General features: G+C 42.4%; 1 protein-coding gene across 3 annotated transcripts; it reads left to right on the top strand.

Annotated features, from left to right (window-relative positions):
- Positions 1 to 26,787: 26,787 nt before the first annotated feature.
- Positions 26,788 to 102,265, top strand: LOC144498640 (adiponectin receptor protein 2-like). Of its 3 annotated transcripts, none has more exons than XM_078220066.1 (8): positions 26,788 to 26,920; positions 39,721 to 39,962; positions 79,015 to 79,128; positions 88,185 to 88,356; positions 89,803 to 89,989; positions 93,587 to 93,774; positions 98,633 to 98,826; positions 99,340 to 102,265. In XM_078220066.1, the coding sequence occupies exons 2-8, from the start codon at positions 39,873 to 39,875 to the stop codon at positions 99,466 to 99,468; spliced, it is 1,074 nt and encodes a 357-aa protein (XP_078076192.1). In that variant the 5' UTR covers positions 26,788 to 26,920; positions 39,721 to 39,872; the 3' UTR covers positions 99,469 to 102,265. The 3 variants fall into 3 exon arrangements, with proteins under 3 accessions (XP_078076192.1, XP_078076193.1, XP_078076194.1); XM_078220067.1 differs by having other exon boundaries at positions 26,799 to 26,924; XM_078220068.1 differs by lacking the exon at positions 26,788 to 26,920 and adding an exon at positions 39,466 to 39,623.
- Positions 102,266 to 103,744: the final 1,479 nt, after the last annotated feature.

The raw sequence follows: 103,744 nt of genomic DNA, 5'->3' as shown, positions 1-103,744 counted from the left end.
CGATCTTGCAGGGGAGGCACCTAGATGGCTGTGAGTGACTGTGATGTTGGAAGTACGTAGGGGCGGCACAGTGGCACAATAGTTAGCACTGCTGTCTCACAGCACCAGGAACCCTGGTTCGAATCCCAGCTGCATGTTTTCCCTGTGTCTGCATGGGTTTCCTTCTTGTGCTCCGGTTTCCTCCCACAGTCCAAAAGACGTGCTGGTTAGGTGCATTGGCCATGTTAAATTCTCCCTTAGTGTACTCAAGGTGCCGGAGTGTGGCTACTGGGGGATTTTCACAGTAACTTCATCGCAGTGTTGATGCAAGCCTACTTGTGACACCAATAAAGAAACTTAAACTTAAGCTACAGAAATGAGGATCTACAAAAGCTTTATCTATTTAAACCTTTCTCACCATCCACCAGCATAGAAACACATATCTCTGCAGGTGGAATTAGCAGACAAGCTTCATGATCACCTACTGGTGAGAACCATACAGCTGCTGATGCACATCAGATGAAGGGGTATCATCCGAGGTATCAGGCTAGCCGGATCTAAGGAAACGGCTGGCCCCCAGTTTGGTGCTGGGCCACTGGAAAGAGTTCTCACAAAGCTGCGGGAGATGCAGAAGCAGAGCTGGAAACTGCAGGAGGGAGTGTCTGCGACATTCCAGCAACTGCGAAGCTGTGTGGAGGAGTCCCACAGCCTTCAGGTGAAGACCTTGTGTGACACCCACTTCAACACTCCAACGGTAGCAACTGTGGTGGGAGGCCTGGGGCAGGAGATGATAGTCTTGGGTGGTAGGGTCGAAAGGATGGCGGAGGGCCCTGGAAGCATGCTCAAGACACACTGGGTGATTGCAGAAGGGGTCCAGAACTTGGTCCAGACTTAGAGGGCTATTGATGGGGGCTCGTACACCATTGGGCTTCCAGGACTGGCAACGCCAGGTAACGCAGAGGATTCTGGAGTTCACTCCAGCTGCCCTCCTGTCCCATGGAGTGTCCCAGGGGCCCATGAGTGTCCCGAGGGGGGGAGGAGGAAACGCTAGAGTTCATGCTGTGGCCTTTCACCGAGGAGACCCCGGCTGTCCCCAGCTCTTTCGAATTCTCCCTTCTTGGCACCATGGATTTCTCGAGCAGCGGCCTGAACTGAGTGCCACGGCTGCATCCATGACACCCAAAAGGCCCTCCAAGGGATTATCGCCAAGGGCATCACAGCTGAGCACCTGCACCTCTGATGTGCACCCTGGGGGGTCACCTAGACATAGTGGCAGGCCATGGAAGATTAAGAAGTTGTAAGGTCAGCAAGAAGGCACGGGTGAAGGCAGACACTGAAGTTAGGGATCAAATGCATTGTAAATAATTAAATATTATTGCACTCCACAGCTGCAACTCCTCTATCTGTGACCTGTCTTCCATAGGGAGCATCGTCCCCCACCCAAACCCATAGAGACATGGAACATCGTATAGTGGGGAGAAGCCCTTCAGACCACCGAGTCTGCACCGATGAGAACTACCACTGAAGTAACATGAATCTCACCTCCCAGCACCTGTGCCATATCCCTGGATGCTGTGGTTCTTCGAGTGCTCAGCTGAGTACGTACTAAGGGTCGTAAGGTTACCGACCCCCAATGCCATCCATTCCAGATCCCCACCACTCACAGGGTGTAGACTGTCCCTACAAATCCCTCTGAGACCCCTGTCCCATGTCCTAAAACTTTGCCCCCTCATGATAGCCCCCAACCAATGGGAGCAGTCATTACCTAAACACGCACCATTCCACCACCCCCGCAGCATTGGACTACGTGGTGGTGGCCCCCACCTGCACTTGGTCATGGGCCCGGACATCTGTGTTGAGTCAGGGGACAGAACTTACAGTATAAGTTCTATTTCAAGGTACTTTATTTAAAAACCAATTCACATGAACTGTAGGATTTTGTGACTTAAACCAATTTAACCTTGAAGGCATTTTATTTTCATTCATTTTGCAAGGAGGGTCTTTATTCAGCGTACAAGTTTTAACGCCCGAAGATACTCAAGTCATTTAGAATTGATTGGCAAGTTCCTAGGGTTAAACTCAAAACAGCCATCAAGCAATGTATTTTCCCATGCTGCATCAGCTTTGAGTTAGTGGGATATAATTGAATCCATTTATTCATAGGATCCATTTACATGAACAAATTAAATTTCTTGCATTTGTATGCATTTGTGTCATACTTTTAAACTTTCTGTTCTCCAATTTTGTTGAATTTTGTGGCCTTTAGCAATGATTCTAAAACTAACACTTCAAACATTAGTTTGAAAGAATGATGAATGCCTCCTTCACTATACATGCTTTTCAGTTCTCTGACACTAGGTGGCAGTGCTACCATTCTTTCCCTCTACTACCTCTGTCATTGCTCTTAGCATCTTGCTTCATTACTACAAAATTCACCTTATTTTTGCTTCAAATAGCCTGCAAAAGATTTATCAACTTTATTGTGTTTAGAACTAATATTCATGTGTCTCATATTGCCTCATTTTTCCCATAAGTAAATCAATGGTGTGCTGTTGTCACAATTACTGACTAATGATGCTATGTAAAAAAGTTCAGAAAAGGACTTTTAGCATTAGGAGCCTCTATCGGCCCTATTTTACCATTTTGATTCTAAGTGCTGGGTGGGCTTGAAACTGAGAGTGTTTCAGATCCGACTTTTAGACCCGTTCTCAGATGCCCTCATACGCACTCTGTCTGAAAAAATATCAGCGATTCCGAATCGTGCTGCAGAAGCCTGTGGGCGGGGCTTAACGTGCCCGAAACCCTGCAGCTCCAATCGGCGCCTCCAACTGCGCATGCGCAGAAAAAGAAATGATAGAATGCCCCTGCCACATCGCTCCCGGGCCGGATAATGCCTCCTCCTGGCCCCCACAGACATTGCCCCACCCCCACAACATTACTGACCCTCTTATCCCCCCCACTCCCTCCGCCACCCAGACCGATCGCAGGCCACTCCCCCATTCCGCCCCCAAACGATCTCAGGCAGAGTGGCAGCAGATCCTCCCTTTCCCCTCACTGATCTCAGGCAGAGTGGCAGCAGACCCCCCTTCCCCTTCACTGATCTCAAGCAGAGTGGCAGCGGACCCCCCTTCCCCTTCACTGATCTCAGGCAGAGTGGCAGCGCATCCCCCTTCCCCCTCATTGATCTCAGGCAGAGTGGCAGCAAATTCCCCTTCCCCCTCATTGATGTCAGGCAGAGTGGCAGTGGACCCCCCTTCCCCCCCACTGATCTCAAGCAGAGAACCGTCAAATGCTCGGCACTTACCTCCTCACAAACTAAAATGCTCGAATTGGACTTTTGTAGGACATGTCTGTTTCACGCCGATTCTGGATGGGGGAACGCGGTGGTAAAGGGGGAAGTGCCGGTAAGGTTGGAAGTGCAGCACATTAAATCAATTTAAATGCATTTTAAATGGCCATTGCACCCATTTCGGGTGCAGTCCTGAGCACAGCCATTTTCAGGCCTTGGTAAAGGGGGAACCAGCATGGAGGTGGGCGCGGATTGCACTACTCGCTTCACGCCTGACTTTACCGAATTTTTGCGCCCGAAAACAGGCACAACTTGATGATAAAATCTGTACTGAAGTCATTTTTGTGTCTCATATTACTTCATTTTTCAAAAAGGTACAACATGAGCAACTTACAAATGGTAAGATTCATATTGCACCCAGGAAACTTCTTAAACAACTTGGGGGTGATCTTACCAAAAAAATTCTAAGTGCGTGAACGAGCATGAAAATGGGAGAGAATCACACCCATTTTTTGAGTGAGAGAAAAATTCAAATCATATCCCACTTAGAGGAAAAATGAGGTAAAGTGTGATTCGCATCAGTAGGGGGAATGATGGAGTCTATTCACGCCAGGAAGCAAGCTGCTGACAGCTAGAGGGTGCTATCACGCATGCACAAGTTATCCCAGTGCACTGTGTAAAATGTACACAGTTAGTGCACTGGGAATCTGACACTTGATCGCAACCGGGCGCGAACCCGGTTTTTTGCCTGTCTTGCTAACTTACCACTTGCCATGCTGATCAATTGATGTGACGAGCTGGTAAGTTCGCCTCCCTTGTACTTATAAAGCATCTTTAATGTAGTAAAGGGAGCTTCGCAGGAGCAATGGCAAGCAAACCATGACACTAAGCTACATAAAGCAATATTAAAACGGCTGACTAAAGGTTTGATCAACGATGCAGGTTTTAAGGCGTCTTAAAGGAGGAGAGAGAGGTCAAGGGGCAGAGAGGTTTGATAGAGAGAATCTCAGAGTTTATGGCCTTGGTAGTTGAATGCACGGCCACTGATTGTGAGGCGCTTAGAATCGGGAATACGCAAGGCCAGAATTGGAAGAGCATCAGATACCTTGGAAGGTTGTAGCTGAAGGAGATTACAGCTTAAGAAAGGGACAAGGCTGTGGAGGAGTTCGAAAACAAATTTGAGAATTTTAAAATTGAGGCATTGCTTAGCCAGAAGTCTATGTAAATCAGGGAGCACAAGCTTGATGGGTGAGCATGATTTGATGCAAATTAGCACAGAGATAGCAGAATTTTGGATGACCATACAGAACATAGATCTTGATATTTACCACAATGGTATAAAGATCTGAATGTAGCGACTTTTGATTGACTAAATATGCAGATGGAAATAATTGGTTGTGATGTTCTGATCCTTCTTAAGTGTTAAGTGACTTTTTTTCAGATTTAGTAATTATAATTATTTATAGCGTTTTATTTGTTTGTTATTTGCTGTTGATATCAACTGATAATTTTCATCAGCGGAGTAATTGAGAATTAACTTTTAGTTTCATTGCACAAAAAGCAGTGTGAAAATTTGTCAGTAATGTGCTGTGGTATGCTTAATATTGGTGTGAGTCAATTGATAAGTGGTGCTATGTGATATGTACAATTTTTTCTTGCGGTATGTGAGTGGTGGTAGAGTTTATATATGTTGCTTTGCTAAGGAGTTTTTCTATTGAGGATCTGTAGTGACAAAAAGAACAAAACAGCCCTGCAGAGTAATTAAAGTTCTGCAAATAACTCCCTTTTGGTATGTATTGCAAATTTTGAGTGGGCACTAGATATTCTCCTATGCTTAGCTTGATTTGTCTGTAAGCAAATCCCTTATCCTTTCGATCAGAACATATAAACAAATGAATTAGGAGCAGCCGTTGGCCACTCAACCTCCGAGCCTGCTTCACCATTCAATAAGATCATGACTGATCTGACTGTAACCTCAACTCCACATTCCCAATTACCCCGATAACGTTTCACTCCCTCGCTTATCAAGAATTTATCTACTTCCACCTTAAAGACCAAATTATCTAGTCATAATCATTGATAATAGCATGACCCCATGCCAGAACAATGAATTTTATCACAATTGGATATTATAATCTCACATCTTCCACCACATGTTTTTCCTATTTTCCAAAATGCAGACTGAATTAAAATACTTCGTAACAAAGAAAAGATTTTTAAAAGCCTTACTGCCAAAATCTAACTCTTCTGGCTAGCATTCTAACTGAATCTAGTCTGCTCACCGAGAGTGATTTTATTTCTCATTAGATCTTGCTTCTTTACTAAATCTTGCACGTTGCAGATCGTGGGGAAGGGTTCTCCCATCCTGGGCTGGGAAATTTCAGCGGGCCGGATTAGTGTGATCTGTGCTGGGCATCCGGCCCCGAGCACTCTCCCAGTGCCAGATTTCTGGTGCTGTAGGCTCCCCGCCGGAAATAGGCGCGGAGCTGCAGGGAGGATTTTAATATAATTGAAATATGATTAGCAGGCCTGGGATTGAAATCTACGGGCCCACTAGCCTCTCCCCTCACCAGCCCCCCTCCACCACCACCCCCCCCCCCCCCCATCCCACCTCACCAACCCACCCTCCCAACTAGGAGTGGTTCACTCCAGCGGGGTTTACAGCAGCTCCTCACTTTCGGGGAGCTAGTGGCCCAACCCCGCTGGAGTGAACCAGAGGGTCAGGCGGTGTCCCCCTAGACATTGGCATCCTGGTAATGCCAGCCTGTACTCCCTGACACTGCCCAAGGGGCAAAGTGCCAATGCCCAGGAGCACCTTGGCACTGCCCATCGGGCATGGGGCAGTGTCAAGGGGGCAGGGTATATGGGGGGGTGGCCAAGGGGCGATTGGTGGGGGTTGGGGCTCCCACTGCCACTCAGCAGACAGGATCGGTGGGGGAAGGAGGGAGGCCAGTGATCGGGACAGCTGGCGCGTGGTCTGGGACTGCGGCGTGGGGTTGGGGCTGCGGAGGGGGGGGCGGGGGGAGGGGAGAGTTGGCATTGATGGGAAGGATTGGGGGGATTGGGAGGGGGATCATGGCTGGGCCTGGAAATGGTCGGGGGGATTGCGATCAGGCCGTGGGGGAGAGGGAATGGGGGGATGGGATCACACGGCTGACAATGCTGGGATCACGGGGCTGGCCAGTGATTGAGCTGGTCGGCGATTGGGAAGCCAGCAGACAGGGGTCACTGCGCATGCGCTGATCTCAGCGTTGACAGATTGGCGCATGTGCAGTGGTCCACTCAGCTCTATGCTGCCAGCCTCTCCTGCGGGAATAGACCCCACCCACAGATTTTCAGTGTGATTCACGCTAGTGCTCTCTGCAATGCACAGAATGTGGGAGATTAATTTTGAAACTCCTGCTGAAAAAACCAGCTTAATTTACTCCAGTTTTCATGCCTGCGGAGGAGGGGGTGGGGAGTGGTGGGGGCTGGTTGGGGGGGAGGGGGGGGGGCTGGGAGGGTGGGTGGGGCGGGTGATCCTGGGGGGTGGGGTGGTTTGGGGGGGTGTGGGGTGGGGGGTGGGGTGGTGGGGGTGGTTTGGGGGAGTGTGGGGTGGTGGTGTGGGGGGGGGTGGTGGGGGGAGGGTTAGAGTTGTGTTGATTGTGAACTAAGTCAATAAAGTTGCTTCAGCAAAGAAAACGGTTGTGTCTTAGTCATAGAGTCACATAGCGCAGAAAAGGCCCTTCGACCCATCGAGTCTGCACTGACAATGAATACCATTAAAGTTGCGTTAATCCCATTTTCCAGCACTTGTCCCATATCATTGAATGTTATGTTATGATGTTTCAAGTGCTCTCCCGAATACTCTTCCGCCTCCACTACCTTCCCAGGCAGTGCATTCCAGATTTCCACCATCCTCTGAGTGATTTTTGTTTCTCAAATCCCCTCTGAATCTCCTGCCCCTTACCCTAAAACTATACCCCCTCATGATTGATCCCTCAACCAAGGGGAACAGTTGCTCCCTATCCTGTCCATACCCTCATAATCTTATACACATCAATCATGTTCCCCTCAGCCTTCTCCGCTGTAAATAAAGCAATCCTCATAGCTCAAAAGCTCCATCCCAGGCAACATCCTGGTGAACTTCCTCTGTGTCCCCTCTAATGCTATCACATCTTCCCTATAGTGAGGTGACCAGAACTGCACACAGTACTTTAGCTGTGGCCTAACCAATGCTCTATACAATTCCAACATTACCTCCTTGCTCTTATACTCTATGCCACGACTGATAAAAGTAAGTGTCTCATATGCCTTCTTCACTATCTTATTCACATGCTCTACTGACTTCAGAGATCTGTGAATAAGTACCCTAAAATCTATCTGTTCCTCTGAGCTTCCCAGTGTCCTGCCATTCATTAAACACTTCCTTGTCTTGTTTCTTCTTCCAAAGTGCATCACCTTGCACTTTTCAGGGTTAAATACCATCTGCCACTGCTTTGCCCACCTGACCAACCCATCCATATCTTCCTGTAATCTACCTTCCTCTTCACTATTAACCACCCTACCAATCTTGGTGTCATCTGCAAACTTGCTTATCATTCCCCCCACATTATCATCTATATCATTTATGTATATAACAAACAATAAGCGTTCTAGCACTAAACCTAGTGGTATGCCACTGGTACGTCACTGTGAGTATATAAACTAATTTATCTCGGGGATCTGTGGCTTAGTCTCCAGGAAGCAGTCGGAGGGTGGAGCAGAGAAGAGTAACACTGTGAGTATAAAAACTAACTTAACTCAGGGATCTGTGACCTAGCCTGCAGGGAGCAGTCAGAGGGCAAAGCAGAACAGCACTGTGAGCATAAAAACTAACTTACCTCAGGGATCCGCGGCCTAGTCTGCAGGGAGCAGGTGGAGGGCAGAGCAGTAATGTGAGTATTAAAAGTAACTTACCTTGGGGATCCACAGCCTTGTCTGCAGGGAACAGTCAGAAGGCAGAGCAGAGTAGCGCTGTGAGTGTATAAACTAACTTACCTCGGGGATTGTGGCCTAGTCCGCAGGGAGCAGTCGGAGGGCGGAGCAGAACAGCACTGTGAGTATATAAACTAACTTACCTTGGGGATCCATAGCCTAGTCTGCAGGGAGCATTCGGAGGGCGGAGCAGCAACACTGTATACATTGTAACTGAAAAAGTGCCATCACATGAAAGCTGTGACCTGATTGGCTGGTGGGAAGTCTGCGCTGAATTCCAAAAAGCACTGCAAAACTAATTAATAAATTAATTAACTAAGTAGTGATAGCTGGGCAGGTGATGTGCTGTGGCTACATGATGTGGGAGCTGGCAGATCCCACTGGGAACTGGCATATCCCACTGCGAGCTGCAGTGACTACAGCAAGTGTTGGTTGCTTGAAGAACTTCGGCTCAGAATTGATGAACTGGAGTCGGAGCTTCAGATGCTGCGGCACATCCGGGAGGGGGAGAATTACCCCGACGCTTTGTTTCCGGAGGCGGTCACACCCGGTAGATTAAGTACCCCTAATTCAGTCAACGACTAGGGACAGCAGGGTGTGACTACAAGTGAGGCAGGTAGACGGATCCTGAACTCAGGAACGGAGGAGCCTCAACTTTTGGCTTATCCAACAGGTATGAAGTACTTGCTCCTTGTGTGGATGAGGAAAAGGGCTATAGGGAAGATGAGCTAGCCGACAACTGCACCATGGTACAGGAGGCCATTCAAGAGGGGGGAGCAAAAAGACACGTGGTAGTTATAGGGGATTCTATAATTAGGGGGATAGCGTCCTTTGTAAGCAGGATCGAGAGTCCCACATGGTATGTTGCCTACCCGGTGCCATGGTGAAGGACAGCTGGATATAGCACTTGGGGAGAATGGGATCAAAGGTTATGGGGAGAAAGCAGGATTAGGTTTATCGAGTTGGATGATCAGCCATGATCGTGATGAATGGTGGAGCAGGCTCGAAGGGCAAAATGGTCTCCTCCTGCTCCTATCTTCTATGTTTCTATGTTTCTATCTCTGACCAGTTTGAAAGGATAGTGGAGTGGGAGGATCCATTTGTTATGCTCCATATTGGAACAAATAACATAGGCAAGACTAGGAAAGAGGACCTGTTTGGGGATTATGAGGCACTAGGAACTAAATTAAAGAACAGGTCGTCAAGGGTTATAATCTCTGGATTACTACCCGAGTCACATGTGAATTGGCATAGGGATGAGAAAATTAGGGAAGTAAACTAAAGGAGTGGTGCGGGAAAGAAGGGTTCCATTTCAAAAGGCATTGGCATCAGTATTAGAACAGGAGGGTCAGTCTTCATCTGAACAATCTGGGACCAATGTTCTAGCAGAAAGAATAAATAGGGTGGTCACAAGGACTTTAAATTAGCAAATGAGGGGGAAGGGAAGGGTAAAACTACAGTAAGTATAATGGTTAATGGGAAGCAAAGTAGCAGGTTAGCATGTGGGGAGGAGGGTTCAATTACATGAAAATTATGAAAATTTAAAAGGAAGGAGAACTCAAGAGATGTTATTAATGGAGGTGTTAGGATCCAAAAAGAAGGTATAATAACAAGCATAAGGGCACTTTACCTAAATGCTCGTAACATTTGAAACAAGGTAAATGAGTTGACGGCACAAATCATCACGAATGGATATGATTTAGTGGCCATTACAGAGACATGGTTACAGGGTAGTCACAACTGGGAGCTAAATATCCAGAGGTTTCAGACTATTCGGAAGGACAGACAGGAAGGTAATGGAGGTGACGTAGTTCTGATATTTAAGGATGACATCAGGGCAGTAGTGAGAGATAATATAGGTTCTATGGAGAAAAAGGTTGAATCTATTCGGGTGGAAATTAGAAAGAATAAGGAGAAAAAGTCATTGATAGGCGTAGGCTATAGGCCACCAAATAATAACATCATAGTGGGGCAGGCAATAAACAAAGAATTAACTGATGCAAATAAAAATGGTGGTGCAATTATCATGGGGGATTTTAATCTACATGTCGATTGGTCAAACCAGGTCGATCAAGGCAGCCTTGAGGAGGAGTTCATAGAATGTATCTGCGATAGTTTCCTCGAACAGTATGTAACGGAGCCTACAAATGAGGGAACAAGCTATCTTAAATCTGGTCCTGTAAAATGAGACAGGAATAATTAATGATCTCACAGTTAGAGATCCTCTCAGAAGGAGCTCAAAGAACTCAAACGGGGAGTTAGAAGGGCAAAAAGAGGTCACGAGATGTTCTTGGCAGGCAGGATTAAGGAGAATCCTAAGGCATTCTATTCATACGTTAGGAACAAAAGAGTTGTCAGGGAGAAAATCGGACCTCTCAGGGACAAAGGAGGGGAATTATGCTTAGAACCGAAGGGAATAGGGGAGATCCTAAATGAATACTTTGCATCGGTATTCACGAAGGAGAGGGGCGTGTTAACCGGGAGTGTCTCGGAGGGAGGTGTTGACCCGTTAGAGAAAATCTCCATTACAAGAGAGGAAGTGTTAGGTTTTTTAGGGAACATTAAAACTGACAAAGCCCCAGGGCCTGATGGCATCTATCCTCGACTGCTCAGGGAGACGAGAGATGAAATTGCTGGGCCTCTGACGGAAATCTTTGTCGCTTCTTTGGACACGGGTGAGGTCCCTGAGGATTGGAGGATAGCGAATGTGGTCCCGTTGTTTAAGAAGGGTAGCAGGGATAACCCGGGAAATTATAGGCCGGTGAGCTTGACGTCCGTGGTAGGGAAGTTGTTGGAGAGGATTCTTAGAGACAGGATGTATATGCATTTAGAACAGAACAATCTCATTAGTGACAGACAGCATGGTTTTGTAAGAGGGAGGTCGTGCCTTACAAATTTGGTGGAGTTTTTTGAGGAAGTGACAAAAACGGTTGATGAAGGAAGGGCCGTGGATGTCGTCTATATGGATTTCAGTAAGGCATTTGACAAAGTCCCACATGGCAGGTTGGTTAAGAAGGTTAAGGCTCATGGGATACAAGGAGAAGTGGCTAGATGGGTGGAGAACTGGCTTGGCCATAGGAGACAGAGGGTAGTGGTCGAAGGGTCTTTTTCCGGCTGGAGGTCTGTGACCAGTGGTGTTCCGCAGGGCTCTGTACTGGGACCTCTGCTATTTGTGATATATATAAATGATTTGGAAGAAGGTGTAACTGGTGTAATCAGCAAGTTTGCGGATGACACGAAGATGGCTGGACTTGCGGATAGCGAAGAGCATTGTCGGGCAATACAGCAGGATATAGATAGGCTGGAAAATTGGGCGGAGAGGTGGCAGATGGAGTTTAATCCGGATAAATGCGAAGTGATGCATTTTGGAAGAAATAATGTAGGGAGGAGTTATACAATAAATGGCAGAGTCATCAGGAGTATAGAAACACAGAGGGACCTAGTCCACAAATCCTTGAAGGTGGCAACACAGGTGGAGAAGGTGGTGAAGAAGGCATATGGTATGCTTGCCTTTACAGGACGGGGTATAGAGAATAAAAGCTGGAGTCTGATGATGCAGCTGTATAGAACGCTGGTTAGGCCACATTTGGAGTACTGCGTCCAGTTCTGGTCGCCGCACTACCAGAAGGACGTGGAGGCATTGGAGAGAGTGCAGAGAAGGTTTACCAGGATGTTGCCTGGTATGGAGGGTCTTAGCTATGAGGAGAGATTGGGTAGACTGGGGTTGTTCTCCTTGGGGAGACGGAGAATGAGGGGAGATCTAATAGAGGTGTACAAGATTATGAAGGGTATAGATAGGGTGAACAGTGGGAAGCTTTTTCCCAGGTCGGAGGTGACGATCACGAGAGGTCACGGGCTCAAGGTGAGAGGGGCGAAGTATAACTCAGATATCAGAGGGACGTTTTTTACACAGAGGGTGGTGGGGGCCTGGAATGCGCTGCCAAGTAGGGTGGTGGAGGCAGGCACGCTGACATCGTTTAAGACTTACCTGGATAGTCACATGAGCAGCCTGGGAATGGAGGGATACAAATGATTGGTCTAGTTGGACCAAGGAGCGGCACAGGCTTGGAGGGCCGAAGGGCCTGTTTCCTGTGCTGTACTGTTCTTTGTTCTTTGTTCTTTGAGCAATCACAGTATGGGTTGAATTCAAAATATAGATGGAGGGTGAGAGGTAAAATCCAATATCAGTGTGTTGTGCTTAAACAAATGAGACTACAATGGGATGAGGGAGGAGTTGGCTAAGGTAGACTGGAAGCAAAGACTTTATTGTGGGACAATTAAGGACAAGTGGAGAACTTTCAAAGCGATTTTTCACAGTGCTCAGCAAAAGTATATGCCAGTGAAAAGGAAGGACTGTAGGAAAAGGAATAATCAGCCATGGATATCTAAGGAAATAAAGGAGGGTGAGGACCTAGAAATTATCATTATCACTAAAGAGGTGGTGTTGGGCATGCTAAAGGGGCTAAAGGTAGACAAGTCTCCTGGCCCTGATGGCATGCATCTCAGGGGACTAAAAGAGATGGCGGGGAAAATAGCATATGCGCTTATAGTAATTTACCGAAATTCGCTAAATTCTGGGGTGGTTCCGGCAGATTGGAAAACAGCAAATGTGACACCATTGTTTAAAAAAGGAGGTAGACAAAATGTAGGTAACTATAGGCCAGTTAGCTTAACTTCTGTAAGGGGGAAAATGCTTGAATCTATCATCAAGAAAGAAATAGCGAGACATCTGATTAGGAATTGTCCCATTGGGCAGATGCAGCATGGGTTCATGAAAGGAAGGTCATGTTTAACTAATTTACTGGAATTCTTTGAGGACATTATGAACACGGTGGACAACGGGGAACCATTGGATGTGGTGTATCTGGATTTCCAGAAGACATTTGACGAGGTGCCGCACAAAAGACTGCTGCATAAAATAATGGTGCATGACTTTACAGGTAATGTATTAGCAAGGGTAGAGGATTGGTTAACTAACAGAAAACAAAGAATGGGGCTAAATGGGTGTTCCTCTGGTTGGTGATCAGTGACTAGTGGTGTGCCTCGGGGATCAGAGTAGGGACCGCAATTGTTTACAATTTACATAGATGATTTGGAGTTGGGAACCAAGTGTAGCATGTCAAAGTTCGCAGATGACATTAAGATGAGAGGTAGAGAAAAGTGTGCAGAGATCACAAAGAGGGATATAGACAGTTTAAGTGAGTGGGCAAGAGTCTGGCAGATGGAGTACAATGTTGGTAAATGTGAGGTCATCCAATTTGGTAGGAATAACAGCAAATGGACTATTATTTAAATGGTATAAAATTGCAGCATGCTGCTGTGCAGAGGGATCCTCTGTGTAAAAAAAAGTTGCTCCTCAGGTTCCCATTAATTCTTTCCCCTCTTAACTTAAACCTATGCCCTCTAGTTCTCAATTCCCTAACCCTGGGAAAAAGACTGAGTGCATTCACCCTATATATGACTCTCATGATCTTATACACCTCTATGAGATCGTCCCTCAGTCTCCTATGCTCCAAAGAAAAAAGTCCTAGCCCATCTAATCTCTCCCTATGACTCAATCCCTTGAGTCCTGGGAACATCCTTGTAAATCTCTTCTGCACTTTCTCCAGTTTAATAACATCTTTCCTATGGCTAGACCAAAACTGAACACAATACTTCAGGTGCAGTCTCATCAATGTCCTGTACAACTGCAAATTGTTGGAAGATTGGTGTCACCGCAGCTGCTACCATGTTTCCTGGTTTGGTCTTGTGGTCTAATCCATATAGGGAAAGTTTCCCTCTTGTAGTGTTGTGAGATAAGGCTCGAACTCCGGTCAGTGAACGAATAAAGGTTTATTAACAGAATGACTATACACATTACAGAGCAAGGAAAAAGATCTTAACCCCACAGGCCCAAAGCTCTGACTCCTGGTACAAGTCATGGAAATCTAAGTGAGTCCCCAGCTTGGCTGTGAATGGAGTATATAAAAACGTCTGTAGTAGGGAAAATGCTGGAATCCATTATTAAAGAGGAGATAGCAGGGCATCTGGATAGAAATGGTTCGCTCAATCAGACGCAGCATGGATTCATGAGGGGAAAGTCGTGCTTGACGAACATGTTGGATTTTTATGAAGATGTGACTAGGGCGGTTGATGGAGGAGAACCGGTGGATGCGGTGTTTTTGGATTTCCAAAAGGCGTTTGATAAGGTGCCCCATAAAAGGCTACTGAAGAAGATTAGGGCACACGGAGTTGGGGGTAGTGTGTTAAAGTGGATTGGGGACTGGCTATCCGACAGGAAGCAAAGAGTCGGAATAAATGGGTGTTTTTCCGGTTGGAGGAAGGTAACTAGTGGCGTGCCGCAGGGATCGGTACTCGGGCCGCAACTATTTACCATTTATATAGATGATCTGGAGGAGGGGACGGAGTGTAGGGTAACGAAGTTTGCAGACGACACAAAGATAAGTGGAAAAGTGAATCGTGTGGAGGACGGAGAAGATCTGCAGAGAGATTTGGACAGGCTGAGTGAGTGGGCGAGGATATGGCAAATGGAGTATAACGTTGAGAAATGCGAGGTTATACACTTTGGAGGAAATAATAACAAATGGGATTACTATCTCAATGGAAACAAATTAAAACATGCTACCGTGCAAAGGGACCTGGGGGTCCTTGTGCATGAGACGCAAAAGCCCAGTCTGCAGGTACAACAGGTGATCAAGAAGGCAAATGGGATGTTGGCCTATATTGCGAAGGGGATAGAATATAAAAGCAGGGATGTCTTGATGCACCTGTACAGGGCATTGGTGAGGCCGCAGCTGGAATACTGTGTGCAGTATTGGTCCCCTTATATGAGGAAGGATATATTGGCATTGGAGGGAGTGCAGAGAAGGTTCACCAGGTTGATACCGGAGATGAGGGGTTTGGATTATGAGGAGAGGCTGAGGAGATTGGGTTTGTACTCGTTGGAGTTTAGAAGGATGAGGGGGGATCTTATGGAGACTTATAAGATAATGCGGGGGCTGGATAGGGTGGAGGCGGAGAGATTCTTTCCACTTAGTAAGGAAGTTAAAACTAGAGGACACAGCCTCAAAATAAAGGGGGGTCGGTTTAAGACAGAGTTGAGGAGGAACTTCTTCTCCCAGAGGGTGGTGAATCTCTGGAATTCTCTGCCCACTGAGGTGGTGGAGGCTACCTCGCTGAATATGTTTAAAGCGCGGATGGATGGATTCCTGATCGGTAAGGGAATTAAGGGTTATGGGGATCAGGCGGGTAAGTGGTACTGATCCACGTCAGATCAGCCATGATCTTATTGAATGGCGGGGCAGGCTCGAGGGGCTAGATGGCCTACTCCTGCTCCTATTTCTTATGTTCTTGGCTCCGAGGCCCAAAACTCCAACTCCTGGAACAAGCCCAGGAAATCTGAGTTAGTCTCCAACTTGGAGCTGTACAAAACTCTGGTGCGGCCGCACTTGGAGTATTGTGTACAGTTCTGGTCACCGCATTATAGGAAGCATGTGGAAGCATTGGAAAGGGTGCAGAGGAGATTTACTAGGATGTTGCCTGGTATGGCGGGAAGGTCTTATGAGGAAAGGCTGAGGGACTTGAGGTTGTTTTTGATAGAGAGAAGAAGGTTAAGAGGTGACTTAATAGAGGCATACAAGATGATCAGAGGATTAGATAGGGTGGATAGTGAGAGCCTTTTTCCTCGGGTGGTGTTAGCTAGCACGAGGGGACATAACTTTAAATTGAGGGGTGATAGACATAGGACAGATGTCAGAGGTAGGTTCTTCACTCAGAGAGTAGTAAGGGCGTGGAATGCCCTGCCTGCAGCAGTAGTGGACTCGCCAACATTAAGGGCATTTAAATGGTCATTGGATAAACAGATGGATGATATTGGAATAGAATAGGTTAGATGGGCTTCAGATTGGTTTCACTGGTCGGCGCAACATCGAGGGCCGAAGGGTGTTCTATGTTGGATCCCAATTGGACTGGTGCGAACAGAGTCTCTAACATATGACTGTCGATGTCATTTACATGTTACACATCACTATCTCATTACTGTATTACATTATTGCACAATGTTCTGTACTATTTGCAATTCCACAGAAAATGGAACAGTTTGTATCCATATAGTATGCAGCAAGACTTGGACAACATTCAGCTGATAAGTACCATTCAGACCACACAAGTGCCTCACAATGACCATCGCCAACACAAGACAATCTAACCATCTTCCCTTGACATTTAATGGCATTACCATCGATGAATTCCCCACTATTAACATCCCGAATGTTACCATTGACCAGAAACTGAACTGGAGCAGCCATATATTCCAGAGAGGGGGAAAGGTGGTAAGACGGGGTAAGATGGGGAAAGGTGGTAAGAGGGGGAAAGCTTCCATGGCAAAGCAAAAAAGTTAAGAATAACATAAAAACAAAACGAAGACATACCATATTGCAAAGACACACTGGAAGATTGGGAAGCTTTTAAAGATCAACAAAGGGTCACTCAAAAAGTAATAAAAAGAAGACAAATTATGAAAGAAAACTAGCACAAAATGTAAAAATGGACAGCAAAAGCTTCTATAATTTTCTAAAGAGGAAGAGAGTAGCTAAAGTGAATGTTGGTCCCTTGGAAGATGAAGCTGGGGAATTAATAGTGGGGACCGCAGAAATGGCTGAGACGCTAAATCAATATTTTGCTTCAGTTTTCACGGCAGAGGACATTAGTACCATCTCAATAGTAACCGAAAATGCAGAGGTTATAGAAAGGGAGGAACTTGGAACTATCATCATTAACAGATAAGAAGCACTGAGCAAACTATTGGGATTGAGGGCAGGCAAGTCCCCAGGTCGGATGGCTTATATCCTAGGGTCTTAAAAGAGGTAGTGTTGGAGATAGTGGATTCATTCGTTACAATATTCTAAAATTCTCTGGATTGAGGAATGGTTCCAATGGATTGGAAAAATGCTAATATAATGCCCTTATTCAAAAAGGGAGGGAGGCAAAATGCGGGAAACTGTGGGCCAATTAGTTTAACATCTGTCACTGGGAAATTGTTAGAATCTATTATAAAGGAGATAACAACAGGACATTTAGAAAGTCAAAATGCAATCCATTAGGGCGGCATGGTGGCACTGTGGTTAGCACTGCTACCTCACAGCACCAGGGACCTGGGTTCAATTCTGGACTTGGGTGACTGTGTGGAGTTTGCACATTCTCCCTGTGTCTGTATGGGTTTCCTCCGGGTGCTCTGGTTTCCTCCCACAGTCCAAAGATGTGCAGGTTAGGTTGATTGGCCATGCTAAATTACCCCTTAGTGTCAGAGATACTAGCAGGATAATACATGGGTTACGGGGATAGGGCCTGGGTCAGATTGTTGCCGGTGCAGGCTCGATGGACCGAATGGCCTCCTTCTGCACTGTAGGGATTCTATTCCATGATTCAGAGTCATGATTTAGCCTTTTACAAAGGGTCATGCTTGACTAATTTGCTTGAGTTCTTCGAAGATATAACAAGCAAGGTGGATAATAGTGATCCTGTAGATGTAGTCTATCTGGACTTCCAGAAGGCATTTGATAATGTGCCACACAAAAGGCTAATAAACAAGGTAAATTCATATGGGATTAGGGGTAATTTGTTAGCTTGGATAGGGAATTGGCTAATCAAAAGAAAGCAGAGAGTCGGGATAAATGGGTCTTTTCTGGGTTAGCAAGGTGTGGGGTGCCATAGGGTTCGGTCCTTGGGACCCACACTTTTCACAATCTATATTAATGACTTGGATGCAGGGATAGTAGGTACCATAGCCAATTTGCAGATGACATTAAGATAGGTAGGATAATAAGTTGTGGTCATGAAATAAGAAATTTACAAATGGATATCGATAGGTTAAATCAATGGAGCAAAATTTGGCAGACGGAGTTTAACATGGATAAGTGTGAGGTTGTCCATTCTGGCAGGAAAAATACAAAGGTAAATTATTATCCAAATGGAGAGAAATTTCGGAGTGCTTCAGTGCAGAGGGATCTGGGTGTCCTTGCATGAATCACAGAAGACTAGTTTGCAGGTACAACAGGTAATAATGAAGGCAAATAAAATCTTGGCATTTATTGCTAAAGGAACAGAATATACAAGTAGTGAAGCATTACTATTACTGTACAAAGCATTAGTGAGACCGCACTTAGACTATTGCAATGTGTCCAGTTTTGGTCCCCTTACTTGAGGAGGGATGTAATGGCATTAGAGGCAGTTCAGAGGAGGTTCACTCGATTGATTCTAGAGATAAGGGGTTTGTCTTACAAAGAGAGATTGGGCAATTTAGGCCAATACTGCCTGGAGTTTAGAAGAGTGAGAGGAGATCTAATTGAGATGTACAGGATGATAAGAGGGATTGTCAAAGTAGACATGGAGAGGATGTTTCCTCTTTTAGAGGAATCTAAAACAAGAGGTCACAGTTTTAGGATGAGTGGCAGATTTAAAACAGAGATGAGGATCAATTACTTCTCTCAAAGAGTCGAGAGTTTGTATTCACTACCCCAGAGTGTGGTGGATCTGGGACTTTGCGTAATTTTAAGGAAGAGATGGACAGATTTTTAATTAGTAAGGGTTTGTCGGGCTCTAGTGAATGGGCAGGAAAGTGGAGTTGAGGCCGAAATGAGATCAGCCATGATCATATTAAATGGCGGAGCAGGCTCGAGGGATTAAATTTCCTACTCCTGCTCCTGGTTTTATGATATTTGTGATATGATAAATACTGTGGTTACAAGACCAGGTAAGAGACTGAGAATTGAGGTGAGTAACTCATCCCCTGACTCCCCAAAACCCGTCCACCATCTATAAGGCAAAAATCAGGTGTGTGATGGAATACTCTGCACTTGCCTGGATAAGTGTGACTTGAACAACACTCAAGAAGCTCTACATCTTCCAGGACAAAGCAGCTTGCTTGATCAGCAACCCACCCATCAATTTAAAAATTCACTCACTCCCTCCACCACTCATTTACAGTGGTAGCAGTATGTGCTATGTACAAGATGCACTGTAGTCATTCACCAAGGCTCCTTCGATAGCACCTTCTAAAGCCACAGCCTCTACTAACTTGAAGGACAAGGGCAGTAGATGCATGGGAACACAAACACCTGCAAATTCCCCTTCAAGTCACTTGCCATCCTGACTTGGATTTACATCTCCATTCCTTCACTGTCACTTGGACAAAATCTTGGAACTCCCTTCCTAACAGTGGTGATGGGTCATCCTGACTTGAAACTTTGGCTCTATTCTCTCTCCACAGATGCTGTCAGTCCGACTGAGATTTACCAGCATTTTCTGTTTTTGTTTCAGATTCCAGCATCCACAGTATTTTTGCCTTTACCTTTTTTGTGAAAGTTCTACTATATAAATCTACAGCATCTGAATTTCTGTTGCTCCAGCACAAAAAGACATTTCAAAGTCCAGGGAAAAAAATCCTCTGTTGTCCTACAAGATCATTCAATGGCATCATCAGATTTAACTGATGTCTCAGATGTCACAGTCCAGCCAACACATCCACTCTAGCACTCGGGGATGAAATAGGACAGAGTGGATGATTTCCATAGTGCCACTATCTCTCCCTTTCCTTGTAGGCAACCACCTAAGTGTTCTGCACATAGGGACTTAAGTGATGTCACTTTAAAAAACATTCCTTCTGCACCACAGTTTTACGCTGCCCCTTTAAATCTTGGCTCCAATACTTCTGGGTTCTGAATTTCCTGCTGAGTGTCCCCTGAAGAGTGTCAACTCAACAAGTTTTCATACAGAGAAAATGTCTCCAGGATCAATCCAGTGCCCTGTGACTCAGTCTCCTGGGGTCCAAAGGCAGGGTGACCAACTGTCCTGTATGACGGAAACCCACGAGAGACTCAGCAAGTCTCCACTTGCTTTTCTGTGCCCTCTATTTTTTGTGAGCATGCCCACTATGGCCATTGGCCACCAGGAGGTGTTTCAATGATTTTGAGAGGCACTGTAAGTCTGTTGGTTGGCTAGCAGAGAGATGATAATGTTGTGACTCCAGAAGATAAGTTATGAGTTTTGTTTGACTTGAATTTTGCACAGTGTCCCACCCTTATTGTCATCCGCACCCTTCTTGTCATCCGCACCCTTCTAACTCCATGGTCAGCTTCATCCTCCCAGCTCCTTGGTCAACAGCACCAGCACCCATACCACCTCCATATTTTGTTTCATAGGAGTTAGGACATGCAGTGAATGAAAGAAGCCATATATAAGTTGGCATTTTTCATTGAGGTTGTTACTGAAGGTGAAAAAAATGACCTGAGTTTCAGTAAATCGGCGAAGCAGGATTAAATCACGTTGAATTACATGTAAATTAAATGCAAGAGAGCATATCAACGAGCTTCTTCTGCTAATCGGCAAGTTTCTCTTTTTGTTACCTTTCTTGTTTACAGTTTCCCATGTTCGGGAGTCTGAGGCGCAGACTCCCACAAAACTCTTCCTGCCTACCCAGCTTCTTGTCTGTTCCAGTGGGTTCCACAAATTCCAGCGCCAGGGCTCTTCTGCTATGTCCCGATACTGAAAACCCAGAATCCACATCACTGTGTGCCAGACCACAGAACATCCCAGTCTGGAAAATCTTCAACCAGAAATTGTTTAATGAGAAACCAAGTTCAGCGAGGTGGAGCAGGGTGGTGGTGGGATGAGGGCTGGTTGAGCCTCCATTCAAGGAAGAAACAGGGAGCCCTAAGACTGTCCTGATGGGGATGGAGGTGTAGAGGGATAGGATATCCATGGGATGTTTAAGGCCAGGGAACTGGAAATTGTTGAAGTGACATTGGCATCAGAAGAGTCACGGACAAGGGAAGTAAAAAAAGGGAGATTAGACAAGGGGAGAAAAAAATAGTCAAGAAATAAGTTCAGAGGGGGAAAGTGTAAGCTGAAAAGGTGGGTCTACCATGACAGTCCTATTTGTGGATTTTGGGATGAAATTGTTGAGTTCGGCAGTGATGAAGGTATGGATGAATATTCCAACAACAGGTGGCCTGAGACAGTGGAAGAGGTGGGTGATGTTTCGGAGGTGGATATAATGTATTGAAGAGGATTTGGGGTTCAAACTCAGCTCATGATTAAGTAAGGTGCTGATGTTGCAAACAGCCTAGTTCAATCTGCGGCAGTGACCAGAGAAGGGGATAGCGTCAATGGGTAATACGTGAAATTCATGGCAGTGGTCAAAAATGATGGTTTTAGTCCTATCAATGTTTCACTGGATTAATTTGCGGCTCATCTAGGACAAGATGTCAGTCATACAGTCTGGTAACACAAAGCCAATGGAAGTCCCAGAGAAGTGGTGGAGAAGTGAAGAGGTAAAGATGGAGTGAGTGATTATCTTAAAAATTTTCATCTGAGACTTTAATAACTCAAAGTGTTTATTAAAGACATAGGCAGCTGGTGGGATTTAAATTTAATTAAAAGCTAGTTTTAGAACATCTTTTTGAGTAAATCAATTGAATTAGATTAAACACAAACTAAGAGACAAAACAAGCAGGGCAGCCCCCAAAAAAGGGAACTGCCCAAAAGAAAAACAAAGCGGAAAGGAAATTTAAAACATTAAGTTAAAATGTGGTTAAAGGGATTGATAATAAACCCAGTCCTTGTGGTGCCCAACAAACACGGAAGGCCTCGATGGTGCGGACTCTGTATGCTCCCTCTCTAGGGATACCCGGCCCCGATTATAGCCACGGTAGAGAGGCAGAGAGTGTGGTCGGACGACCACCTTGCTCGCTTGCTGCCCGGACCTGTTAATAGCACGTTTGGCTAGGCCCAGGTTCAGGTTCAGGTCCTCCACCTTCCCCGCCCCACCCTCCGCATCAGACCCCCGTAAATCAGGAGCGTGGGGTTGAAATGCAAACTGAACAGCAATAAAACATTTCTATAATAAATCAAAAGGGAGTGCAGTCTATAACAAGCAACTTGGACATGGTCCATGGACTTCACAAGATCGCAAAAAGGGCAAGTTTCTTGGGAGCCCGTGAACTGGTGCGATTTTCGGTTGCATGATACTGCTGCATGCATTACTCTCCATCCCAGGTTCCCGATGTAGTGGGGGAGGATCCCTCTGTACAGGGACATCCACTGGGGACCTCCATTTCAGGACAGCAACAAGGCACACCAAAAGGGGTCATCTTGCACCGCAGCTCTCTCCCATCTGGAGTTGCGGCTATTGTCCAGGCGACGGGCGAGGGTACAGAAGTGGAAGGTGTGCAGCAGCAGCAGCCCATACAGGATATCCCGCCATGCAGTAGTGAAGGGCACAGAGGGCATTTCCGTGAGGCGGTTCAAACTGTGGGGTTCCATTCCCGGGGGAGCGAGTCTGGGCTTGGGACAATGTGAAATTCCGTCCGAGCAGAGAGACTTTAATGTACATTACCAAGGGTGGCTTGGTAGCACCATTAACTAACCAAAATGGATGGGCCCTGAAGGACATTTCTGCCAGACTAAGCCTGCAATATTGGTGACGGAAACAACGTGTGAAAAATCTACTTCACCTCACACCCACCAATCAATCTGTCACAGACCATGACAGTATTGTACAAGTGATCACAGTCCTTGTGAAAATCCTATCTTCACACTGAGGGTGTTATCCATGATGTTGTGTCACTGCCACCATTCTAAATGGGATCTCAGAACAGATCTAGCAGCTCAAAACTGGGTATCCATGAGGCATTGTGGGCTATCATTTTTTCCTTTAATTCAATCATTATCTGGAACCATATGGTCTGACAAATCTCTCACTATGCCATTACCATCAAGCCAGGGATCAACCAAGTGCCAATGAGATGAAGCTTCGACACAGGACTACTTACATGTCAAACAGCGGAAGAAGAATGCAGTAGATGACCAAGCAGTCTTTACAACCAACAGATCAAAGCTCTGCCGTGCTGCCACCTGCAGTCATGAATGATGATGAACACTTAAACTACTGGAGGAGGAGGCTTCACAAATAGATGAAAGGTCATTGACCCGAAACGTTAACGTTTCTCTCCACTGATGTTGCCTGACCTACGTTTTCCAGCAGTTTTTGTTCTTATTTTACAATTCCAGCATCTGCAGTATTTTACTTTTGTCTTAGGAAGGATATTGTGACCTGGGAAAGAGTGCAGCATAGATTTATCAGGATGATATCTGGACTCCAAGGGTGGCACGGTGGCACAGTGGTTAGCACTGCTGCCTCACAGTGCCAGGGAACTGGGTTCAATTCCAGCCTTGGGTCATTATCTGTGTGGAGTTTGCACATTCTCCCTATGTCTACGTGGATTTCTTCCGGGTGCTCTGCTTTCCTCCCACAGCCATCCCCTACGGACAAGCCCTCTGTATACACAGCACGGTAGCACAGTGGTTAGCACTGCTGCTTCACAGCTCCAGGGACCTAGGTTCAATTCCCGGCTTGGGTCACAGTCTGTGTGAAGTTTGCACATTCTCCTCGTGTCTGCGTGAGTTTCCTCCAGGTGCTCCGGTTTCCTCCCACAGTCCAAAGATGTGCGGATTAGGTTGATTGGTCATGCTAAAATTGCCCTGAGTGTCCTGGGATGCATAGGTTAGAGGGATTAGTGGGTAGGGCCTGGGTGGGATTGTGGTCAGTGCAGACACGATGGGCCGAATGGTCTCTTTCTGTGCTGTAGGGTTTCTAAGATTTCACAGGATCTGCTCGGATGAGGAGGATCACAACAGGCACCTCCAGACGCTGAAAGATGCCCTCATAAGAATAGGATATGGCGCTCGACTCATCGATCGACAGTTCCGACACGCCACAGCGAAAAACCACACCGACCTCCTCAGAAGACAAACACGGGATACGGTGGACAGAGTACCCTTCGTCGTCCAGTACTTCCCCGGAGCGAAGAAGCTACGGCATCTCCTCTGGAGCCTTCAACATGTCATTGATGAAGACGAACATCTCACCAAGGCGATCCCCACACCCCCACTTCTTGCCTTCAAACAACCACACAACCTCAAACAGACCAAGCAAACTACCCAGCCTTCAGGAGAACAGTGACCACGACACCACACAACCCTGCCACAGCAACCTCTGCAAGATGTGCCGGATCATCGAGACGGATGCCATCATCTCATGTGAGAACACCGTCTACCAGGTACACGGTACCTACTCTTGCAACTCAGCCAACGTTGTCTACCTGATACGCTGCAGGAAAGGATGTCCCGAGGCATGGTACGTTGGGGAAACCATGCAGACGCTACGACAACGGATGAATGAACACCGCTCGACAATCACCAGGCAAGACTGTTCTCTTCCTGTGGGGGAGCACTTCAGCGGTCACGGGCATTCAGCCTCTGATCTTCAGGTAAGCGTTCTCCAAGGTGGCCTTCACGACACACGACAGCGCAGAGTCACTGAGCAGAAACTGATAGCCAAGTTCCGCACACATGAGGACGGCCTAAACCGGGATCTTGAATTTATGTCACACTATCAGTAACCCCCACAGCTTGCCTCCTGGACTTGCAGAATCTCACTGACTGTCCTGTCTGGAGACAGTACACATCTCTTTAACCTGTGCTTAATGCTCCTTCCACTCACATTGTCTGTATCTTTAAGACCTGGTTGGCTGTAGAGATTCGCATTCTAATCAGTATTCTGTAACTTGATTTTGTGTCTCTGTATGCCCTGTTTGAGAGCAGATATCCACTCCATCTGACGAAGGAGCAGCGCTCCGAAAGCTAATGGCATTTGCTGCCAAATAAACCTGTTGGACTTTAACCTGGTGTTGTTAAAACTCTTACTGTGTTCCTCCCACAGTCCAAAGATGTGCGGGTTAGGTTGATTGGCCATGCTAAATTAACCCTAATGTCAGGGGGATTAGCAGGGTAAATATGAGGGGTCACAGAAAAAGGGCCTGAGTGGGATTGTGGTCATTGCAGACTCGATGGGCCGAATGGCCTCCTTCTGCACTGTAGGGATTCTATGAATTCTATGTGGAAAGATTGCACAAACTAGGGAATTTAAAAGTTATGGGGTGAAGGTATCAGATAGGGTAAATAAAGAAGTTACTTCAGCAGGTTGGGGAGTTTAGAGCTGGAGGACAACCTAAACGTTTTTATATTCTTTCGTGGGACAGGAACTTGCAGGTGGTGTTATTGCCATGCACCTACTTTCCTTCTCAGTGGTAGGTGTTGTAGGTTTGGAAGGTGTTGTTTGAATGAGGATTAGCGAGTTTCTGCAATCGCCCTTGTAGATGGAACACAGGTTGTTTTTATTTGGAACAGAGGAGACTGAGGGGAATATATAATTTAGGTGTATAAAATCATGAGGGGATAGATGGAGTGGATTTGAAGGACCTCTTTCCATTAGCAGAGGTCCAGGGGCTTAGGTTAAAAATAACTGACGTAAGGATTAGAGGAAAGTTGAGCAGAAATGGTTTTACCAAGAGGATGGTATAGTCTGGAACCCTCACTGAATTTAAAAATACTTTTATATGCATTGGAAGTAGTATAAACAACTGAGCTACAGTCTAATACCTAGAAAAGTAGGATTCTTCTGGATACCTCTTTTTTGACCAGAACAGACAAGATAGGCTGAATGGTCTCCTCCAGTAAATTTCTATGTTTGCATGATAGTGGGTTCTTGGGAAAAGGAGATAATGCCAGTTGTTTTGAAAGGGAAGAGAACAATACCTGAGGAGCTGGTACCATTTTTTATGTTGGTCTGCATTGGCAGTAGAAAGAGATGTTGGTTGGTCAGCAGTTTAGTGGGAATGGAGTTATGCAAATAGGGAGTGGGTTTTGTGAATATGATGAACTGGGAGAAGGCATGACGAGAGACAACTGAAACTAAAGTAGATGCAGGTCCAGAACAAAGGAGCATTTTGGGGAATTCAGAGGGATAGTCTATACATTGTGCAGTACTGACAGAGTATTGCTCTGTTGTAGGTGCTGCCTTTCACATGAAGCATTATACCAAGGCCCCATCTGCTTGCTAGGATGAATGTAAAAGATTCCATGGCACTATTATGAAGTGCCAAACAGGAATATTATTCCTGGTATTCTGGCCAATATTTATCTCCTAAACAACATCACCAAAACAGATTTTCTGGTTGTTATCACATTGCTGTTTGTGGAAGCTTGGTGAGCACAAATTGACTAACTCATTTCCTACACTGACTATATTTCAGAAAATATCTAATTGGCTGTGGAACACGTTGAGATGTCCAGTGGTTATAAAAAGTGCCACATAAATGCAAGTTTTCTTATTCACCATTTATAATACAAAACCCTTGCAACTACTTGACATCAAAGGCTATTCATGAGTTGTCAACTTCTCTGAAACCACTGAGAGCAGTTTTTACTATTTTTTCTGGATTGGGGCTATTTCCCTCTTCGTTTCACTTTAAAGCAAACAAAAAGATAGATTTTTTCAGCCATGTGAAGCAACAGTAGTGAACCTACTAGCTGCTGTGCCATGGGCCAGCAGAAACCATTGCGATGTTTACTAAACAGCTAACACTTCAGCTCCCAGATCACTTCCGGTCCCTCCAGCAGCTTGGCGGAAGTGATGTACCTCGTGGCGTTGATGACGCATTCTTATTGGCTAGGAGCTGCTCAGGCGATGTCTGACGCTGAGGAGCAACCGAGTCAAAGCAAAGAGAGATGAGGATATGGAGCAGTGAGTGCTTGGAGGTGGGAGCGGAGTACCCGGAGAAATAAAGGCCTCGTCATCGGGTAGGTAATGTAAACTGCCGACTATACCCGTTAAACAATACTCACCAGCGTAAAACTGCATTGACCACTAAATCAGGTGGACGAGAATTGTCCGAAACAGGGAATTCATTGTTACCGAGGTCAAGCGGTGCGAGAGAACCAACCGACACCAGGGCAGCGCGAGAGCCAACTGACACCAGGGCAGCGCGAGCGAGAGAACCAACCGACACCAGGGCAGCGCGAGCGAGAGAACCAACCGACACCAGGGCAGCGCGAGCGAGAGAACCAACCGACACCAGGGCAGCGCGAGCGAGAGAACCAACCGACACCAGGGCAGCGCGAGCGAGAGAACCAACCGACACCAGGGCAGCGCGACAGCCAACTGATACCAGGGCAGCGCGAGCGAGAGAACCAACTGACACCGGGGGGGGGGCACGAGAAACCTAGAGTGTGAAATGAGGAGAGGGAGAGTGGCACCGGGCTTGTGTCTATTTGCAACGCAACTGGGATAGACCAGATTTCTGATCCTTTTGGAGGGCGGCCCCCTATAGTTTGTACAGAATGTGTAATTCGATCATACCCGCTGTCGAGTGAATTCAATGCACTCTTGCCATGTGTAACCTGATTTATCCATTTTCAGGCAGGTTATAGAGTTTAAACAAAGCGCACGATTGGAGTGAGTGCTTTCGGAGGACACACGGTGCCCATTCAATGCTGACATTTGTAGAGTGCATGGCGCTTTCCCCTGAGTTCAGGCGGGGAAGGGGTGAGACCATGGAGGTATTTCAACATGAGGATGAAAGTTTAAAAATTGTGTTGGCTTATTATGTGCCAACGTTGCCTGGTGAACACCGGGATGAAGGGTGAACAGGGCTGGCTGTGAGTTAGGATTCATGCAGTGGCGTTTCACGAACATAAGAAATAGGAGCAGGATGAAACCAGACAGCTTCTTGAGCCTACACTGCCATTCTGTATGGTCATGACTGATCACCTACCTCAACTCTACTTTGTTGCCAGATCCCCAAAACCCTTGGTTCTCTGAGACACCAAAAAATCCTGTCTATTTTAGGCTTGAATTCACCCGTGGTAGAACGTAAGGAACAGGGATATATCTGGATGAGCTCAAGTTCGTTGACAGCTGTGGATGAGAGGCCATGATGTGGAGATGCCGGCGTTGGACTGGGGTAAACACAGTAAGAAGGCCAGCCAGGATAACACTGGAATGGTTAAGTGTTGCAAATATCATGCATACAGACAGGGCCAACATAGGATATGCTCTCATTTAAAAATATTTATTGTGGGAGGCACCAAGGCCAACATTTATTATCTATTCCTAATTGTCCTCGAGAAGGTAGCGGTGAGCTGCTGCCTTGAACTACCTTGATCTGTGATGTCTAGGCACACTCACCTGCTGTTTGGTCGGGTGATCCAGGTTTTTGACCTTGTGACAGTAAAGGAACACTGTTTCCAAGCCAGAGGATGTTGTGTCACTTGGGGGTGGAACTTGAGGGTGCCGGTATAGCATGCGCCTGCTGCTTTTCCTTTCTAGGTGGTAGAGGTCGAGGGTTTGAGAGATGCTGTCAAAGTCCTGGCAAGTTGCTCTAGTTCATTTTGCTGCACTCGCCATTATGAATCAGTGGTGGAAGAAGAGCACCTGGCAAGTGGAGAATATCTCAACACATTGCTGACTTATGTCATATAGCTTGTGTAAAGGCCTTGAGGGGTCAGAATGATTCAGATCTGGAGAGTTCCCAGCCTCTGGCCTATTCTTGAAGCCTCAGTCTTTATGTGGCTGGTCCAGTTAAGTTTCTGGTCAATGATAGACCTTTGACTGTTGACAGTATGAGATTTGATGATTTGAATGTCAAAGGGAAGGTGTTGAGAGTTTTATTGGAGATGGTCATAACCTAGAAATTATGACATGAATGTTACTTGACAGCCTCAGTATGGGTCTGGGCCTAAGTCTTGCTGCATGTGGGAATGGGTATTTCATCTGAAATATTGTGAATGGAACATTTATGCAGCTATTAGCAAATACTCCCACTTTTCACCATACAAATGGAGGGAAGGTCATGATAAAGCATCTGTGACGTTTTTGTCCAGGGCATTGCCCTTAGGAATTCCTGCAGCAATGTCCTGGGACTAAGGTAATTGAACTTTAACAGTCACAGCTATTTTTCTTTGAGCCACTGGAGAGTTTTTCCTGATTCTCAATTTTACTCTGGCTTCTTAGTTTATGATTCAGACAAAATGCTACATTGATGTCAAAGGCAGTGACTTTCATCTCGCCTCTGGAATTCTGCTTTTAAAACAAAAATCATGTTTAGTCAGGGCTGTGATAACTTCTTGTTCTGAGTGGAGCTGGTGAAATCCAAACTGAGCAGGATATTTGTAAGCACTGCTTGCTAACACTGATCATAACACCTTACATAATTTTGCTGCTGATTGAGAGTAGACAGATGGGCAGTAGTTGACCAGTTTGGATTTGTTCTGCTCTGTGTATAGGACATACCAGGGCAGTTTTCCACTCTGTTAGGTAGACAGTACTTTCATGGGAACAATGTGGATAGAGGTGCAGCTAGTTCTGGAGTACATGTTTTCAGCACCACAGCTGGCTTGATGTCAGGGCCTATAACCTTTGTTGCATCTGCTATTTCTTACTATCATGAAAAGTGCATTAAATTGGCTGAAGACTGGCATCTATAATGTTTGGATCCCAGAAAGAGGCTGAGATGGACATCCATTTTGTAGTTCTGGCTGAAGATCATTGCAAATGCTTTAGCCTTGTCTTTGGACTTGGGTGCTGGTCTCTATTGTTGAGGTTTGGAGTCTTTCCTCCTGTTCGTTGGTTAATCATCCACCACCATTCAATGTGGATGTGGCAAGACTGTAGAGCTTTGACCTGATCCAGCTGTTTCTGTAACATGTACTTTCCATTGTCTAGTCACAGTCATCTTATTTGGATGGGATGCATCCTAGGTTGATTAGGGAAGCTAAGGTGGAGATTAATCCTCCTGTAATATAGCAATGGTACCAGAGGACTGAAAGATTGCAAAAGTTGTTCAAAATAGCAGAGAGGGGTACACCTGGCAACAACAAGACAATTAGTCAAACCTCAATGATGGGAAAACTACAAGAGTGGTTGGGGGGGGAAATAAAATAATTTAATTTATCTTTCCACCTGGCTAATATTCTCCCTTTTATTCCCAACCACTTAAAATCTGGATAACATTCTCCTCTTCCCCTAATCCCCACTTTACAACCCTTCTGATCGGTATAGGCACAGTTTCCTCAGCATGCAACCTTCCAGAATTTCACTGAACTAGCTATACCTTAGCTGTGTCATTACCTATCAACAGCTTATCAACCATGGAATGGAGTTATTATCAAAGTCGAACACTTGCTGCTAAAATACCATTGCTGAATCCAAAGTGTGCTGATGTGTTACAGATCACTGAAGGAGTCCAAGTTGCTGTGGCAACAAACACTTGCATGCATATTGTAGTCTGGAGCTACAGCTAGTGATGGTAAGAGGCGGCAACTTTCTTTCCATCGCATGGCTGACCAGCAATAGATCTTGCTCTTAATGCCGGTCATTGGTGTGTGTTGGAAGGATTTGCAGGTTGATAATCAACCTGTTTATGGTGGGATTCAAACCTGGAGCTTCCGGTTCAGAGGCAGTGACAGTTATTCATTGCACCATAAGACATTCTTCATGAATCAAAAGTTGCCTGTAAACTGACCAAGTGAGAAATTTGCTGATGATAATCTGTAAATCCTTCCACATAATGTTATGGTTGAGAAATTTGAGGCTTGCATATAGCTGCCAATATGTGCTACTTAAAAGGTACAATGCAAAAAGTTGTTGTTCTTTTAGTTATGCCAACAGAACCCAAGAACTTACAAATTGGTGCATCAGAACTTAAGAAAGCATTTTATGGCTCATAAAAGAGTAATGTGTTTAAATTTATTCTGAGAAGCTGAATATAATACTTAGCACCATTTAACCTATAAAATTCTAATAGGCTGGAAATTTGGGCAAGGAAATGGCAGATGGAGTTCAATTCTGATAAATGCGAAGTGATGCATTTTGGTGGGAATAATGTAGGGAGGAGCTACATGATAAATGGAAGAACCATAAAGGGTGTAGAGACGCAGAGGGACCTGGGTGTGCAAGTCCACAGATCTTTGAAGGTGACGTCACAGGTGGAGAAGGTGGTGAAGAAGGCATATGGCATGCTTGCCTTTATAGGACGGGGCATAGAGTATAAAAGTTGGGGTCTGATGTTGCAGATGTATAGAACGTTGGTTCGGCTGCATTTGGAATACTGCGTCCAGTTCTGGTCGCCACACTACCAGAAGGACGTGGAGGCTTTGGAGAGAGTACAGAGGAGGTTTACCAGGATGTTGCCTGGTATGGAGGGGCTTGGTTATGAGGAGAGATTGGGGAAACTGGGGTTGTTCTCCTTGGAAAGACGGAGGATGAGGGGAGACTTAATAGAGGTGTATAAAATTATGAAAGGCATAGATAGGGTGAACGGTGGGAAGCTTTTCCCCGGGTCGGTGGTGACGTTCACGAGGGGTCATAGGTTCAAGGTGAAGGGGGGGAGGTTTAACACAGATATCAGAAGGACATATTTCACACAGAGGGTCGTGGGGGCCTGGAATGTGTTGCCGGGCAAAGTGGTGGAGGCGGACACACTGGGAACGTTTAAGACTTATCTAGACAGCTATATGAACGGAGTGGGAATGGAGGGATACAAAAGAGTGGTCTAGTTTGGACCAGGGAGCGGCGCGGGCTAATTGTTCCTTGTTTCTCGTTTCAAGGCTTCATTCTATGATCATCTTGCTGGTGCCAGTACAGAGCGAGACTGTGGATAGTTGGGAACCTGTCTCGGGGGCAGGGAATTCAGATGGTGTTCATGGAAGTGGAAATGACTAGGGTTGGGAAGCATTTTCCGATCAGGGCCATTGTGATCTCCTGGACTCGTTTCGATCGCCTCAGGGGGTCGGAGAGGAATTTCCCAGATTTTTTTTCCCCATATTGGCCCTGGGGTTTTTCACTCTGGGTTTTCGCCTCTCCCTGGAGATCACATGGTCTGGAATGGGGGGGTGGGGGTGAGTTAATAGGTTGTGATGAACAAAGCATCGTAGCTGTGAGGGACAGCTCGGTGGATAGGATATTGGTATGTAGATAGGCTGGAAAATTGGGCGGGGATCCTGGATTCAGGATTCAATCCTGGACCGGGGAGCGGCGCGGGCTTGGAGGGCCGAAGGGTCTGTTCCTGTGCTGTATTGTTCTTTGTTCTTTGTTCTTTGACTAGACGGTAGATGCAAAAAGGATGTTCCTGATGGTGGAGGTGCCCAGAACCAGAGGTCACAGTCTGAGGATACAGGATAAAACATTTAGGGCAGAGATGAGAGGAAATTTCTTCACCCAGAAAGTGGTCAGCCTGTGGAATTAATTAGCATTGAAAGTAGTTGAGGCCAAAACATTGTATGTTTTCAAGAATCAGATATAGCACTTGGGGTGAAGGGGATCAAAGGATAATGAGGGGGAAGTGGGATCAGGCTATTCAGTTGGATGATCAGCCAGGATCTTAATGAATGGTAGAGCAGACTTGAAGGGCCGAATGGCCTCCTTCTGCACTTATTTTCTGTTTCTGTGACATAATGAGCAATGATCAGCAGCTACATTCATAATAAATGGATAATTGACCTGAGCTGTTTGCATAACAAACATAAAAAGATTTACAGCACAGGAAGTCATTCAACTTATCGTATCCATGCTGGCTGAAAAATAACTATCTAGTCGAATCCCATTTTTCAGCGCTTGATCCACAGCCCTGTAGGTTACAGAACTCGAGTGCATCCAAATGTTTTTTCAATGCAGTGAAGTTTCTGTTTCAAACACCATTTGTGGCAGTGACCACATCTCGATGAGAATCTTGATTTAAGAAAGGCATGAACTAGGAGCAGTTGGTTAGTTTTCTATTCTGCTACTATCAAGCATTAAACTGTCAAGCACTGGTTAAAATGTACAGGTTTTCTGAGTTGATTAAAACAGAAATCTCTGGGGAAATTCAGCAGGTTTACTTTTCGAAGAATCGCATCGGACTCTATGTTAACTGTTTCTCTCTCCACAGATGCAGCCAGATCTGCTCAGTTTTCCCAGTATTTTCTGTTTCTATTTTGGATCTCTAGCATTCGTAACATTTTGCTGTTGTTTTGAGTTAGTTGTGAATATGGTTAAAACTAAATGTATCCTTGCAATAGAAACAGAATCGGTTTAATAACGTCCAGATGTATTGGATATTTGGTTTGTATTTTTTAGTTTTGTATTTTAAGCATTGTTTAACTAAACATACAAAGCTAAGAAATGCTTAAGTGAAATATAGCTGAGATGGTAAATCTTGTGGGAGAATAACTGCTGCAATATAAATCCATAAGTAGAAAATTGTGTAAGTAAAAAAAAGAAAGTTTGTTTATTAGCCACAAGTAGGCTTACATTAACATTGCAATGAAGTTACTATGAAAATCCCCATGTCGTCTCATTCAGGCGCCTGTTCGGGTACACTGAGGGAAAATTTAGCATGGCCAATTCACCTAACCTGCACATCTTTGCACAGAGGAAACCAGAGCACCCGGTGGAAACCCACGCAGACATGGGGAGAATGTGCAGACTCCACAGTGACCCAAGCCGGGCCCAGATCCCTGGCGCTGTGCTTGCCACTGTGCCGCCCAATATATTTGATCACAGCATAAGAACTGATGCTTACAGAGTTTGATACATTTTGGATGATCTTTTTTCATTCATGAGATGTGGATAGCACCAACAAGACCAGACTTATTGCCCATGACAAGGTGGTGATGAGCCACCTTCTTGAATACAACTGAGTGGCTTGCTAGAGGGCAGTCACCCACATTGCTATGGTCTGGAGTCACATGTAGATCAGACCAAGGGAGGATGGCAGATTTTCTTCCCTCTCTCTTCAGGTACCATGCCTTAAGAGGAGGGCATCTTCATTGGTAGTGTATGACTTATCCAAGATATATTCAGTATTCGCCCCAAAAGGCAACTCTGAAGCCTCAGTTCTTTTTTACATTGTTTTACTGATTGTTCAACATTTGTGTGATGTAGCATTCCAGGATTCTCAGTTTTATTTTCATGGCTAATTCTGAGCTAATCATCTTTTTCATTTTTTCGAAATGCATCTTTGGCCATTCTAGCCCTTCGTCTTATTTCTTGGTCACACTTCCATCTGATGTTGACATACTACCAGAGTAACAAAATTTGTCTACATGTGACCGTTTAATTCTTCACTGAGATCTTATTTACTTTTTGGACTTTTTTTTAACAATTCTGTGCCAATTTTCTTTTTGGACTTTTTTTACAATTTATGCTCAGTCCTTTCTTTTCACTTTCTGAAACTATCTATAGTTTGTCTTATATTAAAGGTGTAATTTCCAGCTAATAACCATGAAAGGTCTTCAATCTAAGAATATTTTAGTGTACAAATTGAATAAATCTGGGGAGAAAATGCTCCCCTGTCTGATCCCTTTTTTAATCTTCACAAAATTGCTTGGATCATTCGCATCTTTTGGGGCTACAGTTTGTTCCTAATAAAGATTTCTTATCACTCTAAGATCTTTGTCATCAAGAGACTCTAAAATGCTTATCAGTTCTTCAAATACCTTACTATAATCATATGGATACAACTTTTTAAAATCTCTATGGCTCTTTTTAATAGCATGCGTACCATAAAGATAGCATTTCCCATTTTCTATATTCTACAAAATCACATTGAGAGCTAAAATTTCTGGCTTTATCTTTCTCCTGGCCCTATTCATTACTACTCACAGAAGGATCTTAGTAATGTGATTGGTTAGACTTTGATGCAGCTGCCAGATGTATGCCTAACTTTTTCTGTGATTTCCTTTACGCATTGTTCTTGAGTCTGTGTTTTCATGTTATTTTAATTCTTTCACATTTTGTTCAACCACTTTTCTTTCTTTTCAACACTTTTTTAATCCTTTAATCCAATTCCTGATATTTCCATTGATCTATTTACTTTATCTTCCTTTTGTTCTCCATCAGGTCCAATATTTCACCTCTAATCCATTTTTGTTCTTTCTCTTTAATTGAATGGTGCTTTTTGATGATTCTAGCGCTGGTGCTTTGAACATTCCCCATGTTGAGTGATTTCCTTGATTTTTCATGCTGTTCAAATTGGTTTTGACCTTGTACTTTAATATTATCTTTAATTGAGCTCTCTGTATTTGAGTAGTTCATAATCAAGTGTCTTTAATGTCCCTGTTTCTTTTACAATTTCCTCAGCTTTATTTTGGTGCTGTCAGATACAGGTACGTGGTCACTTTTGTGGTTGGCTCCCGGGTAGGTCTTTGCTTGTTGAACAAGGTATTGGAATCTGTTGTTTATCGTCATACAGTCAGTTTGATTTCTGGATATGTTGCCAGGATTTTTCCTTCTTGGAAGCTCCTCCAACCAGGCATTTAAAATAACCTGATTATTTGCTGCACACCAATTAATCCACTTTTTCCTTCTTTCATTGTGATCATACCAGCCATGAAGTCCAACTATGTTGCCTTTCCTGATAGAACCCACTTTTGCATTTAGGTCATCTATTACAAAAATTAGCTCATTTGTTTTACATTGGTGTAAAGCTGTAACCAGTTATTCAAAATTCTCCGCTGTCAGATGTTGATGCTAGACTTGGATGATGGCAAGATTGGGTTTTGATTTTAAGTAAGATCATTCTGTTTGAGAGAGTGCAGTAACCCAGCACAGATTTTGAAACTTCATCTGGGAAGATTCCTACATCTTTCGTGCTCTGACCCCCTGAACAGATGAATATGATGGCATCTGATGTAAAATTACCTGCATTTTTCCAGTTCGTTTCACTCAAACCAAGAATGTTGACTTTTAAACGGCTCATTTCATGCTTGACATTCATCAATTTTCCAGGTTGTAACAGAGATCTCATATTTTGTGTTCCAATGCTGATGTTTTTCTATTGGATTCTAACAGTAGCATGCTGATGATTTGGTGTCATCTGTCACGCATGACTAACTGTATTGAGTAAGGCATTCCCTCCTGGATTGAAGGGATCCCCTTGATTAGTTTGTGATTTTTTTCTTTGATTTGCATTGGTCCATAGTTATGCTTGGCAAGGTACTTGTTGTGGTTGCCTTTTGCAGGTTGCAGCTCAGATAACAACAGCTTGAATCCACTGTCATTATACCAGTTGAACCAGGTTTCTGCCAGCCAGGAAGATCCTTCGCCCTGCTTCCACAATGGCTTCACTGTAACCCTGACATGAAATCCTTCCAGAGATTATTAACAGGGTCACCTGAAACTGCGGCTTGCATAAATGCAGGGATTCTTCAGGTTCCCACTGCTACTCTGTTAGAAACATAGAAAATAGGCCATTCAGTCCATCAAGCCAGCTCTGCCAATCAGTGTGATCATGGCTGATTCTTTATCTCAACACCACACTCCTGCTCTCTGCCCATACCCCTTGATGCCTTTAAAATTTATCTACTTTCTTAAATACATTCGGTGACTTGGCTGCACAGCGTTATGCGGTGGAGAATTCCTCCAGTTCACCACCCTCTACTTTCTCTAAAGTGAATAATCTAATAGTTTCATTAGTTATTCATCATTACTGATGCTAGTATTTTTTTTTCCAGATTTATTTAATTAACAATTTAAAATTCCCTGCCATGGTGAGATTGACCACCCATCTACAGGCCAGGCCTCTAGATTACTAGTCGAGTAACGTAACCACAATACTGTACATCCCCTGAAATAATTAGTGCTGGCCACAAAATTTAACTGGCTTGAAGCACCTGTTATGATCCTAGGCCAGAGCCTCAAGTTGTTAGTAAGATCTGGTTAGGAACCAATAACATTTTATTTAAAATAGACAAAGTTTGAAATTCAGCAAAGCCACAGGTTTTGAACAAGCGAAAATAAACTTTACTATACAAGGCCAGAAAGATATAAAGTTTACAATATCTACCTTGTGCCCTTTAACATTCAAGGTAGGTACATATAAATTAACAGCCACACTGAATCTCTCATGAGCATTTCCAATCTTCACATTTGAAGATCTTGCTTTGGAATTCTTTCCAAATGTTACTCCAACCTGTGCGGCTTCAGTGATGGCCCCCTTTGCAGGGTTTCAGTCTTGTCTCCTGACATTCCGGGTCTACGCTTTCTAAATTACTGACGCAACTGCAGGTCTTTGGCCATGCCAAGCAGAACACTACTGCCTCAAAGTGTTACCTTTACCCCAATAACTTATAGCACAGTCACCTATCTTTGGTTGCCTTCTTGAATCTTCAGGTCTTCTTCTGAACCCTCTTCAATTATCAGGACCTCGCCCAAGTCTAATTTACTTTTAAAGTCTGTTTCCCTTGCTCCTTGTGCAACTTGGAGCCTGTTTCTCTACTTTCTTTCTTAACTGGGATCTGTTTCTGTCTCCTGTCTTTGTCTATTACCTGGGACCTCACCCTGTCCCCTGCATGGGACACTTGTTTTTCATGGCGCTTCACACTTGGTCACTGACCGGGGTTTTTCGAAACCTTCTTTTCTCCTTGTGTGTAGGCACAAAGGGCCTGTCCTGGGTCTAAAGGACGTAAAGATGCAGAGCTAAGCGTGGCAGCCTGCTCCCAAGTGCACATGTGTACAAAATTCCAAGGTCTGTCAGGAATTGAAGTTCCTGATGTTTCATAACTTGAGAGGCAGTAAACTTAATTTCTTTTGAGAAACTTGTACTGAAAATATGATTAGATTTATCTAAGCATTCAGCCTCATTGCCTTATTTTACTAAAGTTTATTAATCTATACTTTGGAAAGAGCACTTTAATCATATTAAAGGCCTAATGATACTGTCCTAATCGTTTTTAGACATTTTCAGTGCTTCTGTGGTTCTTGTTTGTGAATTTTCCACTGCGTTGCCCATGTCAGTTGAACTATGTTTTATGCAGTAAGGTTAATTTTTTTTCAGCAGGGCAATATTTAGCAGTGGACTTATGGATGTATAGTGAAGTTTGGAACAGCAAATAGTTGAATTTAATAAGCCCAATTTCCAGAGGAGGGAATAAGGCTGGAATTTTAAGCCTTTATTTGCATCCAGTGACACACCTTGGAGTAAGGCTACAATTTTATCTCCAGGGTTGAATGATGCTGCATTTGAAGTGGAAGCAATATATGGGGAAGGTAAAATATTCTTTAAGATAGCTGGCAAATGTGTAAACAGCTGGACAATATTTTAAGTTTCCTCTTCCAGTTGGAGTGAGGAAGAGTGGAAAGTAGTTCATGACTGGACTAGATTTAAAGTTTATTTTATTATTTGTATGAACCTAGACCGTGCATGTTTTCCACAAATACAACATTCTGAGAGTCAATGATGATGTCATAATTTGTATCTTTTTTAAAGTGGGTATCGGGGCTGAATTTCTGATTTCCCCAGAGAAGCAGGCTTGGACAATGTTGAATTTTTTTCATGAAATAGCCTGCACTGAATGTGGGATTCAGTGAGAAGGAACAGAATGGAGCTTGAGGCCTTAAAGAGCCAGCTGGTAAGAAGTTGGTCCCTAGGCTGGAACTAAACTCTTTCTTAAAAAAAACACGCAGCATGATCAGACAAGGCTTAAATGGGATTGTTGTTGGTGGAAAGTGGGGCAGGAGAAAGGTCAGATATACACGTACAACAGTTTGAAAGAATTGTTATAGTTGAGTAGAATGGGATAAACATTGAAAAAGTTATTTACATTTTTAATAAAAGTGATAGTGAAATTGAAATGAAGGCAAAACAAAATGGGCGGAGCCATGCAACATGGTGTCACTGGTGGTGGGAGGCTCGTAGCTATGTTGTAGAGACCGTTAAAAGGGATTTCCATTGAAACGATTTACATATAAATTATTATTGCAGATGTTTGTGGAAACAGTTTCTATTTTAAATGTGGACGTTAGGATTTATAATGGATAGGTGATGTGCAAATACAAATTTTTTTAATACTGCTATTAATTCCTTTATTGTGTCCTTTGAGGCAAAATATTTCTTGCTTTAAGAGTAAGGGTGTGTGCCATACTGGGAGTAACAGAGGCACTGATTTCCAAGCAATTTCAAAAATGGTATTCTGGTATTTTAACCGATATTTTGAGGTTTAATTTTCATCACTGCTCCAAAAATAAAGATGGGCAATCCATTGCTTAAACAGCAGTAGGAAGTTTGTGATTGGTTCTTCAATAGGTTGTTTGTATCTTGTCCTTTTCTTTTTTTCTCAAATGTAATGGAAAGACATGTTGATTGTACGTCCTAGGTTTGATTTCCAATCTATGGTGAGAAACCTAATCTTGTATGGGATGCTACTTAACTGCTCTTGGGATTAGGCAGGAGGAAAATGAGCGGAATACTTGTTCCTTATTTCTATTGAGTGACCCCTCTTAGAAAGTGTTGAAATAATCTGTGATGCCTTCCAGTTGCGCACTAATCTGTTGACATTCCGTGTTTAGATTTACGCCTAAAATATAGCGAAGTACCAAAGGGCTGCTCACACAAATGGAGCTGTCCTGCAGCAAAAAACAGTGCTTTTGAGAGAGGAGGTTTTGAGAAGAGAGACTTTATCAGGCAATGAATCAAGCTTGCTCAATCGTTTGGATCCTTTCGTTACATTGATGGAGGATGGTTGAAAAGTGCATATTAAAATCAGTATTTTCTCAGTAGAAGGACAGTATTAGCTTATAATAAGAATGCAAAATAGAAAATTAATTTATCTACTCTTCTCAACAGGGTTTGAAATCAACCGCATTTCTGAACAAAAAAGTACACCGGTTTTTTTTTTTAAAGAACAACTTTACATTGTTGACAAACTGGAAGGCCAACGGTTAGACGAGAACCTAAGCTCAGGCTTAAGGAATCGGAGGGAAGGAGGAAGAGACCTGATGTCATTTCAAGAAAACCAATGTAACACACCAAGCTCAGAGTTAAATGAAGTGAACCCAATTGTGAAACATGAATCTGACTTGCTGGATGTAAGTATAAAATGTAAATTGGTAATATTTTAATGTTTTGTTGGTAATATGCATTTTAAATAATGTTTGACCCATTAAATAGCATTGCAGAGAATTTCAAATAAGACAAATTAATATGACGGTTTACTTATTGGTTCACCAATGGTTTAGGGATTGCAATATCCTGTGTTGAGTAATTGGAAAAAATATTTTGCTTCCAATTCTCAGTGCTGCTCTGGAGCTGCCTGCTGTGGGTAAATGGAAGTAGCTGAGGGTCACTTCCTCTTTCCAGTTAATAAATGTCTGGGCTTCAACTTGTGTTATTCAAAATGCTGTAGGTGGCTTTGAGGAGAAATTGTTGGAAGAAGGGTCACCGGGATCTATGTTTGTGGGATCCATTACTATTGAAGTTCATTTTTGAAAGCTTACAATTTGTGACCCATTTTTGTTTTGAAAAGTCATGTGAAAACATGAAGAACTTTTAAGGAGCGTCTTGACAAATGCATAAATAGGATGGGAATAGTGGGATATGGTCCCCGGAAGGGTAGGGGGTTTTAGTTCAGTCAGGTAGCATGGTCGGTGCAGGCTTAGAGGGCCGAAGGGCCTGTTCCTGTGCTGTAATTTTCTTTGTTCTTTTAATAACAACATAAAAAGGGTTATCTAGTAGATGTAATATATTTAAATGTTTAAAAGGCTTTTGATAAAATACTATGTAGTAGAATCAACTAAGATTTGGAGTGAGGGAATAGGAAGCTGACTACAAAACAGAAAACAGGGTAGGAGTTAAGTGTAGTTGGACTGACAAAAGGTGGGAAGTGGTATTCCAAATGATTTGCAGGTAATTAAGTACTTTTTGAAGAGTCTCATTATTGTAACATAGGAAACATGGAATCCACTTTTGTGCACGGTAAGCTCCCACAAACAGCAATGGTATAATGACTAAATGGTCTGTTTTTAATAATGTTTGAGGCATACAAATTTGACATTGACGCCTCTGTTCTGTTTGTCTCAACAATGGCGGTGAGTTTGGTAGTAGCAAGAAGGCATGTGAACTTGTGACAGTTCACATGTAAGAAAGGTGTTTGTGATAGTGTGGGTGGCACAGTGGCCAACACTGCTGCCTCACAGCGCCAGGGACCCGGGTTCAATTCCCGGCTTGGGTCACTGTCTGTGCGGAGTCTGCACGTTCTCCCCATGTCTGTGTGGGTTTCCTCCCACAGTTTTAAAGACAAGATGATTAGGTATATTGGCTATTCTAAATTTTTCCTCCGTGTACCTGAACAGGTGTCAGAGTGTGGTGACTAGGGGATTTTCACAGTAACTTCATTGCGGTGTTAATGTAAGCCTGCTTGTGACACTAATAAATAAACTTACATGAGTTTGGCATTGTCTGCAGAACCCTGTTGAGATGTAAAGATATTCAAAATTTTAATGGTCTGGCAGTACACGGCAATAAGATTGAGTTTGAGAATGAAGGTGTGGAAAGTATTTTCCTAATCATACAAGATCTGATGCCAAAAAGAAAGGTGAACTTTGGAAAGCTGGCGAGAAGATCAAGGATTGGTACTATAAATACTTAGTAAGATGAGAGCCATGAGCAGTGTCTTGGACTCCATGCTTTGTTGATGTTTGCAGTTGAACCTCCAAATTTATTTTGGCCATAGACATGCTAATATCAGCATCCAAATAAGACATTGTTTCCACTGACAACAGGAAAAACCTGCAGCCAAATCAGTAAAGTGAGCATTTACCTTGTAACAACTGTACTGTACTAAGGTCCTTTCGAAATGATGAATGGAACAAGGTATGATCAGTCTTTAATTTAACATAGTGGGGAGGCAGAATAGAATGTTTTTGGAGCTTGAGGGCAATGAGAAAAAATTAAATGTATGCTCATTCACTCAAAATCTCCTGAAGGTGGCAGAGTAGGTGAATAGGGTAGTTAAAAAGGCATATGGGACACTTGCTTTTATCAGTCGTAGAGTATCAGACGCATAGAGTATAAGAGCAAGGTTGTCATGTTGAAGCTGTACAGAATGTTGGTTAGACCACAGTTGGAATACTGTGTAGTTCTGATCACCTCACTATAGGAAGTCTGTGATTGCACTAGAGGTGGTACAGAAGAGGTTCACTATGATGTTGCCTGGAATGGAGCATTTGAGCTATAAGGATAGATTTGGGATTGTTTTCTCTGGAGTAGAGAAAGCGGTGGGGGGTGAAGCATAATTGAGGTGTATAAGGTTAAGGGTATGGACAGAGTGAATAGGAAGCAGTTGTTCATGAGGGGCCATAATTTTAGGGTGAGAGGCAGGAGATTCAGAGGAGATGTTGTGGAGGCCGGAATCCTTACTTTTTAAAAAGTATTTGGATGAGCACTTGAAGTATCACAACATTCGAGGATATGGGATAAGTACTGGATAATGGAATTAATGTGACTTTAGTGGTAGCTATTATTGGTGCAGACTTGATGGGTTGAAGAACCTTCTTTGTGGGAGGTCTGTGATACTTCCAGTGTTCCGGATGGCTACATCTGCAGCAAGTGCACCCCATGGCAGCTCCTCACAGACCGTATGGTTCGGTGGGATGCACTTAGGAGCATGCAGATAGTGGAAAGCGTCATATACAGGAATTACAGAGACATGGTCACACCCAAGGTGCAGGCAGATAGATGGGTGACCACTAGAAAGGTCAGGCAGTCAGTTCAGGAATCCCCCGTGGCTGTCCCCCTCTCAAACAGATATATTGCTTTGGATACTGTTGGGGTGGATGGCCTTTTCAGGAGGAAAACAACAGCAGCGGCCAATGTAGTGGCACCATTGGCTGGCTCTGTTATTCAGCAGGGAGGGTCAAAGTGCAGAAGAGCAATAGTCAAAGGGGACTCCATAGATGGGCACTTCTGTGGTCGTGAAAGAGACTCCTGGGATGGTGTGTAGCCTTCCTGGTGCCAGGGTCCAGGATGTCACTGAACGGCTGCAAGGCATCCTGAAGAGGGATAGTGATAAGGCAGAAGTCCTGGTACAAGTTGGTACCAATGAGGGTTGAGGCCTTGCCTCAAGAATTCAGGGAGTTGGGCACTAGATTAAGGAGCAGGACACCTCTGGTTGGAATCTCTGGATTACTCCCAGTGCCACGAGCTAGTGAGTACAGAAATAGGAGAATAGCACAGATGAATGCATGGCTTAAGAGTTGGTGTAGGAGGGAGGGTTTTAGATTCCTGGACCTCTGGGACTGTTTTGGGGGAAGGTGAGACCGTCTACATTTGAACCAGAGTGGAACTAACATCCTTGCTGGTGGGTTTGCTAGTGCTGTTGGGAAGAGTTTAAACTAGTTTGGCAGGGGGAGGGGACTCAGACTGTTGGCAGAATAGGGACATAGTAAAACATACAAAAGCAATCGGGTCAGAGGAAATACAGCGATAGAAAATTGCAAAGGAGTAAGACCAGGCTGGAGAGCCTTTACTTTAATGCCAGGAGTATTAACGGTAAAACAGATGAGTTAAGGGTGAGGATTGACACGTGTAATTATGATATAATAGCCATCACAGAGACATGGTTGAGTGAGGGGCAGGATTGGCAGCTCAACATCCCAGGATATAGAATCTTCAAGCAAGACAGAGGAGGGGGTAAAAGAGGAGAAGGCATTGCATTATTAGTTAAGGAGGCAGTTACTGTGGTAAGGATAGATGATATCTTGGAGGGGGCTTCAAATGAAGCTTTGTGGGTATAGTTTAGAAAAAGAAAAGGGACAATTATGTTGCTAGGTGTTTATTATAGACCCCCAGATAGTCGGCAGGAAATTGAAGGGCAGATATGTGGGAAATTTGCAGAGAGGTATAAAAAAAATAATAAGAGGGTAATTATATTAGGTGATTTCAACTTTCCCAACATTAATTGGGATCGCCATCATGTTAAGGGCTTAGATGGAGTAGAGTTCTAACGTATACAGGAAAACTTCTTGGGTCAGAATGTAGAGGATCCAACAAGAGGTCGTGCAGTGCTGGACCTAATTCTGGGGAATGAAGCTGGACAGGTGGTTGATGTGTTGGCGGGGGAGCATTTTGGTGACAGTGACCACGATCTGGTTCAATTCACATTTTGTTATGGACCGAGAAATAGACAAGTTGCAGAAAAAGGTTTTGGATTGGGGGAAGAATAGATTTTAACAAAATAAGGTAGGATCTGCCAAGGTAGACTGGAACGAATTACTTGTGGGGAAATCTACAGAAGAGCAGTGGGGGAGGGCGTTTAAAGATGAAATGGGGAGAGTACAGGCCTAACATGTTCCCTCTAGGGTAATAGGAAGGTGTAACAAACCCAGAAAACCATGGATGACCAAAGACAATGAAGGAAAAGAGGCTTTTCACAAGTATAAGGGGAGTAAGTCTGTGGAAGCATTCGTGGAGTACAGAAAGTGCATGATGGAGCTTAAGAAATCAATTACGAGACCAAAGAGGGGATATGTGAAAACTCTGGCTGGTAAAAATAGGGGAAATCCTAAAAATCCTAAGTATATCAATGGGAAGAGGATAACCAGGGAAAGAGTAGGGCCCATTAAGGATAAAAGGGGAAATTGTGGGTGGAGGCAGAGGACAATGATCGGGTGTTAAACAAATATTTCACGTCTTCACCCACGAAAATAAAGAGGTGGTTATGGAACTCTGGGAGAAAGACTGTGAAGTCCTAGAGTAAATTGTCATTGGGAGTGACAAGGTATTGGTGAGCTTAAAAGTGGACAAATCTCCAGGTCTGGGTGAATTGTGTCCCAGGTTTTTGTGGGAGGCGAGGGAGGAAATTGCAGGAGCTCTGACCCAAATTTTTAATTCCGCTCTGGCCACCGGGGAGGTGCCAGAGGACTGGAGAACAGCTAATGTGGGTCCCACTATTTAAAAAAGGTTGTAGAGACAAGCCAGGGAGCTACAGACCAGTGAGTCTCATGTCTGTGTTGGGGAAACTACTGAAGAGAATCTATCTCCATTTAGAGAGACCAGGTTTAATCAGGGATAATCAGCATGGTTTTGTCAGAGGGAGGTCATGCCTAACAAATTTGATTGAATTTTTTGAGCATGTAACCCAAGTGTATAGATGAGAGTAATGTGGTTAATGTATTTACATGGATTTCTTTGACAAAGCCTCACATGGGAGACTTATTAAGAAGGCACACGGGATGCAGGGTGATCTGATAAGGTGGATTCATAATTGGCTTAGTGGTAGGAGATGGAGGGTGATGACAGACGCCTGTTTCAGTGACTGGAGGCCAGTGACCAGTGCTGTACCACAGAGATCCGCGCTGGGTCCCCTATTGTTGAGACCTTGGTGTGTTTATCCATAGATCCCTGAAGGCGGAAAGGCAGGTTAGTAGGGTAGTAAAAAGGGCATACGGTACACTTGCCTTTATCAATCGGGGTATAGATTACAAAAGCAGAGAGGTCATGTTGGGGTTGTATAGAACTTTGAGGCCACAGCTAGAGTACTGTTAGCAGTTCGGTTCACCACATTAGGACTTGGTGGACAAGGAGTCTGGGAAAGGGTGTGTAGATAGTTTGTCATGTTGAGATCAAAAAGGTGGTGGTATTGGGGTTCTTGAGAAACATTAAGGTAGGCAAGTCCCCAGGGTCTGATGGGATATACCCTAGAATATTGAGAGGGGCAAGGGAAGAAATTGGGGTCTTGAGAGAAAGCTTTGTATCTTCACTGGCTACAGGGGAGGTCCCAGAGGATTGAAGAATAGCCAATGTTGTTGCTTTGTTTAAGAAGGGTAACAAGAATAATCCAGGTAATTACAGGCCGGTGAGCCTTACATCAACAGTAGGGAAATTATTGGAGAAGATTCTTCGAGATAGGATTTATTCCCACTCAGAAATAAGTGGATGTATTAGTGAGAGGCAACATGGTTTTGTGAAGAGGAGGTCGTGTCTCACGAACTTGATCAAGTTTTTGAGGAAGTGACGAAGATGATTGATGAGGGTAGGGCAGTGGATGTTGTCTAAATGGACTTCATTAAGGCCTTTGACAAGGTCCCTCATGGCAGACTAGTGCAGAAGGTGAAGTTGCATGGGATCAGAGGTGAGCTGGCAAAGTGGATACAAAACTGGCTCAGTCAAAGAAGACAAAGGATAGCAGTGGAAGGGTGCATTTCTGAATGGAGGGCTGTGACAAGTGGCGTTCCTCAGGGATCAGTGCTGGGACCTTTGCTGTTTGTAATATATACATATATTTGGAGGAAAATGTAACTGGTTTGATAAGTAAGTTTGCGGATGACACAAAGGTTGGTGGATTTGCGGATAGCGATGAGGACCATCAGAGGATACAGCAGGATATAGATCGGTTGAAGACTTGGGTGGAGAGATGGCAGATGAAGTTTAATCTGGCCAAATGTGAGGTAATGCATTTTGGAAGGTCTAATACAGATAGGAAATATACAGTAAATGGCAGAACCCTGAAGAGTATTGATAGGCAAAGGGATCTGGGTGTACAGGTACACGGGTCACAAAGTGGCAATGCAGGTGGAGAAAGTACTCAAGAAGGCATACGGCATGCTTGCCTTCATCAGCCGGGGCATTGAGTTTAAAAATTGGCAAGTCATGTTGCAGCTTTATAGAACCTTAGTTAGGCTGCACTAGGAATATTCTGGTTGCCACACTACCAGAAGGATGTGGAGGCTTTGGAGAGGGTACAGAAAAGATTTACCAGGATGTTGCCTGGTATGGAGGGCATTAGCTATGAGGAGAGGTTGGAGAAACTTGGTTTGTTCTCACTGGAATGACGGAGGTCGAGGGGAGACCTGATAGAAGTCTACAAGATTGAGAGGCATGGACAGAGTGTATAGTCAGAAGCTTTTTCCCAGGGTGGAAGAGTCCCTAGGGAGCACAGCTTTAAGGCGCGAGGGGCAAGGTTTGAAGGAGATGTGCAAGTCAGATTTTTTACACAGAGGGTGATGGGTGCCTGGAACTCGTTGCCGGGGGAGGTAGTGGAAGCGCATACAATAGCGACTTTTAAAGGGCTTCTTGACAAATGCAAGAATAGAATGGGAATAACGGGATATGGTCCCCGGAGGGATCGGGGGTTTTAGTTAAGTCAGGCAGCATGGTCGTTGCAGGCTTGGAGGGCCAAAGGGCCTGTTCCTGTGCTGTAATGTTCTTCTGTTATAGGAAAGATATGATCTCACTGAAAGGGGTGCAGAGGAGGTTCACCAGGATGTTGCCTGGGATGGAAAATTTAAGTTATAAAGAAAGGTTGGATAGGCTTGGGTTGTTTTCTATGGAGCAGAGAAGACTGAGGGGTGACCTGATTGAGGTGGCACAGTGGTTAGCACTGCTGCCTCACAGTGCCAGGGACCCGGGTTCAATTCTGACCTTGAGTCACTGTCTGTATGGAGTTTGCACATTCTCCCCATGTCTGCGTGGGTTTCCTCTGGGTGCTTCGGTTTCGTCCCACAGTCTAAAGATGTGCCGGTTAGGCTGATTGGCCATGCTAAATTGACCCTAGTGTCAGGGGATTAGCAGAGTAAATATGTGGGGTTACGAGAATAAGGCCTGAGTGGGATTGTGGTCGGTGCAGACTCGATAGGCTGAATGGCCTCGTACTGCATGCTAGGGATTCAATGATGAGATTGAGGGGCATGGACAAGGTGGATAGGGAGTTGCTGTTCCCCTTAGTTGAAGTTACGAGGGGACATGAGTTAAAAGTGAGGGGTGGAGGTTTGGGGAGGATTTGAGGAAAAACAGTTTTGTGGAGGCGGGATGGTAGTGGAGTCGGGATGTTTCACATCCTTTTTAAAAGTACCTGGATGAGTACTTGGCATGCCATAACATTCAAGGCTATGGGCCAAATGCTGGCAAGTGGGATTAGGTGGACAGGTCAGGACCTTTCATGCGTCGGTGCAGACTCGATGAGCTGCATTGTGGCATTCTGTGATTCTGTATGACTCTGACTCTCTTTTTAAAAAAACAAAGTAAAAATTGGAGGCTAGAAGTGAGAGAAGAATGTCTTTGGAGGTCAAGCTGCTAACAGTGTATGATGTACACTGTTAATTCCCAGGCTGCTTAATTGTGCTTCCTTATCAAATAGCACTAGATATACAAATAACTAGTTCAGTATTTGCACCTTCATCACTATTTTTAGCGTTGGATTTAAAAAAAAAATCAGTTCCTGTTTTGAGCTCAAAAACTAAGACTAAAAAACCTAAATGTGAAATGTTGCTTTGCATAATATACATAATTCCGTAATGTCTGTTCAACTGTAGTTTATTTAGTCACACTCTTTCTGTGACACAATTGAGACTGAATTGCCTGTTCAAGGATAATGGTTGAAATGCAAGAAGTGGAGCTACATAATAGTTACTGTATATGTTTACAATTTTAAAGCTTAATAATCAAATTGCAATGTTACAGCATGAACTGCACATAAACTAAGTTAAAATGGTTAACAAACAACACTAACTTAAATAAGAGTAATTACAAAGGAATGAGGGCAGAGTTGGCTGGAATGGACAGAGAAAGGAGTTTAGCAGAAAAGACGGTTGACCAGCAATGGCAGGTACTTATGAAAATAGCTCATGACTCACAACAAAGATGTGTCGCAGTGAGGAAGAAGGATTCTAGGAAGGGGAAAAATCCTTCCGTGGTTAACCAAAGAAGTTATGGATAGTATTAAACTGAAACAAAAACCATACAATGTGGCAAAGATTAGTGGGCAAACCAGAGGATTGGGAAAGTTTTAAAAAAACAACAAAAGGTGACAAAAAATGGGAGACGAGAAACTATGACGGCAAACTAGCAAGTAACATGAAAAAAGACCATGAGAGCTTCTTTAAATATGTAAAAAGGAAGAGAGAGACCAAAGTGAACACAAACCCCTTGGAGAATAGGGCTGGGGAAATAAAAATGGGGTACCAGGAAATGGCAGAGGAGTTAGATACTTAAATACAAAATAATCAAGAAGTAAAAAGGGGGTGGGGGGGGGGGAAGGAATTAAAATTACAATTACTATTGCTAGAGAAGAAGCACTAGGGAGGCTAAAGGCAGATAAGTCCCCTAGACCTGTTGGATTATATCCTAGGATGTCAAATAAAGTAGCTACAGTGGTCGGAGATTCAATGGTAGTAATCTTCCAAGAATCCTTAAATTTTGGAAAAGTCCTAGGGGATTGGAAAAACTGCTGTGCAGCACCCTTATTTTAAAGAGAGACAAAAAAATGGCTAATTATAGGCCAGTTAATTTGAAACTTGTATTTGAGAAAATGTTGAATCCATTATAAAAGATAAAAGCAGAGCATTTGTAAATACATAATATAATCAAGTAGAGTCAGCATGGCTTCATGAAGGGGAAGTCATGCTTCGCTAGAATTCTTTCAGGCGGTAACAAGTAATATACTTGGATTTCCAAAAAGCGTTTGATAAAGGTACTGCACAAAATGCTCCTTACGATGAGCTGAGGGTGTGCGGGTAGTATATTAACATGGATGGAAGATTGACTAACTAATAGAAGAGTTGGAATGAGAGGGGAATTTTCAGGATGGCAAACTAAATGGTGGAGTGCCACAGGAATCAGTGCTGGAGCCACAGTTATTTACAATATATGTTAATGACTTGGATGAGGGAAGTGAATGTACTATTGCCAAGTTTGAGGATGACACAACAATAGGTGGGAAGACAAGTGGTGAGAATGACCAAAAAGGTTTAGTGACTGGGCAAAAACTTGGTAGATAGAATATGATGTAGGAAAATGTGATGAATAAATGAGCTGAATATTATTTAAATGGAGAAAGACTAGGGTCCTTGTGCATAAATCACAAAAAGCTAACATGCAAGTTTAGCAGGTAATAGGGAAGGCAAATAGAATATGGCCTTTATTTCAAAGGTAATGGAGTATAGAAATTGTGAAGTTTTGCCAAAACTTCACAAGGCACCAGTTGGACCACACCGGAAATCTAAGAAAATATATACTGACATTGGAGGCAGCCCAGAGAAGGTCTGCTAGGTTGATCCAGACTATGACAGTTGAACAGTATTTAAAAATGAAAGGAAGTAAGTTTATTTTCTAGCTTATGACTGTTCCCATTTCAAATAAGCCCCATTCATACATTAATCAAATCCACTTACAAATAAATAGTTAGCAAAGCCAGGCATACTTGCTTTAACATGTGTTAATAGTCTTGGAGCTTTCAGAGAGAGATGGGTTCCAGAAGCCTGCAAAATCCTTCTAACTTCAATCAGGCTTTAGCTGCAACTATCTGGTTTCTGCAAAAGCTTTTTCCTCTCTGCTACAGACCCAGCTCTGCACATCAACCACATCACATGACCATGCCAATCACTCTAATCAGAAATTCCAGGGGGTCTTAAGTAAACAAAAGTTCATTAGTTCTACTTAAACATTTGCAAGGTTGAAATGAGTAATTATCTGCTCTCCCAAAATCAGGGCTGCATTCTTTCCAGACACACCGACAGCCAGTATCATAAAGCTGAATATTTAAACATTCCCCATATATGTTTATCAATTGCACTACCATCATCTCGCAACGCATTTGCATCTTTCCTTAAATAACGGGACTATTATGGCATGCAGTATTGAAGATGTGGTCTCACCAATATCCTTAATAACTGAAACATAACATTCTTACATTCAATTCCTCTTGTGATAAAGGATAGCATTTCATTATATTTATTACTTGCTGTACCTGTAAACTAAATTTTTGTGATTCATGCATTAGAACACTTCGATCTCCCTGCATCTCGGAATTCTGCGGTCATGTAAATAAAACTCTTTTAAAAAATTCTTCCTACCAAAGTGAACAACTTCACAGTTTCCCACCTTGTACTCCAACTACCAGATTTTTGCACACTCTCGCAACCTATGCCTGCAATCCCCATATGCCCATAGAATCCCTCCAGTGCAGAAAAAGACTATTTGGCCCATTTGAGTCTGCACTGACTCTCCAAAAGAGTATCCCACCCAGGCCCTCCCCTGCGTTCTATCCCCGTAACACTCTGCATTTTACCATAGCTATTCCACCTAACCTACACATTTTTGGACACTAAGGAGCAATTCAGCATGACCAATCTACTTAACCTGCACATCTTTGGACTGTAGGAGGAAACTGGAGCACCCGGAGGAAACCCATGCAGATATGAGGCGAATGTGCAAACTCCACACAGTCACCTAAGGCCGGAATCGAACCTGGGTCCCTGGCGCTGTGAGGCAGCACTGTTAACCACCATGCTGTCCTCTTTCCTACTTGCCATTTATGTCATCTGCAAATTTAGCTACCCTGCCTTCACTTCCTTCATCTAAGTTACTGATATAAATTGTAAAAAGTTGAAGCTCCAGCACAGACCCATGCGGGGCTCCACATTCTGCCAATCAGAAAAAGACCCATTTTTGAATACTCTCTTGTTTTGTCAGCCAGCGAATCTTCTATCTGTGCTATGTTACCACCTACACCATGAGCTTTTATATTCCACATGATGGAATACTCTCTGCTGGCCTGTATGACTGCAGCTCCAATAACTCCAGTAGCTTGTTAACATCCAGGATAAAGCAGCCTGCTTGATTGGCAGCCCTTCAACATTTAGTCCTTGCATCACCAGCATACCATGACTGCAATGTGTACCTTCCACAAGAAGCACAGCAGCATCTTCCAAATCTAGGACCTCTACCACCTATGAAGACAAGGGCAGATGACACATGGGAACACCATTAACTGTAAGATCTCCTCCAAGTCGCACATTATCCTGACTTGAAAATATATGGTTTGTCCTACATTGCTGGGTTAAAATCCTGGGACTCATTATGTAATAGTACTTTGGGATTGTCTTTGCCTCTCAAACTTCAACAGTTCAATGCAGCGGCTAGCCATTATACTCTCAACTCAAGGGAAATTAGGGCTGGGCTGGGCAATAAATGCCCTGCTAGCCAGCAACATGCATATCTCAAGGATGGATGAATTAAAAAAAGATTGGGTTAGGAAATATGTACATCCTAGATCCAAAAGACAGCTCATGTGACAGCACATCACTTCCACAGTACTACACTGATAAATGAGACATAAGCCAAGGCCCTGGCTGTGCCCTCAGGTACACAAAGGATTGCACAGACTTCCAAAGAAGAACAAGCCGAAACCATTTCATAAAACAAAAAAAAAGCTCAACATTGATTAGAAATTTGTACAAAATGAATCATCCTCATTTTGTACCATGGCAGTGGTTAGCACTGCTGCCTCACAGCGCTAGGGACCGGGTTCGATTCCAGCCTTGGGTGACAGTGTCGAGTTTTCATGTTCTCAGTGTCTGTGTGGGTTTCCTCTGGGTGCTCTTGTTTCCTCCCACAGTCCAAAGATGCGTAGGTTAGATGGATTAGCCACAGTAACTACGCAGGGTTACGGGGATAGGGTGGAGAGGAGGGCCTGGGTGGGATCCTCCTTTTGGAGAGTTGGTGCAGACTTGATGGGCCAAATGGCCTCTTCCGCACTGTAGGGATTTTATGTTTCTGAATATGAAGACACGATTTATGTGGTTAGATGTTTCATATCTTCAATAATACATACAAAATGAAATCCATGTTACTGGTGCTTATTTGAACATTAGATGTAGATTGCATCACTACACTTTTTTTTCAGAAACAAAGTTCACTATGTATAAAGGTCATCACAAACTTAATGACGCAACTGAAAGTAAACTATTAGGAAAGGTCAACAGACTGAAGTGGGAAAGAAAACAAGTCAACACTGACAAATAGGGCTTTAGCAGGAACTGTCATTACCAACTATGACAAGTTTTAGATAAAGATTCATTTCAAGCGCAGAAGTGATCAATGAAATATGGCTGCAGCATAATTCTGCTGTTATTTTGATCCTGGTTAATGATTTGAAAGTGTAAAAAAAAAACTTGAGTACAATTATCTTAAATATAAACGCAGTTTCAAAAAAAAGTGAAGGAAAAGATTCACAATTTACTTTTGGTGCTGCAATCCTTAATGCATGCAGTTTAATTTAAAGTCAATCAACAAACTGAGTTACCAAGTTGATTATATAAACATTCGATAGCCCAATAGACTTGGAACATTTTAAAATTTTAAACCTGATTCCCCTACAAAATGCGCACACACTAAAAATGCTCTGTTCTCTCACTCTGGTTTAGTGCTTGGAAGAAACCAATCTTTGAACTCCTATTTACAGCTAACAACCAGAACCATTAAATAATCAGAATTAGTGACATCAGCAAAAAATAAAATTAGAGGCAAGAGGAGAATGAGGGAGAGCGACAAATGTTTAAAAAAAAAAGTTTAAATGCTCAGCACTAATAAAACTTACTGACGTGAGCAATGTGGGCATAACACTAAGGGAAGTTGCAGCATTAGTGCAAATGCTGAAGTATCAAAAATGGACTATCTGAGAGTTCACAGAGCTGCAAGTGTTAATGGCAAGGTTGCATCTGGCATGTTGATTGCATAAACCCATAATAGCTTTAAATTATACTATACTCTTTTAAATAAAAAAGATAGTGTTTCAGCAAGCAACCTCCAATGATCAAATCAGTGCTGATTAAGTAATTTCATTGAATTCAATTCCAAGAATTACATGCAAGCTAAAACTTTTACACAAAGTTTTTAGTTGCATTTCCCACATGTTTTGGTTCATTCTCAGGATGAAGGAAGTCATCGATAAAGTTGGTATTTATTGTCTATCCCTAGTTATGCTGAAAGTAGTTTGTTATAACCGTGTAGCTTAATAATCCACTTCAGAGGGTAATTAAGATTCAGTCATATTATTTAAGACTCATCATGTATAGGGCAAGCCAAATAGGGAAGGCATGTTTCTCTCCCCTGAAAGTATTATGATATGGTAGGTGGTAATTGCCGGACTGACTAAATCCTAAAGGAAAACTTGGACAAGCTATGACAGTGATTTGCAGTTTGCATTTCATCACAAGGACGTGTGTGCTCTAAAGTCAGGAGCAAGAATTGCAAAACTACTTTTGAAGTTTGCACGTTCTCCGTGTCTGCGGGTTTCCTCCCACGGTCCGAATATGCGTAGGTTAGGTGGATAAACATTTGGTAACTGGAGTTACAAGGATAAGGTGGAGGGGAGGGCGTGGGTGGGATGCTCCTTCAGAGAGTCGGTGCAGACTCGATGGGCTGAATGGCCTCTTCTGCTGTGTAGGGATTCTATACTTCTGAATGTGAAGACACCATTTGTGTGGTTAGATGTTTCATATCTTCAGTAATGCATGCAAAATAAAATCCACTTTCCTGGTACTTATTTGAACATAAAATATAGATCACTATACTCTTCAGCAACAAAATTCACTGTCTAAGGATCATCACAGACTCAATGTTGCAACTGAGACATTTATGAACAAAAAATACTTGAACACATGAGATTACAGTTACACAATTAAAAGTAGTTCTACAAACATTACCCTGAAGTTTTCTGCTTGGCTAAATTCCGAGCTAAATAGCCCTTTTTAGTTCCTACAGATTTTCAATCGGCACAAATCCCAGTAAGATTATCACAAGACATCCATTGCTGCTACAGAGGAAGTAAGCCACAGGGCTTTGCGCGCTCTCATTCGATAATGGAAATCCACGACTTGTATCAAAACCTTGAAGATGAGAGTTTTTCTCTTTGAGGGTGGCAAGGCCTCACTCTGCTTGAAGAAAGCTGTGAAAGAAGCGCAGCACATTCTTCAGGATATCATGTCCATGCTAAAATCTATTGTTTTAAAATTTCCTTAGAAGTCCTCATCCAAGAATACAAAAATCTTTCATGTTTTTATCGCTATTACTTTTGGGGAAAATTAAACTTAATACTGCTTTACTTTTTGATGATCTTTGCCAGTTGTAGATTTCCCTTTTGAAATATGATAGCTAAAATTCAATTCACCTCTGTATCTTCCAGTGTAAAATTATATTTCTGCTGCTCATTGGCATCTCATCTTAGCTTTGCTCACCTCCACTTTTAACATGCATACTTTAACGCATACCCCCTTTTTGATGCTTGCAGTCTATCTTCAGTTTCATGAAATTAGTCACATCCATACACACGCAAGCCTGATTCACGGTACACCACAGATAAAATGAACATATGATGATCTGTAACTTCCTGGCTCCCCAGCCAGGTAGCTCAAAGATGCACCACAGAATCCCTCTTGGACGTTTCCAGTTAAGGGTTCGCGTGGCAATTGTCCAGAATTGATAACTTCCCCCAGACAATTGCGTTGAAAACTGAGAACCATCCAACAAAGTGATTTAAAACTGCTAACTTCAGATGATTCTACCAGTTTTTCACTGATAGTTACTCTGGATGAGTTAGAACTAAAGCACTTCTAACTTTAGCGTAATTATTTAAAACATCCAGATCATTATTCGCACAGGACAGCTCTCGCATTCCCATCCACCCAGGAAACCAACCCCAATGATGTGGCAGGGGTGAAGCCTGATTGGAGAGGTTGAAACCGAGTAGTGAGAATGACGGGCATGGATTTGGAAGGTGACAGTATAGTTGAGGACTTTGGAGAGGAAAGGAATCTAGTTTTTTGAGGTCATATTAACTTTCTAATTTTACAGTCCATCAAACCGGAGACCTTTCTATTTTGTACCTTGTGCCTTGCCAGATGTTGAAGAATTGAGTCTGTAATGAATCTATTTACTCAAAATAAAATGTTTCATTCAACAGGAGAAATTATAACTTTTGAAGAATAAACAATAGAAATATGTGCTTTAATATAGCATGGTTTGCTTATTTTCAAAGAGAAACTTTCTGTGGGCAAGTTATTTGGCAGTGGGCTTTGTTTTGGCTTGGTAGGTATGATTACAAACATCCGCCTACATTAATTGCAACAGAAATTGCCTTGTGCTTTGATTTGTTTAAATAAATTTATTTTATAAATACATTTTCAAAATTACTCCAATTTCTGGGTAAATTATAGTTTTGATTTCATTTAAAATTGTCATGACTATTTTGGTTCCTTACTCTTTTTGAAAGTTTAATGGAAAATGAGGGTGATTTTGTTCATTTCAATGGTAAATTGAAAGGTCAAAGTTAAAGGAACGCACTGGTGCCTTGAAACCCAATTGTAAGATTAATCATTCTACTTTTAAATCATTTCTAATATATAATGTCTGTGATGAGTGATTTACTTTGATATTAATTGGTATGTTTTCAGCCCAACCGGGAAGGAAGTAGTGCTGAAACTCATTCTGGGGAATGAAGTCGAGGAAGTGTCAGTGGGACTGCACTTGGGGAACAGTGATTGTAACATCAGGTTTAAAATTCTTATGGGAAAAGTACAAGCAACAATCAAGAGGCGGCACGGTTAGCACTGCTGCCTCACAGCGCCAGAGACCCATGTTCAATTCCGGCCTCAGGTGACTGCTTGGGTTTCCTCTGGGTGCTCCAGTTTCCCCCCTCAGTCCAAAGATGTGCGAGTTAGCCTGATTGGCCACAGTAAATTGTCCCTTAGTATCGGGGATTAGCAGGGTAAACACATGGGGTTACAGGGATAGGGCCTGGGTGGGGTTATTGGTATAGACTCGATGGGCCGAATGGTCTCTTTCTGCATTGTAGGGCATCTATGATTCTATGAAGTGTAAAAATATTTAACTGGAAGAGGGCTAATTTCAATGATTTGAAAACTGGTCTGACCCAAGTGGATTGCAATTGAACAATGGGAAATCTTCAAAGAAACAATAGTTTGGATATAAAATAGACACAATCCTATAATGTGGAGGGGAAGGGCATCCAAAACTAGAACTGCCCAGCTGTCTGAAAATAGAGATTAAAATGAAACTAAGAAGGAGACTTAACATGTATATCGGTTGATATTACAATAGAGAACCAAGATGAATATAGGGGATAAACAGGACAAAGTGAGTGGAATCGCAAAAGTATCTCACAAACCTATAAACAGTAAAAGGGTAGTCAAATGTGTTGCTGAGGAAAGTAAGAGTGGATATTGCAGAGAACGTTGCCACGATCTTCAAATCACATTTGATTAACTTGATTAAGTTCTTTGAGATAATGGAGAGTGTTGATGGTAATGTGGTTGATACTGTAGAAATCGACTTGATAAATTGCCACATAATGGACTTGTTAGAAAAATTAAAGCTTGTGAAATAAAGGGACAGTAGCAAAGAGGACATAAAATTGGTTAATGGATGGAAAGTAAAAAGTGGTGGTGAAATGTTGTTTTTCAGACTGCAGAAAGGTAAACAGTGATTTTCCTCTGGTGTGATATTAGGACCACTGCCCTTTTCGATGTGTTAATGATTTGGACTTGGGCATAATTTCAAAGTTTGCCGATGACAAAACTCAAATATAGTCTTAAGTACAACTTCTTAGCTCAGTGTGAATGCAGTCTATTAAATATTACACCCTGTTGCCTCATGGTTAGTTGGAGTTGTGACTTGAACTAGTAGCTGCTGTCAGAGAAATATCATAGAATCCCTACAGTGCAGAAGGAGGCCATTCGGCCTATCGAGTCTGCATTGACCACAATCCTATCCAAGTCCTATCTCCACAACCCCATTCACTTACCCTAGCTAGTCCCCCTAACACTAAGAGGCAATTTAGCGTAGCCAATCCACCTAACTTGCACATCTTTGGACTGTGGGAGGAAACTTGAGCACCCGGAGGAAACTCACTCAGACACGGAGAATGTGCAAACTCCACAGAGACAGCGACCCAACCCAGGTCCTTGTGAGGCAAGAGTACTAACCACTGTACCACCGTGCCGCTTGTTCCTTTACCACTATCTGTTTTGGATAGTTTTGAGTTGATTAGATGACTAAACGTACATATGCCTAGGATAGTAGTGGACAGCACTTTTTCTGAAGGTTTATTTACTTTTAAAATTACTTCAGCCATAAATAATATAGCAAAACAATTTTGTAATCCTATTATGGCTGAGCTGGTTAAAACAATGAGTAGTTGAGCATCCAGAAGAATAAATGTGCCAGGCTATGGCTAAGATGGTTAAAACAGTGAATAGTAGAGCATCCGGAGGAGTAAAAGTGCCAGGTTCACTCTTCAATTTTGTGCAGATGTATTGTTGAGGTGTTGTAGTTGACCTTCATGTGCTGGGCTAATAACTGGACAGTTGGTCAGTGATCATAATTAGAAATGCATGAATGGAAATCAGATGAGTAAAGGATTGGTCTCTGCTGTAATGTCATCACTGCAAATGGAGTGTTGCTCACTGATGGTTTCCATAAAAACAAAATTTTCAACAGAACATGCTGGTTTTGTAACTTTGAAGTGTTATAAAGCAGTTTAAATTTGTTAATATTCTTTTTATACAAACATTCTGTTTTTGTGCAGAACATTACTTAGACAAACTGGTTTAAAATCTTAACTTCAGAGGTAAATTTTACACAACCAGAACAAGAAACTTGCCTTGTGCCTAATGTCTGTGACCAGTTAGCAGAGGTATTGCTCTCCATTGCAAGTTCATACTGGCCTAAGACCTTGGCCAAATTTGGCATTGGACCCCATCTGAATGGATATGGTGAACTATGGGGTCAAATGGATGACCCAATCAGAGTGGGAAGACGTGCCCGTTTACCAACCTGCATTAGATGGACCTTGGGCTGTAATGAATGTTGTCTGACTCTCTGTAGGTAGGTTCTTAGAAATCACTTCCTTAGATGATTCAACCAGTCTAGGAGATCATGTAGTGACTGTGTTATGTTGACTGCTAATCCACTTGCTTATTCCATGATGCACTCTGTCCCAGCTCATGCCCCAGCTTCCTCTTATTTGCAAAAGCCTAGCCGAGACTGAATGAGATACTTTGTGAGCAGGAGCACTGAAAGTAATCTTGAATGTTAAGCAAATGAATATTTTAAATGGTACTGTGGAGAATGAAGGTCCAAGGATAGACATTTGGGACTTTGAATATGCTGGTTGTTCTGGTTGTGTAAAGTGATTTGAGGGATATTTTTTCCCCCTTTGGGTGGATGCAGAAGAGAATGAGGTTGAAAGTATATAGGAGAATGAAGTGGTGACAAATATAAAGAATTGGTTGAATAAGCCTAGTTGCTGATGGAGACCACAGTGGTGATGAGAGGAAAGCTGTGAATATAAGTAGGAAAGTTTCTGCAATAAGTTTGGGTTTATATTTGTTGCACCTTCCCTTTCCTGGATTTTAATACCAGTGCATCTAAATACGGAGTTCCCCAAGGCTGCCTCTGATAGCTTTGGCTCCTCGTTTGATCCATTGGTTTGCCGCCTTGTATTATGAAAGAAACAACTTTGCTCCAATGATATTTTGAAGAGCTGAGAGTTCCTAACAATAGAGGAAATTATTGTAGAAATTCGCAGATTAGTTTATAGATGAGCTTATGTTCTCTTATTTCACGTTTGGATTATTTCAATACGTTTTCGATGTAATCATCTTTTGTAAAACAGAATCTCTTATAATTTTGGAGGAAGAATTGCTGCACTAAAAGAAAAAGCTAATTTGAATAGTCAGAATTGCTGCTAACAAAATATTGGGTGGTTGCAGTGTATTTTTCATGAAAAGATTGTTCTGAAATTTTCAACTACATTGTTTCATGTCATAGCTTAACGGTGACAGTTCTCATCTTGGAATGAAAATGATTGTTTAATATTATGAAAATGTTTCCATAATATTGTTCTGTTCACCCTATTTACATTGCAGAGCTGCTTTGGCAACAGCTGAACAATTGTGCATTAATACATCAAATTGCCAAGAGGTCACAAATGCAAATGTGTCATAACACACGCAAATCAAAAATTGAATGTTATTTCTCCATTGGAAATATGATTGCAATCCTGTGATTGCCTGTAGAAATTGTTATATGCCCGCCATGAAGTTTTTCTTTGGAAACCACAGCTTGAAAAATAGTGGAACCATCTTTGAAGGCCCAAAGTTGCCTGTGCATTTCGGTTTGTATTTTACCAAAAACCACGCAAGTGATTTGAGAAAATATTGTCCGTATAATACTCGAGGTATGTAGGGGGGAGGAGAATGTGGTCTTGCGCTACAGATTTCATACCTTTAAAATCTTGCTATTTTAGAGGAAATGCTGCTTTTTTTTTCAAGTGCACTAGTTCTAGAACATTGCCCGTTGACTGTAGCTTACATTCATTTCACTCTTCCCTAATTATATTTCATTCCTTGTCCTATTCTCCTTTTTCTCCTCCCACTCCCCCCAACCCCAACAAAAAAGGACTGGCTGTTAAACTGAATATTGTCTTTTCAGATTTGTAGTCAAAATACTTTAAACAGTTTCTAGTAGAGGGAGCTCTATTTTAGTTCTGTATTTTTCCACTACTATAGAATGCTTTGATAATTGTGCATACCAGCATTGTGTATATACTTGCGCTACAGTAAACTTTTAAGTAAATTTCACCTTTCAACAGGGCAGTATTAGTAAGGGGAACTTAATGATAGGATGCTGAAGAATCAAGATATTTTATAAAGTCTTTAGTCAAAATTTTCAAGCAGATGGAAACGTTCTCTGTCTTTGCAAAATGGTGGTGGGGACTAGATTCAGAAGTTCTGAATCAGGCCTGTGCCATTTTTACGGGGGGAGGGTGGGAATAGAGATGGGTTCTAATGTGCACATCTGTCATTTACAGAGGCAACTGCACATGTTAAAGAGCAGCTACCTCAATCTTAGAATCTTAGAAACCCTACAGTACAGAAAGAGGCCATTCGGCCCATCGAGTCTGCACCGACCACAATCCCAGCCAGGCCCTACCCCCATATCCCTACATATTTACCCACTAATCCCTCTAACCTACGCATCCCAGGACACTAAGGGCAATTTTAGCATGGCCAATCAACCTAACCCGCACATCTTTGGACTGTGGGAGGAAACCGGAGCACCCGGAGGAAGCCCACGCAGACACGAGGAGATTGTGCAAACTCCACACAGACAGTGACCCAAGCTGGGAATCGAACCCAGGTCCCTGGAGCTGTGAAGCAGCAGTGCTAACCACTGTGCTACCGTGTCGCCCAACCACTGTGCTACCATGCCGCCAATATCAAATCAGATTTGATATTGGCTAGTGGGATATCCAAAACAGGACTTGCCCACTTTGGATCTGGTAAGATAAAGCCTAAAGTTGCCGGAGTTCTTTGGGGTGGTAGAGCATCCTTTTGGAGAGTTATACTTTTGAATATGGTCCTGGGATACCTTTGGGAGAGGTCTGGTGTCCCTTTTGGGATTGTTAAAAGTAGACATGGATGTGGGTAAAAAGTGCATGAACTGTCAAAGCATTTAAATGTCCTACCCTTCAAATATTATTTTTGAAAACTGTTGCCATAGTAAGAAGTCTCACAACACCAATTTAAAGTCCAACGAGTTTATTTGGAATCACGAGCTTTTGGAGCGCTGCTCCTTTGTCAGATGAGTCCATTCACCTGATGAAGGAGCAGCGCTCCAAAAGCTCGTTATTCCAAATAAACCCTTTGGACTTTAACCTGGTGTTGTGAGACTTACTGTGCCCGCCCCAGTTAACGCTGGCATCTCCACATCTGTTAACATATGCCTAGGGGTTATCATTTACAGGATTAGTGCTATATGATTGATTTCTCAACCTGTTATTAAACACTTGGTGTGCCTGTCAGTTCACAATTTGATAGCTGCAAATGGTTATAAACTCTGAAGTGGGACTATGAATTCAGTGTAGTGAATGGGTTTTTATTAATGTGTTTTTTAAAATTATGAGTTCATCAACAGACAATTGAGAACTTTATCTAATCTCAGCATTTGTCCCCAGGTCTGCCCAGAGGGATAATTTACTGGACACTTCAAAGTCTAAATCTATTCGGTTAGAATTATGAAATAGAAGAGTTGCTACATTTACTGGGTTTAACGGTATTTATTATGGACTCCCATGTAGCCATAAAGAGATAGACAACAGAATCTGTAGGCAAATTAAAAGAAATATAAAACTTGTAGACCAGTTGAGGTAGGGGACTGCAAGTACATAATATAAACTAGGAAAAACACAGTAATGAAAAGGAAGGTTACAATTTCCTAAAATGTGTACAGAAGAACTTCCTTAATCCATTTGTTTCTAGCTCAATAAGGGAGTAAACCATGCTGGGTCTAAGAATGAAGTAGAGCAAATTAAATAAGTTTCAGTGGGAGAACATCTGGGTAATGATGATCATGATCTAATCCAGTTTAAAGATGTTATGGAAAAATCAGCGGTGAAAATATTCAACTGAAAGAAGCTAATGTCAGAAATTTGAGAAGGAATCTAATCGGCATGTGAACTGTACACCAACTTATATCCATATTCTTCCCTCAATGCAATGAAATTTCCAAAGCAATTCACAGGAGTGTTATACAGCAAGATTAGATTCATAAAATGATATTAGGGCATCTGGCCAAAGGCTTCAGCAAAGCAATAAATTTTAAGGCGTATCATAAAGGAAGAAAAAGAGTTTTAGGGAGGGAATTCCAGAGCTTAATGCCTTGGCATCTGCAGGTATAGTCTCCTATTGGTGACACAATTAAAACCTGAGTTGTTAAAGAGGCCAGAATTAGATAAGCTCTGATAAATGTGGCCGGAGGAGATTACAGAAATAGTGAGGGATGAGACTATAAAAGGATTTGAAGATGAGGATGGAAATTATTAAAATTTAAGTGTTGCTTGACTAGAAGCTAATGTAGGTCAGTGAGTGCAGTGGGATTGGTGACTGGGACTTAGTGTGAATTTGGATTTAGGCAGTAGAGATTTGGATGGCAGCAACATTATGAAGGGTTGAGTATGTAAAGCCATCCAGAAATGCATTTGAATAGTCAAGCCTAGAGCACGGATGAAGGTTTCAGGAGCGTGTGATCTAAGATGGGACAAACAGCAGCTAATGTTGCAAAAGTGGAAATAGGTGTTTGGCAGTATACATGGTTAGAAACTCATCTGCAGGACAAATATGATTGGCTTAATCTCAGGTGGTTGCTAGGGAGATGCATGGCCTTGGTAGCTACAAAGCAGAGTGTGAGCTGAAGGCAATGGCCGCCTTAATATTTAATTGCAGGAAATTTCTGCTTATCTGCTGCTGGGTGTCAGATCCCAGTTTTTCCAGTGTATACATAGGCTGCACGGTGGTTAGTACTGCTGCCTCACAGCTCCAGGGATCTGGGTTCGATTCCCGGCTTGGGTAACTGTCTCTATGGAATTTGCACGTTAGAACATAGAACATAGAACATAGAACATTACAGCGCAGAACAGGCCCTTCGGCCCACGATGTTGCACCGACCAGTTAAAAAAAAAACAAAAACTGTGACCCTCCAACCTAAACCAATTTCTTTTCGTCCATGAACCTATCTACGGATCTCTTAAACGCCCCCAAACTAGGCGCATTTACTACTGATGCTGGCAAGGCATTCCAATCCCTCACCACCCTCTGGGTAAAGAACCTACCCCTGACATCGGTTCTATAACTACCCCCCCTCAATTTAAAGCCATGCCCCCTCGTGCTGGATTTCTCCATCAGAGGAAAAAGGCTATCACTATCCACCCTATCTAAACCTCTAATCATCTTATATGTTTCAATAAGATCCCCTCTTAGCCGCCGCCTTTCCAGCGAAAACAATCCCAAATCCCTCAGCCTCTCCTCATAGGATCTCCCCTCCATACCAGGCAACATCCTGGTAAACCTCCTCTGCACCCTCTCCAAAGCCTCCACATCCTTCCTGTAATGTGGGGACCAGAACTGCACACAGTACTCCAAGTGCGGCCGCACCAGAGTTGTGTACAGTTGCAACATAACGCTACGACTCCTAAATTCAATCCCCCTACCAATAAACGCCAAGACACCATATGCCTTCTTAACAACCTTATCTACTTGATTCCCAACTTTCAGGGATCTATGCACACATACACCTAGATCCCTCTGCTCCTCCACACTATTCAAAGTCCTCCCGTTAGCCCTATACTCAACACATCTGTTATTCCTACCAAAGTGAATTACCTCACACTTCTCCGCATTAAACTCCATCCGCCACCTCTCGGCCCAACTTTGCAACCTGTCTAAGTCTTCCTGCAAACTACGACACCCTTCCTCACTGTCTACCACACCACCGACTTTGGTGTCATCAGCAAATTTGCTAATCCACCCAACTATACCCTCATCCAGATCATTAATAAATATTACAAACAGCAGTGGCCCCAAAACAGATCCCTGAGGTACACCACTTGTAACCGCACTCCATGATGAATATTTACTATCAACCACCACCCTCTGTTTCCTATCCGCTAGCCAATTCCTGATCCAATTTCCTAGATCACCCCCAATCCCATACATCTGCATTTTCTGCAGAAGCCTACCATGGTGAACCTTATCAAACGTTCTCCCCATGTCTGTGTGGGTTTCCTCCGGGTGCTCCGGTTTCTTCCCACAGTCCATAGATATTCGGGTTAGGTGTATTGGCCATGCTAAATTGCCCCTTGGTGTCCTGGGATGCGTAGATTAGAGGGATTAGCAGCATAAATATGTGGGGTTACGGGGATAGGTGGGATTGTTGTCAGTACATTCTGGATGGGCCGAATGGCCACCTCCTGCACTGTAGGGTTCCTATGATTCTATGTAATGTAATGGGTTCCAGGGATAATAGATTACATTATTATATATCAGCAGGGTGAAAAGGACAGATTTGCATTAACATAGTTCTCCTCAGTCTTTGGACCTCTCAAAGTGCTGCACAAGCCAGCAAGGCACCCCTGAGGGACAGCCGCTGCTGCAGTGCATGAAACACAGAAGGCAACCTGCACTGATTTGGAGGTTATAGGGAAAAAGCTGGGTTATGGGAATAAATTGGAGAGCTGGCACAAGCACAATAGGCCAAATTGCTCCCTTTTGTGTCGTAAGATTCTATGATCCAGGTAATACTCCAGCGCAGTGCTCACGGTTCCTGCTGTCTTGTAGGTTAGTCTTTTAACTAAAGCCACTTCTGTCTGTTGTGATATTTGAAGAAGATCAATAAATTCTTCTGGTATCTTTGCCAATGTTCAGTCTCCCCAACCAGCCCCATCAAAAATAGATTAATTAGTCACTTAGCATGACCCCACAAACAGCAAAAAGTTGTGTCCAAAATGGCTGCCAGATTTGCCACACAGTAGTGATAACTCTGACAAAAGGTCTTGACTTGGAAATGTTAACTAAGTTTCTCTTCCTAAAAATGTTGTCAGACCTGCTGAGTGTTTCCAGCATTTTTTTCTTTTTACTTTTTCAGCATCAGCAGTGGTTTTGCTTTTGTACAAACCTGATTGGTTCCTGACATTCAGAAGCCTTACAAAATGGATAATATGTTGGTATCCAGTTAGAGTAAATTCCCTGACTATTTGCCTTGTTAAGGATACATCAACATTGTTCTGAGTTCTGTGATTTTGCTGTTCAGAGATCAAATAATTACTTCCAATAGCTGCTTGTAAAGGAACTCCCTGTCATCCATTTTCACTTCACAATAAATTATCTCCTTCAAAATCAAGAAAAATTTTGTAACTGAACTCTCAAACATTTGAAAGGAAGCCATAATATGTGTTAGTTAATTCTGAAACTAATTATATGACACAGCAGAAATAAGTTGCTGCAATTCAAACTTATTTCTGGAAGGGTTCAGTTTTGTAGTAATTAATAGTCTAGTTTCCGTCACTAAATAAATTTGGGTCTTGAAGGTCTTTCTAGAATAGCAACTCTCCTGTCCACAGCAAAATTAATGTGATCAGAGGTACAGTATCCACAAGTAGCTTTTTTGAAATACTGTGGCCTAGAGTTATATCTCATCTGACTGACTCATTGAAAAATGGTGTACATGCCATAAATTATGAAATACACCTCCTTTGCTTTGAATGAAGTCTTGCCGAACATCTTTATTGTTTCTCCCGCCCCATATTCTTCTGTGCTACTTAGTGTGACAGAGACAGCAAAATATGCATAGTGTTTTGAGGGCTGATTAATAATTGTGTTGGTGAAGGAGCATTTTATTTTTTAAAAAAAAGTCCTTAATGAGCTGGCCCTCCAATGTATGTGGAGCAGGCCCTTCAGTTACATTTATGGTAAAGGCATAAAATATCCAGGTTTGATCGACAACTGATCAATTGGGGAGACTAGTACAATCATATATCAATTTTGGTATGAACAAGCTCAGAATTTCCAAGTGAAGGGGCCTCGGGTTGTGAAGAGGGCTGCTCCGTCAGTTTTTTAAAAATTATTCATTCGTGGGACATGAGCATCGCTGGTTGGCCAACATTTCTTGCCCATCCCCTAGTTATCCTTGAGAAGGTGGTGAGGAGCTGCCTTCTTGAATCGCTGCAATCCTTGTTCTGTGGGTTGACCCACAATGCTGTTGGGGAGGGAATTCCAGGATTTTGACCCAGTGACTATGAAGGAACGGCGATATATTTCCAAGTCAGGATGGCGAGTGGCTTGCAGGGGAACTTGCAGGTGGTGGTATTCCCATTTATCTGCTGCCCTTGTCCTTCTAGATGGAAGTGGTCATGGGTTTGAAAGGTGGTGTCTAAGGATCTTTGGTGAATTGCTGCAGTGCATCTTGTAGATAGTACACACTGCTGCTACTGAGCATCGGTGGTGGAGGGATTGAATGTAGATGTGGTGCCAATCAAGCGGGCTGCTTTGTCCTGGATGATGTCAAGCTTCTTGTGTTGTTGGAGCTGCACCCATCCTGGCAAGTGGGGAGTATTCCATCACACTCTTGACTTGTGCCTTGTAGATGGTGGATAGGCTCTGGAGAGTCAGGAGGTGAGTTACTCGTCGCTGTATTCCTGGCCTCTGAAGTTGCTGCTTTTTACCTTCGTTTCAACATTGCTATCTTTTGCATGCTATTTCCATTTCTTCGAGCACAGTATTTGTGGCTTGGTCATAATTATCATGAGGTAGCCTCAAACAACAAATCTTTTTTTTCTTGAACACATTGTAATGAGGGTTCACCAGACTAATTCCTGTGAGTAAATTGTCCTAATGTGGTGAGTTTGAGTGGACTGGACCTACATTCCCTAGAATTTAGAAGTCGGAGGTATCTCATTCAAACATGTAACATTTTTAAGGCACTTGACCGGGCAGATGCAAGGACTATACCTAAGGAGTCAAAAATGAGGGGATCACAGCCTCAGAATAAGGCATCAGCCATTTAAGTCAGCCATAAGGAGACTTGGAGAATTCTAAATCGTTGGGATTCTCGAGGAGCTGAGAGTGCTCAGTTGTTGAGACAAAAGTTGATAGATTTTGGATACTAAAATATGGGGATAGTGTGGGATGATGGGTTGAGATAGAAGATCAGCCATGTTTAGAATCGAGATGAGGAATTTCTTCAGTCATAGGGTGGTGAATCTATGGAACTCCTTGCCACAGAAGACTGTGGAGGCCAAGGTCATTGAGTATTTAAAATGGAGATAGTCAGGTTCTTGATTGGTAAAGAGGTCAAAGGTTACGGGGAAAAAGTGGGAGAATGGGGTTGAGAAACTTATCAGACATTTTTCAAATTCATTCGTGGGACATGAGCACAACTGGCTGGTCAGCATTTATTACCCATGCCTTGTTACCTGAGGGCAGTTGAGAGTCAATCACATTTTGGTGGCTCTGAAGTCACATGTAGGCTAGACCAGGTAAGGGCAGCAGATTTCCTCCCCTAAAGGACATTAGTGAACCAGATAGGTTTTTACGACAATCAACAATGGTTTCATTGTCATTAGCAGATCATTAATTCCAGACATTTTTATTGAATTCAAATTCTACCATCTGCCATGGAGAGATTCATACCTGGGTCCCCAGAAAATTAGCTGCGTTTTTGGATTAATAGTCTAGTGATAATACCACTAGGCCATCACCTCCCCATGATTGGATGGTGAAGTAGACCCAATGGGCCAAATGGCCTATTTCTGCTTCCATATCTTATGGTCTTATGTTGGAAACATAAAAGGATTTACAGCACAGTAGGAAGCCATTCGGACCATTGTGCACACTGAGCCTAATCCCACCTTTCACCACTTGGTCCATATCGCTGTAGGATATGGCACGTCAAGTGCATCTTCATCTCTTATGCAGTGGGTGTTTTTGCTTCCACCACTTCTTTTAGGCAGTGAGTTCTAGACTCCTACCACTGTGAAAAAGCTACTTTCTTCTACCAATTACTTATGCACCCTGGTTATTGACCTTGTTAATAGAAGGGAGGGGTAGGGAAAAGATGTGATTTGAATTATTAATCTGCTTTACCTCAGATTTATCCAATGCATTTAAAATATTCCAATTTTTATTTTGCCAACTAAAGCAAAAACCTCTCATTTCCCCACATTATACCTCACCTTGCATCTCATTACCTACCTGTCTATATCCTTTTGTTGCCGCCTTGTGTCCTCCTCAAACCTTATTGGCTCAGCTAGCTTCATATTGTCAGCAAACTTGAATACATTACTCTGTTCCTTTATCTAAGTCATTAATATTGATTATAAATAGCTGAGGCCTCAACACTGATCAGTGTGGTACCGCACAGAACTGTTTTTAATGATCAGACCAATTTAATTCCATTAGAACAACTTTTTTTCCATGTGATAAAATAGAAATAATGAATGCACTAACGTACTTCGTTTCAGTGGTAACTTTAACCAAATCTACTTCTGCACTCTGTTCTGTGATGCGCGTTATCATACACGAGGCTAGATGCTCAGGAAATAAAGGCTTTTATTTGCTGTAACGAAGCAGCCAACAATTATATACACGATCCCAGACTGAGGGGTCCCAGCCAGAGCAGGGACCTTTATACCTCTCCCAGGAGGCGGAGCCCGACTGGGATGTACCACAACACTACAATACAAAGGTGTAACAACCCCACCCTAACCCCAACAGCAACAAGTAGCACAACCCATCCCTAACCCAACAGCAACATATGTACATCCTTGTAGTACTGGCCAGACCCTGGCTCAGTACTATCCAGTGGGAACCAACGATGGTTCACCACATTCACCCCTCCTTTGAGAACAAAGGCTGGCGGGGTACAAAAAACAGAATAAAATGTCATCAGTCTATAAGTTCAGACGGTTAGGGGGACCGCACCATCGTTGTGACCTCCTCAATACCGGCGGTGACACCGGAGTAGGCACTTGCGGTGGCGTTCTCCCCAAGGCGACGTCCAGCTGTTCTTCCACGGACTCACAGGCCGGTTGACCCTGAGGTGACGGTAGTCCATGGAGTCCTGACACGGCCTGCAGTGGCGACCATCCTCTGGACTCAGGCAAGCTGTACACGGGAGTAAAAGGGTTAAGCAATGGTCCCGATGCTGCCCGCGCCGTGTCCGGGGGAGAAACAAGAGTTAAGGGGTTTGTAACAGGGGGTATGGGAGCGACAGGGGTTGCTACGTCCCCTGCTGGCGCCAGGTCTTGGATCGAGACCGTGTCCTCTCGCCCGTCAGGGTATGCCACATAGGCATACTGAGAGTTGGCGTGGAGGAGATGGACCTGTTCGACCAACGGGTTGGACTTGTGGGCCCTTGCATATCGCCGCAGGAGGACGGGTCCTGAGTACGTCAACCAAGACGGTAATGAGGTCCCCAAGGAAGACTTCCGAGGGAATGAAAACATCCTCTCGTGGGGAGTAGCATTGGTTGCCGTACACAGGAGTGAGCGAATAGAATGGAGCGCATCAGGGAGCACCTCTTGCCAACGGGAGACTGGAAGGCTTTTTGACTTCAACGCCAGTAAGACAGCCTTCCAGACTGTAGCATTCTCACATTCCACCTGTCCGTTACCCCTAGGGTTGTAGCTCGTGGTCCTACTAGAGGCAATCCCGTATGAGAGCAGGAATTGCCTCAAGTCATCGCTCATGAACGACGAGCCCCTGTCGCTGTGAATGTAGCCGGGGTACCCGAACAGGGTAAAGAGATCACGGAATTCCTTGATAACCGTGGCAGCGGATGTATCAGAGCAGGGAACAACAAAAGGGAACCTAGAGTACTCGTCAATGATATTGAGGAAGTACACATTCCGATCCGTTGAGGGAAGGGGGCCCTTAAAATCGACACTCGGTCTCTCGAAGGGACGAGTGGCCTTGACTAAATGTGCCCGGTCAGGTCGGTAAAAGTGCGGTTTGCATTCCGCGCAAACCCGACAGCTTCTTGTTACGGAACTGACGATCTCCACCGAGTAGGGCAGGTTGCGGGCTTTTATAAAGTGGTAGAGGCGAGTGACCCCAGGATGGCGTAGGTCATTATGGAGAGCCTGCAAACGGTCCTCCTGTATACTGGCGCATGTTCCACGCGAGAGGGCATCCGAGGGCTCATTGAGTTTCCCTGGACGGTACATGATGTCATAGTTATAGGTGGAGAGTTCAATTCTCCACCGCAAAATCTTGTCATTCTTGATCTTGCCCCTCTGCGTGTTATTAAACATGAACGCCACGGACCGCTGGTCCGTGATCAGGGTGAACCGTTTTCCCACCAAGTAATGGCGCCAGTGCCTGACGGCCTCCACAATGGCTTGGGCCTCCTTTTCCACCGCTGAATGCCGGATTTCGGGGCCTTGGAGGGTGCGGGGAAAAAAATGCGACGGGCCTGCCCGCCTGGTTAAGTGTGGCGGCCAGGGCGAAATCAGATGCATCGCTCTCCACCTGAAAGGGGATGGACTCATCAACAGCGTGCATCGTAGCTTTCGCGATATCGGCGTTTAATTTATCGAAGGCCAATCGGGCCTCTGGCGTTAGGGGAAAAGTAGTGGACTTAATGAGCGGACGGGCTTTGTCCGCGTAATTGGGAACCCACTGCGCATAATAAGAGAAGAAGCCTAAGCATCCTCTCAGTGCTTTTGCACTAGTGGGCAAGGGAAGTTCAGAAAGGGGGCGCATACGGTCTGGATCAGGGCCAATGACCCCGTTTTCCACCACGTATCCTAGGATGGCTAAACGGCGCGTACGAAACACACACTTCTCCCTGTTGTAGGTCAGGTTCAGGCGAGATGCAGTGCGTAGGAAATTCAGGAGATTCGTGTCATGGTCCTGCTGGTCATGGCCGCAGATGGTGACATTATCCAGGTACGGGAAGGTAGCCCGCAGCCCGTTCTGGTCCACCATTCGGTCCATAGCACGCTGGAAGACCGAGACCCCATTGGTGACACCAAAGGGAACCCTGAGAAAGTGATACAAGCGACCATCCGCCTCAAAAGCTGTGTATTGTCGGTCCTCTGGGCGAATGGGGAGTTGGTGGTAGGCAGACTTGAGGTCTGGAGAACACCCGGTACTGCGCAATCTGATTGACCATATCAGATATGCACGGGAGGGGATACGCATCCAGCTGCGTGTATCGATTAATGGTCTGACTATAGTCAATGACCATCCGGGGTTTGTTCCCGCTCTTGACCACCACGACCTGCGCCCTCCACGGACTAGCACTGGGTTGTATGATCCTTTCTTTGAGGAGCCGCTGAACCTCAGATCGAATGAAGATCCGATCCTCAGCGCTGTAACGCCTACTTTTAGTCGCAATGGGCTTGCAGCCTGGCACAAGATTCTGGAACAGGGAGGGTGTGGTAATCTTCAGCGTCGAGAGGCTACAGGCGGGGCGCGTTGGGCAATTTGGAGGCTGCTGTTCCCCCACTGACAGTGAAGGGAGTGGCCCACCGTACTGTAGGGTTACACTCCTCAAGTGGACCATGAAGTTTAGTCCGAGAAGTATTGGCGCGCAAAGGTACGGCAACACTAGGAGCTTGAAACGCTCGTAAACTGTGCCTTGCACCGTCAAAGTTACCACGCAACTCCCTAGCACGGTGACAGACCGGGACCTCGATGCCATAGAAATTGTCTGTTTGGCAGGTTGAATCCGGAGTCCACACCGCTTCACAGTGTCTGGGTGGATAAAGCTCTCAGTGCTCCCGCTGTCAAACAGACAATAAATCACGTGGTCATTTACCTGGATGTTCATCATAGATTTGTCAAGTCTATGAGGCTTGGCCTGTCCAGGATGATCGACGCCACCGTTGGTTCATGAGCGCCACTGCAGGCAGCTGAAATCGACCAAGAGGACCCCTGCTGGTCGTTCGTGGTTGGTGCCGACCAACATGGCCGCTCCCATAGGTCGCACGTGGGTGATGGCGCCAAACTCAGCGACCCCTGGTGGTCACACACCTCCGACTCCGTCGACCGTAATAGCGTCGTCCTGGCCTCGCATGTGGACGAACCCCTCGATGATTTCGACGACGAAGAGCCGGGCTCTGAAGAATCGCAGGCCGCACTGCCGTTCCTAGATTTAGATCGGCACACTTTCGAATAGTGCCCCTTCTTACCGCAGGCGGAGCACAACACAGCCTTAGCGGGACACCGTTGCCGAGTATGCTTCGCTCCCCCACAGAAATAACACCGCGGGCCGCCCAGAGCTGCTGCCGTCGTCTGGCCCGAGTGTGAGCACGCCATTACGCAGCATTTCGAACCCGAGGGACGAGGAGGGATTGGCGACTGCTCCTGCCACGTTGTCTCCACGTGGTCTTCAGGATACAATACTAGGCTTTTGGAGGCCGTCTCCAGCATCTCCGCTAGCTCGATTGCCTGGGTAAGGTCAAGGTTACCTTTCTCCAGTAGTTTAAGTCGAATGTACGATGATCCGACTCCCGCCACAAACGCATCTCGGGCGAGGTCGTTCCTACTCTGCTCAGCCGACACAGCTTTGCAGTTACAGCCCCTGGCTAGCTGTAGGAGCTCGTTCGCATAATCCTCCATCGTTTTGCCAGACTGCCGTCGTCGAGTGGCTAAGAGGTAACGAGCGTGTATTTCATTGGGCGGTTTGATATAACGCTTCTTCAGAAGCTCGAGGGCCTTTGTGTAATCGGTGGCCGCACGGATCGCGAGGTAGACAGTGTCGCTTACCCTCGCATGGAGGACCCGGAGTCTGTCATCATCTGTGGTGACCGCTGCGGAGGCTGCCAGGTAGTCTTCGAAACACTTCAGCCAGTGGTCGAAGGTGTTAGAGGCGCCCACAGCACGTGGATCTAGTGTAAGGCGTTCCGGCTTCAGTATCTGCTCCATACTCTTTTTTTTTTTTCTTCAACGAGAGTTTAACAACAGCAAATAAAATTGATGCGCGTTATCATACACGAGGCTAGATGCTCAGGAAATAAAGGCTTTTATTTGCTGTAACGAAGCAGCCAACAATTATATACACGATCCCAGACTGAGGGGTCCCAGCCAGAGCAGGGATCTTTATACCTCTCCCAGGAGGCGGAGCCCGACTGGGATGTACCACAACACTACAATACAAAGGTGTAACAACCCCACCCTAACCCCAACAGCAACAAGTAGCACAACCCATCCCTAACCCAACAGCAACATATGTACATCCTTGTAGTACTGGCCAGACCCTGGCTCAGTACTATCCAGTGGGAACCAACGATGGTTCACCACAATCTGCACTCCAAAATACAAACTCTTCTTTTTTTTAATAGCATCTTCTTTCCAAAAACTCAGGTGCTGTTTATTCTTAATCCCAGTTCATTCAAAGCAAGATCAAAAGATAACATATAGAATCCCTACAGTGCAGAAGGAAGCCATTTGGACCATCAAATCTGTACCGACTCTCTGACTGACAGAGTATCTTACCCAGGACCTTCTCTCTAACCCACATGTTTACCATGGCTAATCCATCTTGGGACTCTAAGTGGCAATTTAGCATGGCCAGTCAACCTAACCTGAACATCTTTGGACACTGGAAGAAACTGGAGCATCTGGGAAAAACCCACGCAATCACCCAAGGCTGGCATTGAACTTGAGTCCCTGGCACTGTGAGGCAACAATGCTAACCACTCTGCAGCCATTGTTCAAAACTATTTTTCCTTGGATCTAAGAAAGCTAGCACATGGTGAAAGTACCTTTTTTTTCTTAAACCTGTGAAATACATTACTTTAAAAAAGACCCCAAAGTAACTCTCTTTCCCCCAAAATCATTTGCAGGAATGATGCAGAAAATCCTGAAATGGCAATCATAAGTGTGCTTTGGCTCCTTTTCAGTTTTCAAATTGCACCATTTGTACTACTCATTCTGTGGGGTGCTGCAGAGATCAGTGCTGAGGCTTCTGCTATTTATCTAGATTAATGATATTAGATTAAGGGACTGAGTAATGTATCCAGGTTTGCTGATGATGCAAAGTTCATTGGCCAATAGGTTGTGAGGAGAACAAAGGAGTTGCAAAGGGATATAGACAGGTAAAGTGAGTGGACGATGAGTTGCAAGGTGAGGTATAATGTGGGGAAATATGGTATTTATCTTTTGTAGGCTGAATAGAAAAGCAGAATTTTTATGAAAATTTGAGAAATTTTTACATGTTCAGAGAGTTTTGTGTCCTCTTATAGAAAACTTTCAGTCTCATCATAGAGCGACTGAGAATCATCTCTCGCAACCCCTACAAGCAAGAATCGACCTAATGAGTCTTCACTGCACTATCTCCATGACAAGTATATCCTGTCCTAGATAAGGAGACCAAAACTGTGCACAGTACTCCAGCTGGAGTCTCACCTGTATAGTTACAGCAAGATTTATTCTTTTATTTCAGCCTCCTAGGCTAACCTGTCAGTTGCCTTAATTGCTTGCTGTACCGGCATGCCACATTCTGAGTTTCTTGGAAGAAATGAAGAAGATTAGTGCATTCAGTATTTTCATGTTATTGTGTGGGGCAAAGTTGTATCAATTAAACTAAATTGATTTGAACATAAATATTACTCTCAATTGCTCTCTCCTAGGGGATAAATATTATTAAATTGTTCAGCACTACAATAGCAAGAGGGCAATTAGAGGAAGTGATGAAAACTGTGAAAGGTAAAAATGGGCTTGAAACTGAGGCTGAGCATAAAATAGTGACTGCCTCCGATTGTTCGTGAGTAACATGCCTTCTCCAAAAATATCCTTAGTGTAATAAGTGAATTCACCATTAGCGACATGCAAATTTCAGACAGGCTAAATGGCCTCAAAATCAACAAATCCTTACGGATTGATGGTATTTATCTCAAAGTTCTTTTACTGGAAAGGGATTTTTTGAGGGATTTGGTGGAACCTTGGATGGTACCAGTGGATTGTAAATTGGCTAATGAGTTTCCCATATTTAAAATAACACAACGGAAGTTTGGGGGTGCGGGGGCAGGAACTACAGATATTCCATGTAAAGTGAGGGAATTGAATATCAGAGATTAATATATGCATCAGTAAAATGGATTGTGGGTAGTTCAATGATGCGATGTACCTCAATTTCCAAAAGGCTTTGATAAATTTCCCCCCACATTTTTTAAAGCTGTGGGGATCTAGGGTGAATATGGGAATGGATACAAAACTGGCTGAAAGATTATCAGAAATATTTTTTCAAGGAGTTTGTTTAAAAAGTAGGGGCAAAATTGAATGGAATGTCTCATCGCTATACTACAACCACATTTATTTTTCTTAAAATTTATTTATTAGTCACAAGTAATTAACACTGCAATGAAGTTACTGTGAAATTCCCCTAGTCACCACAATCTGGTGCCTGTTCGGGTCAATGCACCTAACCGGCACATCTTTCAGAATGTGGGAGGAAACCGTCGCACCTGGAGGAAACCCACGCAGACACGGGGAGAACGCGCAAACTCCACACAGACAGTGACCCAGGCCGGGAATCGAACCCGAGTCCCTGGCGCTGTGAAGCAGCAATGCTAACCACTGTGCTACCATGCCGCCCCTTAATTAGAAATTAATTTCTAATTAACACATACAATCTAGATCCAGAAATTAAATACAAAATAATTGAAATTGTAGACCAAACTAGAGTGGCAGTGAATGGGGCACTGGAATTGGAAGAAGCAGCAATTACCACACAGATTGTATAGTATGCATGATACCTAAACAAAACAAGATGAGCAAGAAGCAGACCATTTGGCTCCTCGAGCCTGCTATGCCATTTAATAAGAGCATGGCTGATCTGATAACCTCATCCGGCCTACCTCCGATAATCTATCACCCCTTCACCCCTTGCTTACCAAGAATATCTGCCTGTGCCTTAAAAATATTCTGCTCCCTCTGCCTTTTTTTTTCTCATAACTTTTTAAATCGCCAGTATAGGGCAAGGGGAAAGAAACCACCACCTCCCTGTCAAAAATTGCTGAGTTTTTCCAGAAAATCTTCGGGCTGCCTTTTCAGGAAGAAAGCTCCAAAGACTTATGATCCTCAGAGAAAAAAAATTACCTTGTCTGTTTTAAAATGGCGACCCTCTTATTTCTAAAGTTAGCCCTAGTTCTAGATTCTCCCGCAAGAGGAAACATCCTTTCCATTTCCACCCTTTCAAGACCCCTCAGGATCTTGTATCTATTCAATCAAGTTGCCTCTTTTTTAAAATCCAGCCGATACAAGCCTAGCCTGTCCAACCTTTCATCATAAGACAACCCGTACATTCCAGGTATTAGTCTGGTAAACCTTCCATGAACTGTTTCCAACACACTTGCATCCTCCTTTAAATAAGGTGACCGATACTATACACAATACCCCATCTCATGAGAGCTCTGTATAACTGAAGCATAACCTCCCTACTGTCCTATTCAGTGCACCTCAAAATAAATGATATTCATTTAGCATTCCTAATTACTTGCTGCACCTGCTTTTTGCAATTCATGCACTCAGACACCCAGATCCCTTTGCATCTCAGAGCTCTGCAATCTCTCAGCATTTAGATAATATGCTTTTTTATCTTTCCTGCCAAAGTAGACAAGTTCACATTCCCCACGTTATACTTGATCGCAGCTGAAATTTAATGTAGGGATATATAGAGTGCTGTGTATCTTGGAATGTTGCTCAACAATTTGTGCCATGGATCATCCAGTTCTACTTAAGTAGGCAGGTGGGATTCCGTTTAGCATCTCATACAAAAGACTGCCGTTGTAACTAAGCTGCACTCCCTCAATACCCCATAGAAGTGCTCCAAATGCACGAATACAAATAGGGCCCCAGACCTACTGGCTGCAGCTCACAAAATTCTAAATTGAAACCAAGTCCAGGTTTCATCTTTCTTAACATACAAATAAGAAAAAATATAAATGAAAATTCTATGTCATGCTCCTAACACCCACAAATATAAATATACTGCAAAACTATGATGGGAACTTTCCTGTCCCACCGCCACAAGAATGATAGCGGATGAGGGGCAAACCATGCAAAGGTCAGTTGACCTAGGACGGGATTTTCTGGTTTTGGGGGGAGCGTGACCAGAAAATCCTGCCCTATATCTTGGTTCCTAACAACAGAGGGGGGCCTTTGGCCCATTATGTCCGTATTTGCTCTCTGGAAGAGCAGCTCACCTGGTCGTTGCGCATCTTTGTGTCAGACAATTTTCTTTTAAATGCCTCAATTGAATCTGTCTCCAGAGTCACGAGAAAGTGTACTAGCAATTGAGACAAACTGAAATATGGGAGGTTGTCTGTTTACAGGAACATCTCCATCAGTTTTTGTCAACCACTTTCCCCTTCTCCATCCTTGACTATTATTTAATGAAAAGGAAGGAACATTAAGCATTCATTTGTAATTTGAAGGTGATGGGATGAAATATTGTAAAGCATCTTGATTGTCGAACAGTCATGAATCTGGATACTGTTGCCATGTTTTGACCTGTCGAGCTGCTGAAGAAAAAGGCACTGAAATACTCTGGTGGTTTCATAGCCGCAAGTAGGGTTGGATAAGTCAACCTTTCCCAACATGGTTTTGAAGGAAGAACAACAGGCTAATATTAGGCACAGATTCACCAAATTGTTGGTGCAAACCTGGTCTTTTGGGGGAAAAAAATGACAGCTTTATATTGGGATTTATTTTGCATGTGATGCAATATTGTATTTTTCATGAGAATGTTTGGCGCTGACACTTGATGCTAATATTTGGAGGGAGTGTGTCAGAGTGTGCATGCCAAGTCATTGTAGGATTGTGCATGATTGTGATACTTCTGTCAATCACATACCTTGATTGCGAGTTATGCTCAATAGCTTCCTGATGTTGCATTCTCTACCCATACTTTGGCTGTGTGAAGGACGTGAATGGTTCAAGAATGGATAACATCTAGTTTCTCAAGCGTACTTTAATTTCTGTGGCTAACTTCACAATTACCTAAGATCAGAAGGAAAATTAAAGCTGCAAACTGGTGTTGGTTCTGCATTGTGCATCCCAGCTGAGTTAATTGTGTACAGTTTCACTACATTGTACAATACTTTGTGCGTGTGTCACATGCCATTACAGAGACACTGGAATTGGGGCTGGATGGATAATTTATTTGCTACAGTGACTCATTAGCATTATTGATGAAATGCAATTCTAATTACTTGAGGATGCATCAGTTCATTATTATGCAGTTTAGTTAACCTCAAAAGATATTTCTGTTGCGTGTTTGATTCTCTGATTTGGAAATTGTGTCCAACCTCTGACTAACACTTGGCAACATTCACATTGCTCTCTGTTAGATGATCTGATGAAGCTTACTCCAAATAAAAGCACTTGGTTCCTTTGCTTTGCTTTGCTGGAAAACTATCCTTGGTTCAGAGTATTATGCAAATTGGTCTTTCTTAGATTCTGAGCTGAATGATTTGACCAAGATGCACACCTCCAACAGAGGGTGCAGTGAGGTATTCCATGCAAAACAGTGCATTGTGCAAACAGCATTCCAAGCAAGATGTCCTAGCCAAGCAGCATTCTGTGTTGTGTTGGCCTGGCAGAAACTTGAACTCTGATATTAATTGTTCACAAAACCAAATGTGATAATTATTTTAAATCTGTAGATTTGAAAGTATTTGCAGAGTCACTGTTAATTAATGCTATTTGATCCTTTCACTTTTTAAGTACTGTCATGTATACTTGACTATATATTGTGTGAATGTCTTGCCTTGAGTCCATGGTTAGGAAAAGTGGTCTTGGTTAAAAGCAGTTGAAGTAGAAGTTCTGACTGCAAACAGGAGCGTTTGTTATTTGTTTGAGGAATAGTGAAGAGATTTTGAAGGATTGGGGAAGTTCACATAATAGGCTAAACTGTACATAAGTACGGTTTAACAAACTATTGCCAACAGCTAACTGGAAACTAGGGTTTTGGTACAATTTTTGAAAGTATGCTGTTACCTTTCAGAATACCATGGAATCTGAAGAAAGTGAAACTGTTGAAGAAGAGGGGTTCATGAGCATTGCTCCACTGCTGCAAGCCCATCACGCCATGGAAAAGATGGAAGAGTTTGTTCACAAGGTAAGTCAATCTAAAGGCATGTCAATTCTGTCATTCTGAAATAATTACCAAGTTTTTTTTGTTATTACTGTCATGAAATGTTTGTGTTGGCTCTTCTAATTAAACCTTTTTTGCCTATCCTAAATTTACCTGTCATTGGTATTATCAAAAAATATTTCTGTTACTTTATATTCTGTACTCTTAACAGTAAATTTGATGTGCAATAGAGTAAAATATTTATGTATCTAATTCTACTCTGATATGTTACTATGGAAGTTTTAAGAAAAATAATTTTGCAGATGATAGAAGAGGAGGCCATCCAGCCCTTCAAGCCTGCTCCGCCATTCATTACGATCATGGCTGATCATCCAACTCAATAGCCTAATCCTGCTTTTTCCCCATAGCCTTTGATCCCATTTGCCCCAAGTGCTATATCCAGCCGGCCTCTTGAATACACTCGATGTTTTGGCATCAACTATTTCCTGTGGTAATGAATTCCACAGGCTCACCACTCTTTGGGTAAAGAAATGTCTCCTCACCTCTGTCCTAAATGGTCTATCCTGAATCCTCAGACTGTAACTCCTGATTCTGGATTCTCCCATCATCGGGAATATTCTCCCTGCATCTACCTTGTCTAGTCCTGTTAGAATTTTGTAAGTCTCTGAGATCCCCTCCTCATTCGTCTGAACTCCAGCAAAAACAATCCTAACCTAGTCAATCTCTCCTCGTACATCATTCCCACCATCCCCGGAATCAGCCTGGTAAACCTTTGCTGCACTCCCTCGACAGCAAAAACATCCCTCCTCAGAAAAGGAGACCAAAACTGTACACAATACTCTAGGTGTGGCCTCACCAAGGCTCTGTATAATTGCAACAACACATCCCTGCTCCTGCACTCGAAACCTCTTGCAATGAAGGCCAACGTGCCATTTGCCACCTTTACCACCTGCTGCATCTGCATGCTTACCTTCAGTGACTGGTGCACAAGGACACCAGGTCCTGCTGCACACTCCCCTCTCCCAATTTACAGCCATGTAAACTTGTCTATGCTTTATTTTGGACAAGCAGTCTGGGGCAGTCAAAAGGTTGAGAAAATTGTTGGAGAGATATAATTAAGTATCATTAGAACATTGGTTGTCTAGTCCATGCATGTGAATAATGTTACCAAAGAAAGCATAAAGATTTGAGTAGATCTATGCAGGATCCCAGAGGTGACATTTACAGGGTAAGAAGAGCAGTAATTGCTGGAGATGTGATAGCTCAGATAAGGAACAAGGGAATGATGCAAGCATAGCCCCATGGAGCTGGACAGCTAAGGAGACATTTGGGAGGAGGATGGGATTGTGAACCATATGGAACACTAAAAAGGTGGAGAAGAACAGGGGAAGGTAGTTCCTCAGAGCATATTGTCTTTGGTTTTGGAGTAATGAAGATCAGTATTGGGCTGCACAGATTTGAAAACAAAGTTTCAGGAGATATGAGCACCGAGATGGGAAGCACTAATCTGTTTGAAGACTTCAGAGAAGGAATGGAGTTATGAATGGGCAGTTGCTAGAGAGGGGTTAAGAGCTTGATGGTGAAAATTGTTTTGAAGGAGTGACCAAAAGTCCCTTGAAGAGTTAATTTATTAACTACATCAGTTTAGCATAGGAGCCAAGGATGGAAGTTGAAATGAGAAGGATTTGAGGGAGTAGGAGTTGTTTAATATGAACTAAATAAACTTGGAAAGATGGGGAAGGTGGTGGAATATGGGCAAGAAGCTAAACAAGATGAGAGTATTGATCTGTGTGTGCAAGCCTGACAGTGGTTGAGATTTGGGAAGGGGAGGAAGTGATGGAGGTAACAGTACAAATGGCCTTTAATCCAGAGTCTGGTTGAAAGGGGAAGTTGATTAAGTCGTTGTGGGTCAAGGGTACCTCATGGTGTGAACTTGCTGGAAAGTCATCCTAGTTGATTGGTAAGGACAGGGGCTTCCTTGACATTTTGGGTTCTGTGCTTGTTGAAGTGGATGGTGACAAACAACATAACCAGAAGAGATTTTTTGATGTGTACATTTGGCTGTTTCATCATCTGTTCCTCCAAATTTGGCTAGGTTCTTGACAGCTGTTCAACTCTTCGGTAAGTACACCAGCCAGTCAAAGTTTTCATGGATTGGATCCAGTCAAGCTAAGGAAAAAGTTCAGCCTGTCTCAAACTTTTTTCAGCTCAGTTTCTCTTCCGGAATGTTTGCCAAGATGGTGCCGCACAATCATTTGATCCTAAATTCATGTGGCTGCATTTTGTTCCAACTGTACCAAAGGAAAAATTATCTGGAATAGGTGCATAGACACACAAAATAGGAGTAGGCCATTCGGTCCTTCAAACCGACTTATTATGCTCATGGTTGATAATCAAATTCAATACCCTGATTCCACCTCTTTTTTTTCTCCCCACGCCCCCCAATATCTCTCTATCCTTTTAGCCCCAACAGCTATATTTAATTCTTTTTTGAAATCACACAACGTTTTGGCTTCAATTACTTTCTGTGGTAGTGAATTCCACAAATTCACCACACTCTGAGGAAAACAGTGCTAAAAGATTGACCCTTTATCCTCAAATATGACCGCCCTAGTTCTGGACTCCCACCATTAGGAACATTCATTTCTGAATCTACCGTGTCTAATCCTGTTAGAATTTTATAAGTTTCTATGAGATCCCCTCGTACTCTTCTAAACTCCAATGAATATAATCCTAACTGACTTTTTCTCTCATGTGACAGTTCTGCCATCCTGAAGTTCTTGGAACTTGTGTGGATAAGAGCAGGCACTGCAAGGTGGAGGAATAAACTGACCACATCACCTTGAGACAGGTGGCTAATCAATTTGGGAGAATAAAAAGGAATATAGTCGTGCTCAGGGACAGTATAGTTAAGGGATAGATACTGAGCCAAGAGCATGAGTCATAAAATAAGTTGCCGGTCTGGTACCAACGTGAAGGACATCTTCGAGTCGGAAAGGAATTTGAAGTGGGACGGCAAAATCCAGTTGCCTGCCAATTTCATCAGTACATAAGAAATAGGGTCTGATGAGGGATTATGAGCAGCTAAGGGCTGGCTAAATTTTAAAAAAACTGAACCTCCAAGATAATCTCTGCATTACTACCTGAGCCATGAGCAAATTGTTACAGGGTCAATAAGATCAGAGTTGAATGCGTGGCTCAAATATTGCTCTGGGAGAAATGGGTTTAAGTAATGACCCTGTGACACCTGTACTACGGAAAGAGGGAACTGTTCTGTTTGGATGGCCTTCAGTTGAACTGAAGACCAGTTGGGACCAGTGTCCTTGTGAATCATAACTGGTGCTGTAGATAAGGCTTTAAATTAAATAGCAATGTGGAAAATTGTCCAGGTATGTCCTGCCCACAAAAAAACAGGACAATCCAACCCTGCCAATTACTACCCCATCAGTCAACTTTCAATCATCAGCAAAGTGATTACAAGAGTTTGTCAACAGTGATATCAAGTGGCATGTAATCAATGATAACCTGGTCACTGAGGTTCAGTTTGGGTTCCTCCATGGCCAATCAGCTCCTGACTTCCTTACAGCCTTAACTGAAAGAAGCTGAATTCCAGAGATGAGATGAGAGTGACTGCTCTTGATGTGGGAGCATTTGACCAAATGTGGTGTGAAGGAGCCCATGCAAAACTAGAGTTAATGAGTATAAGGGGAAAAACTCTCCACTGGTTGGAGTCATACCTAGCACAAAGGAAGATTGTTGTGGTTGTTGGTGGTCAATCAACTCAGTCCCATGACATTACTGCAGGAGTTTCTTGGAGTAGGGTCCTTGTACCACCCATCTTTAGCTGCTTCATCAACGATCCCTCAATCATAAAATCAGTAGTGGGAATGTTCAGTGCCATTTGCGAAGATTCAGATACTAAAGCAGTCTGTGTCCATATGCAGCAAGACCTGGACAGCATTCAGGCTTGGAATGATAAATGGCAAGTAACAGTCTTGCCAGGTAATGACCATCTCCCCATTTCGTTGAATGGCATTGCCATTGCTGAACCCTGCACTATCAACATCCTCCTGGGGGTTACCATTGACCATAAATCAAACTGGGCGAGCGATATAAATACTGTGGCTACAAGAGCAGTTCAGAGGTTGGGAATTCCGCGGCGACTAACTAATCTCTTGACTCCCAGAGCCTGTCCACCATCTACAAGGCACAAGTCAAGAGTGTGATGGAGTACTCTGTACTTGTCTGGCTGAGTGCAGCTTAACATTATCCAGGAAAGAACACCCCAATTGGTTGGCACCCCACCCACCCACCTTCCACATTCACTCCACCACCGATGCAGCAATGTATTCAGTGTACAAGATGCCCTGTCGCAACTCAAGGCTTCTTTGACAGTACCTTCTAAACCCATGACCTCTACAACTTAGACAAAGGCAGTGGATGCATGGAAATGCCACCACCTGCAAGTTCCTCTCCATGCCCCACACCGTCCTGACTTAGAAATATATCTCCATTCCTTCATTGCCATTGGGTCAAAATCCTGGAGTTCTCTAACAGGGCTGTGGGTGTACATGCACTGCAGTGATTCAAGAAGATGGCTCACCACTTTTTAAAGGGGATTTGGGGATGGGCAATAAATGCTGGCCTAGCCAGTGATGCCCATATCCATGAAAGGAAAAAAAAATGAGGAAAGATTGACCATGTTGGGTCCATATATGTTGAAGTTTAGAGGAACGAGAAGTGATCTTGAAGAAATATGTAAGATTATAAGAAGGATGGACAGGATTGATGATGATGATGCTCCTGTCAGGGATACGCATTTAATATGGAGATGAGGAATTTCTTCTCACCGGGTCTTAAATCTTTGCAATTTTGTACCCCAGGGAGCTCTGAATGCTGAGGCATTGAATATATTTAAGGCAAAGATAGACAGATTTCTGAAGTATAGGGGAGTTGAGGGTTCTGGGGAACAGGAAGGAAAGTGAAATTGAGGCCAAGATCAGATCAATTATGATCTCATTGAATGACTGAGCGGAACTAAAAGCCAAATGGCCTCCTGCTCCGATTTGTTATTATTCAGTGTTTACAACAGACCACATTAAATTACATCACCAATTGAATTTTCTGCATCTGCATTTCCATGAACAAGCTTCTCTTGTGAATAGTCAATGACTATTCACTGTGATAATTAGAATCTGATTGCATACTTTAATATCCAATGGTGTGGCAATCTATGTGTAAACTGTTCCTATAATCCAATAGTTATCTCTGTTTAAAAATGAACTTGTATCCAATTGTTGCTTTTCAATAAAAAAATGCAGCGTATTTAAAAGATATATGATGAATAATTTGTATAGGCCAGTAGTAAATCTAGTGAAACATAAATTACTTATCTTTAGGCTTGCAGCCAGTTTGGTGATAGTGGTGTCAATTTCCTCCTTGTCCTGCAACGGTCTGAAATTCACTCAACAGTCACAGCAAAATGAGTTTAATTACATTTGATTTCTCTACACTTAAAATCACTGCTTCCAAAGTAAAATAGCCTGTTATTGGTTTAATATGAGTCTTGTCGGAGTACATATTGAAATGTACCAAAAGGACGTACGAGTTTATTTAAATTTCTGGGAAGTAATATGCCTAAAGTTAAAAAAACTACCAACTGAATTTGTTCCTCCACTTTTGTGTAAGCAGTCTTGTAACTAAGCCTTCATATGCTGATTTTCTGATTTAAGTGCTGTGCAAATGTTCTTATATATTTGAATGTTTGGCATGACCAATAGATAGACACAACACTGTCACAGTACCAGAAAGGAACTGATGTCTGTTACAAGCCCAAGGTCAAATACTTTATACCTCTTTCAAGGTTTATTACTTGTAGTATTCACTTCCCAAATAACCTCATGGAAGTGAGTAAAGGAAAGGAGCTTTTAACTTAAATGAGATGGAATTATTGATCAATTTTATTTTGAGTTGCTCAACTATGTCATCACCATGTAACCAAATATAAGTAGTGCAGACCAAAGATGTCCTTCTATTGAAGTAAAAATTAGGTGTGGAAGTTATTTTAATTCGGATTGCCATGTTATAGGCACAATTCCTAGAATATTGTGTAATTAATAATACCACAATTTGTTCTGAAAAAAAATGCAGTTTGAGGCTTGTGTCTATCAATGTATTTGAGTGAGGACTGGCACAAAGCAGATGTTAGGAACCCGCTATGTATTTCTTATTCAACTGAAATGAAAGTTGCCATAGACCCAGCAGACCATAGGCTGCTCTCCCTTTTGTGTGGAAGAGCTGATTAGTGGTAATTTTAACATGAGGATCACCACCCCTCAGGTGAGAGGCAAGGTTGGGAAGGTGGGACCTACATGAATAACCTCAGCCTGTACAGGAATTGAACCATGGCATTGCTCTGCATCACAAACCAGCTGAGCTAAATCGGTCCCTTTCATCAACTAGAACACTTGGGATAAGGTCAGAAGTAAATGGCCCTAAGCTGAGACCCTTAAACTGCGTGTATAGACTGCAGATATATATGGCAGAAAATAACTCCAGTTTCCCATTCAAGAAGTAAAAAGTTGTATTTGTTCTGAGAAGTGCTAATCTACATTGGCAAAAGGGAACACAAATAACCTGAAATAGTCCTAGAGAAAGTAGCATCCAAAAGTATGATGTGCTTTTAGTGAAATTGAAAACTAAAATATTTAATGAAAGCTGAACTTTACTGAGTACACAGGCAACAATTCATGAAGGTGTGCTGGAACAGTTCTACAAAGTAGTTAAGTTGATGTTGAAAATGGTAATAAGCCGGCAATTACAAAAAAAGCTTAAACAATCAATGAAGTGCAAATAAATTAGGATGAATGAGCAACAAGTTAGGAATTTACAGAACTTAGTCCACGTGTTCTTACTGTAAGATCATAAGAAATAGGAACGGGGTAAGCCACAAGCCTGCTCTGCCATACAGTAGATCACACTTGTCTTCTCCCTGCTTCTTAAAGTGGCTAGACCTTTAAACATACCTGCTTTACGACAGCTAGAAAAGAAAAGTCTTCCTTTTGTCCGTTCACTGCACTTTTCTCAAGGTGAAGGTTGGGCAAGAAAGGTGCAGCTGCATTTTACTGCAAGTAATAGAAGTGGCATAGCAATGCAACTGCTACTCCATGGAAGTTATGGTTCATCTATCTTAAAAATGTAGGCATTGTTCATCTCAGCACTGAACTTTCAAGAGTCACTCTGCTTACTCACTTTTAATAATGAGGTGGAGATGCTGGCGTTGGCACAGTAAGAAGTCTCAGAACACCACGTTAAAGTCCAACAGGTTTATTTGAAATCGCGAGCTTTTGGAACGCTGCCCCTTCATCAGGTGATGAAGGAGCATCGCTCATCTAATGAAGGAGCAGCGCTGCGAAGGCTCGTAATTCCAAATAAACCTGTTGGACTTTAACCTGATGTTGTGAGACTTCTCACTTTTAATAGGAAGGGGAGGAATAAATCCCTATCCTACATAGAGAATAGGAACAGAAGACCATTCTACTGCTAGGGCTTACTCTGCCATTCAGTACATTTGTGTTTGACCTCCTCCACTTTCCCACCCAATTTGCATATTCCTTGATTCCCTGAGTGATTAAAAATATATCTATCTCACCTTTAATTTACTCTTCAATGGAGCATAAATGATTGACCCCTTATCCTGAGATTGTGTCCCTGTGTTCTAAATTCCCCAGCCATGGTAAACAAACTCCGTGTCTATCCTATCAAACCCCTTCAGAATCTTGTATGTTTCAATAAAACCAACTCTCATTTCTTTAAACCCTAGAGAGTATCGTCCCAATTTACTCAAAATCTCATCATAGGAACCAATCTAGTTAACCTTTGCTGCCACCCCCTTTAACCTACATGCAGTACTCCTGATGTGGTCTCACTAAAGTCCTAAATACAATTTTATCTAGTGGAACTTAATTTTAGATTCCTCTGAGATTAAACTCTACTGACACTAATGTCCATGATCTTATGGCTTTTTACAGTCCCCTGGCTTTAGCAGCTTGAGATTGGTTTACTCCTACGTTTCAAAATGCTCACTAATTTTAGCAAATTTTGATTGAGATTGGTCAAAACTGATCGACTGACTGATCTGTAAGTTCTGTAGTTCATCATTCTCTCCTTTCTTGAGCAAGTTTGGTACATCGCTTCTCTCAGTCAAAATAACATAATTTACATATTTAAAGAAGATTGAAATATCTTTTCTACTATCAACTGCTTAAGATGTATGCAGTCAGGGTCCTGTGACTTATCTACCCAGAGCTCAGTCAATTCCTTCTACTATCTCAAACAGTTGTTCTATATTCCAGTCTGGTACATCTACATTCTCTCACTGACTATCAGATAAAGTTCAATTTCTGTAATGTATAGGAATAATAATGGCAGGAAACCAGAACTTCAGCATTGGGAAGAATCTGAACATTTTTATTCCTAAGGTCTTCAGCTAATATGTGTAAATACACATATTTCACCATTTAAGAATGAGCTCTCCAGTTTCTTCAAAGCAGCTACTGAGATGTTTGGCCATAACTATGTTTTGCATATATGTACTACACTTTTATTTTTGCACATTTATCTGATTTGTACAGAAAATGCTGTTTATTTAGTTGACAGTAATGTGGTAGGCGTTTCTTCAATCTGTAAGATTTTGTTTCCTATCAGTTACTGTATGTTTGCATGGTTTGTTTAAAATATACAGTAGAATTTCCACCTTAGAAAGTTCATTGACTAGTGATTCATTTAAAATTGCTGATTTTTAGATTGAACGAACAATTGATGAGAAAGCATTGCTTTTTGATGGAGGTAATATTCAACTTTACCACCTGGATAGCAGCCTGGTGAAGGGAATCACCTGTCTGATTTTCATTCCTTTTGATTTTATTGGAGCTAAAATCTCTCAAATTCCACAACAGGTGGACTACCTGCTCTACCAGTTCAGTTAAAAATTACACTCTCAATCTCAAATTTAGAACGGGGGGGGAAATAGGTGGGAAATGTACTATTGGCATTGTTCAATATAACTGTTCCTGTTGCAGGTATGGGAGGGTCGATGGCGTGTCATCCCCCATGATGTGCTTCCTGATTGGCTGAAGGACAATGACTACCTCCTGCATGGCCACAGGCCACCAATGCCATCTTTTCGTGCCTGTTTAAGAAGTATATTTAGGATCCACACGGAAACCTTGAACATTTGGACACATCTCATAGGTACAGTATACAGCAAAGCAGGTGGCTCAGCACTAACTTACTAACCACTGGTGCATAATATAATGAATGCTTATTGGCATAGTTTGTTGAATTTCGTCTGTTTTGGGGTTAATAACTTAAACAGGAGGCATTTCAGACTTTTATAGAGGAATGTTGGGTGCTGCCTTCCCCATAGTGAGCCACTCAGCTGATACAAGTGCAATAGCATGAGCAAGTGGCTCTGTAAAGATGGATATTCCTTCTAGACTTGAAAGAGTCTAGAGGAAACTGAGGGGGAATTTTCAGTCCTGTGTAATGCACTGGAGGAGGAGATTCAATTCAAAGATATATATTCTGCGGTGGATGAATTTGCACAAATCAATGATAGGTCACAGATTGAAATAACGTATCCATTCCAGTTATTCCCATGACATACATACAAGCATTTGTCAGTGTGTCCAATGTTATCGCTGAAATGCCTGCTAGGAGAGAACCAGCAATGTCCTGGGAACTATTTTATCATTCTTGCTGTTCCCATTATCACCTCATGCTGTTCCTCATGCTCAGTAAGGCTGAGATCTGAACGGGGTGTAGAAGGAGATCAAGTTATTTTTAATTTTCAATGAACTAGCTGAACCCTTTAAAGCTCATTCATTAATTGAACTGTGAGCTAATAATGCAATTAACTGAAACTTGATTGAACAAGAGAGAAAAAATGAAAGACTTCGCTCACAAGACTATACTCTGTTACTGTTTTGAGGTAATTGATTCTATGAATCGTTTCACTTTCCAGTGCTTTGCCTTAGTGAATTTAGACATGTCCTCAGACTTGAGGTCAAACCCACTGTTGTCCACACATACTGCAGTTGGAGGGGAAAATTGAGAAGTGGAGGTTAGCAGAGCAAATCAGCTCCCATCACCACCGCTCACCAGATGTCAATACACATCAACTTTCAGTTGGACAGAAGCAGTATATTTAGAATTCCACCCCCACCCCCCACAAGAGGGTGATGGCAATCTTGAACTTCTTAAAAGAGTGGTAGATGCAGGAGCTCTCATAACATTTAGATGTGCACTTGAATCACCATAGCATACAAAGCTACGGACCAAATGCTGAAAAATAGGGTTAGAACGGATAGGTGCTTGATCGCCGGCACAGACATGATGAGCTGAAGGCCTTTTTCTGTGCTGTAAAATTCTGACTATAATTTGAGATATTCTGCCTAGTTACCCCATTTATTTTTCTGGTATGCTTATAAAAAATCCATGTCACCTGTCTCCTATTTTCAGTAACCAGGTTGTTAGCTCCAATAAAATATTAGATTTGGTTCCAAAATAGTGTTAACTGTACCAATCAACTAAATTTTGTTATGAAGTGTTGATTGATGCATGATGCCACTCACTGTTTATTTCTGAGTGTTTTTGATTCAATTTGTTTGTTACACAAATCTATCTTTTCTTTCTCAGGTTGTCTTTTCTTCCTGGGTCTTGGCATTTTCTACATGTTTAGGCCGAACATATCCTTTGTGGCTCCAGTGCAGGAGAAAGTAGTATTTGGGGCGTTCTTCCTGGGAGCTATACTCTGCCTGTGTTTCTCGTGGTTGTTTCATACATTCTACTGCCATTCAGAAAATGTTTCACGTGTATTTTCCAAGTAAGTAACCATTTGTAAACCAATAACCTGGGATTCATAATTTTAAGTTGCATTTTTAAACTGTTCAATTGAGGGATATTTATTCTGATTAATTTAAATAGGTAAGGATCATTTTTTCATAAACGTATCTTGAATTGAAAGAGGCACATTTGGCTGTGATTGACAGAACAAAAGTTGCACACTGATCTGTAGTTTTTCCTTATTTCTTCCCCTGCTACCACACCAGAACAAAAAATGCTTGGGGAATGAAGACTTTGTCATCTTACAGTTTGCATTTAATCAAGCCTAGCATTAGAAACTACATGTCCATGAACAATGCCCTGCTGACTTATAACTCTTGGTAATTAGGGTACTACAGGATCTTTCAATGTACAAAGAAGAACGTACAGCACAGGAACAAGCCCTTCGGCCCTCTAAGCCCGTGCCAATCATGATGTCCTAACGAAACTTTTAAAAAAACCTTAGTCCGTAACCCTCCATTTCCCCCCCCCCCCCCTATTCATGTACCCATCCAGATACCTCTTAAATGTTGCTAATGTGCTTTGCTTCCACTACCACCTCTGACACAGGTTCAAGGTGAAAGGGGGAAAACTTTTCTTGCAGGCACCCACCACTCCATGAAAAACTTTCCCCCTCTCACCTTGAACCTGTGCCCCTTGTAATTGACACTTCCACCTTTGGAAAAAGCCTCTTGACTATCCATCCTGTCTATGCCTGTCATAGTTTTGTGGACCCCTATCAGGTCTCCCCTCAGCCTCTGTCTTTCTTAAAAACAATCATAGTTTGGTTAACCTTTCCTCATAGCCAACACCTTCGAGACTAGCTCTTCAATCTTAACTCTGAACCATTAATGTACTGACTCTTAAATGTTACATGCAGAATAAAATCCCCTTATTGGGTGTGCTTGCATAATGAGTGGTAACTAAACTTTTACAAACTTAACCCTTTTTCTGAAGTTTGCTACTGCTCCAGCTGCTCTGCTTAATTTGTGTTAAAATAATGAGTTGACCTGTAGACCTTGCCCAATATCAGAAAAGGTTTTTGTCGGTGTTTGCTGTTCTGTGGCCTATTCTGCAGAAACCTGTAAACACTTGGCTTTACTGACTAGAAGCCACAACCTTGACCGTTTTGTCAGTTACTATTATTTCCTGTATTAATGCATCAGTAAGACAAGCTTCACTAAAGTTTGTGTTTTTTTTTAAATGTTGAAGTTAGGTGAGGTAGGAGTTAATATGTAGTGCTGCAACCTGTGTAATTTTTTTGTTTTCATTGATTGATGGAAAAGAGCCGACTATCTTGACTTTGTCATAAAATGTGAATGGTCATTTAGTGAGCCATCCGAATTTGTTTTAACTTTAGTGCCTACTATTTTTGATTGTGTTTCACAGTAACTACTTTTACCCAGAATGATGATCATCTAGGTGATTATCTAAAGCCAGTTTCTTCTGTAACTACCAGCAGTCAAAACAGACTTAATCTAACAACTGCAGAATATTGGTGAAAATAGTTGCATCAATGGTAGTAGAGCAATGATAGGATTAAAACAGTCGAGCTGTCCCACACCTTCTATAACAACTTGCTGTTTTTAATCAAATTTTGACAGTGGGGTGATTGATGCTTCTAGTATGTGCTGACTTGCAGTTTGAAAGCTTCATAAACAATTGCTCCTTCTTAAAAATATGGTGAATTGTAGATAGAAATTTTGACAGCTGTATTGGAAAAAAAAAACTGAATTGATTCCTCCTAATTCCAATTTTTGGCTAGCTAAATGTTGATTTTTATTTTCCTCCTTTGTATCAATTTAATCCTGGTACCATAGCCTATTGAGTAGCTGAGGCAGGTACGATTGTATTTTGTTAGACATAGATGTTTAACTAATGCTCTGCTATGGGGAGAAAAACAAGCGTATTAGTTTTGGATCACCTGAGCAAAAAGCTGGAACAATCTCAAGCCAAATGGCCTCCTTCTGTGCTATGAATTCCTACGATTTCATTGCAATTTTTATACATAGTGAACTAAACAAAGTCTGTTGGTAACTTTAAAGTACCCCTGTCTCCTGTATGTCCAGTTTACACGCTCTGATCTTTCATACATGCATGACACAAGTAAACCGTTTTTGTCTAGTTTCTTTCTTAGTTTCTCATTCATTTTGGAGGACAGTCAGGAGAATGAATTTTCTGTTGCATATTGGATTGAACAGTACTGTAAACCTAATTTCCATTCTTGCTTTTTAACTAATGGACAACCCAGTTTGGGATGGTGAAGATGACTGAGGGCAGCACAGTGGTTTTAGCACTGCTGCCTCACAGCGCCAGGGACCCAGGTTCAATTCCAGCCTCGGGTCACTGTCTGTGTGGAGTTCGTACGTTCTCCGTGTCTGTGTGGGTTTCCTCCGGGTACTCCGGTTTCCTCCCATGCTCCAAAGATGTGCGGGTTGTGTTGATTGGCCATGCTAAATTGACCCTAGTGTCAGGGGGGATTAGCAGGATAAATATGTGGGGTTATGGGAGTGAGGCCTGGGTGGAATTGTGGTCAATGCAGACTTGATGGGCTGAATGGCCTCTTCTGCACTGTAGGGATTCTATGACTTGCATGGTATGGGAATGAGGGATGTGTAATATAATAACATACCCTCAGTGAAGGACCAGGGAACAAATTGTAAATCCATTAGAAACAGTAGCTTGGCCCTATTTAACCTCACTGAATCTAGAAATACCTTGTGCAGTCTTTGTTTCCAATTGTTCTCGACTACAGAATTTTGGCAACCAGCAACAATTACTGGTTTAACTATCTGTTAGGTAGACTAACAGGGAAGCATGGCAGTAGCCAAGAACCTCCACATAGGAAGAGGGAAGCTGGATGGGCAATTTTCCCTGGGCTACTCTCACCCCCTTGGTGGTTGATGACAGGTGGTCTGCCACTCTGCACCTTGGATGCAAGAAGTGTGTGGTAAGCATTGAGGACATATGTAAGGCAAGGTGAAAGGAGATAACCCATTCCCTCAAAAGAATATATTGAAAACTGGAACATTGTGAATTTCCTTTTCCATGTGAGCAATTATTAACTTTGGACGTTTTAAATTGTTTTTCACTGATGATTAGATACTTGGAAAGTTTGTTAGCAACTCTTCTAATTTCAGATTGTATGCTGCAAGTTGATAATAATATTCCATGCCTTTCGACATTTGTTTTCATTTGGAAAGATCATTTTTTGGTCATATAAAATTTTGTGCTGGGAGGGAAGAAAGAGTTTGGAGAATGAAAGAATGTGGGTGTCATTGCTCTTTTTGTGAGAAATGGTACACATCTTTTCCTACTTGCCTACATTTCAGTAGCTAACACTGATCAGATATGCTAACATTAGATAAGCAAGTTGAAACCTCAGTCAGAAATTTGATTTTCTTTCCCGCTGTGCAAATAAAATGATTAGTATTAGAAATTAGATGATTTGGAAGTATTTGCTGCAAAATGTTATGGTTCAATCTGGATTTCTTTTTCTCTTGGGTTAACTTTTTTGTTTGGTTTTCATTTGCATGTAAATTTATCATACCTGTGAGTTTTGTATTGCTACAATTAATCTAATTTCTTGTTTCCTCAGATTGGACTATTCTGGTATTGCACTTCTAATAATGGGCAGTTTTGTTCCATGGTTGTATTACTCCTTCTACTGTAACCCCCAGCCATGTTTCATTTACTTGCTTGTTGTCTGTGTACTTGGCATCGCAGCAATTATAGTTTCCCAGTGGGACTATTTTGCAACACCACAGTACAGAGGTGTACGAGCTGGTAAGTTAATCAGAATTTCAACTTATAATAGTTTGCTGATGTAACCTTGAGGATTACTTGTCTTTTCTGTAATATTATCAGTAGAAAACTCATGATGATGTAAGTTTTTTTGGTGGGGCTGTTGAAGCACGTGTTTAGTTTCTTTGCCTAGTTTCTTAAAGTATTTAGGTTGGTCAAACATGCTCGTTAATGCACGGTGTAATCTTGAAATACATAAACAAGTTTAAATATCAAAGACCCTTATAATTTTTGAACCATCACAGTTAGGTCATTCTGAGGATATGGTAACTTGTTGATTATGTGCCTGGACTGATGATCCAGAGGTACAAGTTTAAATCCCACCATGGCTGACAAATTTAAATTAATTAAATAAAATCTGGAATAGAAATTTAGCATGTAATGGTGACCATGGAACTTTACCTGGTTCACTAATGTCCTTCAGTACAGGAAATCTGCTACCCTTGCCTGGCCTATATGTGACTCCAAACCCATGGTAATGTGCGTGATTCTTAACTGCCTTCTGAACTGGCCTAGCATGCTACTATGTGATATTCAAGAAGGTGGCTGACCACCACCTTCTCGAGGGCAATTAATGTCGGTGACATTAACATCCCATCTTGTACAGTAATCTGTGTTTTAGCATATTTTATACTGAAATAGAGGACAGAGATGATGTAAGCACTCGGCTGAACCTTGAACTTCTGTGACACATTTCATTATAAAACATGCAGGTATACTCAAGTTTTAAAAATGTTAATACGTATCATTATCACAAACAACTGCCTCACAGTAAATAGCTGTAGTGAAAATTAAATTTCTCTGCTGCCAGTTTCACAATATTACTTCAATAAATGCTGTTTAGCTGGTTGCCTTGAGGTAGCAGTGCTTCTCATAGTAAGTATGACCAGCTGTCACTGGCACTTCATTTTCCTCTCTGGCTGCTTAGACTACCCCACAGGGAAGGAGTAAAATTCTCACATTTCAGATTTACACTTTCCCCATCCATCTGGAAAGATTTAGAGGCTAGAAATGAAGCATTTGGGGGAAAAAAAACACTTGTATACTTGCACATAGAATAAAAAAGAATCTTGATGGTTTCTGTCAACCTTGTTCCATATTATGCTTTATAGTTTCTCATTGCAATGTAACAATGATTTTTGGATTCCCAATGAAGTACCATGTCCCATGTCTTCCCTTGTGAAAATGGAATGCTCTGAAGAAGTAAAGACAAGTGACTATTTGCAGAAAGTAGTCCTTTCAGGCAAAATAGAGTTGATCCTAATTTCAGTTGTGCTTTTCAGAGTAATACAAAATATTTGCACCCGCATTCCAAAGGGTCTGTACCCTCTGTGACATCCTGCTGCAGCTTTCTATGCCAGCACTGGCAATGAAAAAAACTGCCATGTTTCCTTCTGCCTAGAGCCCCAAACACTCCTCTTAGGCAAAGTAAGTTGGTTGTACGTCTTTCTACTTAATAAACTGTGTTCACTGTACACTAGGGAGACCAAACACATTAAATGACTGCTTTCCAGAACGCTTGGATCTGCCTGCAAGCATTGGTCTCCGCTTCCAGTTACCTGTTACCCCGTCGATCTCTTTGTCCTTGGTCTCCTATACTGTTCCAATGATATTCTGCATATGCTCACGGAACAACATCTCTACTTTTTAAGTTAGGCACTTTAAGCCTTCCAGAATCAATGGAGTTCAACAATTTCAGATCATAACTTCTGCCCCCAATCTTTGGGGTGGTAGCTGTTGGTGATGATTAGGAAATGGCAGAATCATCAACAGCTGCCTTCCAAAAGATTGGGAGCAAAGGTTATGAATTATAATTGTTGAACATTGAGTCCGCAAGGCTTAAAGTACCTATCTGAAAAGATTGTGGTGTCGTGCTTCAAGCTTATGTTCGTGATGATTCTACTATTCCCATTAATCATCTTTATATCTTTTATTTTTTATTTACCGTTGCCACTCCCTTTAACCTTGCGCCATCATCCCTTTTGTCATTGAATCTCTCCTGCCTTCCCTCCTCAGAGACAGTCCCTGTTGTTCTCCATCTGCCCTTCACCACTTTGTGTACTTGCATAACATCTGTCACATCTTTAACTTGTTGTTAAAAGTTCATTGACTTGAAATATCATTGCTGTTTGTCTCTACATGGATGCTGCCTGAACTGCTGAGTATTTCCAGCATTTTCTGTTTTTATTTATTTCAGATTTCTGGCATTTAGCTTTTGTAACCGAGGTGTTAAGTATCAATTTGGTAGTTGCCACAGTGACATTGCCATGAACCTGTTTTATTACTGTGTTGGGGCGTGAAGCTAAATCTCCCTATCATGATGTTTGGATACTACCCTCATCCTATATTGAGTTCTTAACATTTGGTAGAAGGGAAATTCTTTTCATACCCTAAGCTGACTCTTAACAGAGTGTCAGTTTTCAGGTGAGTCAACTTGGACACCATCCAATGAAGACTCCCTTTATCTTGCAGAGCCACGTTAGGCAGAAAGTGGTTTTTTAATATGTTGAGACTGCTAATACTGTGGTGCTGAGCCCACTTATTACAGGATGGATTCTCACTGCCAGCAGTGCCGCAGAGGGACCTGTGCAGGTTTTATAACATTTATTTTATAACTTTTATAGTCATTTGATAGTTGTGGAAGTCTCTGTGCCACCATAGTGCAAACCTCATTGCGAGCCTGTTTTGAGTAGGATAAAATATGGTGCAAACCCAATGAAGCTTGTTTCCATCTGGCACCAGATATACTGCTATCTGTGGAAGACGAGCTAAATCTTTTGAGGTAGTGCTCCATTCCTAGCATATCTAGGCCATTTGTAATTCATAAACATTTGATCAATTAAATATCCCTCCTATAAGCCATAATCCAATTCTAGTTATCAGACCAGCTATTTTATAATGGAGTTAAATCAAATAGCTTAAAAGTTGAGTTTGATCAGATTATCTCTAATATCTAGGGATACCAGTGGTAGAATTCACTTCAAATTGTAATCCAATACAAATTTCCATTTATAGGAACAGGAGCAGCCAATTCACCACCTCAAGCCTGTTCCAACATTCACTGAGACTGTGGTTGATCTGTATCTTAACTCCTTCCATTGACTTGACTCTATATCCTTTAGGACCCTTGGCTAGAAAACATATCCATTGATCTCTCTTTAATTTAGTTGAACTAGCATATACTAATTCTTGCAGGAGAATTTTCCACATTTTGACTACCTGAATATATATCTCTCTTGAATGGCTTGACTCTGATTTTAAGGTTATATCCTTTTTCCTAGTCTCCCCACTCTTTCTTTACCCTATGAAATCCTTTCAAAATCCTAAACACCTCAATCAACTCAACCCATAACCATCCATAATCCAGGGAATACAAGCCAATTGATGTAATCTATTCTCATTTAACTCTTGAAGCCCTGGTAGCATTCTGGTGAATCTTTGTTGCCTTTCTTTCAAGGCTATTTTCTTTCTAAGGTGTGGTGCCCAGAACCATGTAGTGTATTTTAGGTGTTTTTAACCAAGGCTTTGCATAGCTATAGCAAAACGTCTTCCCATCTATATTCTACTCCTCTACTTATTAAGGCTAATATTTCATTAGCTATTTTAATTTTGTGCCTGATTACTACATTTTAGAGATCTGTATACATGAACCTGGATCTCCAATGTTCCGAGCTTTACTCTGTTTAAATAATGTATTTCTCTCACTCTCTCTCACACACACATACACGTTTTGATCCAAAATGGATGACCTCATTTACTAGGAATGAAATTCATCTGCCACAATTTCGCCCACTCAATCTATTCTGCCTAAACTACTTACTACATCACTAATCTTTTTCAGTTATTGGCAAACTTAGATATTTGGCTCTCTATTGCGCTTTAAGTCATTAATTAAATGAAGTGATTAGTTGTAGCCCCATGTTGGACATTATTAAACACTTCCTTCCAACTCAAGCACATACCCACCATCCCTAATCTTTCTATTCTACCGCCTAACCAAACACCGAAATAAGTCAATAAAAAACTATCACTGGGGATATTGTCAAAGCAACAGGGTTGAGTTCAACACAAACACAGAATATGCTGGAAAATCTCAGCAGGCCTGACTGTGGAGAGAAGAAAGCTAACGTTTCAAGTCTGAATGTATACTGTCTGTCAGACCTGCTGAGATTTTCTTTTTTTGTTTCAGGTTCCAGCATCTGCAGTAATTTGCTTTTATCTTGGGGTTGAGTTCAAATTGATTTCACTGCCTCATTTTCAAAATGATTTCTCAAATCAAAATGAAATCAACATATTTCAGTTCCTGTTTCTATTGATGCATGCCTATATTGTGCACTATCACATATTTATCCATGACATATTTATAAGGCCATAACTCTCATTTGCGTCAATGTGATTAACCTACTTAATTTTTTTTTAAAAATGTGCTCTTGTTTGGAAGGAAAAGATTTGTTTGAAGATAATGTATTTAGTACACTTTATGGTTGAGACAGCTGGATAGGCCAGTAAGAACAAACAAGTTATAAACGTGGAATGGCGGGTGTAACATCATATTGGAACTTGCCCTCTGGGAAACACAACTGTTCATCCAAAACTGGGATTGATCTCTGGTTTCTTTCTTCAAAATTATCACCGTTGTATCCCCAGAATGCATTCTATGTTTTCATGTTGACAAATAAAATACTTGATTCAAATTAGCTACTGGACTAGTTTCCAGGCACCTGATATTGATAATACTTGATTAAGTAATAGGAAGTGAGCGGCTTGCAATTAAGCTGTTCTAATTTGATGTTTTTGCATTTAAACAGTGACTTCTTGTCTGTCTTCTGTTTACCTCTAGGAGTTTTTGTAGGATTGGGGTTGAGTGGAGTTGTGCCTACCCTGCACTTTATGATATCTGAAGGATTTTTCAGGGCTGCTACAATTGGTCAGATTGGCTGGTTATTCCTGATGGCAGCATTGTATATCACAGGAGCTGCCTTATATGCTGCCCGTATTCCTGAACGTTTCTTTCCTGGAAAGTGTGATATTTGGGTGAGTAATTTGTGATTGCACTTGGCCCCATGCTCAATTTCTGATTTTATAAATCCTTGTAATACTGGAGAACTTGCTGCTAAAATATAGTGGGCAGGCATGTACAGAAAGAAAATTGTAAAATTATAGAAAACACTTTAAAACTTTTCAACAATAAAATCTTGCATCCCACACCCATCTTCTTGTTTCTGACATTTTTAAATAACATCTCTTCCTTACATAGAGCTCCAGGTCATTCTGTATTAATCACAATTTACGATCTCACTAAAGAGGTAAAATAGGTATTCTTCACCTTATATCAGTTTTGATAAGTATAGCAGTAACCACAGACATCTTAATTTGTATAACTTGTGGTTTACTTAAAAATTCTGATACTCTACCTATTAAGATGCTCAGAAACAAACTTTTAGTAGAAAAGCTGCAAATTTAAAATTGGTGTGCAGGTTAATCGAACATTGATACTTTGTTTATGTTCTTGGATCTTAACTTTTGATTCTGCTTTTGTTTCCACAGTTCCATTCTCATCAATTATTCCATGTTCTGGTTGTGGCTGGTGCATTTGTCCACTTTCATGGAGTCTCAAACCTTCAGGAGTTTCGTCATGGTGTTGGTGGCGGATGCACGGATAATGACTTGCTATGAAACTGATCTCAGATTAGATTTGCAGTGAAACTTTGATCAATGGAATTGGAGATAGAATAACTGAAAGACCTGTTCTGATCATTCATACCACAGTTGTAATTTGGGTCAATCAATCCAAAATTGCGTGTTTCACAACCAGTGATCGATTTTCTCACTTGTTTTGGATGATGCTGTAATGTCCATCTATGCCTAAAAACTATTGGTAATCAGATGAACAGGAACCAACTGGAAGGATGAATAACTAGATTGAGCTTCATCGGGAATACAGGACTACAGCTTCATCAGAATGATGTTTTTCCACGGTGATCATGGGTGGTCAAAGGAAGTAACACTGATAGTAAAGGACAAAGCCACTGTGCTTTAAGTCAGCACATGAAGGGTTACCCATGCAATCGTCCAACTAGTTGTAAAATCCCAATTAAAATATGTAAATTATAAATTATAAGCTAGTATGTAATTTACATAATTGCTGAATCTGAAGCAAAGTTCTACTTTTACTGAATACCGTATTTATTTCTATGAAAAGATATAAAGTGGAAAAAGAATTTGAAGGAATTAATATTTCTGAGCAGGGTCTGCTGCTTGTAACAAAAAGGTCCTTGTAAATAAGATTTCTAACTTTCAGTTAATTAGAAAATTTATATTATAAAAGACTTTTGTACAGAAAGCATTCGCAAGAGTACCACACACTGTTAACTTACATTGCACAAATTGGTAGACATCACTTCAGGTAGTAGAAAGATGCTAGTATAAGAAGCAATGCAAAAAAGCCTTCCATGTGATGGCTTGCCCACTAAGTGTGCTCTGAGGCCTGGTAATTTTATTTTCTATTCTGCCGTATGCTATGCTAATAGATAGCAGTGACCGGTGAAATCAACTTGAAGCAGGCGTGTGCAAATTTCTACTGATTGTGCACCCAGTTCAACCTGTAAGGAATTATGTGCCTGTATATGTATACATATGTTTTATTGACATATTCATGCATATATGAGCAATTTTATTTTTATTGTTGTGATGTTCTGTGCATGGGTTGGGGGTAGTAGGACTTGTCACTACATTTGTTGGTTACTTTGTAAATGGTTGGTGTAAAGTGATATAACTGGACTGATGCAGTTTGTTTTCAGGTTCAGTTAGAATTGGAAATCATCAGTTTTAAAGCACATTTTCAGTTTATTTTGTGGATATTCCAGCAAATCTAAATTACAGAAATGGGCAGGTATTTTTATGGTTTCCTTTATTATTGGAGGACTATGGTGTAAAATTGCTCCTTTCCTCTTTTCTGACCAGAGCAATAGTGAGGAATCTAAGCACCAAGGTTTCCATTGACTTACATGTTTTGAACAAATAAATCTACCCACTTTATTTCATTTAACTCATCACTGCACTCCAATCGCATTCAGATGCGACAGCTTTTGTTATCTACACAGCTGTAATGATGACAGTTACTTTTTATGATTGGAAGTTTTCAGTGGAAATGGCGGTGAAATTTTTTACACTGACAAACTATAGTCAAGTTACTCAGTATTAATTAGTGCTCACTTTGGCACTGGATTACCATGGATAATTTTATCTTTCTTTCCTTCCCCCTCTTCCTAAATTATTGAAAGTTGCTCTGGTATTTGGATTTGTTCAAGCTGATTGAAGTGCGTACCATGGAGGAGTAAAGATGAACCTAGTTTCTGTTTGAGCATGAAGTAATATTGACTGAAGTATGAAGAAGCTTGCAATACTAACTAAAGTGATGCATTATGGGCAAAAGGGGAGAAACAGTATAGTAAATAACTGAAGTCTTAGCTCAGCTTCAACAATATAAAGTACTCAACTTTGAGATACTCATATCCAATTCCCACCATTTAAAGGTATCAAGTTCATAAAACTAAAATGAGAGGTTATAGGGTTCTTTAAGGGAAGTTTTTCTTGATAATTCTAACATTTTAATATTGCTTGATCTTTGTTTCCTTCCCTTCCATTCCACCTTTTTAAAAAAAAAACCCACCAGTACATTATCCTGCCATGCAGCTAGAATGAGTGCTGGTGGAAGTATCAAACTTGGAATGTAGTCTTTAAACCTAGCCCTACAGGGAGAAAAGTTGTCAGGTTTTGGCAAGAGCAGATATATGAACCCAAGTGTTAAATGTAATGGTTCAATTTCTTATGTTGGACATAATTAATTTGAAATGAGTTATTCAGAGATATCTTAAAAGATGGGTAAAAATGTTCACATCTGCTCAAGTTTCATTCATGCACAGAAAAATGGCACCTTTGTCCCCTGTGAATTACCTGAGGAGGATTAGAATTTGACTCTTTCAAATCTAGACTTTTGGTGTGTTGAAATGTTGCCATGCTGTTTCCACGAGTGTATCTGAATGATTGGAATTCTTTGGGATTCTAATTTTTCTTTTTGTCAAACAGAAGCTACCTGAAAAAAATACACATGCACATGAACACATCTGGTCTGGAAATGAAGTACCTAAATTACCAAAATGAGAAATCTTCTAAAATTGCAATTCTACTATACTTGGTTTTCTTGCATTACTTACACAACACTTGCTGCTTAGCTTGGATAAGAGTTCCCAAGAGTTTGCTCTATGCCTTATTTGGATCAGTTTTTTTTTGCTTGCTGTGAGGGTGTTTTATAGTCAATAATATTTCATTTTCAAATAAAAAGAGGCCTTGTTTATTTTATTTTCCACTGCTTTACTTCGAATGTCTCTAGATTATATATTGGCTGAGGGTGCATAATTGGATTTTTACTTGATGTAACATTTAATTCATCTAATAAAAAAAATATAATTTTTTTTGTCTGGTTTTGTGGCATCAGTTTGATTTAATAGCAACCAATATTAATATATCTGGTAATTATTGAACTTACTTTATTGTCCAAGTTGTTCTCTTTCTCCTCTCTCCTCCCAACAAATTCTAGACTGTAAAGCTGAACTCGCGCTATAAATTAATTCCCAGGTCTGTGTTGCAGAAGAGGAGGAGGGAGTAGAAAAAAAATAGAAAGGGATAGGGTGATATTTCTCTAAGTTAGTAAGTCACTCAGTCCAAATGAGATGCATCTTGGGTTGCAGAGAGAAGCTCCAATAAACATGCCAGAAGTTCTGATGACAGTTGTTCAATCTTTGGATATGGGAGGGGGGGTCACAGGACTTGGAGGATTGCTGGACATGTCTGTTCATAAAAAAGGGAAAGGAATTAACCTGGTGTTTCCAGGCCACTCAGTCTAACAATAATGGTGGCAAAAGTACTAGAGAATATTGTCAAGGACTAAATTAATTCTCACTTGAAGAAGCATTGTAAGGGGTAGCCAGCATGGTTTGTGAAGGGCATACTGAATTCTTTGAAATAAGTGGGTCACTGAAGGTAATATGGCAGGTATGTATCAAATTAGGTGGTTGTAACTTGGCATGTAATCAGCTATGGGATGGGAGCCAGAGAGCAGAGATGTTCGATGTTTTTCTTACCGAAGTATGCTGTGGAGGCTGCCGGGATTTAGTATTATGGATTTGGGTCTAAGAGCACAATTTCAATGTGTGCTGATAATGCAAAACTTGGCAAGGTATTAAGTGGTGTGGAGGATAGTATCAAACTTCAGGAGGATATACAGACTGGTGAAATGGAACGACAAATGGCAAATACAATTTAATGTCAGTAAGTGTGAAGTCATGCACTTTTGGGAGGCGCAGCATGGAACGGCAGCATAATCTAAATGGTATATTTTGTGTGGGTGCAATAGCCGCGGGAGTTGGAAATGTGTATTCAAAGATTTTTGAAGGTTCCAGCACAAGATAAGGTGATGAAAGAGCTCATGGAATACTTGGGCACTTTTGTAAATACAGGTGTTGAATATAAAAACAAAGAAGTCATGTTTAAATCTATAAATGAATGAAAAAGTCTCAGCTGGATTATTGTGTACAATCCTCAGCATCACACTTTCAAGGCCCTGGAGGGAATGCAGAGGAGGTTTATCGTGATACTGGCATAAGGGATTACAGTTAAGTGAAGAGAGATTAGAGAAACTCAGATTTTCTGCATTGTAAGAAAAGTCAAAGGGGAGGCCTAATTGAGGTTCTCAAAATGTTGAGGTGTTTTGATGGAGCAAGTAGGGAGAAATTTTCTCTGGCAAGTAAGTCAATAATGAGGGATCATAGACTTAATTGAGTGGAAGCAGGTACCATGGTAACTTGCAAAAGGTAATAAGACACATGCTTGAGAATCTCGAGGATTTATTGGGCCAAAAGCTTAGTTGCGAAGACCTTGCAAACACGAGTCC

The sequence above is a fragment of the Mustelus asterias genome, chromosome 9, assembly GCF_964213995.1.
Source record: "Mustelus asterias chromosome 9, sMusAst1.hap1.1, whole genome shotgun sequence".
NCBI lineage: Eukaryota > Metazoa > Chordata > Chondrichthyes > Carcharhiniformes > Triakidae > Mustelus > Mustelus asterias.
Note: the sequence above shows the minus strand (reverse complement) of the source record. Positions and strands in the feature narration are given on the sequence as shown.

Bases quoted from the DNA above. Each gene is read 5' to 3' on its own strand.
- LOC144498640 (XM_078220066.1), top strand. From the start codon at position 39,873: ATGTCATTTCAAGAAAACCAATGTAACACACCAAGCTCAGAGTTAAAT. The intron at 39,963-79,014 runs GTAAGTATAAAA...GTTACCTTTCAG, and splicing joins ATGAATCTGACTTGCTGGAT to AATACCATGGAATCTGAAGA. The intron at 93,775-98,632 runs GTAAGTTAATCA...GTTTACCTCTAG, and splicing joins GTACAGAGGTGTACGAGCTG to GAGTTTTTGTAGGATTGGGG.